General features: G+C 39.2%; 5 protein-coding genes across 5 annotated transcripts; 2 read left to right on the top strand and 3 right to left on the bottom strand.

Moving 5' to 3' along the window:
* The first annotated feature begins 2,290 nt into the window (after window positions 1-2,290).
* On the top strand, window positions 2,291-17,035 carry LOC140172421 (uncharacterized). Its single transcript, XM_072195571.1, has 5 exons — window positions 2,291-2,399; window positions 10,323-10,541; window positions 11,515-11,566; window positions 12,490-12,627; window positions 16,751-17,035. The coding sequence occupies exons 2-5, from the start codon at window positions 10,387-10,389 to the stop codon at window positions 16,847-16,849; spliced, it is 444 nt and encodes a 147-aa protein (XP_072051672.1). The 5' UTR covers window positions 2,291-2,399; window positions 10,323-10,386; the 3' UTR covers window positions 16,850-17,035.
* Window positions 17,036-23,234: 6,199 nt separating this feature from the next.
* Window positions 23,235-56,391, bottom strand: LOC140145672 (structural maintenance of chromosomes protein 2-like). The gene is given in 25 exon segments (XM_072167362.1): window positions 23,235-23,684; window positions 24,351-24,498; window positions 25,279-25,430; window positions 27,962-28,087; window positions 28,598-28,798; window positions 29,348-29,485; window positions 29,488-29,540; window positions 30,175-30,322; window positions 32,461-32,654; window positions 33,310-33,434; window positions 35,513-35,648; window positions 37,124-37,205; window positions 37,664-37,786; window positions 38,355-38,501; window positions 39,230-39,368; window positions 39,985-40,103; window positions 40,637-40,812; window positions 41,305-41,494; window positions 42,451-42,663; window positions 43,769-43,984; window positions 51,650-51,760; window positions 52,179-52,217; window positions 52,763-52,885; window positions 53,476-53,625; window positions 56,111-56,391. Coding segments are annotated over 25 exon segments (3,645 nt in total). The 5' UTR covers window positions 56,279-56,391; the 3' UTR covers window positions 23,235-23,456.
* A 10-nt stretch (window positions 56,392-56,401) lies between these two features.
* On the top strand, window positions 56,402-86,056 carry LOC140145693 (2-(3-amino-3-carboxypropyl)histidine synthase subunit 2-like). Its single transcript, XM_072167382.1, has 7 exons — window positions 56,402-56,539; window positions 68,817-68,987; window positions 76,004-76,116; window positions 77,579-77,799; window positions 78,397-79,188; window positions 80,460-80,636; window positions 83,571-86,056. The coding sequence occupies exons 2-7, from the start codon at window positions 68,835-68,837 to the stop codon at window positions 83,705-83,707; spliced, it is 1,593 nt and encodes a 530-aa protein (XP_072023483.1). The 5' UTR covers window positions 56,402-56,539; window positions 68,817-68,834; the 3' UTR covers window positions 83,708-86,056.
* LOC140145682 (uncharacterized) lies at window positions 69,763-74,847 on the bottom strand. The gene is made up of 3 exons (XM_072167372.1): window positions 74,701-74,847; window positions 73,005-73,301; window positions 69,763-72,876 (listed from the first exon to the last, which is right to left on the bottom strand). Exons 2-3 carry the CDS (start codon window positions 73,269-73,271, stop codon window positions 71,314-71,316), a joined length of 1,830 nt encoding a protein of 609 aa, XP_072023473.1. The 5' UTR covers window positions 73,272-73,301; window positions 74,701-74,847; the 3' UTR covers window positions 69,763-71,313.
* LOC140145705 (MAP kinase-interacting serine/threonine-protein kinase 1-like) lies at window positions 85,917-113,006 on the bottom strand. Its single transcript, XM_072167389.1, has 9 exons — window positions 112,734-113,006; window positions 101,860-101,991; window positions 101,154-101,251; window positions 100,615-100,736; window positions 100,202-100,338; window positions 98,092-98,246; window positions 97,257-97,460; window positions 96,596-96,760; window positions 85,917-96,336 (listed from the first exon to the last, which is right to left on the bottom strand). Exons 1-9 carry the CDS (start codon window positions 112,954-112,956, stop codon window positions 96,001-96,003), a joined length of 1,572 nt encoding a protein of 523 aa, XP_072023490.1. The 5' UTR covers window positions 112,957-113,006; the 3' UTR covers window positions 85,917-96,000.
* Between the last annotated feature and the right edge of the window lie 22,830 nt (window positions 113,007-135,836).

The following is a 135,836-nucleotide window of genomic DNA, read 5'->3' as shown; positions in this document are numbered from 1 at the left end:
GTAAGGATCCCATATGGAGCCGGCGTACTCCAAAGTTGGCCGCACAATTGATTGGTAGGCGAGAATCTTTGTGTCTTTGGGTGCTGCATAAAGGTTCCTTTTGACTAAACCCATGACGGAATTTGCTTTTTTCACTGTTTTGTCAATATGTGTATTCCATGACAGGGTGCCCGGACTTCGACGCCAAGGTACGGGTTGGAATCAACCGGAGTCAGTGTCTGTCCACATAAGGAGTAATCAAAGACTTTTGGTGTACGTCTCAGTGCTAGTCATTCTGATGACGGTGCATTTGCTGGGGTTGAATTGCATGAGCCATTTCTGTTGCCAGAGTTCTAGATGGTGTAAGTCTTCCTGGAGGATCTAGTATGGTCAGCTTGCGACCGTATGGTATGATCATGGAAGAAAGAGATGAGAAGGAACCACAACGACTTCGATCGGCCAAGTTTTAATCCGCTTATCTATTGACGCATGAAAAGAAAAGCTATCAAAGGTACTTACTTTCATGTATGATCCATTTACCGCGATCGATGCTTGGCGAAATCATTACTGGAAAAAAACTATAACAAACCCATCCAAGAACAAACAAACGCTACCCAGAAGTAAAATTATGGAATTTCACTGATGCTCTGGACATGTATAGTAGCTTTGTTTTGGGATCTACAGTCAAACTGTTTTCTTGATCGTGTTGTGTAGAAAATGTCCTTTAACACATCGAAAAGGTCCTCAAAATCGGCCGTTTTTTGGCTGAGTTTCATCTTTAGCAAATAAGGTAAGATTTTGGTGACTTTTTCGATGAAAAATAGATGCAAAATGTTCTTAAATACTGCACAATGTTCCGGTTGAGTCCGGTACATGAAACCTGTTTAATTTAATAGTTTATATGTGTATAATCGTAACTAGCTAACTCGTTTCAGTGCCAAAGACTGCCAACTCTGAGAAAAAAGTCATCAAAGTTAGGGAAAATTGGGTGAAATGGAAGAAAAAGATGTAGGCCATCAATGACCGATGATCACGTCACCAGAGAAAATCCTATAGGGTGCTTGCACGGAAGGTCATTAGTTCAAATCATCCTTCAGACACGCTCCAGAAGACATGCAAATACATGGAGTACAATACCAATCACCTATTTAACGCGGGGTATTGATCAAAGTAAATCCTCATGAATAACAATGTCAATTAAATGTCGGTAAAGGGAGTGGACAAAGTGAATGCGTTCGTTGTGGTTCCTTCTTATCTCTTTCTTCCATGGTATGATAGAGCAAACAATCATCGGCGAATAGCCTAATTTGCGACATTCCCACCAAAATTTTTTGATGTCTGCCCCCCCCCCCCCAGGGCTAAAAAGGGCCTAGGGTAGGTGCAGGTAATATGGGACAGCAGGTAATATGGGACACCTGTTTTCATTTTAACAAAAAGTAGCTTAGAGAAGGTAAACACTTTAAGTTGATTTGTTAAGTGTTTAGAGACATCAATTGTGCTTCTAGAAATGCAGTTTTGGAGTCTGTGTATCAAACTCTTGGAAATCAATGCCAAAAAGAGTGAAATTGAAAAAAAAATTATGTCGTTTTTTTGGCCTGATGTAAAATCAATGACGTCACATTTTATGATTGTGTATCCAAAAACTCTGGTACTGAGGGGGCATTTGTCATTTTTTATGATCTTTAGGTGATGGGTTAAGCTTATCAGCAGGTAAAATTCCACTGACAAGTGGCACTTTCCTTTTATAAATGATTATTTTCTCTGATTTTCAACTGAATGGGTGCAGGTAATATGGGACACATAGGAAATAGTGTGCATTGTCAATGCGAAAAGCAAAACTATTTAGAAAATTGAATTTTCTTGTAGAAATTTGCATTTAACATTCAAAATCATGTAACAAAAATGTTTTTAGAACAAAAGAGTGATTTTCTGAACTTTTGATTTTCACCATAGAGATAACATAGTGTCCCATATTACCTGCACATGCAGGTAATATGGGACACTTGACGATGACGTCATTTTGACGTCATAGCGTCCAAACAAACATAAAAACAAGGTAACATTGCCTGTTTTATTAATCTTAAAGGACAGGTTGTTCATCATAACAATCTCTTGTGGGCATATCTTCTTTAGTTTTTATGCACATAAGCTAAACGTCCTTAATGGTCCCATATTACCTGCAGGTACCCTACAGTTATTTAGATCCTACAGACATCGAATACTTACGCACATGAAAGATTGTGGGTAAAAAAAGTCGCCGCCATTTAGAGGCCAGAATGATTTAGGCTAGCACATTGCACCGTGATATGAGGTGCTCCTACTCACGAGGAAATTCCATCAAACGAAACGAAACGATGGCAGCGCCCATGACGTAAAAATTGGGATTTGATCTGATGAAGACTGAATCTGAATTGACTCGTGTAAGTAGTGCCCTGGAATTTGGTGACTGTTTAGCCAGCTGTTGGTAGTTTGGTAATTTGATGTAAGTCTAGCTCGCCACAGTCTACAGATCATGTAAAAACTAAAGCTTAAAGCATAAGCTTCTGTCTAGTAATAAATCATGCACGTGCATGCATGGTATAGTATAGACTTAGTCATGTTACTGTTAGTCCGAGGTGCTCTGACGATAACACTCCGATCGCCAGGCAATCTACGTTTATGTCCGTATGCAAAGGGGTGCGACACTGCGACCCCCTCCCCCCGCCAAAAAAAAAATTGGGAAAGTATACAAAAGTCCCAAAATTTCAGAATTTGTGAGCGTTTGTACACTTTTTTTTGGACAAAAAGACCAAATTTTGGGAATAAAGTTCACTTTCTGTAAAATCGCCCCTCGGCCTTGGAAAAAAAGGCCACTTTTTTTTCAAAATCGCACCCCCAATGAAATCCTGCGTGACGGGCCTGATGAGGGGATCTAACTCTCAAAACAACAAAATAAGGGACTGGGCAATAATTATGAGCCCTGTGGGGAGGGTAAAATTTTGGGGTGGCAACTTGGCAAGAATTTTTTGGCGTGCCGAAAGGGAGGTGGGGCATCATTTTTTTTGGCACTTAATTTTTGCACAGCCCCAAAAGAGGAATCCTTCCAGGCACAGGCCTGATTGTTTACGCTAAAACGACCCTAAATATGGGCATTTATACTAATTTTGCGATAATAAATAATAAATAGTAAGCCACTCTTCAGCTTTTTTTAATTGAAAACCCAGTTAATCGAAAACCCAGATGAGAAACTTTTTTTTTTTTTACTTCTTATTTTATAGTCCAATTCATTTAATCAAAAATAAATAAAGACATAAATAAACAGAAAAAAGTAACAGTTAATAATAATAAATATCCTAATAAAAAAAACCTTCCTCAGTAATACGGTACTTATAGATTTATAAAAATGAAAAAAATAAATAATTAAGAAAAGGAAATAATAATAAAAAGAAAACAGTAAATATACATGAATATATAAAATATGTGAATAGCTATCCCAATAAATAATTAATTTACATTACTATTTCAAATTATATCAGCTAAAAAAAAAAAGAAAAGAAAAAAACCAAAAAACAAAAACGGTATGATCTTTTTTTCTTTTTTGCGATATCCCCCAACCCTAAACTCAAAACCAGGAAGTGACTTGACAAAATTGATCGTGCGTGACAGTGCAAGATATAATGGAGCTAATGTAACTTAAATTTCTACTCATAAGAGGAAATACTTTCTTTAAAGGCCATGGAAAAAAAAAAAAAAATATATGAAACAACTACTGGAGCAAGTCAGGAGGTGAGCTAGTTCCAGTAACTGTAACTCGTCGTACCTAGATCAGGTCAGTAGATGTCATTATGTTTATGATAAAGACTGAAGTCTTGCTGGCAGGACTAGGAGGTGAGCATGAGGTTTCGAATAAATCGGTTGCGCACATGAAAACCCGGGGAGCTGCCCTGGAATTTTCCTATACTATTATACGTAGCGGTGAAGTAGGCCAGTGGGACAACAAAACCGCTACGTGAACGAGCTAGTATAGACTATAGCTAAAATATAATAGTTTCTCGATCATGAGTATGAATGTACTGCGTTGCAAGTTTAGTGGAATGACACTAAATCTTAACGTTGGTTTAGATGTGTTGCAGCAGCTCACCGTTACCGACGAAACCACATTGAGATTGAGACACAATACTAGCGCGATCGATTGATTGTGCACGCACGCACAGGAAATGCAGAGCGTGTGTGGTAGGTGTTGTACTCCGACGCAATTGTAGTTCCAATAATTGGAACGCACGGCTCTGACCGTGAGTTCCAAGGAGCTACGTGTATGTGTCGCCGCGATTTAGCGTGCATTCATCACCATATTCACGTGTACATAGTCGTGGAGTGGACTTTTCGCTGCTCATAAAAATCACTCAAAAATCAAGATTCAAGATTTATTTATTTGATATTCATCTTAGAATAAGATATGATCAAATACATTGTAACAGATACAAATAGGTAAAAATAAACAATATACCGGTACATGTAGTTTTAAACTACAACAAAATGATTAAATATCATGCATACATGTAATATGTTTATCAAAAGATGAGTTTACAAACTGAATAACTTGATGGATGGTATCATAGTCCTGTACACTCATAATAAGTATTTAAAGATATCTCTATCAGATAGACTGTCAAAGTCATATGCTTCTAAAATTATCAAGCAATCGTATCCGCAAGTCATTCAGCGTTCGAAATAGGGCCGGTCAGCCGGCCATTGGCCTGTAACTTTTTGGCCTGGCCAGTAACTTTTCTGACTGGCATCTAGTTCCCTGCCCGGCTGGCCGGTAACTTTTAAGGTCAAGCCCGCTGGCCTGTAACTTTTTGAGGCATATTTCAACACTGAAGTCATTGTATAAAAAAGAACACTTCATAACAAAGTGAAACTCATCTTCAACATCTTTATTACTACGGTATCACATAACTTACAAGTTACAAATCCTATCTTCAGGCTTAATATTAAAATGACGATCTTTTTCATCTTTTTAAATATTTCTTTGGACAAAAGCTGATGCGTAGAATAAGTTGAGCAATCACAGATGACATACATCAGTGACACAGGTTTCTAAAGTGAGTATTTTACTAAATATACTAATGCAAACTTGCCAAAATAAAACCCTGGAGGCACCCACGGGAGTACCTACAACCTACAACAAGTCCTCAAACGTTCGAAATTTGTAGTTACTACAACTAGACGCAATTGTCATTGCGTGCCTATTGAGCTCTCATGATCGAGAAACTATTATTTTAGCTATAGCCCTAGATTAGAACTCTGGCCATTAGGCTAATGAAATGAAATGATTAGTTTCCTGTCACATTTTTTTTCAGTGAAATATGAGGTCACGATTTCATTATTCATTATTTTGGAAAATTTCATTATTGTCAAAACTTTCATTTACATGGCTATTACCTATTGTTGATGAAAGACCATCTCAAAACAGGTATTCATGCACAGACATTTTGCAACAGATTGAGTAAAGAAATAATAATGAAAAGGTTTGGTCAAATTGAAAAGGTGATGCGGGCTGGTGACGGGAAACTAATAATTTCATTACATAGGCCAGAGGAACTTACATTGAAAAAATTGTTGAGCATGCTTGAACGATCCAGTACAAAAGTTGTAAGCATTTCAATGCTTGATTGAACCAATACAAATCATATACATATCAGGTCGCTAATAAAACCTACTTGAGAACACACAATCCGCAATTGTCATGATTGTTGGTCATTTCTACAAGACCATTTATACTCAATCGCTTTTGCAGAAAAATGCATGATCAGTTCAGTGTACTAAATCGCCGTCGTATATGCATGCTATATGCATGATTTGGTGTTTTTCAAAAGCGACACGTACCGCTGTGTACGAATTTGTTTGGGATCTTCCTTCCGAAAAATCATTCAATGAAGTCCGGTGATTCCGAAGTCAATTATGAAAGCCCCGCCCCAGTGTAAATTCAAATATGGTAGAACAAAGCTATGCTGTGGGATGTCCCAAGGAGATTGGGATGGGACACTTGTCAACTGAGAGGTATTGAGCTCAACTGGCACGCGTCTGATAGACCCATGGTACGCGCAATATAATACTAGGCAACCACTCGACTCGGACTAGTCATTGTCCAAATAGTGTATATTGTCGCGTGCAGTTTGCAAATGTTTGTACATTATATCTACATGTAGGGAAGCCTCTTCAAATATCACCATGCTGCCCAGCTATGTTGATTGTTCGGATGCAATGTTGTTGTTGTAGTCGCTTACACAAACGTTAATGCAGTGAGAACACAGACATGGTATTATATAGAAAGATCGTGTGACCCAGGATCAGTAAAAGTGAATTCCCACAAAGTATTGGGAAGTGGAAGGCAAATTGGATACAGATTCGGAGGGTCCATGTATTGGGTTGATTTCTACCCGGGGGGGTACTCAAGTTTGGTTTTGGTAGGGACGTGCCGCTGAGATTTTGGAAGTAGACCCATAAATATACCAATTTTTCAAGAAATTTGGACCCATTGATATACCAAAAGTCAAAATTTTCGCAGAATTTACCCAAAATTGTCTTAGTTTTTACAAAATATCCCAAAATTTGGGGAAAATTTTTAAAATTTTTGCTAGATTAAGGAAAAATTGGGCTGTTTTCCGAAAAAATTGAGACAATTTTGAAAAAAGGACCCATTCATATACCAAATTAGGCTTTGAAAAAGGGGTCATTGTTATTTATTTATTTATTTATTTATTTATTACACTTTATCACTGGCACAGAATTACAAGAAATATATAATATTGCACATAAGTTACATCAAAAATTACACAATATTATGAAAGGAACATTTGTTTTAAAAAGTCCAGTGAATGGCTGGAGCGAACAGGTGCCAGGCACCTCTAAGACCGCCCCACCAAAACCAAAAAAGAAGGGAAGGGAAAAATAAATTAGAGGGGGAAATGCAGATTAAGTTACATTTGCCTGCAATTTGGACAATTACAAAAAGAGGTCCAAGTGCAAACAGAAGTTGCATCAAAGGTGCGAGCAAATTTGGACTGGTAAAACTCCAAAACTTGGTGCTTAAAGGTCCGTAACCCGATCGACAGCATCATCCCCCGATTTTTTTCATTGTTGATGAGGTTTTGGTATCACATAATAGATACTATTTTTCTCATTACTATCCTGAAATTTGACGCTCCAAGTCGATGTATTTCGAGAAATCATGAATCACAGCGGTTTTACAGGTTACCAGTTTGTAAACAATAAAATTTCTTCGGATCATGGGAAGAGAAAAAAGCGAACTACGCTAAGTGTAGTCTCGCGGCCAGACTGTATGTGGCTATCACGAGGATCGACGAGTGTCAGACCGACGCAAACTGGCTGTGTAGGAGACTACGCTAAGTGCTGAGGAGACGGTCCGCCGTATATAATTAAAACAATTCCTTGATTATTTCAGTTGGTGAAATAGCTCAATTGGCTAGCGCGCCCGTTCTTTTACCCGAGAGGTACCGCTTCAAAACCCGGTATCGGAAGGTTTTTTTCCTCTCCATTTTAACCCAAACTTTTTATATTCATTTGAAATGTACATATTGCAAGGGGAAATATATTTTGTTTCCTTTTTTTCTGAAACGGTACGAAAAAAAAAAAAACAAAAAAAAACAAATATTTTCCGTTCAATACGGGCCGGGCATTGCAGCATGTCAGCATTCGTCATACTGAACGGGAATTGTTGTTGTTGCATGCCTACCCAGAATGCAATTCACGATACAAGGTATTGGATTGCAAATTTGGCTATTTATTCACATTTACGCTGAAAATGCTCTCGTTTTTCACAAAGCAGCATAAAGGGGAGATATTTGATATTATTATGTAATTTTAAAGACAATCCATATCCAAAACCAATAGGGTTACCCCCCTTTAAATGAAGCAACAGAATTTGTAGATCTGATAATACTAGGGAGCTGGTTCCAAATGGGCACCATACGCTGAAAAAAGCCCATCTTGTGGCACTCAGTTTTAGAAAGCTGATTTACCAGCAACAAAGGATCAGAGGAAAATCTGGTGGTGGGACGGTCTTTGTTAATACCATTAAAAACTACATAATCATCTAGATTGATGTCATATAATCCCAGATTGCACTTGAAAAATATATTGAGATCAACATATTCTCTTCTAAAACTTAATGGGAGAAGAGTTAGCTCTGTTAACCTTTCTTTGTACTCAGCCTCGGGATAATCTAAAATGAATTTAGTTGCCCTTCTCTGGACCCCTCAACTTTCTGGATGTTGCGCTTTGAGGTACCACTCCAGAGGGACTGCAATATTCCAAATCACTACGAACCAAGGCTGAGTACAAAGTCCTGGATACATTACGAGGGGCATTGAAGCCAATGGTGCTTTTAATCATACCAAGTTTTTTGTGACACTTTTTAACAACCCTGTTAATGTGATCATCCCAAGTGAAAGACGAGGAAATATCAAGACCAAGATCTTTAATGGAACTAACACGGTCTAGAATGGCACCATTCATTTTATAATCATGACGAATTGCATTCCTACGTCTGGTGATTGATATGATCTGGCATTTAGAGGGATGAAAATGGAGATCCCAAGTTTTGCTCCAATTAAATAATGCATCAATATCACTTTGGAGCATGTGACAATCAGAGACATCAGAGATGTTTTTATAACATTTAGAGTCATCTGCAAACAAAGCTAAAGAAGAATTCTGGGCAACACTGGGCATGTCATTTATGTACAAAAGAAAAAGCATAGGCCCCAATATTGAACCTTGGGGTAACCTGAAACAACTGGACGCCAGTCGGAATTTACCCCATCAATAACAACCCTCTGCCTCCTCCCTGTTAAATAAGCGCCAAACCAATTGAGGAGGTCAGAATGAAAGCCAAAAGATTGCAATTTGTGAAGCAACAAGCTATGACAAACACTGTCAAAAGCTTTCGAGAAATCAAGATAGATCATATCATTGATATACCAGAAGGCTGAAAATGCTACCCATGTTTGCGTGCACGTCCCGTATGGTCATTTGTACTGAGTACCCCCACCCCCGGTTTCTAATGTTATATAGTCTAGTAGGTCTACATTACCAGTCGTTAGGCTAATGAAAGTTGATTCTTAATTTCCCGTCACCCACCCACATCACCTTGTCAATTTGACCAAAACTTTCATTATTTTCTTTAAAAAGTCAATTATCTGAAAATTGAGATTGAAACTCTCAAAATGTGTGACATAGCCTGATCATAATTAGCAGTTTTTCTTATAAATTAGTTAAAGGGTAAAGGATGTAGTAAATAATGGAAATTTAAGGATTACATCATCATGTTTCTAGTGATTACAAAAATTTATTTTTTTCATTTTAATAAAAACAAATTCAAATCTTTTCTCAATCTGTTGCAAAATGTCTGTAATGATGATCTAAGCATTAAGACCTGTTTTGAGATGGTCTTTTATCAACAATATAGGTAATAGCCATAAATGAAAATTTCGACATTATTTAATGAAATTTTCCAAAATAATAAATAATGAAATCATGACCTCATATTTCACTGAAAAATATGTGATTGGAAACTAATCATTTCATTTCATTAGCCTTATCCATGGACCCGAGGCAGGTTCTAGCTAACACCATGGTCTGACATTCATTTCTGTCGTTATTCTTGATTCAATGAGGTTGCAATCCATTGATAAGTGCAATTCTTTGGGAAGGGCTCTGCTTTCTTTGATAATTCTTTTGCAGCCACGATGATTTAGCAACAATGTTTTTCATTCATCTCAGCTGAAGGGCACGGTTGTTTGATGGCATGTAGAACCATGGAGGCTACCTCCATTTTAGAACTGTATTCATTTTAAAGCAAAGTTGAACACTGATGGTGCTATTTATCTTAATCTTGTTTGCATCTTTACAAGAGTTAGACACTTGTTATGTAGCCAGAGGTTTCCAGTGGTATAAAACTCTCAACGTTTTTTGAGAAAAGTGGGGGAATGATGCTGTGGATCACAAAATGTCCTTAAAAAGCACCCTTAATTTTCATGCTAATATGCATTTTATAGAATAAAAATTACCATAAAAAGGCAGAAAAAATTGATAGTGAAAGAAAATCTAAGTTAGAAATAGCTAAAATATATATGTAGAATAAGTGTGATAGCTGTTGGTATTGTTAAGGTCTAGAATTGAAAATGAATAAATGATCACATCAAACAACCGTGAGGGTGTTGCAATCTGTGTATGTGCAAATGGGCACTACTTAAGTTAAATACAACACTTGACATTCTACTATAAACATCCTCAAATTGAATGCTGATTTAACCCATCTTTCTTTTATTAATTTGCAGATGTAATGATTTAACAGCAATGTTCTTCTCTCATCTCAGCTAAAGGAGGTTGCATGTTTACAAGATGGCAGTGTGCAAGTCACTGATGGTTAACTATGGCAAGATCATTATGATTACATTGCTAATAACTGCTGTGTTACTAGAGATGCTTGTGTCACCAGTGCAGGGTACAATAGCATACCAGTTTCCAAGATACACCTACAAAAAGAAACCAAAATTGTAAGTATTCGCCAAAGTGATGATGTAACAGGATTAACTACCATTAGTGCCGTCGTCGACATGCCTTATTAATGTCGACATCGGCACGTATCCCGACAATACTGCTACTAAAAAAAATGCCAATTTTTTTTTTACAAAGTTGGATAAATTTGTATATTTTGATTACCTTTGCTTCTATTGAACAGTCAGGGACACATTGAATTAGTATGCATTGCTAGCTGTTCAATAGAAGCAAAAGTAATTAAAATGTACAACTGTATCCAACTTTGTAAAAAAATTGGCATTTGGCAAAAGTAGCAGTATTTCTCTGGTTTCAACCTTGAATAACAAGTCATTTTGGGCCTATAACTTTTTTTTTTTTAGAATTTTTTTTTATGTCGACACACTGTCGACGTCGGTATACGAATTATATCGACATGTCGACATTAAAAAACGGTGCCGACGACAGCACTAACTACCATAGCAATAGATGAATACAATTTTTGAATAGATCGCTCTGCACTACAACAGTCATGCGGTACCTATGCATTGAATCATAGATGTCAAACAAATGCTGATCACTCGCACAGATTAGTATCTTTGAAAGGAGCGGTATTGTATTCAATCTATGATTGCAGACATATATATATATACACACAGGTGATGAGTGCAACCTGCTTGTAGTGCAGGGCAATCTATTCAAAAATTGGATCCATCTATTGCTACATGTATGGTAGTTAATCTGATTATTACATCACTTTGACGGTGAATTAGTATCATTGGCTATTCCAGTTGAAATCCATACACCCCCTATGGAAGGCATGATCATAATCTCCCACACAGGGGTGCAGATTTCAAATAAGAGCCACCCATTCAGGTATTAACTCCATTTGAAATTCATACTCATATGTGTGCAGGGGTGTGAAATTTCAGCTTTTAAGCTGATTTCAGCTTTTTTTATTGCTAACATTTACGCGTTTTCTTTTATTTTCAGCCCATATTTGACGTTTTTACCCTGCTTTTACGCTGTTTTTCAGCTTTTTTTAGTAATTCTCAGCTTTTTTGGTCTGAGGCCTCTCACACCCCTGTATGTGTGGGAGATTAAGATCATGTCTTCCATAGGGGGTATATGGGTTGTAACTGGAATAGCCTAAGTAATTAATTAGAAGGCCTAAAATCCCTCTGTATAAAGACCTTGCTTAAATCTTGCACAGTGGGTGTGTGGAGTACAAATGGAATAGCCCATATAAATTAACCTTAGGCCATATAAAATTATAAAATTGTTTCACATCCCCTCTTTTTTGGAAAGTGAGGAAGGAGGGAGGTGTTTGCTAATACAGGGGTCTTCAAGCAAAGAACATCAACTTAAGGGGGTACTACACCCCTGGCTCCACAACTGTTGTCTGTGCTGAAATAAAATTTCCAGTGCAGTAGTTGTAGTCCTTGCCCCTATAACATACATATCTTACTTGTCCCCATTGCGCATTCAGAAAAATGCAAAAATAGGCACAAAATTGGACAGGGGTGTAGTACCCCCTTAACAGTTGGAACGTCTCAAACTCCCAACTTGCAACTTTACACTCATTTTGTGGGAGCAAGTCACAATGCTAATAAATAAGTCTATCTGATCCTTATTCTTGAAGAAATTCAAATTGTGTGATGCAATTAACAGAATGTTCTTCTTGTCAAAACCAATTATATTTACTGACCTGACAGTTTTGTGCATCTTGATCTAAGGCCATCATCAGAGTGATGGTACTTGATCATTCCTTCTGGTTGATTGGTCACCAACAAAGGGTGCAGAAGTGGATCATATACCTGACTGAGAAAATGGGTCCCTCAATCATCGCTGTTCATGGTGTTTGCCCTTGACCAAAATGGCCGAAACTGGTCAGATCCTTCTCCGAGTAGTGTGTAGATTCCATATTTGAATATTAATGGCTGTTTTTGTTATTGTCATGTTCAAAAGGAGAGATTTTTCAAACAAGAATGGCGGAAGTGCGAACTGACACGTGAATGCGAGCAGATGTTTGGTGTGGAACGAACACGTTGTATACGAATATGTCTAGCACCGATCTGCCATGACGAGATCTATTCATATGATGAGGTAAGTCACTATTTGGTCTCTACCTGCCAAGGTACCCTTTTTTGTCTTATGTCTATTGACTGAACTACAATGAAGGAAATTAATGTTGTACACTGTGGCATATTAAATGTAAATCGCCACCCCTCTCCCCCAGTTCAATGTTGATAAAAGCACTTTTACCATTGGGCTCTCCAGTCTCCCCAAGATTGATTGAGGGAGAATGGGGAGGGAAGGGGATAGGAGACGGTTTGTACTTCTCATCAAACATAGTTATACTAATACCATTGAACTATCAGAGCGGCAATGAAGAATTCCAACATATTGTAAAGACGTGCCAACTATTAATTTCATTGATTGTAGTTTTTCATACTTGGGCATGGCAGGGTTGTAGCTAGCCAGAGTTGAGTGCCAGCTTATTTTGATATCCAATTAAAGCGCTGGCTCAGGCTATAGTTTTAGGGACTTAGGGAGTGCAAGGGAAATATGCTACAGGAGTATTACCCTCTAAAGAAAAAAGCTGGTTGGTGCAGGTTTCAAATAGTCACCCGTTCAGGTATCCAGCATTCGAAATTAGCCATATCGCAGTTCAATTTGCAATCCAAATATCGCCTGTTCAGTTACAACTTTAAAAGTGTAGTGCAAAATTGCGATACCACGTTGTACTGACTTTTGTGTTGGTTGTCTGAGACTGCACCTCAAATTGCTCTGCGTCAGATGAAGTTGCACCACAACTTTCAAAATGGGGTGCAAAAGTGCACCACAAGGTAAAAAAAGTAATTTGAAGACGGCAGGTAACCCCATTTGAAATTCACACTCCCTGTGTGGAAGATTGACATCACGTCTTCCATTAGGGGTGTATGATTTCAACTGGCATAGCCTAATGTGGTAGACTTTATGTGGTGATTTAGGACTCAAACGGGTGATCCATTTGATATAGTGATAATCAGATTACTTAAAATACTTTGTAAACACTGCTTCTATATTTTGACAACATGTGGCCAGTCACATCAAAAGGGTGGGGGGGGGGGGGCTTTGCAGCGAAGATATTGATGAAATCGTACATGAAAATATATATATTTATAAAAATATAATTATAAAATCCAAATGCGTTGATTATCAATTTTGACAAGTTCAGTTCAAGAAACATTTATTTCACAACTTCATGAATACATGATATAATAAATTGGATGTCTACAAAACTGATAAAATTCTACTGAACATGATATCAGTTTTATGTCAAATTTGGTTTTCCTGTAAATTGAATACCTAAGTGGAAGAAGAGCCCAACTCCATCAACATTTTTTTTGGAGATATTATGAAACAAAAAACTTAAAATTTGGAAAAGTTTTAGAAACAGACTGTTTTCATCTTCACGGGATCTTTAGTACCGGTAAATGAACATAATTTATAACAAACATGTGAAATGATATATGTTTCAATGGCAATGGTACAGGTGGTAATACGATAAAACTCATTTTTGTAAAATGATGGAGCTGGGTCCTTCTTCCCTGTGTCTGGTCACATATTGTAATACAAGTTGTGATTATTCATAAAATGTTTCAGTACATGTTTCCACCTTACCTTGCATGCTCACCACCTAACTCGCATGCTCACTACTCTCATGCTCTCTCGCATCTCTCTGTTATCACCTTGTGTTATCGTCTTAAGAAAACATACTTTGACACATTGCATGCTCTCAAGCACATCTATATGTTACATACATACAACACTCAAATACCATTTATTTCATTGTACACAGGGGAGTAACCAGGCGTGACCTTCGGGGGCAAGATTAAAATGTTCCCAATTTCTGAGTAAAAGTTGTAGCATTTATGTGCGAGCAGCTTGCCCCGAAGCGTTAAACGGGTGGGGTCCATGGGCTGCTAAAGCCCCGGCGTGGGCCCAGGGCTAAAAAAATCATTGTTTCAAAGTACAAATTTCCTTTTCTCTTCTTCCCTCTTTTTCTTTCCTTTTCTCTTCTTCCTTCCCCTTTCCTCTTCTTTGCTTTTTTCTTTTTTCCTTCTCCCTTCCCCTTTCTTCTCCTCTCTTTCTTTCCCTTTTTCTCTTTTCTCTTCCCTCTTTTTTTTTTTTTTTTCTCTTCCCTATTTTTTGCTCTTCTTCCCAGTTTTTTTGTGTCCGGGGGTGGGGGAGGGGGCAGCTTGCCCCCCCCTGGTTATGCCACTGATGGTACATTTAGTATAGGGCTATCATCATACATGGATGTTTATTAGCTATTGCTAATAATCCTTCTTCAAGGTATTGAACTTGGAACTGTGGAAATGTGAAAATTAATTTTGGTGTGACAAGCTTGAAGGATTGATTTTCATTTAACCCTAACGCCTTGTGGTTTTTTGGCGAATGAAAAGGAAATAGACTAAAAAAATGAAGATGAATAAAGAAGTTGTTTATTTTGGCTAGGATTCAAACCCGAGACCCCTCACATGCCAAGCACTAGGTCAGGGAATGGTAGCCACAGGTGTTTTGCTGGCCCGGCCATCGAAACTGTGCATATTTATTGCATCATATTTATTGCATCATTACATCATATGTGTGAGATGCATGCGCAGAGATATGTCCCATTAATATTTTGTACATATAGTACAAGGGCGTGTTTGTTAAGGATGTCAAAATTGAAATCTATTTTGCTGGTAATATGACTGCATGCATATAATCCTTGCACCATCCCCATAACATCACTATCATGTTCATGTCATCTTTTCAGTTGGAGGAAGGAGAGATTGACGTAAGATCATCATCGTTCAAAGGCTGTTGGAGGCAGAGATACCATGACATCAGAATACGAACAAACAGATCAGACTTGTAGGCTATTCCATTTAAAATCCACACTACCCCTGTGGAAGATTGAGCTAAAGCTTACCATAGAGGGAGTATGAGTTTAGGATAGAAATAACTTCCATTTGAAATACTCACTCCAGTCGTGAAAGATATATCCAGAATCTTCCACACTAGGGGTGTGTGAACTGAAATAGCCCATGACAGCTGACAACTAACAATGCATGAAAAAAGCATGAAGAGTATGGCATAGTTTTAACTATTAAAATACTTCACTTCCACCACGCCAATGTCTTCTTTGTAGTTAAAAGCGGCGAGATTGATGGAGATACAATCATAGAGCAATTACATACGATCATTGTGTTTTCTTGACCCAAGACACACCATACCCATTTACCATCATGCAGATTAATACACAGTACTATAACCAGCCTACGCCTAGATTATCTATCGCAACCAGGATCAGTTCCCTGACTTTTGGATAGGTACACATGGATACCATGACTTGAGAACAAACAGAGCAGACTATATAGGATACAACTAAATTCATCAGCAGGCAAATTTACTGCATCATCCAAGATGGCCGCTCATGCCGTGGCAACCATCATGGATGCGCAGGAAAGGGAATATTGAAAATTTGGTAAATCCCATAAGCCTTTGCGAGTAGACCTGAGATGTTGTTATTTGACATCATGCCGATGAGATTTGCAGGATAGAGATTTGTAGGATGCAACTCAACTCAACTGCAGATGACAGAATACTAATAATGCATGAAGAGTGGAGCATTAATATTAGCAATATTAACTCACTTACACCAAGATGGCACCATTTTTACATATTTGCAACATCGTTCAACAGTTGGAGGCAGAGATAACAAGAATTCAACATAAACTTGTTTTATTTGCAGACATTTATCATCATCATTGCTCCATGGTCCATTCGCAGATGGACAACCAACCTAACACATTAAAAATGACTTGTTAGCAATATCCATGTCAATGTCTTTGTCTTTTTTGTAAATGTAGTTATGTATGTCGATACTCTTTTGAGGTTTTGCACAGTACCGGAAGAAGAAAGAATTACATGTATGTTTGATGTATGTGTGACATCGTTTAGAGGCTGTTGGACTGGAGATCGACAGATGTACCATGAATTCAACCTAATTTTGTAGGGGACAACTTGCTTCATTTCCAGACGATCATTGTATCATTATCATCATAATATCATCACCATCATAACCATACATATTTCATCACCATGGACAACCAGAACATGGTGCAAAGCTTGGCAAAATTGGCGCAATTAATATGAATAATATTAATTAGCTCTCATGATGTTGACTTCTTTGCAGTTGGAGGAAGGTGAGATTGATGTCAGAGCAACATCATTCAAAGGCTGTTGGAGGCAGAGATACCATGAGTTTGGCACCATAAACAGGGTTGATCTGTAGTGGGTATGGCCTTGAAGAGAATATCTACTGATGCTGATGGAGGTGGGATTGATATTGAGTCACTCACTTCAAAATGGATTGAAATTCTCAACTCAAATATCCAGTGGGGCGAGGATGTGTGGCTACGATTCTCAACACTTACCAAACTTATATAAATATTTAATGGGGAAATAATGAAAAACTCTTCTTTGCCACCAATCCAAACATATTCCTTGTAGTTCACTGATATAAATCTTTGATTTGATTTTTCTTATAAAATTCAATGATTTGAAGGATTCAGTCAATTGAAATTTGTTTTACCTCTTGTTTTCACATGATTTAGTGAACATTTTAGATACCAATATTTTGCTTATTAATTGCTTAATTGGAATGGTCAGCTCTTAGGCATTGTTGATTCACTTTGGTCAACCATTAGGGTTGTCAGGTGGTTGGGAAGAAAAAGAAATGAAAAATCAACAAAAGTCCAATTTAGATTAAACAATATGTGATTTACATCAAACAATTTTGTGTGGAATTCCAAAATCTTCCATACCTTTGCCACTTTTATGTATATATCGTTGGATCTGGAATAATTTAACTTTTCAAAATTCCAAAATCTTCCAGAGTAGGGGTGTGGGTTATAAATGGAAACAGCCTGATGTATGGCTGATGGTGAAAATATTGAATGGCCGTAGGCAGCAATCAACCAATGTAATATTAGAATTATATATCAGTGAAATAAATTGGACAATGGACTATTCCAATTGAAATTCATACACCCCATATGAAAGACATGGCCTTAATCTTCCACACAGGGAGTGTGAATTTTAAACTTCATTTGAATTCTACACCTGTGTGGGAGATTAAGATCATGTCTTCCAGGTGGTGTGAGGTGTGGGTTTCAGTCGGAAAAGCACAATTCCTGTCTTGATTCTCAGCAGATAAGTGTGCGACAATCAAATTTGGTTCCAGGGTAACTTGTATACTGATCGGGTCAGTAACCAAGCTTGTTCCAAAATCCACAAGACCAGCTGCAGTCCTGGGATTTGCAATAATAATGAGGTATCAAATCACAAAATGAGCGCCATACGCGGAGCTTTGTGTTCACTTCAAGGTGGCCGACCAATGCTTTGACGTAAAATCGACCAATTATATTATCGGTCTGTTGCTATGATTGTCAGACGAGTGATTCAGCCAATCAGAACCCCACTTCTGTGTTTACGCTCTGCACACTCTCAAAATGTAAATAAGAGCCATTCATGTAGTATTGGTCATTTTGTCAAATGTTCTCTTTTTTATCAGGGAAATAGTCCATATCCTTGTATCATGGATTCATGGTCTCAGACAGGGTACCCTGGTCACATGCAACACTGCAAGATCTCATATAGGTTATCTTTTTAAATGGAGGTGGTCTCATTTAGCACATCTTTTTGCCCATTTCTGGTCTTGAATGGGGTCAGTCTCAGGATCCCTGGAACTCGCTTGGTTACCTGGGTACTTGTACAAGCTGCCCTCATTGGATTCCAGTATGATGAACTTGAGTAAAGGAAAGTAACATATTAATCAACAGTTTCAACAATTGATTGAAAATTAGTTTTGTTATATTATTTGTTCTTGATATACCGTAATACCTCGTTTACAAGCATATAGAGTGCTTCTGATGAAAGCTAAATTATTCCAGGCGCCTTTATGGAGTTTGAGCAAATAAAGTACAGCTCCCAAGCATATACAAACAAGTATTATTGTAAGACCAATCTATTGTATTCGTATATTTACGCCTGTTTCGTATTAATTAAGCTTTCATAAAAAACACTATATGTTTGTAGACGAGGTTTTACGGTACTTCTTTTTCTTTTGTTTTCTTTCTCCTTTTAAAAGTATATTTTATTTAAACCATTCTTGTGCCTGAATTAGGGAAATAATAAAAATATCCTACCAAAGTAGACAAGCACCTGTTCAAACGCCGGGTTCAAACGTTGACCAGAGACAAATAGGAAGGAATGGTGCGGTAAAGTAGATGTACTCTTTTTATGAAATGTTGGTCGCGGTTAAGTTTTATGCAGTGAAATTGAAAAGAATTTAGAAAGGGATTTAAATCACTATGCTTGACATACTTATTTGGGATTACAGTGGAAACTCGTTTTAACACAAAATGTGATAACAAAAGATGTTTTGTTATAAAGTCCCAAGGACATGCCTGTATACATTGTTATATGAGCTGATAACGCAAACTAAGATCCGAAGCCCTGACAAATTGGTGTTAACGAGGTTCCACTGTGTATACCAATCTATAGTCTGCCTATACATATTATTTCAGTGGCTCAGTGGCACAAAGACGCATGTCCATGAATTAGCTGTTGTGTACAATTGCCTGTGATATGCATAAATTGGTCATTCTAGTTGAAATCCACACTACCCTGTGGAAGATTTTGGAAATATCTTCCACAGGGGGAGTATAAATTTCAAATGGAATGAACATATTCGGCAGCTCCATTTGAATTTCATACACCCTCTGAGAAAGATTCACCTTGAATCTTCCACAGAGGCCTAATGTGTTCATTCCATTTAAAATTCATACCCCTTGTGGAAGATATTGCCAAAATCTTTCACACGGGTAGTGCAGAGCTGCCAACTCTCCCCCTTTTTGCAGGAGACTCCCTACTTTTAACCCTTCAGAACCCTTAATTTTTGGTCATCTCCCTGAAAAGGAAATGGTTTCATCCATTAAGATGTACACATTTTGACAAATCTCCCCGATTGCAACAGTAATCTCCCTTTTTTCAAGATTCAAATGTTGGCAGCTCTGTTAGTGTAGAGTTCAATTGGAATAACCCAATTCATTAGATTTTAGTGCATGACTTTACAGAGCATAATGGTATAACCAGACTCGTCAGCTGAGTGTAACAGGCATGAGAAGGGTATTTTTGAAAACTTCCTTGAAAAGGCTGTGAATTCGGCCTTAAAAGACCCAAAACAGGCAGAAAAAATGTGTTAATTTGGACAACAAAACTGCCCAACTTTAGGCAAAGCCTGAAAATTCTCATGCCTGGTGTAAGGCCGCAAGTGCTTTGTTTTTTCTAACCACTTCAACTACCTTCTTGCACTCAGCTTGTTCTATGTCTTCATGTAAGCCTTAGCCTTGTATCAGATTTGCGGAATAAAGGAATCTACCATAGCACAGTATCAATACAAGGATTATACAGCTTGTGGAATAAAGCCGTCTAATCCCTCAATGAAGACATGTTTTGTAATTTAAAAAATATGGTTCAAGTATATATTTAAACATTATTCACTAATCTTTGCACAAGAACAAATGATAATGATACAAATGAAAGGGAATAATCCTAAATAATTAGGGTGATTACGTTACTGCTGTTTGCTTGAACCACATTTTGTTCTTTGTTCTCAAAATTACAAAAAACGACTTGGGCAATTAGCATAGCAAGCTGACGATATGGACATGCATCTTATTGCCACTCAGCTATATTTTGATTTGATACTGATCAAAGTAGTCTAGGACTAAAATGTCTTTTTTAAATATTGCCAATATTTTATATAATTAATGTAAATACAATAATATCATTGTAAATAATGTGCAATCATGAAATCTTTTAAATAAAATATTTGTTGGAATAACATTTTTCATATCTGTATGAAAGGTTTGATGTGTGTGTACTGTATGTGCATGTATTTGTTGATAAGGCAATGAAAAAATCCTTTTTTACGGGCCCAACCGACCAAGATTTTGCATTTCAGATTTTTAAAAATTCGGCTAAAATCATAGTTTTTTTAGCCTGAAGAAAACAAGTCCTGACTGACCAACCATACTTGAAGTCTGTCCGCCCGAACACTTACTTTTTTTCCGCCTTATTGAAACAATTATACAAGGTGTGTGCATTTTTATGTAGAGAGTAAGGTATTGTTTTTTTTATCTCATAACAAGGGCGACATCATTATTTTATTAAAGTTAAACAACAAGGGTACATTTTGGTTCACACCATTTATACAAAACATCTCGGCGTTAAATTTCACTGGGGTAATGAGAAAATATGAGCTTTCTTTTGATATCAAAATCTGGAAAATAAAATATACATACAATTTTAATCATTTGCCACTCAAACTTACTTCATATCAGAAGGACATTCCCCGTATTCAGAATGCAATTCAATATGTCTAATGCGCACTCATGTCCCACAAAAAATACTGTGCAAACATTGATATCCGATCTCTTAAATGATGTTATGGCTAAAATAAGATGCCTCTTAACTGCATTTTTGCAGTCTCCCAAATATCGCTGAACACTGCTTCAAGAAATTGTTAAGAAAAAAACAATCGACTCAATTTATATATTTGTAATGTAGTTTTATTATTTAAACCACAGAATCTAGTTGGCATCGATATTTACAACATGATTTCACTAATATTTACACCGGAAAAGTAATAATATACAATTTGGGGACACAGACAATCATGCTTTGCATGAAATAGTATACAAATATTGACTGCTATGAGGGGCATGCGCCTCGGGTCATAGCATGGTTTTGAGATCACCGCGGGCCTATAATCTTAACCATGTCCCGAATATAGCAGTCAATATTTGTTTTATATACCGACTGGATATGTGGATGCTGCGATTGCGCAGTTTGATCGTGACGCACGTGACCGGTCCATAGTTCATTTCCATGGACCGGTCCATAGTTCATTTTGCGGGCATAGTTAATTCAATGACTGCACTTTCAACCAATCAGATGACAGGAATCTATATATGAGGTATATAAAGCTATATAACAAATGTACTTCACTATACTTTTGTTTTCTATGGTGGTCATAGAACAGTTGTACATCTTTGAAAGTATTAGCTATTACCTTATAGTCTCAATTTTGTGAAAAACTGAAGATCATTATTCTGAAATTTCAGCATGATGGCCCCTGAGCTCTACATTTTACCCCTGGGGCTAGTGAAGAAATATACAGAGTTCTCATAACACGGGTAACAGACCAGGCTAGATTGAAGAAAAAAAAATGTGCTCTTGGATATTCTGGCCCTCCATTGCTGGAACTATTTACAAAGATCGGCCAACTTTTAAAACAACCGATTTTTGAAGACCCTTCATCCTTTGTTTTATATTACAATTGATGGTTAAATAATACAAAATCTAGCTGACACTACAGTCCAAATATGACGGGATCTGATCTACTTGACCCACAATATGATATGGAATGGAAGGCTTCAAAACCCAAACGCCTGCGCTCTAACAGAACTGGCAATTGGGCCTGGTTGGTTTCTATTGTATGGAACAATAGAATGCAGCAAAATCACTGGTTCTGCTACGGTGCTAGCGGTCGAGTTTTGAAGCCATCCCTAACCAATATTTTATATCTTAAGACAAGTGCTCATTTCAAACCCTCCAACCAAATCAAATGTAGCAGCATGTTATAGCCACAACCCATAAATGCAAAGAAACATGCACCTTAGATCAGTTGGGATGGTTTGGTAGTCAAAGTAAGTAGCATTGGGCTATTCAATTGAAATCCATACAGGTAACCTCATTTGAAATTTACATTCTGCATGGAAGAAGTTATGTCTTCCGTACGGGGTGTATGGATTTCAACTGGAATAGCCCATTTGGTGACATCAGGAAGGAGAGCTTGACAGAGTTAAGAGCATGACAGAATCCAAATACTAGTCCATCCTCTCTTCTGGTAAAATAGATCAGCCCAAGCCACATACAGAATTCTACACATATTTAACAGAGTATACATTACTTTTATGTATTTACACTACATACAATTTATATAATGCCACACTATATGACAAAAAAGTTTTATAGTAAAGGTCCTGTACAAAATATCTTTCAAATTGGAAAAGAGATGGTTTCAAAACCCAACACCAGGTGCCCTGGCAGAACCAGCAATTAGGCCTGGTTTCTATCGTTCAGAATAGGACAAGATAAAACCACCAGGGCACCTAGTCAACTGGCGGTTGCATTTTGAATCCATCCTTTAGAAGAAATCCAAGTCTGGCAGCCAATATCCTTCATCCATCCACTGAAAGCAAAATACTGTCAAGATTCTCCTAAAGACATATGGGCTCCCTTGACAACTGGCATTTAGGGTACAAAGTGTGACCTGAGCTTGTTTACTCGCAACATTGTGGCCACACAGTTTACCTAGTAGGTGTTTTGAATTATTTAAATCATCTACTGTCATGAAACGATTATCACCACTTCATTAAAAAAAAACATATTCTATAGATTAAAATCATCTGCTCTTTAGCTCAGTTGGTAGAGCATTGGACCAGTAAACCAATGGTCCTTGATTCCAATCCTGAATGAAGTAATTGGCTATCATTCATGTTGCACGAGAAATTTTAATCTTATTACAGTTGAACCTCTTCAACACAAAATCTATAGGGCTACAGATTTCAGTTATGTTATCAGAATTTTCTGTTATCAGGTACTTTCAACACACAAAAGCAGTGCCAGGAACTTCAAAATCACATTTGTGTTATCAGGTTTTTTGTGTGAACAGATTTTGTGTTAACAAGGTTGCACTGTAGTATATATTATATATGTTTTTGAAAGGTGTTCCCCAGCATATAAAAATGTCATTCCAATAGTCTTCCTCACTATGCATTCTGATCTACAGGCTCCAACCTTGCCCTTTTGCTCTGTCCCTTCTTTGCCGTACTCTTGGCCCCCTTAGATGCAATGCTGGCATTACTGGAGCTGGGTGCAGTGCGATGGCTTTGGCTCTGTGCATAGCGGGTCACTGTGGAGACACCATCCACAAACTTGGTTTTGAAGAGCACGTTGGCGTTGTTGAACATGCCGTCTTTGAGCGAGACTACGATGAACTGCAGTAAAACAGACATTAACTTAAGTCAATATTTATAAGTCTGAATAACATATTTTTGTGATCTCACTTTCATCATTACCAGTTTTACACTGAATATGGGATTGACTGAGGACTCGGTCTACAGTTTTTCATAAAGTATAAATTCTTGTTATATCAAGAGGATCCACTGTTGCATTTGGAAGAAGCAGGCTTTTCAATAAATATCACAACCAGGGAACAATCATTTTGGCACAGCATGTATACTGGAAAAACCCTCCCCCTTCAATCAAGGGTGTAGGTTAAGTCCTCACAAAGGATGATGTTATGTTGTTGTTTTCTGTCCTTGCACAAATTTGAGACAAAGCATAAGAAGGCCTAAAAAAATTGTTTGAATGGCATAACATTAAAAACAAATTAGGGTAGGTAGGTTGGGACTTTTTTTAAACTTTTTTGTTGTTGACTTTTTAAGCTGTAAATTTCTTTTGATAAAGGCTTTGTACCTTTATTTTTCTTTTTTTTTAAATTATTTACTTTTATTATTTATCTTTTTTTAAAAAAAAAAAAAAGAAAAGCAAAAAAGTCAGGGTTGGGCCTACTTTTAGGGTTGATCTGGTTACGCCAATCAAACAATTTTTTAGGCCCAATTTGTGATCAAAGCTAAACCCTTTTTCCCTGTCCTCATTACCTGTGACTTCTTAAAATGTGTCCTCAGCATCTGGCCAATGTTTTGTGTATGTGAGAGATCCAAGGCTGCATCTACCTCATCCAAGATGTACAGAGGCGCTGGTTTGAAGAGTAGCAAGGATAGGATCAATGACAACGCTACCAGAGACCTGTGTACACAAGAGAATTGAAATTAACATGAATAAGATGATAAGCTTTCAGGAAATATTAAATTCACCACAAGGGCCGGGAACTATACAAAGGGGGAAGGGCTACATGCAAAGTTGCCAGTTTAATGGCTTTTGGCTAGCCTATGATATAGATTGTTTTTTCATGGGGAAGGAAAGACTGATCCTCCACTTAGCTCCGTCAAGTTCGATTTCAGACATCCCCATGCAAAGTCTACGATGACTTCAAGCAGAGCTGCCAACATTGGAATATGTAAATGCAGAAGATTTCTGCGAAGTGTAAAAAAAAGCTCCCCTTCTGTGGGATGAGCACCCCTAAAAGCTCCTGGATGTTAGCTTTTTGAGACCCTTAAAAATGCCTTTCCAAGGCTACTCAGCCTTTTTTATTTGCAAAAGGACAGGACAATGGCTGTATAATTGATGTTGTTTTGATTTTTTAGACAGATGGCTGTAAATGCAGAAGATTTAGCTAGATGGCTGCAAATTCAGAAGATTTAATATATTTTGCAGAAAACAGAAGACTGTCAGCAAATGAGGAAGTCTTCTGCAGGATCAAGAAGGATTGGCAGCTCTGACCTTCCGGACCATATAAATGGTCTATCTAATCCTGAACTAATTACTCAACACCACCACTTAGCTCTGTCAAGCTCTCCTTCCAGATACTCCTTTATGCTACTTCCATACCACCATTTATGGACTTGCCTTTCAGTTTGCAACACTTCATACTCATCAATTATATCAAATTTTAAAACATTTACTCACCGTTGTCCTCCACTTAGCTCCGTCAAGGTCTCTTTCCAGACATCCCCAAAGGCTACTTTGACTTCCAGTCCGTCTAATACAGTCTTGCCTTCAGGTGGCATCAATTTGGCTGATGTACCAGGAAGCAGCATGGAGAATATACTACCAAAGTCCTACAAAGAGAAACAAGGCAAATATCAATTGGTCAGTCTAGATCCCAATAGCTTTATGCAAAATGGGCTTTCCAGAGTCTTAGGCAGAAATCGGAAACCACCCGTCCAATCTATACCAAAATTTGACCCTCAAATATAAAACAACTTGTCTATACCCATGGAAGGGTCACTGGGTTCAAATATATCCTGATTTGGCCTTTACATGTCACTTTGAATTAGTCCCCAAGTTCATATACCCTTAAAATTATCTGTTTTAGAGCTATCACAAAATCCATTAAATATACCCATATAAAATTAGATAAGCCCGTCTTAAAGACGGGCAGACGTATGGCTGGCTAAGACCTTGGGGCTTTCCCATTTGAAATCTGCCCAGGGAAGGTGACATTAATATTGCTACCTCAATCAACTTTTTCAGTAAATCTCACAAGTCTTTGCGAGTAAGCCCAAGATGTTGTCATTTGACGTCACACAGACTCATTCCAATGCACACATCGTTACTGCACATTCAAGTCGGTGAAAAGATAACATCTGAGGTCCACTCGCAAAGGCTTATGGAATTTACCGACAAGGTGAATTCCAGTTAAACTATGCAGTCAATCTTGAGTGTGTTTCATGTTAAAATCTGATTGAAATTCAGTCAGATTTTGACTCCTGCCGTCGACAGAATTTCTGTTGGAATTCCAAAATCTTCCACACATTTTAAACTAGTTTTTGGATAATAATTGTCCAATCTAAAATGGCTTCAACGGATGAATTAAGTGGTTTTCATATGAAATGGGCTATTCCAGTTGAAATCCACACACCCCCTTATGATAAGGGGTGTATGGATTTCAAATGGAATAGCTTGTTGTTAAGACATGACCTTAATCCTACACACAGGAAGTGTAAATTTCAAATGGGATTATCTGAATGGGTAACTCCATTTGAAATCTACACCCCCTATGTGGGCGATTCAGATTATGTCTACCATAGGGGTGTATGGATTTCAAATGAATAGTCCATACTGTGGAAATCTGCTCTCTGATAGTCTAATAATGGTATAAAACTCAGCAGCAGTTTCATCAGGGTTGCAGGTAAATGGGCTGTCCCAAACCAGCACTCAAGCTGACCAACCAATATTCCATGGTCTTTTAGTCCCCTTCGCAACAAACACTGCCGTTGTTACATTCAAGCCATTGTTGTCTTAGTTAAAGGCCCATTCAGTGATTTGCTCATCCGGACGATCGTAAAAATCATCAAAATTCAGATTTTGGTACCTTTGTAATTGGCATAGATGTGCTAACATAGCCTGCTAATGGTTCGGTCGAAAGCCGTGTATTTTAGACAAAATAAAGCATTTACATGAATCTGGACTTTTGATACTGACAGTACAAAAAGTCCGACTCGAGATCGAAAGAAGCTCACTCTCCTTGTGCTCTCCACCGTATCAACACGCGTTGCGTATTGTTTCTACTACTTATTACATCAGTAGCTAAAACAAAATACACAATTTTAACTGTTTTTCATATTTGAATTGTTTGCCTCGGTGACCTAAGTTTAATTGCTTATTTTGTTTTCTACTACAAAAATTAAAGGGCATTTCGTGATCCACAGCCTCATCCCCCCCACTTTTCTCAAAAAAGTTGAGATTTTTATATCACTGGAAACCTCTGGCTATATAATGTTTATGTACCAAATATTTCTTGCAGATTAATTCGCTTAGCAAAGATATCGTGAAATTTGAATTTCGCTCTGGTGCACCAGAACGAAATTACAACGCATTGTCTATGGAGCAGTGTAATACACATAATCATGCATAACTCGCAAAACGCAAAATCGGAATCAACTGAAATTTTGGAAATAAGTTTTTTTTGTGGTTATGTACTGAAAAATGTCATAAAAAGAGGATGCTCGGATCACGAAACACTCCTTTAGCCGTCTGTTTTAAATCAATTTAGACTCTACTTCCCCGTGTTAGAAACACTGGACTAGGAAGTTTTTCCAGTCGATTGGTGGCGACTGTACTGAAAATCTCGATTTTCTCGAGTAGAAAACCTTTCTAAAACTTCTGTTTTTTGACTAATTTGTCGATGTATTCAGGGGAAAAGTGGTTTAATGAAATTCTGTAGACTTATTCTTTATTTCTAAGCAACTCTGATAAATTTCCATTTTTTTTAATGTTCCTGTGAAATCACTGAAAGGGCCTTTAACACAGTTTTGCCGATAGGTGGCATACTAACACGTCCCAGACGGGTGTAAATTAGTTGGCACTCAACTTGGGCTGGTGACAACCCTGATGGCAAGAGCTTACGCTTGCTATAATACTCGTCTGCTAGAATTGGGCTGTTCCAGTTGAAATCCATACACCCTATGGAAAACATGATCTTAAATCTCCAACACAGAGGGGGTGTAGATATCAAATGGAGTCACCCATCCCGGTAACCCTATTTGAAATTCACACCCCCTGTGTGGGAGATTAAGGTCATATCTTCCATATAGATTTCAACTGGACTAGCCAATTTCACACAAAACCAATTACCACACATACATACCTGATTGACCTGTGCCCAAGCTTTCTTGAGTGCTTCATTCTTTTTCTCATCCAATTCTCGTATTGTATCCATGATTTTCAGCTTGTCATTCTCCACAATCTTCTTCTTCTTTATCAAGTCGGTGTACTGTTATGTGCATGGAAAAAAGCAAAGCAATTAGTCAATATTACTGGAAACTATTGTTGGTTAAAAACATGTCCGGCAAATAATTTACACACCGTGCTCCAACATCCATAAACCCCACTTACAAAGTAATTTGAAAGATTCCCTTTAGGTGTACTTTGAACGTCCAGCGAGTATTATTGCGAGTGAGATCAGCGTCGTCCAGATGGCTATCATTTGGCAGCTGAAAGGAATCTTGTATTTTACTTTACAACCAGTGTACCCAATCACTTCCTCAGTTACTTTATAACATACTTTACCACCATTTACCCACCGGTTCTGCCCTGTTTCTATTATTCTAAGCAATGGAATGTGATTCAATCACCCTCAACTGCTGGTTGAGTTTTGAAGATGCCCCTTCTGCTCAAATTCTTGCTCATTAATCAATCATTAATCAATTGATCAATGAAACAGTTCATCATCCAATCAATTGATCAACAAATCAATCATTAAATCAATCAATTGGTCACTGACCTTCTCTTCTGCCTTGCTAAACATATTCATTGCTCTCATGTTCACATTCTTGCTTAATTTCTCCTTGGTTTCTTGAAGTTTTTGCAAACGTCTCGCGACATCCTTCGGATCCGAATTCGTGAAGTCGTAAGCAGTATTAGCCTGTCCGAAATATTGCTTTTCTGTGGCGATCCATTCATACTTCTCCAGAAGACTCTCCACCTGCAAATGAGTGATGAAAACCTGTTACTATCAAGTCAGAGAATCTTGTTATAGGAGCCGTGATTTATTTTGGACTTTTCCTTAGGGGGAAACAAATCAATATTGGACTGTTAGGAGAGAGGAAATAAATTTGCGACCAAACGAGGACATGTCGTAAATTTTGTTCGGTCACAGGTCGTGGAACTTGTTAAATACAAATACAAAGAAGCAAGCCTTTAAAGTTGAAGCACAAAAAAATATGTTAACATGGATTTTATGAAGAAAAAATTGTATGGTTCGAAAATTGCGGTATCAAGATCTAATTTTTTATATTTTTCAACACCTACATTTTTGGCCGTACAGTAAATATGTATTTGCCAACATCAGCCTCATCCACTGTACTGGTGTTGAGACACGTTTATCAATAACAGCCCGAAAGTGAAGCTTACAAAGGATGCTGAACCCATAAGTATGCACTTTAAGTCATAACTTGCAGATCACACGGCACTCTAATCTGCAGGCTTTGGGACTTCTTGAATTGCAAAAAAAAGATAGATATCCAGTACTTGCCTTATTTGCTGCATCCTTGCTATCCCTTTGATACTTGGCCATTGTATGTTCCATCTCTTTAATCTGTAGCTGTATATCTTGATCCTCCTTCATGAGGTCTCTCTGCTCCCCAATGCGGCTCTGGATGTCGGCGTTGCGCGTTCTTTCAGGGTGGTTTTCTGAGCGTCCAAATCCTTCTTGGCTACCTTGACAGCTTCCTGAATTGATTATTGAAAATTTATATTTTAATGAAATTTGTGTTTAACACTCTCCACATGGCTGTCAACTGCAGATGATAAGTTCCAAATTTTCTTTCACGCATCCCATATATTCACGAGGTTATGAATAATGTCTATATTATGTTGTTATGCAATGAGATGAAATAAAACTATTTGACCTGTGGAGGGTCAAATGTTGTTGTTGAGCATAATTTCTGAATTTGACTGTACTCTTGAGACTTTCAAAGTTCAAAAGTTTGCAGTATTTTGAGTATGACTTAAGGACCACCGATATACTGATAATAATCAATAAATCGACCCCTGTGTTGGACATCCTATTGGAGATTACACAGTAGCTAACAAATGCAGATCCAATAAATCCGATAATGAAAAAGAAAGTATCAAAAAATCAGGGAAAAAGGACTGAATTTGAGCAATTGTCATGTGATGATATCACACTACTGGGGTTCAAAGAAAAAGGCTTTCCATGCCAGCAATGAATGAAACAACGGAGGGATGAATATAGAAAATATGAGTAAAATTGGGAGGAAAATCGATTGATCAATTTTTATCGATATTGAGTGGCAAATATATTGATTTTTAAACCCTGACATCACCGGTTAGTCTGACTTGCCTTTGTTTCCTTAGCAGCTTCCTCCATTTCTTGTAGTTGTTGTTGAATGCCAGCAATGGCATCGTCAACAGCCTTCAGTTGGTCATCATATTTGCCAAGACCTTGTGTCAGACCTTCAACTTCTAGACGTAGGCTTTCCATTTCCTGTGGGTTGCAAAAATAAAATGTGTAAAATACTTTGCAAACAGCTACATGAACCATGCATATTGTCATAGGGAAGGTCAAAATCAAGTTGCTTCACAAGTTGATATGTTTAAGCCACAAAACTGACCATTTCTATCCCATATGGAGTCAGTTTACATAAACAAATTTAAAACTAATAAAAGCCAGACCCTAACGGCACACCTGATGTATTTGTTCATATTCCTTTATATTCCTTTATAGCAACTAAGTTAGCTGAATCAGCCCTTAGCCCCTAATAACTCTGGTACATGAATCAAGTTCAAGTGATGGTTAATCTAGATATAGGCTGAGTATGATACTGCCCCTGTTTGGAAGTCCCTGAATGATGCTGAAGGAGGCAATCTGGATAAGAAATAGACAAGATCTACAATCAATAAACGTCATCAAGACCAAACAGTGTTGCAGTTTCATTAAACATCTAGAAACACTACAACAGAGTGATCAAGATTCAAGATAGAATTTGGAATATTTCCAAGTAAGTACCAGATTACTTGGATCTGTAAAAGAACCTGTTCTATTTTAATCTTACGACCTGTTCTATTTTAGTCTTACGCCCTGCCAGGGTGAAGCATATACAGGGTTCGCCTTAACTCATTTTTTTTGCATAGCAAAAATTGCTATGCAACATTTGATTTGTATAGCAATTCCCAAACTTTGCATAGCATTTTTTCAAGGCAGTAGTACCGCAGTACCAACATGTTTTTTACATCCATTATTATTAATGCAATGGTGTTACAGTACTTGAATGTTGATTGAGTCAATGTAGATTATTGATAATGAGAATTTTAAGTTTAATGAGTTTTTAAACTTTTAAAATATGGAATGTCAAATTAAACAGCTGCAAAAAAAACAAAAAACAAAAACATAACATTAAACACAGAGTAGTATTGGTGTGTGGTGTTTTATTAAGTCTGTTTTAATTGCACAAATAAAATTAAAAACAAAATATCAATCTGAAAATACCTTGAATAATGTGCTCTTATAGTTATACTGTATAGTCATACATGCCATGACATGCCAACCCGCAAGAATTCTATTTTTAAAAAAAATCAACATTTTTATCTTATTTTATTATCTTATTTTTCTTGTTTTGGGGAGGGTTTATTATATTTCTTCTTTTTTTTTCATTCTTTTCTCCCTTCTTTTCTTTTCTTTTTGTCTTTTCTTTTTTTTCTTTTCTTTTTTTCTTCTTTTTTTCATTTTTTTTTTAAATTTATTTATTTTATTTCAATCAAATTGTTTAAAATTTACCACCCGTACCTGTCACCTGCTGGTCAATAATTAATTTAATATTTTACAAATACTGCCCTCTACAGCCTCTATGAATATGTCAACAAACATGGTCAAGACCTTTGACATGGTGGAAACACAGATTCACGCTGTGGTTTCTCGATATCAAGGTCGTGTTTGCTGTTAAAATTTCACTTCAAAAATCAGTATTACTGTGCATTATATTAATTATTGAAGTGAATTAGGCCATAATTCTACATTTCAGGGGTTCAGTTGCTTCGAAAATGATGTAAATAATACAATTTGAGGTAGATTTTGACGAGGCTTTTGAGCCTATGAAGTCTAGGTATTTCGTTGCATCGCATTTTTATATGATGCATTTGTGCAATTGCATCGCAAGTTTTGCAAACTGTGTCGCATTTTGCGATGCGACACAAGGTAAATCGAACCCTGAGCATATAGGCCGCCTCCTTCTTCATTATTTAATATATAATTGGCCGCTGAGACACAATGAGAGAGTTATCATAGGGACTTAAGTTGAGATTGCCCGAGTACCGACTGTGAACTCAGGTTGTACAGTGGTAAAGCTCTGGACCAGTAATCCAGCGACCGGGTTCAATCCCGCTGAGTCCTGATTTTTCTCTCTCAATATTTTCATATGCCAGTTTGCTCGAGCCCCAATCACATCATTTAAATTATAAATTCTCGGGCTTGCATCGTTTATTTCCGATCCTCGTATATATTAATTTGTGTTTCGCATTGTCTTACGCCCTGCTAGGGTGAAGCATATAGGCCGCCTCCTTCTTCACTATTTTAATCTTATTAACTCGGTTATAAAAAATGTGACATTTTCACTATTTATTACCAACCTGTTGCTTAGCCTTCATAGTCTTATTAGACTCTTCAGCCTTCTTCTTTGCCTTAGTCACATCCTGTTCAGCTTTCTTCAGCTCCTGTTCTCTTACAGCCTTGGCATCCTTTATCTTAGCCTCAAGAGTTTTACATTTCTCTGACAGTTCCTTCTGCTTTTCCTTGGCTGATTTGACAGTTGCATCTTGTTCCGCTGGAAAGTGAATAACAAGAAAAAAGTTTATAGCGAAAGAAAAAAGATTTATTTGTTAACAAATTGTTCTATTCATTTCAACAATGTAAGCAATGTTTTAGAATATTTTAACTTTGATGAAACATTTTTCAAGGCTTGACTATAAAAAAACCTAAAGTCAATTTCCCTACATTAAGTCGGTCGTGGCCAGATGCTGGATGGGAGACCAATATCGCCTGTCACCATTTCTACATATCGTCATCGCAATAAGAATTTAGTATCGCGATATATCGCCCAAGCCTACTTGCTGTACGTGGATGATACTTTGGGTCAAATCTCCTTTTCCCATCTTTGTATACAATAATATAATGCCTTATCTGAAAAAAGGTATTAAGGTAAAGCATCTTGGAGCAATGCTTACATGTATGACAAAGTGTCCATTTCTTTTTCCTTTTCATTTGGGCCAGACTCCTCTGGATTAACTTGTTGGGGGTGTCGCCATTCCTCCCGCTCAAAGAGTCTGTTTTACCTTCCCGCACTATATTATACCGGTACCCATTTATACACTTGGAGAGAGAGAGACAAGAGGTTAAGAGTTTTGTCTACGGGCCCAACACAATACCACAAACCCAAATCCCTCCCAAGGCCAGCATGCCCTCCTTATCTGTTCTCTTACCAATGGATGCTTCCAATGCCTGAATCTCTTCTAGTTGCTTGTGATGTGAGCCTTGATGTAGCCTCTCCTGTAGCAACTCGGCTTCATGTACCTTGAGATCGTATTGTTCTCTTAACTGGTTGAATCTGTACGAAATAGGATTGGCACAAAGTGTCTTTAGAAAACAAGAATTTATGTTTGCAAATTATTTCATTTTTCTCCTTCTTCCGTTTTGCTCGCAATCTGAGCCTGATATCCGACTAAAAATCAACACAATGTACCTAGGCCTAAAATCTACTTATTGACAGATAAACTATCCAATATAATAATCTCAACACAGTTATTGGCAGTTTGTGCTATCCCAGTTGAAATCCATACAATTTTGTTTTATTAATCAGGGACTCCTGGCGATAATAGTATTATATTTTGTGTATATTATCATGTTGTATCATGTGTAAGTTTAAGTTATATTTTGGTTTTGCATGTTTTCTCTGTCTTGAGGCTTTTCTGTATAGGGCCTTATATTACATCTTTGTTTATCATTATTATTAACTAGGCGGTTACCCGTATTTCGTGGTTCTCGCGAGCCGCGGCTGTCATAGTTATTGGGTTTTGCAGATCTCAAACCTGGGCTTCCTTGGCCAAAGTTACACCCACCGACCAAGTTTGAGCTACATGAGCAATTTGAAATCTTTGCTTTTTTTGACCTATGACCTCTCAACTGTAGGTCTGACAAAAAAGGTCACAATGGAACTTTTGTTTGTTAGTCCAATTTCCACCTACATTGTACCCACCAAGTATGAGCTCCATAGAGAATTTGAAATTTTTACCTGTTTGACCTCTTAACCGTAGGTCTGAAGAAAAGATCACCGTGGAAACTTTTGTTTGTTAGTCCAAGGTCCACCCACCCACCAAGTTTGAGTTCCAGAGGGGCAATTTGAAATTGTGACCTTTCTTGACCTATGACCTCTTAACCACAGGTCTGACAAAAAGGTCACCGTGTAAACTTTTGTTTGTTAATCCAAGGTCAACACACCTACCAAGTTTGAGATCCATAGGGACAATTGAAAATTTTGACATTTCTTGACCTATGACCTCTTAACCATAGGTCTGACGAAAATATCACCGTGGAAACTTTTGTTTGTTAGTCCAAGGTCCACCCACCCACCAAGTTTGAGCGCAATTGGAGCAATTTGAAATTGTTATCTTTCTTGACCTATGACCTCTTAACCGTAGGGTATGACGAAAAGGTCACCATGGAAACTTTTGTTTGTTAGTCCAAGGTCCACCCACCCACCAAGTTTGAGCTCCATAGGAGCAATTTGAATTTGTTGGCTTTCTTGACCTATGACCTCTTAACCGTAGGTCTGACAAAAAGGTCATCGTGGAAACTTTTGTTTGTTAGTCCAAGGTCCACCCACCCACCAAGTTTGAGCGCAATTGGAGCAATTTGAAATTGTTATCTTTCTTGACCTATGACCTCTTAACCGTAGGTATGACGAAAAGGTCACCATGGAAACTTTTGTTTGTTAGTCCATGGTCCACCCACCCACCAAGTTTGAGCTCCATAGGAGCAATTTGAATTTGTTAGCTTTCTTGACCTATGACCTCTTAACCGTAGGTCTGACAAAAAGGTCATCGTGGAAACTTTTATTTGTTATTCCAAGTTCCATCCACCCACCAAGTTTGAGCTTCATAGGGGCAGTTTGAAATTTTTACCTTTCTTGACCTTTGACCTCTTAACCGTTGGTCTAACGAAAAGGTCACCGTGGAAACTTTTGTTTGATAGTCCAAGGTCAACACAATGGCATGGCTAGATTTGCCATTTAAAGTATTTGAAATTAGACTTCAATTGAACTTGACCCGTCCTTGACCTTTGACCTTAAAAAATATAAACTCGTTCTTCCTCATACCAAGCTGCACCCACCCACCAAGTTTGAGCCCCGTATGACCTACGGTGGCCTCACATTAGCAGTCACAGACAAACAGAGGCGCAGACAGAGAATAGCGTATTATTATATAGATATTCATATATACACCGCAAGCTAAAGATCTTCCATTCTTCCATGTGTGCAATTGGCAGATAACACAGATAAATGGTGCAAAATACCCACAGGAAATAGTCAAAATACTGTACTCGGACCCTGGCGTTATTAACCAATAAGATCTATGTCTGGATTACCTAATAAATATTTATGAGGTATAGTAATTTGTAACAACTTACTTATCTGCAGATTGTCTCAGCGTATTCAGCTGGGTGTCTACATCATGAAGTTCTTTTGAGGCTGCTCTTAGTTTCACCTCAGCATCTTGGAGTTCACTCAGCTTGGCCAAGATAGTTGAACCCTTAGCACGGGCACCTAGCAAATAAAATAACATATCAACCAACCATTATATATTAACAATAACATTCAATAACCAGTCAGGGTCACAGTTGATGTCCTCACATCGGGGTCAATGTGTGTTAATATCTAATCCAGCTCCAGTGACACCTCATTAATTTCACTGCACCTTTGGATGTATAATAGGTTTTGTAGCATTTTACTAAAATCAATATAACAGGGCTGCAGCTCTATTTCCAAGCTCCTCCAATGAACATTGGTCTAATCTTACTAGGGACAATGCACTATGTCACTGAAGTTGGAACCGATAATCAGGGTTCACAGTTTATCGCGTTTTCGCGTCCAGGACGCTTTTTGAACTCACTGGACCCGGAAAAAGTAAGATTATGTAACCTGAATGGGTCCAGCAGTCTGTGTTTGGACCCGGAAAAAATCCCATCCAAGAAATAGAAAATATCATCATAGATCGTCATTGCGCGATAACCCAGCTCAATCGGCTCACACACAGCACATTTTTAAACAACTTTTCATCCCGGCTTTTCATTCATAAATTACATACAATTATATAAAAATCGCTGCAACATGATACACACCTCATCGCTATTTCATGCACAGATATTTGATCAGCGATACGAGGGGAACTGTGGAAGAGGTTGACTCGCGATTTTTTTCGGATCGTGCAAATATTATGTTACAATAATGTAAATATGTCAACAAAACACGGTCAATTCCTGGAGACATATCGCGAAAACACATTTTTGCGGTAGTTGTATTTTAACCGAGTAAATATTACAAAATAACCAAATAATTAGATGATTAAAGTAGAGCATGTTATTACTAGGTAGTAATTGTAGTTCTTTATGAGAAAGTCGGCCCATCGCGGCAAGTCGTCTTTTACTAGACTTTGGTAGGTTTCGGTGCCGAATTCGCATACTTTAATATTTATCGCTTATGCCAGTACTGAAAATACATTTCCGGGTGTTTCTGAAGTTTCGTACATTTGGACCCACAAGAATCGATTTGGGACCCGCAAATTTCAACTAAATGGGATCTGAATGGGTCCAGCATAAAAAAGTGGACCCAGTTATTTGAGAGCAAACTGTGAACCCTGCCGATAATTATGATGAAATCAAAACTGATGCACAAGCATGTTAACATATCTTTGATGCACAAGCAAGGTCCTCAGGTTCCATCCACTGTGAGGGTACTTACTGAGTTACTCAATAAAATAATCTGCTATATCACATTTCTCTCCTTGATAAATAGTTTTAATTCAAATCAATGTCAGTCCTCTAACGCTTACAATTTTTTCACCCCTTGTAATTAACCTCATCAAAACTGAATGCATTGTGGTAGAGACCGAATTAAAAAGACTGGTTTGCTTATGACGTCCTGTCAATGGCATACTGCGCAAGTCAGCAACCAATCACTACCCCGCATTTACCCCGATGTCAGACTAGTCTTTTAAATTCCGTCATTAGATATTAACTTACCTCCTGTCAGTGTGCCAGAGGGATCAAAAGTGTCGCCAGTCAGGGTCACAGTTCGTGTCCTCACATTGGGGTCAAAGGTCACCTGCAAATATAATGCACACTCACTTGTTGGTGAACTTTTTTTTTGTATATCAAATATTCGAACCTTTTTAAAGAATGGTGATATAAAATATTGACTAGAAATTGAAAAGTTGGATTGGGAAGTTGCCCATCCTGATCCGACCATCAAATATCAACCAGGCTTTAACAGATTATGTATCACTTCAAAATGTCATCTTCTTTTTGAATACGGTATGAGCTTAATTTGTGTCTAATGAAACTCACAACAGAGCAATACAATTTAGCGTTTGCCAAAACATGGAAGTTTGTAAATTGTAATTCTTGGAAAATATCCCATAAAACTGACACATTATGTCCACTTTTTACAACAAAAAAAATTAAGGAAAAACATTGTGCCACGAAGGGATGCACATAATGTGGGGCTAATGTTCTTTCGTAACACATTCAGTCCATTTAATATGAAACTTGAGATGGTCTTACCTTTTTGGCATGTTCCATTTTGTTGCAAACAAATGCGCCACCAAAGACAAACTTCATGGCCGATTCAATATCCTTCTCATATCCAACAAGTGATAACGCTGTGTGAACATTCTCTTTTCCGACCTGAAGCACAACAAATTTACAACATGATTATTAAAGGTTTGGTCAGGGATTGGAATCGATGTCATAATCACAAGGTCCAGGGTTTGAAACCCAGTGGTATCATAATGCTGTCCACAGTCAGGGCTTGGATTCATAATGATAAGACAATGAAAAAAAAAAACATGGAAAAAAAAACCCTGTTGTTCTTCGGCTAGACAGACTTTTCAAGTAGGATGTGTCGGTCGGGCATTTTTTGTTTGCAATTGTTTCCCTCATTTTGCATGTTTTATTTTCAGTAAAAATAAATCTACTTCTTGCCCAAAACAGCTGATTTTACATGGATACAACAATTTCCGTCACACTACTTTTGGCAAAAAACGGTTGATTTTACATGCATACAGCAAATTTTAAAAATGGATTATCTGGGTCGGTCAGATGTTTTTTTTCTTTGTCACCTGATCACAAAGTCCATGGTTCAAAACCCAGTGTATTATGTAGCCATTTGATGAAGCATCATGACAGAAAAAGTTTCAAATCCCAATCCTTCACCAGATAGCTGCCATGTGTTTTCCTCCTTCAAGAAACTTACCAATCTCTCAGCAGCTTTGACTTTATCTGGATTTAAACTCCTGGCAGCTATTTTGTTGAGTGGGATGATGGTAAACCGACGCCTCAATTCTCCTTTCTGCAGCAATTTCTTTCCTGTCACCTCACTATCCACAACAACGTTGTACAACTGGAAGAAAAAAAAATCAAGTTGAAGAAATTTTCTACTTTGAATCAGTATTGGACTGTTCATTTTACATCTTTTGTTTACACTTGTGTCCAACAATAAGATAAAACTAGGTTGATTCTAACTATAGTCCATATGCCATCCTTGAGGCAGTAAAGTAAAATCAAATGTTGTGGTTTTCCCAAAAACTGCCCATTTTTGAAGGAATCTGGCCATTGATAAGCATGTAGGTGCCCTTTTCAATTTGGCTTGGATTAGCTGTCCGTTAAAATTCTCAATTTGAGGACTGGTCATGAGACTACCCAGGAAGGTGGGACATGTAATACAATTTTAACAATCAACTTGGGTGATTGGGTCGTATTTGGTCAAGACTACAAAGAAATTGGGATCAAGCTCAAAGAAAGGTAGACTGGCGCCCTCATTCTTCAATATTCTGGGTCAGACTTACCATCAGAATCTGGTGGTCTGACACTGCACAGTTGAGACCAAATTAACCTTTTGAACACATGTTTATTAGAACAGCAGAACGTGATCATGTCACAAAGGCACAATAGGACAAAGGCGCCAAGATGTAGCACAACCAAAGTCATGCTTCGACAAGAAATGTTGGGAAGCCATCCTGCAATACATGCTACTTTACATTTTCTAAAGACTGGGGAATAATCTTTTTGTTTTCTTGAGAATAGACATTTTTGAAACCCCCAGGTGATATGTATCCCATGTTGCCTTACCTTCCTTCCAGCAGTGACCTCTAGAGCCGTGGCATGACGTACATCGTTAACCTTTACCAGTCTGGCCACTAGACCATGTACTTTGCTGCGGTCAAAGTTCTTCTCAGGATCCTTGTAATCAAATTGCAGATTAGGGAACCTAGGCAAGGGAGCAAATGAAGAGTTCACATGTAAATACTGTTATATCATTTTTTTTCTACTTGAAAGGTAAATTCTATAACTTGTCAAATGTAACGAACATGATAAGAAAATATGCTATTTTGATCATAGTTTTAAAAATATATATTGAATTTTTTTAAGTAGGCTGTCAATAAAAGCTAGCATTACAGGGCAGATATTGGTGGTCTTAACGCAAAAAATTGTGAAAAAAGGCATTTAACGGCTTTTGCACTTGAACTCTTCAAATCAAAGATGTTACAATTATAGCTAAAATTTATCCACTGAAAATATAAAACCCCTTTTTATTTACTTCACATACAATTCTCCTTACAGCAAAAATCCTTACAAAAATACAAGATTTTACAAAGTACCACTTTCACATCATTTTTTTCTTTATGATCCAGTTCTCTTAAAACCAAAACCAAATCCCCAACAAGAAAACCACACCTTCCCCTCAACTTTATAAAGTAGACTGACCACCAGCTTACCAATTGACCCCAAGTCTGCCCGCACATAGAACTGGGTGTTGTTTTTTGGGGCGGGGTTATCTCACAGCACAATTACTTTTTAATGTCACAGCTGGCAACACATCTTACCTGGCAGTGAGATTGCCGACAACATCCTGCAGCTCACCAACTTTCTTTGACAGGACACTCCGCCTGTTCACAAGATCATCTTCTTTGCCTTCTTCAAAACCAAGCTTCTTCATCTCTGCCTGTGTACAAAAACAACAGTATGTGAAGAAAGATAATAATTTATCATGATCAAATAATTCAATTTTAATCATAACTCAATAACTGCAATAATACATATGGAAATAAAACTGTGACCAGCGACTTCCTTGACTTGTTTCCTACACGATCAATTGTATGTAGAAATAAACTGTATCATTTTGGCAATAGAAACAAATTAGTTTGATCTTCCGATCGACCATCAATGCTTGGTCGATCCTGATTATTTATGAAATCATTTTATTTACTATTGTTAATTGTGATAAAATAGTAATTTGTGTCTGTGATATTGGCCAATATAAATTTAGCATTAATTCTGATTAATTAGTTGATAATTCATTAATAACAAGCATCGAAGCAGCATTGACGGTCGATCCAAAGATCAAACAAATTTGTTTCTGGTGATAAAACTGGAAAAATATGGTCCAAAGGCTCTGATACGCCTTATAAAAGGCAGAAATTTGTACAACCCTGGCAGGAATTCCTGAAAGTAAACTTATACACATGAATGGTTTACCTCCAGTTTTGTCTTGTTCTTCTCTACAGCAGCCAGAGTGTCGCTGTCCTTCTTGTAATCCTTCTCAGTCTTCTTCAGTTCTGATTGTTTCTTCTTCAGCTCGGCTTGCTCGCTTTTCAGTTTCATCTGTGATTGTTTGATGTTGGTATCGGCACTGTTCAACTCGCCTTTACAAGCTGAAATTATGGTACGCAAAATAAGTAAGCAATGGGATTGGTGCTTCACTGCTACATATTCAAAGGCTCAGAAATCTGATGTGAATCCGCAAATTTGCCTGCACTGCCACAGATTTCTAGGCCTGTGCTTCAACGCCATTGTTTAGAAAATTTATTTTGTACAGGTTATAATCCTAAACCATAACCCTAAAAAATATCATACCAATATGGCTCAGTGGCACAAAGACGTATGTCCATTAGTTGCTGTAAGAGTAGTTGTGTATTCATCAACATGACTTGGTACTCTTTCTCAAATTCTGGCAGACAAGCGACTCTTTCCTTTCACCCCTCCTCGAGACCCTTTTTGTTTTAGCACACCTTCCCTACAGCCAGTTACACCCTGATTCCCTATTTTTTTGATGGCCCTTCAAACAAAGCCTAGGAATATCTTCATATAGCACACAAAGATCTCTCTTCCCTTGTCCCTCGCCCATCATTTCCCCACCACCTTACCCATAAGTTGATCAGCCAAAGTCGCATCCTCTCCATCGTCGTTGCTAGAAAGCCCCGATGATACCGCCTGGAAATGTTTCTGTGCGGTGGTGACTCCTTCCAAATCATCCTTCCATTTCTTTTCCAACTTGTCAAAGTTAGTTTTGTTCTTCTCAATTTCCTTCTCTTGCAGTTTCAATGTGGCTTGATCCTGTGGAGTAAATATGTTATTTCTTTGAAATTAGTTACTATACCATGTTTGGCACATAATAAGTATACTCGGACCGCTCTACCTAAACAGATGTAAAATTCAGCCTAATTATAGGTCAGAATGCTGCTGTGTTATGGCTTACCAGTTACCACATATCCAGTTTATTTGGCAAATTACCTCCAGTATTTACATCTGCCGACATCACATATGTCATTGTCAATGTACCCAAAGCGCACTGTGTTTAAGTCCCATTGGAAGAAGCCAAGGGTTAACATGTTTTTGCAAAAGGTTTACATTTTCTAACACACATAACAACTCATTTTATAGTCCCCTTTCTCCAAACTTTGTTGGTGTGGACAAGAGAGTGAATGAAACTGTGGAGACTCTCATTCATCTGGGTATGTTGAAACTAAGATTTCATTTAAATCTGGTCAACCTGACATACCTATTTTTGATGAACGAACCGACGTTACGACTTAAACATTCAGTCTTCAGCTGGGTTGTGATCACAAAGGAATATAAGGCTAATTTGATTTACTGCCACAATGAGTTTAAAGGACTATGAATTTCAAATGGAATCAAATTTGGCAGCTCCATTTGAAATTCATACACCCTCTGAGAAAGATTCAACCTGAATGTTACAGAGGGAAGATGACTTTCAAACATACTTCTAAAATCTTCCACAGGGGAGTGTGGACTTTCAAGTTCAGATTTCTCCAAGCTTGGCTAGTGGTCAGGCTTCATAAGCCAGCAGGCTAGCCCTACCAATGTAGATCAATTTTATGTATTCATATTTCTAGGTGATGTATGATGTGAAATTGTGAGCATTGGTATAGGACTAATTGGACTTAATCCTGATGGCTTTGGAAGCCTGACCACTAGCCATGCTTCAAGAAACCAGCCCTAAATGGTTTCTGGGATAGACCTGCACACTCCACTTCAAATAGCACACTTACTTCAGCATAGCTTTTTTCGATGCCTTTCTTGTTTTTCTTCTCTTTGTTCAACAACTCTTTCTGGTTCTTTACCGAGCTCTGCATCTTGGTGTCTGCATTCTGTTTTTCCGCAAGCTTCTTCTCAAGTTCTTGAAGTATGCCACCAGCCTCCTCGTCGCGTTGTTTCTCCAAGTTCTCGATAACTGTGGCCAGTTCGCTGATCTTGTCACCGATCTATGTCAAGACAAATGGTATGATATATACAAGGTGTATCAAAATGATTGGTACCCATCAATATCCAGTGAGCTTGGCTAAGATCGTCACATCAAAATGCAGGATAACATTCACCTTTTATTTCAATTTATGTTATAAAAGGTCATAACTATTAAAGCATGGGTTGTAGTAATTTCAAGAGGATTTAATGTTTAATTTGGAAGAAGCTGATGGGTACGAATCATTTTGATACACCCTGTATTATAAAAGGTCTGGACCAAATGCTTACTATCCATAAGCATTACTACAGTACATAATTTTCCCACTGACAATAGGGGCTGCCACTAGGCGATACTGTACTATTATTCTTCCTGACGAGGCAGTGACATCATTTCATTGGTCACAGCTTCAAGTCATGAGCATTCGCTCACAGCACTCGCATTATAATTTGTGACGTGTTATGTCAAAAGGAGACACTTTTGGGCAGGTTATCAATTTTCAGGTTTTTACGTATCTTAAATATAGAGATATTTTGCTCCACAACGCCGTTTTCCCCAATGAAATTGAACATTCCTAAGCAAAGATATTGAGTTCGTAAGTTATGGTATTATAAAATTGGAAATTGAGATTTCGGCCTTTAAAAATATTATTGACAATGTTGAGAGTAGGAATTACCTTGAAAATATATCTCTCAAAAAATACAAGATGCCAGTTATATTCCGGTCTGAAACTATCAGACAATATTTTTAACATTAATAACATCACAAATTCGCAACAAACTCAAATTGTGAAAAAATCACCCTGGGCAGATTTTTGGCTATTTCTCCATTTACGATCCTGCCCAAAAGTGTCTCCTTTTGACATGACACGTCACATTTATTGAAGTAAACAATATTAAAATCCATGAAAAAGCATGTTGTTAGGATTCAATGAGCAGGGTTCTAGCTAGCCCAAGTTGAGTGCCGGCTAATTTTACTATCTACTATCCGATTAAAGTGCTGGCTTGGGGCACCAATCATTTTAACAAATGCGAGGGATCGGGGATTAGGCTAGGGGTGTATTTTTGCCCTTTTCATGATGAAACAACACAACAACTTCTTTTGGGGATCTAAGTCTGAGTTCTTACCTCTTTCAACCTGTCCCTGAGTTTTTGAGTCGCCTCTGTCATCTTAGCCAACTCCTCTGCAGAGCTCTTTGACATCTGTTCTGCACCTATAAACTGATAAGCGATATGAAGCCTACCAAGATGCTCCAACTCCCGCATCACTTTCTGGTATTCCAAGTATGAAGAGCGCTCCTCTTTGAGGCGGGTCAGAGTTGGGGTGATTTCTTCCGCCAAAATCTGGTCAACAGCAAGAAATATTACATGTAAGATTGAGCAAATGGGTAAATTTCTTATGAGTGTCTAAATGGGCTATTCCATTTGAAATCCATACACCCCTGATGGAAGATATGAATGACCTTAATCTCCCACAGAGTGAATGCGAATTTCAAATGGGGTTACCTGAATGGGTGATTCCATTTGAAATTCGCATTCCCTGTGTGGCAGATCATGATTTCCGTAGGGGGTAAATGATTTCAAGTGAAATAACCTACAACTCATTTCACACAGGCATTGCTTTCAAGATAAGATAGTGTATGCTGATTGTTAAAAATAATCAATAGGCTTAGCTATATCAGAATAACTGGAACTGGTATGATCATTCATCAATAATTAGTCCCAAACAGAAATGTTTGGTAGACTCATAACCGTGCGATCTTACCTTTCCGATGTTGATTAAGATACTTCTTCTTGCATCGCTCCCGAGATGCGGAAAAACCAATAGTCATTTTGTCCCACATAAATGAATAAATAACAAAAAAACCCGATCCCCGTGGACTCACCCAAAAGGTGACGTCACACCATATGATCGCCCTTATCCGACTTGGGATCCCCTACCGGACCAAACTTGTAGGGGTGGCGGGGTCCGGGATAATCAACATCGGAAAGGTAAGATCGCACCGGTTATGAGTCTACCAAACATTTCTGTTTGGGACTAGACTCAGTACACGGTCGATCTTACCGTTCGATGTTGATTAAGATACTTCTTGCATCAACATCTGAAAGATCGATCTAGCAAGTAACCGACGGATGGAGGTACAAGATTGGTCAGCATCTGATCAGGGATCGGGAGCGGGTACCGATGGTTTTCGCGAGGTCAGAAAATATTTTCCCCAACGGTCGGGAAACAAAAAGACCACGCGATCACAGACATAAACCTCCTTACTTAATAAGTTTGGTGGTTAAGAATAGCGACACTGGTTCTTACCATGCTGAGTATTCTGTATAGTCTGAAAACCTGGTACCCGTACACCACCGTATTATGATCGCCCGAACAATGTCCCGGTAAACCTCCGCCCGTCTCTGATTACTAACGTAAGCGGAAGTATCGTAGAGAAGGGCGAAGGTGGCTTCGGGACACCGCCTGCTAGATCTCCTCAAGGGACAACCGAGCGGTATACCCAAGATGATGAGATAGCTTCGTGTCGAGTGGGTGGGTGGGACGCTTGAAACCTTCGCGATCCCCCTCGACCCCACCAACACCTGGACCAGCCATTGCGACAGCGGCTGGACCGAAAGGCTCTGTAAGGGTGATGAATGCGGTCGTGAGTCCCTCGCAAGGCTTGTGTTCGGAAGAAATAGTGCTGCAGCGCCTTATCGGACACCCCAGCCTATCTTTGGCTTCAGCCGAACCTTGCCCAACCCTGGGGATTGGAGAGGGGCGAATGTCGGTATGCACCGCGCCCGTTAAATAGTCACGAGAACAGAGCGCCCGAAACAGTGTCGCTCCAGTGTTTGTGAACACGGAAGCTAACCTCGAGACCGTGTGCAACTCAGCACCGCCGTCCCGAAGCCAACGCCAAACCGGAAAGCCATCTTGAGAGTTACGTATTTAAGCGTCGCTTTTGACGGAAGGTAATCTAAGACTGTGTTGGGATCCCTTAGGAGGATCACTTTCCTTTTTGGTAGACACCCGTTGAACATACCGTCGAGGCGTAGACTAATAAGGTAACCATCGGCTATGATAGTCGACCGTCTCAAACCTCGGTGAATGGAGAGGACAGCTGACTTATAGCTGGCCCCAGTGGCCCGCTGAAGTCTTGCTTGGAACTTTTCTGTCAGAAACTCCGGAACTAGCAGCACAGAGGCTCTAGCGGGAGAGCTATTTGTCTCATTGCACCAAGCGTAGTATGGAGCCAGACTCTGGCTATACGTGCGGAGGGTAGACTTCCGTCTAGCCCGGCGATGAGAAAAACAGCTTCTGATGAAAAGTATCCCTCCGCTGCGTGTTCCCTGGTAAGGGCCATGCAGCTAACTGCAGGTGCTCTAGTGATAGACTGGGTACCGCCGCTCCGGGCATCCGGAGTAGATCTGGTACCTCGGGAGTGCCAGCGGCCTGCCACTAGCAGAATGACAATGCAGTCTTTCCACCCGATCTTGGCCACCACCCTCATGAGTAGTGAGATCGGAGGGACTGCATAAGCTGTCATCCCTCCCCAGTCTATGGACAGAGCGTCCACGGTGAATGCTTGGGGGGCCGCGACCCTTGAGCAGCACACCGGCAGTGGATGATTGCGATGAGATGCGAACAGATCTTTCGAGGGTGGTACATCCCCTTGAAGATCGTCTGAGCGACTCTGGAACAGGGACCATTCTGCTGGTCCCGACACCCTTCCTCGTGACAGATTGTGCGCGAGGATGCTGGTGACGCCCGCGATGTGTATCGCTCTCATCGTAATCTGCCTGAACTTGCACCACCCTATCAGGTGTCGTGCATGCAGGCTCAATCGTGGTGGCCCGGAGTCCCCTTGTCTGTTGGGGTAGGCTACCACGGTTGTGTTATCCGTCAGGACAACGGTATGTGATTCCACGATCACCTCCTCGTAAGCGAGGGAGGTTGATGTGAAACTCTGTCTCTATGGCCCCCATAGGCCCGAGACGGAGTCTCCGTGGATGTGGACCCCCAGCCCCGTTTTGGCGCTATGGTCGTCACTACGTGACATACCGGGGGTGCAGGAAACCTGACACCCTGGGTCAAATTGGGCTGATGGGTCCACCACCAGAGTTCCTCTCGCGCGATCTCCGACCACGGAACCGCGAGGGATATTGGGTGACGACTGGGCCTGCAAGCAGGCTAGAAGGTGTAGTTGGGTAAGCCCTAACGTAGAAAGCGGCAGTACAGTACGAGGTCTACCATACTGGCCATTAGGCCTACCACCTTCATCCATGCCACAGCGGGTTTTGCCCGAGACTCGGCCAAGAGTCAGGCACACCGCACCATGTTAAATCACCCGCTTTCGGGTGAGAGCACCGCGAACCCCTCCGTGAGGGTGATCTGGGCCCCTACAAATAGTGGTGTCTGCGTCGGGACCACGCTGGACTTTTTGAGCTGATCAAAAATCCAGGGTCCCGCACCCTACGGACTATCAACCCCATGAGACCCGTAGTCTTCAGTGGAGTGCGTCCGTATATGAGCCAAACGTCCAGGTAGCAACTGATGTTGACACCCCTGTGCTTCAGGCGCTGCCACCGCTCTGACCAAGAGTGTTAAACACCCTGGGAGAGATGGACAGGCGGATGGCGGTATCAAAACTGGTAATTTTGATCCTGTACCTAGAAGCGCAGATGCCTCCGATCTTGAGAGGCGATTGGCATATGCAGATAGGCGTCCGAGAGATCTAGCGATGCTGTTCCCATGCCCCTGATGGGGCAGGCTAGCACCGAGGCGAGAGTCCCCATTCTGAACCTCTTGGGCCTGAAGAACGTGTTCAACAGCCTGCGGTGCCGGATGGGGCTCCCGTCGCCGGTCTTCCTTGGAGCCAATGGCTCCAAGATCACCCGTAGAACGGGGGTAGACCGGGACAATCGCCCGCTTCGTGAGAAGCTGTGTGATCCCTGTCAGTAGTGCCCGACGCTGGGGGCCGTCTGGCGGCACTACTGTGGACCTCTGAAATGTGCAGGCGAATGTGGGGAGACTGGGTTGCCAGTCTGTAACCCCCACTCACCACTGACCATACCCAGGCGCTCAAAGAGATGGTTTCCCACCTCTGGGTGAAAGCCATAAGCGGTCGAATCCACTGGGAGATCCCCTGTGGAAAAACCGCTGAGCCCCCAGGAATGCTCTGCCTAGCTTCCCTTGGAAGAGCGCTTGCTCTTCTTCGGGGCTTGCCAGCTGTTCCTGTGCTACCCTTGCGCCTCCCAGAAATGGGTGCTGCAGAGGTAGTGGGCTCGGTACTGTTGGTGGTGCACGGCCTGCTGAAGTCGGAGCTCCTACCCATGGTAAGGGCAGTTTCCGACCTCTTCAGAGTGCTCCGTTGGTAGCTTCTTTGCACGGTCCTCCACCGTGGCGCAGAAGCATCCAAAGAGAAAAAGGACCCTGCCTTTCCATCGCGTTGAGCGATTGGAGTGGCAGGCCCCTCCCAGCGCTGAGTGGACACCCTATGGGCTAGGCCCATGGAGCTCTCGTTGAGGCTAGCTGTTAGCACCGCTAATAGGCTCACCTCATGGGAAGAGCTCAGATGTTGTCTGGCGTGATACGCTTGGCGACATCTGGGTCCCTCTCGGATCCCCTCAGGTAGGTCCCGTGGTCCTCCCACGTTACACGCAGAGGAAGCGTGCAAGCACGCGGCGTCATAGCTCTACTGAGCTCGACAGCCCTACGATATCTACCCGTGAGGTTTGCCGGGAATGAGAGTGCAGGCGTCCCCTGTGAGGAAGCAGCAGCTGAGCATCCTACTGAAAGGATCCCTGGTCCTCCTCCATGGACTCCCCCTTAGGGGTGTCCGGAGGAAGATCAGTGCTGTTGCTCCCCTCAGCGGGGCAGCGGGGAAGGAGATTGTAGTGATGTCACTACGGACTCAGCTTCCGACTCCTTTCCCTGCGCCCACAGTATCCGTATCATGCCCGATGATGACGGTAACTGAGGACGGGCATCTGAAAGCGGGTAAGAAGGCATAACCACTGTGTGGCTCGCCCGACTACCTGCCAGCAGAAGAGGGAGTACTCCGCAAGACCCTGAGGTATCCGCCATGGCACCACTGGGTCCGCATGCTCTCGCAGCCGTCGTCCTAGCGCTAGCAGCACGGGCCTACCCTGATCAAGATCTGGGTTAGCCCCATGCCGGCTGGCCTGGTCAACAGCTGATGTTGGTACTGCGTGGCCATCGCTAGGCGACACTTGCCACGGTGCTGGGCCGTGGAAGAAACACCCTGCGGCGGGTACCACGGGCATACCCAGCCGGCAGCTGACCCTGAAAGGATCCGCCACCAGGGTAACCCCATGGTACTGCAGTACCAGCACCGCCTCCCCTTGTTGCCACAGAGACTGTGGCGACTAAAGCGGTGCTGCGGTACCGGTGCGGTATCAGCGTGGGTACCGTGAGGGTTCCCAACTGTGGACCGCTGTACCCTCGCCACACTGCGTTCCCTGTTTGGGGATCAAGCTGTGTGCTGGCGTGGTACCGGCGCTTGGTACTAGCATGGGTACCCGTGAGGGTTCCCGGTTGTGTACCGCTGTATGCGTGGTTCCAGCGTAGGTGCCCGTGAGGGCTCCGGCTGTGTACCACTGTACCCATGCCTCACTGCGTTCCCCGCAAGGGATCAAGCCGTGTGTATGGGTACCCGCTATACCGGCTGTCCCTTGGCTGAGGGAGCTTGCCTAGTACCACGGGTAGCTGGCGTGCATACCCCGATCAATCACCTCGCCACCTGAATAGGCAGCGTCAATCAATGGAGCTATGCCCTGTTGACCTCACAGTGATCGATCAAGAGAGGTAATTGACCCATTGACGGTAATGGATCACCCACGCTCCGCTGGCTCTCGAGGACATAAGTGGGTTGTTGATCAGCTAGGCTGTTCAAGCTACTTACTGTACCCTCTAGAGCTTCGCCCAAGGTCGCTGTGTGTGGCGGACCACTCACGGCAGCTATGGGCGGGTGCATAGCGGCTACCACTGAAGTCAAGCCGTAGCTCGTCTTTGTAGCTGCCACCGAATGCACCTGGGTCGCGGTCCCGTGAGAGACTGCGAGCCCAACCCCTGAATAATCGCCAGCCAGTCCCTGTGGACAGCCAGCAGCTATTCTAGGGCCCAGGGTATCACTCGGCGGTCCCGCCATGGAACGCTGCCGTGTGACAACCCCAGTTGGTTCTGCTAAGACTACACCCACAGCGTTAGCCGCGGTATCGTCTCTGCTGAACCCATGCATGCTAGGGTTCAACCCAGGCAAGCCGGGTACCCTTGCATGCTGCCCGTCGCTGGCTACTACTGTGGCTGTTTGAGCCCGTGAGATATGCCTGCAACAGGCGGGTGTCCTCCTGCTAAAAACCCGTGAGGATTTTCGCTGAGGACTGGTATCCTCCTGCTACAAAACCCGCTAGGGTTTTCGCTGGTGGTTACCGCTCTGCTGCCTGCTACTTTGCTCCGGCGTATAGTCAGTGCTTTCGCTGGCTGCTGAGCCTTTGGACGCCAGCTAGCAGTCCCGAAGGAACCGCCTGCTTGTCCGGGGACCGGAGCCCCTTAAGCAGACCTGCCATGACCCATAGGGGCTGTCACAGCAGAATCTACCGTGTCGACTGGTATCCTCCTGCTGCAAAACCCGCCAGGGCTCTCGCTGGTGGTTACCGCTCTGCTGCCTGCTACTTTGCTCCGACGTATAGTCAGTGCTTTCGCTGGCTGCTGAGCCTTTGGACGCGCTAGCAGTCCCCGAAGGAACCGCCTGCTTGTCCGGGGACCGGAGCCCCCTTAAGCAGACCTGCCATGACACATAGGGGCTGTCACAGCAGAATCCACCGTGTCGACCTTACCAGTGCCCTTGGTAGATTTCTTCTTCGTCTTATGGCGATGGCGGAGCCTATCCCAATCGTCAAGCTGGAACTCGGAGAGTCCTAAGCAAAAGAAAGACATCTAGAAGATCGTGGGCACTCCCTGGGGGTGAAACAGAGCGGGTGTGGGTCCCGCTCCGTCACCAGGGAAGGGCAAGCCCGACAGGGCCGAGGCGAGCGAGGAGAAAAGGGAGGGGGCACTACCCCCCAACACGCGACTCAAGCCCAGTAAGCAAACCTGAGCACGGAGGCTGGTCGCTAACGTTAGTGGTAAAGTAGGGACTGGCTAACTTTATTACTAAAATGTCAGACGGGTCCCTACCAATCCCCACCGTATGAATATCTGATCAACTCGTCTTTATTGGACGGTAATGAAGACATAACGATAGAGTAATCACCCTAACATAGCAACAATAACCTACCGTACATGAAATACAATGTGTATGTACAAACATCTATTGTAACTTACAGGCTGCAATGGTTGTTTTACGTGGGAAACAAAATGAATGGCGTCAACGAGCGGCCATTTTGAATTGCTCGTGTGTCCCGTATACAAGCGGAGGCACGATATGTAGCTAAGTTTTGGATCGTTTTTGTCACTTTTTAGCCAGAAAATGCCGTCAAAGCGATCCTCAGCCGAACAATACCGGTTTGGTTTTACCTAAGGTGTGAAACTACAACCGTATATCTCGCCTTTTGGTCGAGAAATTGATACACAGTGCTATGAACAATCGATAGGCACGTCTGTGTCAGTCGGAGACCAAGGAGGATAAGGGATGATTATCTGGTGTGACGTCACCAAATGGGTGAGTCCACCGGGGGATCGGGTTTTTTTTGTTATTTATTCATTTATGTGGGACAAAATGACTATTGGTTTTTCCGCATCTCGGGATCGATGCAAGAAGAAGTATCTTAATCAACATCGGAAACGGTAAGATCGACCGGTGTACTGAGTCTGTAAGTACGCAGTAGTTTCAGGCATGAGAATTTTCAGGCTTTTGCCTGGAGTTTTGTTGTCCAAATGTACGCATTTTATTTTTTCAGCCTGTTTGGGCCTTTTAATCTTGAAGATTGCAACTTGTAGACGTTGAAGTACACCTGCACAACACCTGTTATTCCTGCGTTCTCTGACAATGCAATACTTACCGATTCAATTTCCTTGAGTTTTGCATCCTTCTTCTCAATAGTCCTCTGTGCTGTAGCCTTCTTATTTTCATACATTCTGGTTCCGGCAGCTTCTTCTATCATGGATAAAATCTAGTGAAACCAATGGAAATAATAGAAACAAAGTAATTCTTAGTGGCTATTTGCGATACAAGGTGCTGACCCAGACGTCTCACCACCACATGTGGTCGGGTGATTTTCAGTATGGTCGAAATAAGGCAGGCTCTTGGTGCAAAAGCTAGTTTCAATATCACTGCATGTCTGCCAATTGGCTACCTGGCAGGCCAGCAAAATTGTCTTACCAAAGTCAACAAGAAGGTCTAGATGCTGTACTCAACAAAAGATTTACAGTAACAACATGGGAAACAAGACAGGCAAATTTTTCTTTTATAAATATAGACTGGCTATAACTCTCAAATATGTGAAGTTCTTTAGAAGAACCACAAATTTATTAAACAAATACACATTTTCATTCTTTCAATTTTAACCTGCTTCACATAAAGTATCTTACCTCAGGTGGTTTCATGTTAAGAACTTTTGTAATGCGACCCTGTAGAAACAAACATAAAAAAGTTGTTAAGCACGCAAAGCCTGTTAACCAACAAATTACAAACTACATACAGGCACTATGAGAATACACTTCAATGGATAAAAAGAAGAAAATTCTGTGGAAAAATGGGAAATAATTTGGAGAAAAATAAAAAAATCACAAGGGCCACAACCACGACCTTAAGATTTGGTCTTGGTCAGGGTTGTAGCTAGGACATTTTTAGAGCAGGGTGGCATTTGATGAAAATCTTGCATATTTAGCCATTTGTTGTCAAAACTTATCAAATTCTTGACTAATTCAACAAAATCATGCAATTTTAGACTCGTGAGTGGTGGGCTCCAATGCCAAAATTGCAGCTGAGTGATGGGCTCCAAAACTGAGTGGTAGGCTCTGCCGCCCACCACCGCCCATACGGCCCATTGTAACTACAACCCTGGCCTTGGTGCCCTCGATTTCAAAGCATTCTTCATAGGCCTTTTACTCAATGGCCTTGAAATGAACACCCTTAAATATTTGAATTTTGAGGCCTGGTGCTGACCACTCACCTGCATGATAAGAAAGTGTGGGTTGTTGACATTGAGCTGTACTGAGCAGAATAAATCCTGTACTCTGCTGTTGTTGGCATTGCTGCCATTGATGAGGTACTTGTTACGACCACCAACCACCACCTGTGAAGAACAAAGAATCATTTTTTTTTAATTCTAAGAGACTATACTGCCCTGCCTGCCCATGGTCTAAATATTAGAAATTGGGCACAGCCTGTGGTGCTTGATGCGTGATATTGGTACCGGGTATATAAAGACGTTTCAAGGATTTATGAGAAAATAAACTTGTTTAACCCTCCAGTGATTATGGAGTGTGGTAAATTTCACCTTTTCAAAGCCAAGAATAAAATTGCAGTCCTTTTATTTAGAGGATAGCTGTAATATGGTTACTTAGGTGGAAGGAAAGGTGTGAGCCATAAATTACTCTCCTTAATTAATTTCAATCAGAGTCTGTGAGCAGTTTTTTTCTATGACTTCATCCAATATTTTCCAGAAGTTTATTTGCAAATTATGACCAGTAAAACATATTTAGGTTTCAAAATTACAATTTTTGTAGGCATGCATATATCATTTCAGCCCAATTTATCATTTTGGCACCATACAGTACCTCTTCGGTTTTGCGCATATTTGATATAAAATTGCATTCCAGTTTAAAGTCTAGGTATTCTACTGTGCATGATGATGCTCATTGTGAATTCTTATCCTCTGCTTACCTGTCTGGAGACGGTAATTTCCTCAAAGCTTTCATATCCAACAGGACTCTGCTTCTTGTCTCTGTTATCAAATGTTATGGTTACTGTTGCTTTGGTTACGCCAGCTTGTCCAGCCTTGTACACCAATTCTTGCAGACTTCCAGCACGTACCTACATGGAGTTGAAGCAAATTATGCACAATTACATGTCTTTGGTGAATCCCATTTCACTAGTTTCAAGTACCGTATCTTGTATGTGTACAAGCCCTTGCATACATGTACAATTGTACATGGGTGGTGCCAAAAAGGTTAAATTTTGTGAGAAATGGAAATTGCCAAAATAATGAAAAATAAATAAGTTGCCTCATTATGAGTTGGAAAAAAATGACAGGAAACAGGAAATGGAGTTTCAATTAGGGCCTTGCCCCTGTAACCTACCCAAATGCATCCATGGTGAAGATGGTATGGTATCATACGTAAATTCTGAAATTTTGCATCCACCACTTTTTTAATCATAATTATTTTTAGAGGGTCCAGCCTTGTTATCAAACATTGTTGACTTGTTCTGTTTGGTTTTGGTTTTTTGGCCAACAAATGTGAAATAAAATAATTAAAAAGGACTCCTCAAAAGGTGGTATTGGCATTAGATGCATTATGGAAGTGGGTCATTATTTCTCAATTCACCCAATGGGAAACACCTCACCCCCTTCAAATTTGTTCAAAATTGGTATACAGGGTGATTTTGGCTGGCAAAGCTCAAATTTCAAATTTTAGCTTAATCGGACGTCTGGTTTTCGCTATGCCCACCCATTTTTTGCGATTTGGCGAAAAATGGCGCATATCAATATTGTCGCGACCATATCTCCGTAACCGTATGTCCTACTGAGCTGAAATTGGTGTCATTATTTAGCTAATCTCTCAAAGAATCCAAATCTGCTATCATTTAGTATGTAGGAGTAAGAGAAAATTTGTGACCTTTTTTTCTGTACTTTGACCTTGAATTTGACCTTGTTGCCCACGTGACCGCGAAGCGAATTTATGTTGGAATTATACCCCCATATGTTGTCTACAAAATATCAAAAAATTGGAGGGGTAATATTTTTTTTTTTTTGCTCGCCTCCCACGCAGAGGGTCCCGAGATCGATTCCCACCCCCGGCAACGATTTAAAAATATTTCTTCTTCTTTTTTCTTTGAATCGTCGTCTAGGGTGCATGGGTTTTTTGCAAGACATCATACTATTGTGGGATTTCATACTATTGAAGGACAAAGTACCCTACTTTGTCCTACTATTGTTGGACAATCCTTCAATAGCAAGACTTAATCCCACTTCAGCTAAAACTATGATGGAGTTGAGTACCAAAGCTGAATTTTTGTTTCTAAGTAGGTCTCATAAGTATGTTTCATGGCTGTAAATTTCAATTCATGTTTCAACTGTCAACAAGGTCAACCATTGGTCAGAAAGAGGGGGGGTCTCCGGCAAATTTTCACCCGAACCCAGCTTCGGATGCCGCTCATTCCCCTATTAATGGTTTGATTTGCTCAAACTTGCTTTTGGGCTCAGATATGTACCCATAGTCAATGTATCTATGTGACATTTGAGTCATATGCTCACATATTTTTGGCACCAGGGGACCCCCAAAATGACAAAATCACACTTGCGGTTGAATAAATGACCAACTTTGGGTGCTCATAACTTTAAACGGAAAGCAGATATCTGAAATTTAGAGCCAGATTCTGAAAATATGACATAAGGTTAGCTAGAATCCAAGATTGCAGCTTTATATCTGTTCAGAACAAGAAGTTATGAGCCACCAAAGTTGGTAAAAATCACCAATGACAGGGGTGGAATTTCGTTAAGTGCCACAGGAGTCCAAGTGGATTCTCGCAAGAGAGTTTTGCGAGAGTCCATGGATTCCCATAAATGGATTCTCGTTGTACAATCTTGCGGGAGTCCAAAAGGTATTACATGTAGGCCTACATAAAATGCATTCAAACAAACAAACTAACAAATAAACTGACAAAGTTAAGTTTTTAATATATATATGTGTCATCATACTCTCACTTCCATGATATATGTCATTGCAGCTATTGACTAATTGGTAGTTATTGATTAAAATCGAAACTGCTCTTGTTGTAAAACATGGAAAAAAGCGTAAGTTCATGCGGAGCCAATAATTTCAGCGGAGTCCACATCGGCACATGGACTCTCGCAATAGGGACTTTTACGGGAGTCTCTGCAGAGTCGACTCTCGGACTCTCGCCAAATTCCACCCCTGCAATGACACTCGCGAGTGCCAAAAAGGGGGTCCGGGCCAAACTTCAAAGGGCCATTTCTCAAAAACGACATGGCCTATGGGGCCAATTTTTTGTATGGGTTCATTGTGGCCACAAAAGATTATTCTGATGGAATTTCATCAAAATCTGAGAGGGTCACCTGGGGACCCCTGGTTGATTTGACATGGACTGACCCGTACATCATGTACATGATTGTGTAATCAGCCTGATAAAGCGACTGCGGATTGTGTTTTCATTCATTTCATTTTGTTTATACGTGATATATTAATCATTTCCTTCATGTTTAATCTTATTTTGAAGCTCTTTTATGCATGTATGGCACATTGGTATAATATATATTAAATTATTAATTAAAGCTTACCTGTGACAAGTTGGAGATCCCAAGGAGAAAACAAATGGAATCCAAAATATTGGATTTGCCCGATCCATTCAAGCCAGTGATCGCGTTGAAAAGGGGATCAAATCCTTTAACTTCAGTTCTCTGAGCATAGGATTTAAACCCATCTATGACTACTTCTTTGATATACATTTTTATATTTTAAATTAATGATTCAAAAAGGGTGAAATCTTAATTTAAAATTCATAAACCAAAGAGCACAGAAATCGAAATCGGCGCTACTTCGGACGGTTGGTTGTCTATACGCATGCGCATTTGTACCCAGAATGCAACAAATCCAAGATGTCTGCGCCCACACACAAGGAAGATTTCGTAATAATCGCTCAACATAAAATGTCATGACAAAGTCGCCGGGAAATATTTTTGTTCAAAAACCTCGAAAAATTTGTCTGAGTAAGTTGAAGGCTATGGTGTGTGTATGCTTTCAGTGCAGTGACTCCACACAAATTTTATTTTTAGACTTCTTTTTAAGCTTACCTAACTGTAACATGCCTAAAATAATTTCTTTCTGTGTTACTTTCTGTTTGACTTTGATCAGGCGGCGAGTGGCATGATCGAGCCTGCAACTCGTGAAACCGCCCGGCCGTATGGTATTTTCCATATACTGGGTAGACTCGCTTGCCAGTCTTATATGCCGTGCCAATGTATAATTGTATCTAGTATCCCGCCCCAGCCCAGGCAAACCTTAGTTAACACATTTGCTAGTCAGCGAAATTCGCCGAGACCTGGGCTCAAACACAATGCATATTTACATAGAAATTTGAATTTTTTTCGAGAACAGGTCGGTGAAGGAAACCTACATAAATTTAAATATGTTTTCTATACTTCACTTGACCCAAATATATGATTTTTTATGGTGATGAGCCAGTCGCACATGGAATTTTAGAGGATTTTGATAGCAGTTCCATTAAAAAAGCTGCTATCGCCATGAGACTAAGATCTAGAAACACCCCTAAATGCCGTTTTGGGGAATTTTGCTAGCAGAATCTTTTTGATGAAAGTCAATCTTTGACAAGATGTAACTTTGTTACGGAAAGTGCTATGACAAAAATGTTTTCAGTTTTGGCTTTCTTTACTCAAGGGCTTTAATTTGATATGTAAAATGATGCAGTTTGATGGCAAATTTGTATTCACCTACAGTGTAGCATACCTAAATTGTATATAATTGTATAAACTATAATACTCATGGGGTTCATCATCGAACCCCAACGGTTTTAGATAGTATTTATACTATTTATTAACATAGCCATAGGCCGATTTGTTTGTGATAAAGCGTTTTAAAATTTCGAAATAATCCCATTCAATTACACGGTTGACGATGAAAATTTACTGAATTTAGAGAATGCACGGCGACCAAAACCTGTCTTTGATCATTGAACATGTTGAATGATTAAACCCACAGTGATTTTAACCTATACCATCATGACCATTCACTTCAGCAAATTACTTCTTATTCCTTTAGTGCCTCCCTCATATGTTTTTTTGAGTAACATACTATTGTTGTCGCACTGCGTAGCAAGCTGTACTTGAACTTGAACTTGAAGACTCAAATCATCAAAATTCAGATTTTGGTACCTTGACTTTGTCATTGTCGACATTGTCATAGTAGATGTGCTAGCATAGCCTTCTACAGTAAAATTAAGTATTTCTTTTCCAAACTGGAACACTGCACAAAACACTAGTGGCTCCGCAAATTTACTCGAATTTACTCGAGAACTCTAGCTAGACGTTCGCTTTTCGTATCTCTTTCCTTGTTGAAAAGTGTATAACGTTGTGAAGAAAGGACATCCGGGCCATACTCTGCCATGTTTTGCTGAGTATAAACGGTACATGAACACGGCCTTTTGTGCCTATGTAAATTAGTTATTGTGTAAATCTGTGTTTTTATACTCATGGGTTACTCATCATGAATCAGACTGAATCATTGTCATTTACAACTGCACAAGTTATGTGTGTAATTTTAGTGAACGCTGATCGACAGAGGGTGTCAAATATTATAGGCCTACATGTCGCTTTTGAAAAACAGCAAATCATGCGCATGCTCAGCATAAAAATACGACGGCGATTTAGTACATTGATCATGCGTGCGATTCAGTTTTCTGCAAAAGCGATTGAGTATACATGTAAATTTATGCATCTTTAAAAATGACCGGCGATTGTGTTTGTGTGTTCTCAAGTGGGTTTTGTCATGTATATTAGCGATCTGACACACATTTGTATTGGTTCGATCAAGCATTGAAATGCTTTCAACTTTTGTACTCAGGATTGTTCAAGCATGCTCTACAAATTTTTCAATGTATAAAAAGTGCCTCTGGCCCTGACGGATACTATGTCCAGAGTTCTAGGGCTAACTCTAGCTTCGAATTTGCACACGATAGTTATGCATTTGATGCTAGAGAGTACTTTACTATCGTTTTTCGTTCGGACAGCGGTGCACTTTTTTGCACCGGAGGTCATTTTTTCTGTTAATCTTGAAATTTGAATCAAAGTTTGAATGACTTATCCTTAAGCAATTTATAAACAATTTTAATTTATTTACACTTGCGCTGGGAGCCTGGGATCACTGAATGGGTCTTTAATTTTTACTCTGGAACCAAGAGTAGATGAGTGTATTTTTGAAGTACAGTACCGCAATAATCCCTTTTTGAATAGCCTGTGATAGGCATGATCACAAAATTTTCAAGTAGGATATTTCACATGGAAATTATTTAACTTAAAAAATGAGGGGTCAACCATGTCTGTAGGTCAAAAATCATCAAAGTTATGGGCAAATGTCTGCATTTTTCTGCGGCCATCATTTACAATGCTTTACAATGACTTACTGTACAAAAAAACCAAGTACCGGTAATGCATCATTTTTCAACACAGCGATCCATTTTACACAAAGGCGATTTTGTTTTATGAAATCTAACTACTTCTTCCTTATTACTGCCTCCCTCATATGTATGAGTATTATCGCACTGCATACAAACAAGCTGTACTTATTTTTACTCTGGAACCTAGAGTAGATGAGTGTATTTTTGAAGTACAGTGAACAGTACCGGGATGATCCCCTGCTCTTTTCAAATAGCCTGTGACGTTCTTTAACGTATACACACTGCATTCATGTCAGAAATACATGTACACAGGACCGACAGCTTAAAGTGCCCTCCGAAGCACTAAGCAAGTAGAGTGAAGTGCCTTGCTCAAGGATACATAGAGCCAGCTGAGCTCAGGCGGACCTGGGATTCGAACCCTCGACCCTTGGATTCACAGTCCAGCAACATTAACCGCCTTAACTACCACTGCAAGATGACTTCCGTATCAAGGATAAAGTACCAGTACTTTTTAGACTACGTCTCCAAGTTTCTGGTGTCCAAATTTAGCCATTTACTGTGGTCGCAACTTTTTGAGTTGAACTTCGCCCTCTATAATAAACAATGTGGACATGCCTACCTGTGACATTCTTTAACATGCACACTGCATTAATGTGAGAAAATACATGTACTTCAGTGGTGTCCGTCTGCCCTGTCTGCTACTAAGCTTGACAGTGAATGAGGTGCCGATGATGTCTGACATGATTCAAGTAGCCAATCAGAATCCCACTTCCGTATACGCCATTAACTGCACCAAATTTACAGACCGCTGAAGTCATGAATATGTCATGTTATACCTCATCTAAAGATTCCCGTATTCTTATTGGTTAAAAGCGTGGGCATATGCTCGCAAAAGTAACTATTCCCCGGGCATAGTTCTGCGTGTGCTTTGTTCCCAGCGTAAAATGGTATTACGCGCTCGTTAATGTTTTCGTGCGCTATAATTTACGCGGAAATCACAGACTGTAATCTGTGCCGTTCGCATTGAAACTATTAATTTCTCTTCCCAAAATCGATGCTTTCACCAAACAGATGACAAGATTTGGTATATAAAACAAATATTTACTGCTTTTTATTCGGGGGGTGATCTCAAAACCATGACTATGCCCCTCGGCTATGCCTCGGGGCAGATTTTTGTATTTGTATAATAATAAATATTAAAGTTGGTATGAAAAAAAATTACACTTTGGGCCTTTGTTTGACTTTAAGCATTTTCGATAATTCAGAACAGAGTGCATTGTGGGAAAAATCTTGGGGGATATCGCAATTGGGCTCACACTGTATTCCGATACAATGGCGACGAACTTTGCACTTTAAAAAAAATTGTTAAGACTCAGTACACCGGTCGATCTTACCGTTTCCGATGTTGATTAAGATACTTCTTGCATCGATCCCGAGATGCGGAAAAAAACCAATAGTCATTTTGTCCCACATAAATGAATAAATAACAAAAACCCCCCGATCCCCCGAGTGGACTCACCCATCCGGTGACGTCACACACGATAATCATCCCTTATCCTCCTTGGTTTCTAGATGAGATAGACGTGTGGATTTTTCTTTACCAACGCTAAGTATCATTACGAACCAAAGGGCCGAGATATACAGTTTGTTTGTTACACCTGAGGTAAAAACCAACCAGTATAGTACGCTAGGAGATAGTTTTGACGACATTTTTCGCTAGAAAAGTGACAAAAACGATCCAAAAACTTAGCTTGTATGAGTGTTTCCGTTCAGTATCACGGGACACCACGTTTTTCAAATGGCCGCCCTTAGGGCGCCATTTTATTTTTTGTTCTCACGTAAAACAACTATAGCAGACTAGTAAGTTACAATAGATGTTTGTACAGTACTGTGTATACATGTATGGTGAGTGATTATCGCTATGTTTATGGTGTGCTCTATCGTTATATCTTTCAGTGCAGCGTCTGATGACGAGTTACTGCTAAGAGTTCGGTGGGTTTCGAAGGACCAGCCTGACAAATCTATAGCAAAAGGTTTTCAGTTTTTCATCCCTTTGTACATATATTTTTATATCATACCACTACGTCAGCGTCAGCCACTGTGCGTGTGGGTCTGCTTATTGGGCTTGAGCTTGTGTTCGGGGGGGGGTAGTGCTATACGCTCCCCGATTACTACAATGTCCAGGCCTTGTCAATCATGCCCTTCCCTTGTGGCAGAGTGGGACCCGCATCCACTCTGCTACACCCACAGGGATTGCTCTAAATTTAATAAGTGTGCTTCTTTTTGCATAGGCTTATCGGACATACACTTGAGGATTTAGAAAGTAGCGCTTCGTTTGGGTCTTCGACACAGACAGAAAACGAAGACCAAGAAACAGAAGGCTACAGGTAAGATTGATATGGTAGGTACTAGCGCGGCCAGCAAGGGCCACGCTAAGGTAACCTCTGGGGCTCCGGTCCCGGGCAAGCAGGCGGACCCTCCGGGGACTGCTAGCGAGCCCGAAGGCCTAGCAGCCAGCGAAAGCACTGACATACCGTCTAAGCTAGTAGCAGGCAGCAGGGCGGTACTTGCCCTAACAGGCGAGTACCAGTCTACCAGTGAGATCTCTAGCGAGTTTCTTGCAGGTGGACACCCGTCTATTGCTGGCGAACGAGCGGGTCTAGCACCCGCGAAGTAGCGGCGACGGACAGTATGCCAAGGGTACCCGGGCTTGCCTGGGTTGAATCTAGCATACAGCGTGCGAACGGACCTCGGGCTTGCCTCGGCGGTCTGTAACACGCAGCGTGCCAGTGGAACCCCGGCTTGCCTGGGTTGATCCACGGCACGCAGCACGCCTTTCGTTCCCCGCAAGGGTCGAATGAAAACGTGCATGGGTTTAGCAGAGAGCGATACCGGGCTAACGCCGGGTGTAGTCTTAGCAGAACCAACTGGGGTTGTCACACGCAGCAGCGTTCCATGGCGGGACCGCCGAGTGATGCCCTGGGCCTTGGAATGGCTGCCGGCTGTCCTCCGGGACTGGCTAGCGGCTATACCGGGTTGGGCTCGCAGTCTCTCACGGGACAGCGACCCAAGTGCAAGCGGTGGCAGCTACCGAGGCGGGCTACGGCTTGACTTCAGTGGTAGCCACTATGCACGCACCCATAGCTGCCGTGAGTGGTCCGCCACACACAGCGACCTTGGGCGAGGCTCAAGAGGTTAGGGTAGGTAGTTTGAACAGCCTGGCTGATCAACAACCCACTTATGTCCTCGAGAGCCAGCAGGCGTGGGTGATCCATTACAGTCAATGGGTCGATTACCCTCTTATGATCGATCACTATCTATTCAGCGGAGCATGGCTCCATTGATTGATACTGCCTATTCAGGTAGCGAGGTGACTGATCGAGGGTATACACGCTCAGCTACCCGTGATACTAGGCAAGCCCCTTTTAGCCAAGGGCCAGCCAGTATAGCGGGGTACCCATACACACGGCAGCTTGATCCTCTAGCGGGGAACGCTGTGAGGCATGGGTACAGTGGTACGCAGGCGGGAGCCCTACCGGGCACCTACGCTACAACCACGCAGGTACCGCAGTACTGCGTCCTGGTTGCCACAGTCTCTGTGGCAACAGAGGGGAGGCGGTGCTGGTACTGCCGTTCCATGGGGTTTCCCTGGTGGCGGATCCTTTCAGGGTCAGCTACCGACAGGGTATGCCCCGTGGTATCCGCCGCAGGGTGGTTTCTTCCACGGTCAGTACCACCAGCTGTTACCCAGGCTGGGCGGCGAGTGGCTAACCCTGATACAGCTCAGGGTAGGCCGCGCGCTGCTATGGCTAGGGCGACAGGAGCGAGAGCGTGCGGCACACGGGGTGCGGTATGGCTAGCGTCTCGGGGTCTAGCGGGAGTACTCCCTCTTCTGCTGGTGTTCAGTTGGCTAGCCACACGGTGGCGACACCTCCCTGTCCACCTTCAGATGCCCGTCGTCAGATCTCTTCCTCATCAGAGTCTGAAGGCGAGGGAAAGGAGTCGGAAGATGAAACCAGTAGCGACTCACAGTCTGATGAGGCTGTGCAGGTAGCTTCAGGTATCCTTCCCCGCTTCCCGTGAGGAACTCGCTAGCAATGGTCTGCCTGCGGACACCGCTGAGGTGATGAGCCGTGTGGCCCAAGGTTTGGGCCTGGCTTTCTCTCAGGAGGAGTCCATTCAGGAGGACCAGGGCATCTTTTCAGTAGGATGCCCAGCTAGCGGCGTCCACACAAGGGTCGCCCAAGCACTTGCATTCCCCGCGGACCTCAAGGGTAGGTTTCAGGGGTTGTCAGGCTCGCTGGAGCTTCGGCGCCGCGCTGCTTGCACGCTTCCACTGCGTCTTTCGCAGGAGGACTCTGAAACCTACCTCAGGGTCCCTGACATGGATCCAGACGTTGCCAGCGCCTGCCGCTGGCGGCCAAGGCGCCGGGTCGTTCTCCCCAGTGGGAGGAGGAGCTAAAGCTCATCGATAAGCGAGCTCGCTCGCTTATCAGAAATCTCTAAGCGTCGCTACCACGCTTGCCGAGCACCTCGGTAGGAAGGTAGCGAACGACCACGGGCAACGCGTCGGAACTCTTCCTGAGGTTAATCTGTTAGCGGTGCTAACAGCTAACCTCAACGAGAGTTCTATGGGCCTAGCCCATAGGATGTCATCTCGCCGCCGGGAGCATGCCTGTCTGTCCCTCCAGTCAACTTATGGCTCCGACTTTGCTGAAGCAATGAAGAAGTCAGACTCGGTGGGACAGGGGCTACTCTTTGGACAGGCCTTTTGCGCTACGGTAGAGGACCGGGCAAAGAAGGCCACCAATGAGAGCACTCTGAAGAAGTCAGAGGCTGCCCTGACCAAGGGAAGGGCAGTAAAAGAAGAAGAAGCACAAGAAGAAAAAGTCTTCTAAGCGTTCTTCAGCGCCAGCTCCGCTTCAGCAGGGCGCGCACCACAGACTACACCCGAGCCGAGGCTACTCCAGCACCTCCCAAAAAACTGGGAAGCGCAAAGAGTAGTGCTGGATCGTATGGCAAGCCCCTAAGAAGAGCCGTTCTTCTAAGGGTGGCAAACCAGATCGGTCCTGAGGGCACGGCGGTCGACAGTCCATGCCGGCAGGCCTTGGACTTCCACAGGATTCCCCCTGTGGGCGGCAGCTGTGCATTACGCCCAGAGATGGCATGCCATCTCACCGGCGCCTGGGTATGTCAGTGGTCAGTGGGGGTTACAGGCTGGAATTTACCAGCCACCCCTCGTGCGCCTGCACGATTCAGAGGTCCACGGTAGTGCCGCCAGACGGCCCCCAGCGTCGGGCACTACTGTCAGAGGTCACTCAGCTTCTCACGAAGCAAGCGATTGTCCCGGTCTACCCCCTTTCACCAAGGGGTTTTGGAGCACTTTTTTTCTGGCTCCAAAGAAGACCGGCGACTGGAGGCCCATTCTGAACCTCAAGCCGTTGAACGAGTTCATCAGGCCCAAGAGGTTCAGAATGGAGACTCTCGCTTCGGTGCTAGCCTGCCCCATCAAGGGTATGTGGGCGGCATCGCTAGATCTCTCGGGGCGCATATCTGCATGTTCGATCGCACCTCAAGATCAGAGGTTTCTACGCTTCAAGGTACAGGGTCAAACTTACCAGTTTCGATGCCTGCCATTCGGCTTGTCCACCTCCCCAGAGTGTTTACACTCCTGGTCAGGGCGGTGGCAGCGTACCTGAAGCGCAGGGGAGTCAACATGTGTTGCTACCTGGACGATTGGTTCATTTACGGGCGCACCCCGCTGGAGACACAGTGTCTCGTGGAGTTAGTAGTCCGTACGGTGCGGGGCCTGGGAGTTCTGATCAACGTCAAGAAATCCAATTTGGTCCCGACGCGAACACCACTATTCTTAGGGGCCCAGATCAACCTCAAGGAGGGATCGCGGCGCCCTCACCGAGAGGGTGACGAACATGGCGAGGTGTGCCCGACTCTTGGCCGAGTCAGAGGGGCACCGCTGTGGCATGGATGAAGGTTTTGGGCCTTATGGCCAGTATGGTAGACCTCGTGCCGTACTGCCGCTTTCACATGAGGCCTATACAACTACACCTTCTAGCCTTTTACAGGCCCAGTCGTCACCCAATATCCCTCGCGGTTCGATGTCGGAGATCGCGAGAGGAACTCTGGTGGTGGACCCATCAGCCCAATTTGACTCAAGGTGTCAGGTTTCCTGCACCAGCGGTCAAATCCACGTAGTGACGACGACCGACGCGTCAAAAGCTGGGCTGGGGGGCCACATCCACGAGACTCAGTCTCGGGCCTATGGTCGGCCACGGAGACGGAGTTCCATATCAACCTTCTCGAACTTTGGGCAGTGGAGAGAACTCTCCAGCATTTCGAGAAGGTGATCGTGAGATCTCATATCGTTGTCCAAACAGACAACACAACCGTGGTGGCCTACCTCAACAGACAAGGGGCACCAGGTCACCACGGTTGTGCCTGCACGCACTACGCCTGATAGGGTGGTGCAAGGCCAGGCAGATTACGTTGAGAGCGATGCACATAGCGGGGAGTCACCAACATCCTCGCGGACGATCTGTCACGAGGAAAGGTGTCGGGACCTACAGAATGGTCCCTTGCTCCGCAGGTCGCCCAGAGCGATCTTCGGTGATGTACCACCCCTCGATAGATTTGTTCGCATCTCATCGAAATCATCAGCTGCGGGTGTACTGCTCGAGGGTCGCAGACCCACAGGCATTCGCCGTGGGCGCTCTGTCCGTGAGACTGGGAGGAATGACTGCTTACGCTTTCCCCGATCTCACTGCTCGCAAGGGTAGTGACCAAGATCGGGAGGGAGGATTGCAACGTCATTCTGATAGCACCGTTCTGGCCGAAACACCTGTGGTTTCGACCGATGGTGGATCTACTAGCGGCACCGCCGCGAGTACTCTCCGAGTTACCAAATCTACTCCGGATGCCCGGAGGAGAGGTACCAAGTCTACCACTAGAGCACCTGCAGTTAGCTGCATGGCCCTTATCAGGAACGTGCGGCGGAGGGAGGCTTTTCATCAGAAGCTGCTTCTCTCATCGCCGGGGTAGACGAGAGTCTACCCTCCGTGACGATAGTCAGCGTTTGGCTCCCTACTACGCATGGTGCGATGAGAGAAATACATCTCCCACTAGAGCCCCTGTGCCTCTAGTGGCAGATTTTCTGACAGAAAAGTTCAGGTCAGGACTTCAGCAGGCAGCGATAGCCAACTACAAGTCAGCCATTCTCTCGATTCATCGGGATTTGAAGACGGGTCGACTATCAATTCAGATGGGTCCCTAAGTCTTCTTCTCGACGGTATGTTCAACGGCGCCCGCCGAAAGGAAGGTGGTCCCTCCATGGGACCTCAACACAGTCTTGGAGTATATTAAGGGTCCCCTTTTGAGCCCCTGTCAAAAGCGACCCTTAAATCGTCACTCTTAAGCGGCCTTTCTTCTGGCGTTGGCTTCGGACGGCGCTGCTCGGAGTTGCACGCAGTCTCGAAGTCAGCTTCCGTATTTACTAACAACGGAGCGACGCTGTTTCTTCGCCCGGATTTCCTTGCAAAAAATGAGCGAAGTACATTCCGACACTCGCCCCTCTTCCTACCCAGTATTGGGCAGGGTTCGTCAATAGCCGAAGACAGGTTGTGGTGCCCGGTGAGGGCGCTACAGCACTACCTTGGCCGAACACAAACCTTAAGAGGGGCTCATGACCGCTTATTTATCACCCACGCTGAACCGCACGGTCCAGCCGCTAAGCAGACTCTGGCACGGTGGCTGGTCCAGGTGTTGGTGGACTCGGGGCGACAAAGACGCTTCGCCCCAAGGCCCACTCAACCAGATCTATCTCATCATCGTGGGCCTACCATAGGGGGTCCCCATTGAAGAGATTTGTCAGGCTGTGTCCTGGAAGAACCCGTCGTCCTTTTCCACGGTTTACTACAAAAACGTAAACCAACGACCAGGCGATAAGTTCACCAGGGCAGTTCTTGGGAGATAACATGGTGGTTGGGTACCAGGTGTTTTATGGACAATCAGAATTCCAACATGGTAAGAACCAGTGTTTCTATTCTTAACCACTGCACTTTCAGTTCAGGGTTTTGTCTGTTCACATAGTCTTTCTGTTTCCCGGCCGTGAGGGGGGGAAATAGTTTGACCTCGCGATTACCATGCTACCCACTCCCGATCCTTATCAGATGCTGGCCAATCTTGTACCTCCATCCGTCGGTTACTTGCTAGATCGATCTTTCAGATGTTGATGCAAGAAGTATCTTAATCAACATCGGAAGCGGTAAGATCGACCGGTGTACTGAGTCTAGTCCCAAACAAAAATGTTTGGTAGACTCATAACCGTCGCGATCTTACCTTTCGATGTTGATTATCTCGACCCGACCGCCCCTACAAGTTTGGCGGTAGGGGCTGCCCAAGTCGGATAAGGGATGATTATCGTGTGTGGCGTCACCGGATGGGTGAGTCCACTCGGGGATCGGGGGTTTTTGTTATTTATTCATTTATGTGGGACAAAATGACTATTGGTTTTTCCGCATCTCGGGATCGATGCAAGAAGTATCTTAATCAACATCGGAAAGGTAAGATCGCACCGGTTATGAGTCTACCAAACATTTTTGTTTGGGACTAATTATTACGAACTGTTGGGTCTGATTGTCCCCACAGAACTTTTATATAACAAAGATCATTTGAACAAGTGCCAGTGTTGTAAATGAAAATTAAAATAACAGGAATTTCCAATCAGTCAAAGTTCATTATCACAGTCGTCTTTTTTTACCCACAATGCACTCTGTTCTGAATGATCAAAAATACTTATTGAGATCAAAATGAACAGAACTTTTATTCTATACCAGGGGTTCTCAAGTAACTTAGCTGAAGCTCCACTTTTAGCAAATAGAATTGCTCAATCCCCACTATCCCAGTGAACTATTCCCCCCAGATGCCCCCCGTAAAAACCCAAAAGTATGAAAATTTCCAGTTTTTGCGGCAATTTTTGCGAGCAAAATTTGGTGATTTTGCCCCCCACTGAAATTCACTTTACCTTCCAATGCCCCCCCCCAAAAAATAATTCCTTGTGTCACCACTGCACGGCATGGGAGTCCAGGGTGAGGGTCTAGCTTAAAGCCATATTATAACATTTCCATAAGAAATAGAATTGTTGGGTTTTTTTGGGTCGGTCCTTCATGTAATTATTTCGTGTAATCTAATCCTAACTCTAACCCTAATCCTAACCCTAACCCTAAGCCTAATCCTAATCATAACCCTAATCCTAACCCTAACCCTAATCCTAACCCTAATCCTAACCCTAAACTAACCCTAACTCTAACCCTAACCCTAATTTCGTGTAAAATTACATGAAGGAATAACCTTTTTTTGGTATAAAATGTTAGGTTTCACTGTCAGATATATGTCCTCTTTTAATTTGGGTCCAAACAGACGAGGCAATACAAAGAAAATCGATATTTAATGCCAGCCCATATACATGTATGTCGCCAATGAGAGCCACTCATTCAAACGTGGGTCATGTCGGTTCTTTTGATATGTCACGACTGCCCGCACGCCATGTTATGATGTATGTACTGTGTTATGCACATCGTGTACGTGTTCGATATTTCCATCGTAATAATGGAAATAAGAAGCGCCAGACCAGGGCTACTTTTGTATAAAAAATAGCCCTGGTTTGTGGGGTTTTACAGGGAACCAGGGGCTATTTTCAATGAACCAGGGGCTAAATGGCCCCTGGCCCCACTTATTTCCCAACCTGTTTGTGCCCCCATTGCTTGAATGTATGCCTTTAGCTACACAAATTAACAACTTCATATATATAATATTATATACTCTTTCCAATTCCATTTCAGGTAACAAATAATTGGAACATGGAATCTGCTACAGCATTTTACAGCGGGACAGAGGTCATACAAAGGTCAATTTCTGTTGATGATACTCTCACAATTAAAGCTGGAAATGTGCACTCTGTCTATGAGATATCACAATGTTTACAGTTCATCAATTCCAATGAGTTCAAAAAGGTACGTTAAGGCTCTCACCTATCAGGTAATTATGTACACGGGTAAAGTTTGTTCGGCTTTTATAAGGCGGAAAAAATAAGACTCATAACACTGTGTATTGATATAGAATGGCGTGCACGCTGTTGGGCGCAATGTGAATGCTAGGTGTGCGTTGTGTAATGCCTGACTCCCGCACGGCGCACGCTTATGTGAATTCACGCGAGTTAGGACTTATTGACTCGCGTAGTAACAAAAGCGGAATAATTTCCGCCTTATAAAAACCGAACAAACTTTCCCAGATTGGATTTTCGGGCGGGTACCCAAAAACACACAAAAAGTGATCAGAATTGTTTTTTAAGGTTAGAAACCAGATAAGTGCTGCTACTAACAAAAAAATGCTAATTTTTTTTTTCAAAGCTGGATAAAGTTGTATGTTTACTTTTATCTACTTTTGTTTCAATTGAACAGCCAGGGACACATTGAACTAGTATGCATTGCTAGCTGTTCAATAGAAGCAAAAGTAATTAAAACATACAACTTTATCGCAGCTTTGGAAAAAAAACCTTTTTTTAACATGTTTAATAGCAGTATTTCTCCAGTTTCCAGCTTTGAATAACAAGTAATTTAGGGTGGGTAACTTCTTCTTTTTTTTTATTTTGACCCTGGTAGGCCCAGAACGGGTGGGATCTTAGGTACCTGGTAAATGATGAGAGCATATGGTCCGTATGCACAAACGAGCTAGACCGGGTCTAAAGTTAGACCTGGTGTAAATGGAATTTAGTTCCAGGAGAAAGGACATTTTCCTTGACATTTGCTTTAAAAAGTTATTTTGTATTATATTATTTTAGAACTTTGCATTTAAATGTTTAGAATTTGCTAGCTACTCTAGGAAGGAAATAAGACTAAAGGACCATTCCTGATGGAATTAAATTCCACTTAGACCAGGTCTAACTTTAGATCTGGTCTAACTCTTTTGTGCATATGGACCTTAGGATCTATCTGCTGGTGGTAAGAACTGTACACTGGTAACTCTAAATGTCTTGATTGGGAAAAATCATCCTTCTTTTATAACACCCTAGTTGAATGGGGAATTAGAAAGTGGCAGAGAGAGGTACAATGTATGTACCCTGGGAGTTGAAAGAAGCATTAATTTGTTTAAAAAAACAAGTCTGTTGTACAAGTGGGAATGTTGACAGACAGACCACTACTTATGCTCTCATGGGGGCTGGACTGAATTAACCCAAAAATATTATGAAAGTTGATACATACAATGTATTATGTGGTCTTGAGATAATGCAATTAAAGTGATAATAAAACCCGAGCATCTTTTGTTTTTAAATTATTATTATTATTTCTTCTTTAACCTGGGACACTCAATCAGTTGTAAACACAATTAACCACCTGTTCTTCCTTGAGGCCCAGGGATCAATACAACATTCACATATCATAATTATTTTAGGCTTTAAAAATACTACATACATTCAAATACACAATATTAAAATAGCAAATTTAGATAAATATAATGCTTACAAAATAAATCATATTACAATGTAAATTTACAACATGTTTAAAATACTATTAAATATACAATATCTGCCTGACATAATAACAGAAAGGCAACTGCAAATGAAGGATATCTCATCAAAAAGTTGGTTCATTATGGTGTGTAAGACAATTTTTGTTATTATTATTATTATCACAAGATAAGTGTATTTCATGATTCCTAGCATCCTCTTTATGGTATATTTCAGCAGATATCCACAAAAAAAGCTTATTCACAAAATTTCTGTTGATTCTGATTTTTGCGAGTTATGATTATTAATGCGAGTATAAATGTGATTAAGGAAGAACATATAGCCATCTTAATTTAATAGTTCATCTCAAAGCCCCGTGCGCATTAGTAAAATCGCCCATGTTTTGTGTGTTATTCAGTTTTTTCAGTTGGTGTTTTTTTCCAAATTAACCTCACGTCTGAATTGCCAGATGCCAAAATAGCCTAATGTAAATCTCAATAAAATTCTTCATCTTGACCACAGTGAGACCTCCTTGAGAGATGAAAAGGTGGTCTATTCTTGTCAAAAAGCTTATGCCACAGATAACAAAAAATTATAAAAAAAAACACATTCCACATTTATAGGTTTTAACTTGGGAAGGGCTTTGAGACAAACTGTTAAATTAAGATGGCCTAAGTACTGACTGATCACCCTTCAACAATAGCTGCTTCAAGTGAACTATAAGTATTTTAGTTTAGATATGATATATGCAATACCCAAATCTTCATTCGCAGTCATTGTTTTGAAAGTCATGTTGCCTAAATACATTGAAGGACATAAAAGGGGAAAAATGATCATGCTCTGTGGAAGATTTTGACTTGGCAATCTGTAATATCTACCACAAACAACTCCATGCCATCCTGTCTCAGTGCAAGTCCCCCAGGGGTATTAACCTGTGTGGTAACACAACCTAGATAGTTTCCTTCACTTGTGTATCTGAATATACCTGATGGGTCACCTTTTGATCTATTCCCTACAAAGATCTCACCATGTCCACAGCAAACACAACCAGGGCTCCATTTCTTTACTTCTGGAGGAGACTGTACTGTTCTTACATTAGAGCCAGTGTATGTCATTAGCTCTAAACATGGTTCTTGTTTGTGAGAACACACTATTTCTCCTTCAGAGGTAGCTGCAAGGCGGAATGGTTTGGTTTCTGTTGGAAATTTGGAGATGAGAGACCCATCAGCATTGTGGATGGAAATAGTGTTATTGACTAACCCTGCTATGATTTGATCATTGGCATCAATAGCTACTGAACTTAGATTGGATATGTTACCACTGGTATCATAGACCGAAACATTTGACAAATATTTGCCATAACTAGTATGGAATTGTAGGCCTTGTTTGTCATATCCATTAGCTACTATATATTTGTTGCCATTAGAAACTGCCACACCTGTTATTTTAGTACAGTCATCCATAAAAGAATATTTGACTTGGCCATCTCTTGAAAACACCTTGACGCCTTTCACAAAACTAGTAACAACAATATCCCCATCATGATTAAGGCCAATTCCATCGGGTTGTTCCATTTCTGTTATGGCAAAATGATCAGCGAGTTTCCATCTCTCCATTTCCAACAAGTACCCAACAGGCGGGACAATCATTGGAAGTCTTTTAAATGTTAATCGGCCTAAGGATTTATTGGGTGCTACAGGATCTGTCCAGGACAACTCATTCAGCTTCTTTGATAGGGTGGAATACTTGTAGGTTATCATGAAGTCTGACGTAGAAGCATTTGATGCTAGCTTTTCAGCCTCTGTCATCTTACCTACTTCTGACTCCAGTTCTTTTATTTTGTTTTCTATATCCTTGACTCTATTTTTATATATCTTTTCAATCATACCTATCTCCCTGTCAAATACTTGGTCTACCTGACATTTGTACTGTTCCTTACAAGATATCAATTCAGTTTTTGTTTGTTTCATGGTATCATTAAGAGTATCTAGTACTAGATTAGTGTCCCTAATAGCGTCTTGAAACTTGTCTTTGTTGTCAGCACACTTCTTCTTCAATCCATCTATCAAGTCTGCTTGCTTCATGGCTGCTTCTTTTATGGTCACCCTCTCATGCTCAATAGGACATGTCTTAAGACTGATGCAGTCCATGCAGACTTGTTTGTCTTCCGCCTCACAGTAGTACCTTACCTGCTCACCATGTACTTCACAGACTCTACCTTCAGTGGTGACTTGACCTGACTGAAGCTCTTCAATGGAGACAATGTGATGGTCCTTCGTGAAGGCATTGTGGTAGGTATGACATGCTTGACAAAGACCTTTGTTGCATTCTACACAATGAACCTCAGCTTCCTTTCCACATACATGGCATGTTGAATTTTGCATAGGCTCTGCAGACTGAATGAAATAAATGAAATCAAATTTAGATAGTGAAAATTTTAGTCAAGAAATGCACATCTAGGTGTTTTAATGTCATACATATGAAGAGAGTTTGACATGTTTTCCTTTTGTTTAAAGTTTCCTACCTTCTTGTCCATGGTTTCTTGTAGATTTTGCACAAGGAAAGGTCCTGGAAATCCTCTGATTCCTTCTTTAGGTACAGGTGCTGATTTCTTACAAGCAGGGCAGATCACTTGGGTCTTGTCTTGGCTATCGTGGTGCCACGTCTCCAGACATTCAAAACAGAATGCATGCAGGCAAGGGAGGCATATAGGATCTTTTAACTCTGCTGAGCAGATGTAGCAAGATAGAAGATTCTTCTTGATCTTCTGAAGAACAGCAGCTTCAGCCATCCAATCTACTTGGGTATTGTGATGTCTTTACTGTATGTGTTAAGAAATTATTTTGGATATTGTGACTTACAAACAAGCTTACTTTGGAACATGCCTTCAGTTTTGTTCACAATCAACAAATGATGCTATCAGTATCACTCTGTGTGTGATTCTTTCATTAGGGTAGGGATTGTGTAATAATTATCTCTCAATTTCAAAATAGCCTGCCAAAAATCCTTGTCCTCCTCCTTGGCATGCCACCCCCCTCTCAGCTTGCTAAACTTGTCTGCCCCGTCCCTCTTGGCTTTTTAAGAAATCTTGTCCCCTCCCCTTTGCACATGCAAGAAATTTTAGGAACCCAATTTGCAAACCTTCAGTGGTATATGAAGATTTGATGCAAGCATAGCAAGCAGGAAATTGTGCATATTGAAACATTTCCCATACTGTTTTCCTAAGCCAAAAATCTCTTGCCCCCTCTTTTGACTTGCCAAAAATTGCTTGCCTCACTGCCTTTATTTCACATGGATGGAAAATCTATCTGTTTAGACATTGAGGCATGTTTGTATTTTAAATACCTCATCTAAAGATGTTGCAGTTGTAAAGATTTACAATAACAGTTACCCAGACAACTCTTTCCAGTCTTTTTCAAAACATGTTTTAATATAAATCTTAGGCAGTGAGAGCGAGTTGGCGCAGTGGTAGTTCTCTCGCCTTGCACCACTGAGGTCCCAGGTTCAAGCACAGGCCGTGCCCAAGAACTGTATGTGCATTTGGTTTATCCCGATTCCATGCTCACTCTCGCAGGTTTTCTCCGGGACTTCCGGTTTCCTCCTGCTTTCAAAAATTAGCGATTAGTTGTTTGGTTATTAAAAAGCCTTCCTTCACCCAATGGAATTTGGGGAGCTGCACAGATAATTGGTGGATGTTACAATCTAAGTGAGGATAGGTCTGCGCAAGATTATTCGGCTGCAACTGGCCTATAGTTGACGCGATCTGATTGTGATGATTTGCCATGGCAGCGAATTTACAGTGCTTTGAATCCTTTAAGACCTAGAAAAAGGCACCATATAAATCTGAAATTTATTTTGGTCACTTTATTTGCCATATTTTAAAGTGGTCCAAAACACACATACACATCATCAACATTGGGGGAGATGATTGTATGGTCCATCCCAAAATATGGAGGGAAAATTAATCCCCCACTCGGATTTACGCCTATGTTTGTAACTCCTTCTCTTAAATTTGTAATTAACAGCTCACCATTTTGTGGACTCAGATTTACTTGATAGTTTTGCAGTGTGGCTGTGTTGAATACTGCTTGTGTTTGCTGGTATCATAGACTACTTTACTGGCATGTTCTATACTATTTTCATGTATGAAAATTCACATCAATAAACCATTTCCTTATTCTCATATTTAAAAGTTTTTGAAAGTATTTACATTTACTTACCTTTTTGATCAACTTATATTGTTAGTATTATGTGTAGACCTGTATCCCATAAAGAACTTAAACATAAGTTTCTGAGCCATTAAGTTTCTGAGCCATAAATTGTGTCCTTTGCTTCAATCATGCAACACAAATTTGATGTTTCATGTATATATAAACTACATTGCACGTACTGAACTGTTCTATAAATGATAGCATCCTGAATTTTCCCAAAGGTTATGAACCCAGTGGTACTGCAATTATACTGATGTGCACAAAATACATTCAAGCTATCAGCTTTCAAGCTTGCATTAAACTAAACATCTGTAGATGAAATAATATTGTGTACAGTTCATTTATACAATGCAAATCAGCTCCTATTCAATAACAATAATAAGGGGCTAATTATGAGTACTCCAGGGGATATAAATATCCAAACAGCATTCCAAAAAATTCTGGCCCCCCCCCTCTTGGCCTGCCAAAAATTGCTTTCCCCCCTTCTTGGCTTGCCAAAAATTGCCCCCCCCTCCTTTTTGCTGGCCAAAAAATTATTGCCCCCAATTTGACCCTCCCCAGGGCTCATAATTATTCTACAGCCCCTATGTGAATTATTTAATGTTCTCTACTTCAATTAAAGCTTCAAATAAAAGTTATTAATTAATATTAATAAAAGTTATAATTTTCCAGCAAGCATCATTTGTATGCGTATCTGCATCAGCACAACATCAATGAAAGTACATACAATGTACTCATCAGTGCATGTTTTTTGTTGTTTAGTATTTTATTTACTGATCATATCTGCATGGGTACAGAGGTCCATGATTTGTAGAGAGTCCAGCTCTCATAGCGAGTCAGTGGACATCACTCAAGCGCATGAATAGAGAGTGTTCATTAAATACCTTGGGGAGGAGGGGCTCATTTTTTATATAAAACGTTTGTTTCCCCTCCTCCTTCATGAGCCTAAAACTTTTACCCCCCCCCTCTTAATAATGGAGCTAAAGCTTTTTTCATCATCCCTGCTTTAATATTTGTCTCTTGAAACTTTTTGACCCCACCTACCGGCCTACCCATAACATACTAGTAATAATTACCTCAAGTCACAAGTCACAGGTTGTACATCTAGGCATGTCCAGAAACCTCGCACCTCAGGCTTGAGACTTTGCATGGTATTTTATAGTTCGTCAAAGCACATTACTTTAATTTTGTAAAAGTCAGCATTTTGAGAAAACGTAAGGACCTCCTCTTGAGCAAATCTGGCAATATTGTTTAAAACAAGGATGCATAGTTGATTGACATAATACAGAGCTGTTTCCCACCTTCATTACAGGTAGCACTACAGTTCCCTGATGAACTGTTGGGGGATTCAGGAGCAGTCATCAAAGCTTTAGAAGAAGGGACAACAACCAAAATATTTGTGCTTGCTGATACATCATATGGAAGGTGAGTGAGTACTAAGTTACCAAAATTACTCGGATCAAAGGCACTGCATACGAGCACCACCTGAAGGCAGTACCAGTGGCGTAGTGTCATAGGGGCAGGGTAACATGCCCCCAATCATTTTGAAATGAGAAAATCCCATAGAAAAATTGCATAAATAGGACCCCCAATCATGGTCGGTGCCCCCAAACAGGATGACTCAAGCTATGTCACAGGACAATACTTAATACTTTGTACGCTAGCCATAGGCTCCAACATAAATATTGAGAATATCAAGAGCTAACTATCTCAAAAACCACTGAACCAATACTGTACTCATTTTAAAGCATTTTCATGCTGATTCCAAATATTGGCATGAAAATGAACAGTTCTGAAATTGTTGAAAAAGGTTCATTAAGGGATTGTGCAATAATTATGTGTACCCCCAGCAGGGTGGTGAATTCTCAAAGTGGTCTGCCAAAAATCGCTTGCCCCCCCCCCCTTTGGCAGTGCCAAACAATCTTTGCCCCCCTTTTGACGTGCAGAAAACCTTTGCCCCCCTTTTTGGGTGTGCCCAAAAAACTCCCCCCCTTACACACAAGATTTAGGGGAACCCGAATTTAAAACCTTAAATTGTCTTATCACATAATGCAAGCGCAGCGAGCAGGAAATTTTGCATATTTGAACGTGTTCCTAATGTTTTCCTACACCTCTTTAGGGCATGATATAGAAACGGTGCCCAAAATATCTGTGCCAAAATCGCTTTCCCCCCCCTTTCAACCTGCCAAAATGCTTGCCCCCCCTTTTGGCCTGCCAAAAATCTTTGCCCCCTATAATTCACCACCCCCCGAGGTACACATAATTATTGCACCACCCCTAAGACAAATCCATGTACTCTTCTCTATATTATCACTTGATTTCTTTAGGAAAATATGTTGATATTATTTAGATGGCCTGCTACTTACCAAATTCGTCATCAAGTTTTCTACCTATCAATTTTTTTTTTTATGTCAAGCATATCTAGGCATTAACAGCTCAAATCTAGGAGATAACATAAAACTTCGGCCAGGCACATGTGACCTGGTGAAGGGGGACGCCATAGATAGCTCGTCGGGGCATTTTTATAGGACAGGCAAGTGTAGCCAAGAATCAGGCTTATTACCCTGATCGGAACCGACTGTAACAATGTTTTTTTATCATGAGTTATCTGCCCGGCCCGCCTTAACCAGATGAGCCATGGAGAGAGCAGATTAGATATTTTGTTGATCCTGCAGGGAATTGAACCCAGTACCTCTCACACCAAAGGCAAATACCTTAACCTGGGTAGCCAACAATTGGGCTTTTTAACCTGATCGGAACTGACTGTAACAAGGTTTTCTAATATGGATTTTGTTTTTGGTCCTGCAGGGAATTTAACCTAGGACCTCTTCACCAAAATCAAATACCTAAACCAGTGTGGATGATTTCTTTGTGTTTCTTTGATTAGTTGTTGTGTAGATGAGATAGCATCTCAACATGCCAATGCAGACTGCATCATTCATTACGGCAGTGCTTGCCTAAGCCCAACATCTCGTCTCCCTGTACTCTATGTGTTTGGACAACAACCAGTGGATGTAGCACACTGCTATGACCAAATAACAAAGTGTTCTCAGGATTCAGAAGAGCCAGTGTTGCTGATGTATGATGTTGTGTATGCACATGCTATTGGTAAGTAAAAAATGTTTGAGGTGGTCTTACTGGGGGTACTGAGAATTTGAAAGTTGACCCATTAATATACCAATTTTTCAAGAAATTGGGACCCATTGTTATAACAAAAGTCAACATTGTCAGAACAGAGTTTAAATTTAATACAAATTGTCTTAGTTTATTTTACTTTTGCCGCAAGTTTTGGGGAAATTTCAGAAATTTTGGTTACATTGAGGCAAAATTGGGCTATTTTAGAAAAAGGACCAATCCATATACCCAAATTGGCCTAGAAAACGAGGTCAATGATATACATGTACCAAAAGGCCAAAAATTTGCTGTATGCTCAATTTGAAAGTCAAAACCCAAAATTTTTTGATGACTCCGTGGCATCTAAAGCAGGAGTATTCAATAGGTGGTCCGCAGACCAGATCCAGTCTGTGGACCAATGGTGGTATATAGCCCATGAACAGCTCTGAAATGTACAGTATACATAGCAAACAAAGATCTTTGAAATTAGATTGGCCCTCCATGGCCCGCAGCCAAATGTAATTGCAAACCCCTGATCTAAAGGTTTGTACGCATGCCCTTAATCAATATATTTTCTTTCACCCTTTGCAGATGAGCTGGAAAGGTTACTTCATTCAACGCATCCCGGTGTTATTGTGTCAAAGGTCAATGCTTCTCCATCAACAAGCTCCAACTCCTACAGGGCATCAGATGCTGTCAAACCAACTGCACTTGATGATGAACATACCTCCAAAGATTTATCCCAAGATAAAGATAATAGTTCTTCCTTGTTATCTAAAGATAATATCACTGACAGTTCATTATCTGTAGATAATACCGCTACAAACTCAGCCTCATCACAGTGTCACTTTGGTAGGACTTTCACGCTAGCTGATAATTGTACCATTGATGACTATGCTGTGTTTTACATCGGTAGTGAAGGTAGAACTCTTACCAACCTTATGATGACCTTTAACAAGTGTCCATTTTACACCTACGATCCACGAACACAAATATATCGTCGAGAGACTCTAAATGTAAACAGAGCCTTAATGAAGCGATATTATCTAGTTGAGAAGGGGAAGGATGCGAATGTAGTCGGCATCGTCGTGGGGACATTAGGCGTTAGAGATTATCTAGCCGTTATCGCACATTTGAAAGAGATTATCAAGAAAGCAGGCAAGAAGAGTTATACTTTTTTAGTTGGGAAACTCAACGTTGCAAAACTCGCCAATTTCATGGAGGTGGACGTGTTTGTGTTGGTATCGTGTCCAGAGAATAGTCTCTTAGACAATCAGGAGTTTTATAAACCAGTGTTGACTCCATTTGAGATGGAGTTAGCTTGTAATAGAGCAAGAGAATGGACAGGAGACTATGTCACTGATTTCAGACAGATATTACCAGGTTAGTGGGGTGTGTGTGTGGGGGGGGGTTAAAGAGGGGGCGTATGTGGATATGAGCAGCGAGCGCATTGGGAAGGTGTGTTCAGACAAGTTATAATAGCATACCTGCCAACCATTCCGATTTTTAAACCTCAAAGTCGGTAAAAATCGGGGCTTTGCCCCTGGACCCCCGCCGTTACGAGCTCGGTCGCACAAGTGCTCCCTCGCAATATGTGTTCCACTTTTGGTGTTTCTGGGGTTGGCAGGTATGTAATAGTGCTTACGCCCATATCATGAGATGGAAATGCACAAGACTGCTATTTATAGTGTATGGTATGTCAATAATATACTTCTCAACAAAATTAAAGGATCATAGTCAGACCTGAAACTTTTCCTCTTTTTAGCGGATTTCATCTTTTTATGTTGATCAAACACGTTTTCTTTTATTTTCAGCCCAATTTGAGCCAATTTTTCTGCTGTTTTTCAGCTTTTTTTAAAGCATTTTCAGCATAAGTTTTTCACTAAAGGTTAGTTTCAGGTCTGATACTTATTTATTAGCATTTTTGAAAAACAGTATTAACATTGTAAATCAGATGAGTGTGAATTCATTCATTAATGGTCAGGAAACAGAATACTTGCACTACCAAGTATTGAAAGCACATGACACTGAAAACCTCTTTGGTTAGCACCATGAGAACAGCAGAAAACGAATGCAAATCAGGATTGTCTGATCCATAATTTTGTTGAGGAGTGAATATCATATATTATGTGTTTGCATGGGTGGAATTGTGTTTTAGCCACCAAGCTTTCATTGAAGAGGTTCATCAGGTCTGTTGATTAGTTAGTTAATTATTATAGGTATTTGTAAAGATCAAAGTAAAATTTTTAAAAAGGTGTAGGCCGTGTATGTGCGGTGTCTTGTGGTTCTGAAATCACATAAAGCTGGTGGGTGGTGGTCCCAGGCACAGGAAAGAGTCATCCCTGTATGTGCATGTTAAGTGACAGAGCTATTCAAAAAGAAAAGGGAGATCATCATAGGTCCCAGGATCATGTATAGTTTCAATGATTAACTATGCATGTAAATACAATGTGATAATACTCTACATCAGGTACAGCACAAAGATAGGAGGAAGAAGAAGATAAGATAATGAATGGGGAGAGGGGAGGGGCATGCAATGAGACATTTCCTTTATCCATGTATCATGACATTATCTCAAGTAATTTTACTGAATTCTACCTCCTATTTGATTTCTAAACAATTTCTATCCTCTTTTTATCCAACTACATATTTAGGTGCTTCCAAGCATGTACCGCTACCAGCTGACAATACCCCATCAGAAACTGATGTATCTCTCATCACTGGGAACCTGAGAACACTGGGAACTGATGATGACACAGAATCATCAGTTGGTGATGCCAAGGCTGTTGTGGCAAGGGATAACATGGCTATAACAACACACAGTAGTGCTGGTAGGTCATTAAACAGAGTACTGGTTCTATAAAGGGATATATACAGTCTTTTTGTCATCAAAGTAGATTTCAACTTCAATATCCTTAAGGGGGTACTACACCCCTCGATAAATTTTTGTCTCTTTTTTTGCATTTTTTCAAAAACTAATAACACACTGGTAACAAAAGTTATGTATATTATAGGGGCAAGGAATCCAATTACTACACTGGAATTTCAGTGACCCAAGACAAGCGGTTCGTTATTTATGATAAGAAATAAGGTACCACTAGATGTACCTCATTTCCCATCATATATACTGAACCGCTTGTCTTGAGTCACTGAAATTTCAGTGTAGTAATTGGATTCCTTGCCCCAATAATATACATAACTTTTGTTACCAGTGTATTATTATTTTTTGAGAAAAATGCAAAAATAGTGTAGTACCCCCTTAAATGAAAACTAAGCATTTAATAGAGCTTTTCAAACCAAAAAAAACTAAAATCAATAAACGGAATAATAGAAAATGAGACCTGCTCTCATGAAACTCAGGAAATAAATTGTGATTTAGAGATACTCTCCAAATTTAAAATGCGATTTTGTCTGGGTTTGAATCTAATTGGTGAATTAGTATTTTGGTTGGGATTTTGATTTTCCAAAGGAATACAATATTTCAACACAAAATATCAATTTTGGACATTGACTGTTCTGGTTTCTCCTGGAAGCAGTCTACATTATCTGTGACTTAAATTCAGTAAAAACGGAGTTATTTTTGGCCATTCATTTCAACACTCCCAGTTTGGTATTACACTTCCAAATAGAGCTTAATATGTGTTCTAGTCTTTACAAACTGTTTTTGACAAATTAGTTCAGTTCTGCAATTTCCTGGAATTGAGAGTAAATTTCACAGAAATTGACACATCAGGTTTAGTTGAAGGTTGAATGACCTCCAATTAATATGAATCATGTGTTTCACACAGATATTGTTCATGATTTCCCACAAAACAATGAAGGAGCTATCGTGTGTTGGTATTTTTGCGAAATTCATTCCTCAAAATGTTATTATATGACAAAAATTCAAGGGGCTGTGCAATATTTATGTGTACCCTGGGGTGGGGAATTCTCAAAATGGTTTGCCAAAATTGGTTCCCCCCCTTTGGCCATGCCCAAAATCCCCCCGCCTTTTTGATGTGCAAAAAAATCTTTGTCCACCCCCTTTTGATGGGCCAAAAATCTCCCCCCCTTTATACATGCATGATTTTAGGCAACCCAAATTTGCCTTCCTAACGTTTTCCTAATATGATATAGTGGTGCCAAAAACATCTGTGCCAAAAATCACTCATCCCTCCCTTTCAACCTACCAAAAAATGCTTCTCCCCCCCCCCCTCCTTTTGGCATCACAAAAATATCTTTCCCCCAATATTTCACCACCCCGGGGTACATGTAATTATTGCACCCCCCTCCCCCATGTGTTGTTAAAATTTGCAGCTTCTGAAATTCGTGAAAATAAAACCTTCACAAAAATTACTGCTTCTACAGTAGTATGTGTCACAGCTGTATCATATTAATTGTTTTTTCTTGGTATTAATTAATTAACACTTTTTAAAGCTAATTGAACTAGTCTAATATACACAGGATTAAGAAGAGCATGGTAAAAACATTTCAATTTCCCATAGATATTTATATAATGATAATACCACCAAATAGACCACAATTGTAATCTGTTTTGATATTGTATTACTACAGCCTGTCTCAAAAAAAATTGTGCAAGTGAAAAGCGCCCTCTTTGGCAATTAGAAAACACCCATGTGACGTGATGCTTACATCAGCCTCAAGAACACAGTCTTAGCTCTCAAATACCGTTTGTTCTGTTCAATTTGCTCTTTTTAATCTCGAGATATGTTTAGTTAACAACGAAAGGGTAAAATCACAATTGTGCCACTTAATACTAGGGAATAGGGCTGTACATGTAAATCAATGATAGCTGATGTTGATCGTCTAATGCACTCCCCTTCGGGCTCGTGCATTAGACGCATCAACACCAGCGTCGATGCGATATTTTGTCTAATTTCATTAATTTGTCAAATTTCATGAACTTGTCAAAGTTCATTAACCTAAAGTGTGCAATATTTGTTTGTCTTTTAACATGTCTTGAATGACAAAGAGAACAGTATTTACCATGGTAAAATCATTGACATGCACATGTATTTAATTTTACAGCAGAATGTGAAATATTTATTTATCGTTTAATTTGTCGTAAGTGGAAAAAGAGAATCATTATACCTTTATCATGATAAAACATTAAAAGCAATTTTGTATTGTTGTGTAATAGATGCATTATTTTGATTTTACGAAGGAACTCTTGATAAACTTGATGCTATCATTGATTTACATGTACAGCCCTCTTCCCTAGTAAAAGTGGCACAATTGTGATTTTACCATTTCGTTGTTAAGTAAGCATATCTCGAGATTAAAACAAGCAAATTGAACAGACTAAACGGCATTTGAGAGCTAAGACTATGCCCTTGACGTTGATGTAAGCATTATGTCACAATAGTATTTTCTAATTGCCACAGAGGGCGCTTTTCACTTGCACAATTTTTTTTGAGACAGGCTGTATATCAGCACCCTAATAAATAATAATAAGATTATTGCATAACTCACTTTTAGCCTAATTGTTATTTTCCTCAACTCCCCATGTATGTAATTTATACCACAGTAAATGACCATCATGTTTCAAAATCAGTTAAAAATTCATACAAAACATAGCAAAGAAATTTGTTTATATTGGGCACCCTATTTTTTGTCACCTTGCTACATGCCTGAATTCCACCACCATGTGTGTTGTGAGTTGTGCCTTGTCAACATCGCGGAAGTACACTCTCATCAAATGTTTACTTGCAGCAATTTACTATTTACTTTCTGAATGCAACACACAATTTTTTTCATTGATCCAGGTGAATACTTGGCTGGTAGATCATGGCGTGGTCTGGAGCAAGATTTGGGAAATACACCGGTGACTAAAGCTGTTGAAGGAATGAAAGGAATCGCCGCTGGTTATGCTAATGAAACTGATGAAGGCACACAAGTATGAAAAAAGCTAGCTGCTGGTACTAAGGCCAAAATAATGGTTTGTCTCAAGAACCGGCATGCATAAGTATGTGACGACGATTCAGCGCATTAACCTATGTTGTTTCTTTTACACAAAAGTTAAAGACACTCATTGAGCACCAACAAAAATATTTACGAAGCCCATCGTAATGCCTAGTCATTTGCACTTGCAGTATAGTACATAAACAGCACAAACCAAGCAACCAAGCATGCAATTTCTTTTTTTCTACAAAAAATAGCATTTGCCGACAAACCTTTTTTTTTTTTTGGCCTAGTGCAAATACTGGATGTTAATGTTAAATGAACATGATGAATAGACTATTTAGTGATATGATGAAGGGATACTAGAATGGGGAAACGATACCTGATGGTACTTATACTATGATGTAAAGACTATTGAATGACTGTTTGAATGATTATGCATGTAAAGCTATTCCAACTACAAAATCTTTATTGAAAATTATTATACTTAGTTCTTTGGGTTGAGAAGATGAACAAATTTTAATCTTTACCCAGTGCAGCCAGTACACATAAACATGTTTAAAAAACCCAGCACATCTGGCTGGATTCGAATCGGCAACATTCGTAGTACTAACAACGCTCTAACTAACTGAGAAACAGAGGCACGTTGGAGAAAAGCAGAAGATGTAAGTCTGTATGTATTAGGTTTGAATGATGTTCGTTGCATTCCTATTTATAGAAGGTATCAGAACTGCATTCGAACCTAATACCTATAGATTTATATCTTCCGCTCTTCTCCAGCATGCCTATGTGGCTCAGTTGGTTAGAGTGTCGTGCTGGTACTGGAAAGGTTGCCGGTTAGAATCCTGCCAGATGCACTGGTTTATGTTTTGTTTTTCAACGTTTGTGTGCGCTCCGCTGGCTGCTCTGAACAAAGATTACAATTTGTTTGAGGTCTTGATTACTACCATTCATGGACAATCTAGACACTATGGACCATAACAGCCTCATCTCAATGGCATAGTTCATCAACCTTAATTAAACACTCATAGTGCAAAATTTAAGAGTTTTTGTACCAAAGTTTTCCAAGGTCATTCAATGAATGTACAAATGTATTGGGGTTAAAAAAAATTGCCCTGATACGCAGTATTCAGACTTTTTATTGTACGTAAAATATTGTATGTAACATATCTACGTTGTTTAATCTATTGCCATTCTATTTCCAATAATGTTTAAGTTCTAACGAATGTTTGATGACGTAAAATCGATAATATATTTCTGCTAGATATTATATGTAACATATTATCGATATTTCGTCATCAAACGTTCGTTAGAACTTTCCATTACTGGAAATAGAATGGCAATAGATTAAATAACGTAGATATGTTACATACAATATTGTACGTCTAATACTCGGAGTCTGTGGAGCGCTATAGATGAGCATGTTGTGGATTTGTGTAATGAAAGCAACCATAGCCATTGAAGGAAGGAAAGGAATCAAACTGGTAAACAAAACGAAGAGACACCGATATGAATATAAGTGAGTTGCGGTTACTATTTATATAAATAATGCAAACTTTGTAAATGTGACTGATTTATAATGAATGATAGATTAAAGCAATTACAACTCACAGATTTCAAAACTTGTAAGATCTTGACTTCTACCATCCTAATAATTGTTCAAGAAATAGAGAAATGAATACCTGAATACAAAACCCACCCAAGTCTATACTAAGGCCAAATTGAGTTAAGCATGGGAAATTGGAGCTTATTGAGCATGTGAAATCCAGCATGTATGAAAGAACAACCCAAGTCCAGGACTTCAGACTTGTCCAGGGGTTAAGTCAAGGAAAGTGTGTGGTTTATATTACATTAGCCATTTTGAAGTATGGCGTACACAAAAGGAGGGCAGTCTTCAATCTGGGTAACGAAAAGGCTAATGGCAGTGTGCTTATCAACATCATGCATGTGTGCTTTATCGTCACACCTAATACAGTTTAACCCAACCTATTGACCACATAAATCTAACTGAAGGAATTAAATGATACACATTTTTCCTTAGTTTTCTCAAAATCACTTTCCATGGACTTGGGTGGGTTTTGTTTTCTGCTATTCAAATATTTGGCAAGGTGTACTGTTGCTACTGTGAAATCCAATATGGCGTTTCTCTCAACTTGCGATGAGACATTATTATATAGATAATGCACAAGAAAATAAACAAATGCAGTCAATTTATTGAACAAAAGTTGAGCTGTGCTCTCTTTATTTAAGTCTGTTCTCCTGGCCACAAAAAATATCCTTTAAATACAAATCATCATGACACTTACTTATCATTTATAGCTTGTGTGAGAAGCTTCAATCATACTTATTTTTAAAAAAATCAATTTTTAACTGTAATGGTATACTCTCCATTCCCATTTGCCCACAGGCAGATTCCCAAATTGTGACAGTGGTTAACTCCAAGAGAACTACCTGCTGATTGGCCAAAATGAATATTGTGTCCAATTTTGAACCAATCAAGGAGGGTATTAAGAAAATCATCTGCAAATGCAAGTCTGACCTTTAGTCACAAACCAATCAGTAATGCTGTTAGATGACCAGTAGTGTCCAGGGGGTTAACTATTAAATTATATCTTAAAACCAATTAATTATTGATTTTTGGTATGATTTTTTTTTTTCAAACTTATTGTTAATAAAATTAAGTTAACTTTTGTATATATTTACAACTTGGTATTTGTGCCAAAACAATAATATTGAGCTCTTACATGTAATGGGATATTCCCAGCTATGCACCCATTGGAAGACGTGACCTTAATCTTCCACACAGGGGATGTAGATTTCAAATGGAGTCGCCCATTCAGGTAACCCCATTTGAAATTCACACTTCCTGTATAGAAGATTATGGTAATGTCATAGGGGGCGTATGGATTTCAAATGGAATAGCCCAAATAAGTTAGCTCAAATGATGAGGCAAAATTTGTTTCTAAAATAACAATGAAAGTTTCAATCACTCAATGTTTCTGAAATTAACATTTGTCAAATATTCCACGGTTGATAGCAAGGTTTCTCTACCTCTACTACTTGGGCAACCACTGCCACAAAAAAACCAACGGAAAGGTGCGCATAAGTATATAGGCATGAAGTCTTACTTTCCTGAGCAGTAATGTTGAGCGATAATAATTACACCGATGGTAAATGATACAGTGAGGTGCTACTATAGTACTGTAAACTTGAGAAATTATTAAAACAAGTTTATTCAAATCATATAATCTACCTCCCAGGTGAGCATCAATTTTTCTTTGTGAATTGGTTGAAATGTCACTATCATATTTAATCATTTTCTTACTTTGTTTTAAATCTGATGAATGAATGATGCTCAGCGGTAGACAGATGTATATCCTTTAGCTACTGAAAGTGTGATTGCCAGTGGTGTCAATGAGTTCATTCATGCATGGTGTATGCACATGTGGGCATATACTGTGCAATGTGTGAACTCCTGCATATCACAGGCAAACATACAGAGCAGCTAATGGACATATGTCTATCTGCCACTGAGCCAATGAATTTCAAATTCATGCATCAATTGTTGTTAAAACCATATTGAGAGAGAGAACAATACATTATCAACCCCAACAAAAAGCAAATATAACTGTTTTGTTGATGGTGATGACAGATTGCTTTCTCTTAATTTTAACGATTGGCTAAAAGCACAGATGAATAATTTCACAATTTTACAGTCTACTTTAAACCACTGAAGAAAAGCTTGAACTGGTTACTAAAACTTGGTTATTCTTCATATTTATCTTGATCATAATGGATACATATTGGTTAATGATGACAAATTTGGTTCAATTTGCATCTTTCTGAAAGGTTTAGTGATCTTTAAACCAGATATATTTTCAGTTGTTAAATATTAAGCTACATAATTTACCCCATAGCAATCCCGATAAGACAACTAACCAAGGTAAAATCACTAACCAAACCACAGACCTAACCAGGATCAAGTAATTGCAAACCAAAGTTAAGGAGCCACTAGTACATTAACCAAAGTTATGTAACCAGTTCACTTTTAACACGGAAGCACTAATCCAAACCCTTAAACAATTACTAGTTTTCAAGATATAAAAATAAAACACATTCAATGTTTATCATGGAATGAATGCAAATGTGTGGTTTAACACTTTAATTTATTAATCCAATTATATTCTGGGCTGATAATATTCACTTGCAATTAGGAAATTCTTGGCACTAACCGAGTCTTTTAACCTAAACTGGGCTATTACAGTTGTAATCCCTACACCCCTTATGGAAAACATGACCTTAATCTCCCAAACAGGGTGTAAATTTCAAATGGAATCACTTATTCAGGTATCCCTATTTGAAATTCACACTCCCTGTGTGGAAGATTAAGGTTATGCCTTCCATAAGGGTTAAGGGTTTTAACTGGAAGAGTCCTAAACTTGGTATGTGTCATTCAACTTTTCCCTGACCAGAAATTTTCCCTGACCAGAAAAATTAAGTGCTGAGATAAAGTTCTTCCATTTATTATTATTGCTGGAACCAAGTTTTGATATGTTACAGAAACTCCCAGATTTTGATTTAAATCAATCTCGCTTGTATTTCCTAATTGCAAGTGAACATTAATCCACCACATACCAGGCTTAATTCTGATGATGCATCTATGACACTGATGACAATTTTATTGAATCAGACGACAGCACTACTCAATCATGTTGTAAACCAGACATGAGTTATTGGTGATTTTGATATTATTTCAACTGCTGGGGTAGAGATCTGCTGAGAATGATTCTGAAGTGTCAGAATCTGGTAAACTCTTCAAAACTTTGTACAAATGTTTCTCACTTATTGGGGAGATAATCATCTGTACAATAAACCAGGATGCCTGGTCTAAAGACAGTGCAATGCTTAACTACCCTTGAAAGCAGTGAAGCCACTTATTACCATTCAAAAAGCCTGAAACTGATGAAGAAACCTTTAAATTTGGAAAAGCCTGAATTCAGGTTAAACCCCGAACAGTGGCATTTCTGTAACCAAATTACTTAGGGATGAAATCAAAACTCGACCAGCGGTTGACTGCCGGTTCCGTCCGGTTGCTATTGTTCTAACCCTTAAGAATGCAGTCTCAGCAAATTTCTATCCCAGAGTTGTTCCAAGCTGAATTCCTTGTGCATAGTGATTCAAGTCATAATATTACTAATTTATTTTGACAATAAATACACACTGTGCCACCCTAAGCAATTGGATGGGGTGAACTTTGAACGAACATGGTTATTTATATCAACATCTGTTTCCATTGTGTGCTTACTTCAGTATCATTCCTATCTGATTTCACAAACACCTGTAACCCATTATATAGTAGGCAAGATCCACCCTTCTGAACTTATATCCAATGACATCATTCCAGTTGCAATCCATGGAATGGCACAATGAAGGTACACCAGGGTCCTAGTTGACCAGAGGCCAGGCTTTAGGCATTTCTAGTGCCTTTGAGATGTTTGTGAAATCAGAACCAATAGAATGAGTTAAATTTGAGTCTTTTAAATTTTATTTTGTATTCACAAAAGAAGATAAATTAACTTGTAATTTAACACTAAAATGGATAGTTGTCTAATAAAGGACTCGGAGGAGCCACTATGGTGAATAGTAAGTTATTTTCCCTCTTGTAATACTGAGCTAGCATTATGTTACAGTTTAAACACAATCGATCAGTATCCCCCTATATCCAGGTGGGTTTTTTAACATGAAATTTTCCCCAAGTGTGATTTTAATTTTGTACACCCTGTACTTCTATATTCCAAAATAAGACTTCAAATTTTGCACACCCTGTAACAAGGCACTACACAGCACAGGACAAATAGAACAGTGTCAATATCAGAAAAAAAAAAATTACAAATTGGTCATTTCCAAATCAAAAACAAATAAACCAAATCTAACATTCAGCCAATCAAGCTAGCTAATCTAAGGGTTAAAGGTCACTTCCTAAACCTGGTTAAAGATCTGTGCAAATCTCAGATGCAGCACTATCTAAATAATAACTTCACAATATACAGTAGAGGTTGAGGAGCTAAACATGTTACAGTAAATCTGTTTAATATTATAAGTGAGGTCAGCAAATGGTTAATCCAGTTTAATGTTGAACCTGTGTAATGGCTAATCATCAAACTTATTAACCATGGTTAACCAGTTTGCGATGATCATACTTTGAGGCAAACCAACACTGACCTAACTCATTTATATTAAACATGCTGAACTGAAGCTAACCCCTGGAACACAACCCATCACAGTAAACCTGTTTAACTTTTGTTCTAACTTGTTTAATTTCTGCTTAAACTGGTTTAACCACAGTACTGAATTTAAACTAATCCATATTTAATATTCATTAGGTTAACTTATCAGAAAGTAAACCAGTTTATTTTATATCCATCTCTGTAACTGAAAATATAAAATGGTACACAAAAATAACCAAATGATAAATGGACAAATTTCATAAATAAGCAAAATGAAAAAAATTATTTTATAGAGCATTGGTCAAAATGTATACAAATATAATGTGTCTGAACTTACAAACTTAGAAATATTTTGGTATGTATGTTCCCAAATGAATGAGGATATTGAAGTACGGATATTATAAATAAAATTCGATGGATGCATTTGTACTACATACTACAAAATTGATAACTTAAAAGTACAAAATAATACAACAGAAAAGACAAAAATTAATGCATTGGCTGGCTAGACTAATACACAGACAAAGACCTCATGAATATTCAACATATTCAAATAAATTTGGATGGAAATGATTGCAACCACAATTTAATTAATTAATAATACTCTGTTCATAAACTTGGACTAAGTACACCCTAAAAAGAAAAGTTAATCTTTTGGTGGTTTTACTGAAATTCTTAAGTGATATTTTATAAACCAACATTTGGTCTACAGAAGGATAGATCATGGTACTATCCTTAAATAACGAATACATTGATGTACTTAATCATCTTGACAGAAACGCCAGTTGCTGTAGTTCATAACTGGGGACCCACTTTTACTTTTTTTTTTTTTTTTTTTTACTAAGTGTATGGTCAATCAAATTTGACTGAAATTACAAGATATGTGTATGAGCTATTCCATTTAAAATCCACACACCACCTGTAACAAATTTCACTGACATTGCAATTCCAATCTTTCTCCAGAGGGGTGTGGTTTTCAAATAGAATAGCCAGTTACAACTTGAGCTATTCCATTTCAAATCCAAACACCCCTGTGGAATATTTCACTGACATTGCAATTCCAATCTACCTCCATCAGAGGGGTGTAGTTTTCAAATAGAATAGCCTGTTACAACATAACCAATAAGATCAAACTGCCAATTGACAAGACCCAAATAGAATCCCTGTTGCATGACCCTCCCACATCAGCCAAAATCTTTCCAAAACCCACCCAATTTCACATGGTAATTACCAATAAATTTTAACACCCATATATTAATCTACCCTCTTATAACCCAATCCAATCCAGCATGTCAAATTACACAAAATCAATACAATTATCATCACCCTTAATTTGCACAAATTTAGAATTAATGTAGATTTCAGAATAAAGCATGTACTTAAAATTTAACCTCTTACATTTGGACAAAATTGACCATTTCTGACACACTGGATTGGAAACGTATTGCTGTAAACATACCTAACCTTTGACCTGGGTCATTGACCCTGGAAAGGTTAAGTGTGAATCTTATATAGACCAGCAGAGAATGTCAAGTGACACTTCCAAGATGGATGTGACCCTTGACCTTCTGGGGGTAGTGTCTGAAGAAGGCTGGCAACATGGAATTGAAACATTCAATGGAATGTTTGAAAATGGGTTGAAGGAACTGAAAAATATAAGTTTGTGAGTTTAGTTCACGACTTTTTAAATAAATGTAAAAAGCCAAACAAGTTTTGAAGTCAACCTAGCTATTGAGTCTGAATTTTGTTTTTCCAAATGTGTTTAAAAAATAAGGTATGCATATATTCTGATGATAAAATAACAGCAATACAAATCTTGCCATTCCTTCATTCAGACACACCCCCTTGGAAGCCACCTGATGTTAATTGGCTTTGCATGACATAATATGGAGCAAGAATATGTCATGACTAAACATACATAATTAATAATATAATATGTTTGGATGCACTTGAAACAGTCTGATGGACTTTTTTTAGACATATGAAGCAGTCTATCTTTTGGACACAAGTCCACATTATATGTGCTGGGGTAGACTTGCATAAGACTTGTGTGGGTATGCTATGATCAGTTGTACCTGGCATAGATTTCTAGTACACTGCTTTGAAAGTAAGAATTTAGCAAACATTGATTTTTACAAAACTAGCCTGTTTCAAGAGCATCCAAACTTGTTGGTCTGAATCAGTTATGTGATCGCAAATATCAGAAAATAATGAGTGTAATATTTCTTTTAAAATCAGCTGACAGTTGAGGGGGATGGGAGCTCCATTTGAAACAAAAGGTATCACATATCTGATTCAGGATATACACAACTTTTTTAGAATAAGAGTTGTTGACCGGCTACAAATATCACACACACACACACATATAATATGGGCTAATCCATTTAAAGTTCACACTCCCCATGTGGAATATTTTGGGACTATCTTCCACAAAGGGAGTATGAATTTCAAATGGAATTAGCACATTAACCAACTCTATTTGAAACTCACACTCCCTCTGTGGAAGATTCAGGTTGCATGGAATTCAAATGGAGCTGCCTAATGTGTTCATTCCACTTGAAATTCATACTCCCTGTGAGGAAGATATTTCCAAAATCTTCCACAGGAGTATGGATTTTAAATACAATAGCCTTTTTTCACTCACTCTCTCTCTCACCCTTTCTGCAAGATACTCGGACTTAAAGATAAATGTTATCCAAATTTGTGTCCAATTTCTAACATCAATTTAAAGGGGCATTCAGAGATAGCCTACACAAAGTACTCCAAGAATTGATCAATAAACACAAGTGAATCTGATCGCAAATTGCTTTTTGATATAAAGACAGCTCAAGTAATCCTTCTGCAAGTCTTCATTGGTCTGCCGCTGCACTATCTGTTAGCATAATACATTAAACAGTTTCTGAATTTGGTTGCCTTGCACACTTAAGAGTTTCTTGTCCCCCCGGGACAAAAAAATTCAACAACATCTCAAATAAACAGCATTTCCGACTTAAACATTGAAGGGGTGACAAAACTATATTGGTAAACATTCTAAACATGAAAAAAATCACAAGAGAGGAAATAGCGTAGCTCCGTAGATATAATCTCTGAATGCCCCTTTAACTTAACTTATATCTGTAAATTTTTCACTTCATAAAGAACATATTTCACTGGACAACAACCTTAACTTGAGAACATGTGGTAGAAAAATACAATTTATAAAGCATCTTAACTCTTTTATGTCCCAAACCTTAAATGACTTAAAACAATTAACAATTTTAATTGCAACCTATTTACTTGGGGGGATCGTTTTTTGATCTGGCCCCACACGCACACTCACAGTCTCTCCCTAACATACAAAAAAGTTGAACATCACTGTTAACAAAAAAAAAATAAGAAAAAAATTAAAAAATAAAAAAAAAAAAAATGCAAGTTACACTTACTTGAACAATGAAGGTACTTAATTAGAACACACACTGATTATCTCGGCCGTTGGGATTTCTTCATTCATGCCATTGCTATAATTACTGTTGCCATGGTTTTACAATTACCATGGAAACAGAAAGCAGCATAATTTGCCACTAGGTGACAAATTATTGTAACTACCTTAATTTTTTTTTGTAGATTTTTTTTTGTTCTTCTAATACCAAAGTGAAGAAAAACTCTTTTCTACATTTTTTTTAAATCTCGCAATAACGTAGTTTTGTTTGCTTTTTCATTTTTTGAAGACTTTGACGTTTTGAAGAAATCCCGAACGCATTGCACCATTACAGGTAGGAAATATTAATACATAGGCAATTCAATTGATGGCTTAACAACACCTGGAATGTTTAGTTTACAATTTTTAAGCTATCATTTGTTTTTGCTTTTGATTGCCAGGACACAAAAAAATTCTCCAAAGTTTTTTTTCTTGAATAAACGGTTGATCTTGAATCAAGACCACGCAACAAAACACCTGACCAATTGAATTACCTATTAATGCACTGATAATACAATGATTTCAAAGTCACATACAAAACATCCCTATTAAGAGATGGATTGGTCCAATATAGCTGTACTGATATCATGTTAAATTGGACTAATCCATTGGCAAGAATAGGGGGTAGATAAAGATATCTTATCTTAAAATACATATGAAAACATTTTTTAGAAGGAAAAAAACGGAAATGAAAAATATTCCCACTCGTTTTTTAGGCCCAATTCCCTTGAAATACAAATATAATACTGAAAAAGTAAATCTTTTGTTAAAACAATGATCTGTACTGAATGTGCTGTATTTTGTTAGCACAAACTTCACTTGGAAGATAACATGTATAATTTGGCAAAAAGAAGTCATTTTTTAAAATTAAATCTGACGAAAAGTTCTCACCATGTCAAATACCAGGGATCTGTGACCAAATTCAATCCTGTCATAAAACCCACACAAAACATGCTCATCCATCAAGACAATGTTCTTTAACCCCCATATACATGCACAGTTTTGCACACTCATAAAATGACCTTTACATGTGTTGGGTACAAAACACTGTACTCAACAAGTAGAGGTCAACTATTGAGCCTTGATTGTAGATATGAGGTTAACAAACTGTGTCCTAGGGATGAGACCATTTTGCCTTGATGATGATGTGGTCAATGCCTATGGCAGGATAATCACTTTTCTCTCACATTTATTACTTAAACCATGACCTCTTTTAGTTCCACAGTTTTTTTCATAATATTGTACATAAGATGAAAACAATACATTAGTAATTAAGTGAATGTTTTACAACAGTAGAAAAAAAAATCAAGTCATAAACTTTTTTTCTTTTTTAAAGACCAGGAGTACTTTGAAATTCTCAGCGACTTTGAAATGTCTGGAGCAATTCGTGTCATTTGCCAACTCCTTGCAATAATATGCTGCAGGAATGACACAATCCACAAGGACAAAGTTCTTCAACCCCAATGCGTATGTGTACTCACAACAGGATCTCTAAATGTCTTGGGTACAAAAACTCATACTCCACAACTTGAGTTCAACTTTTTAGGCATGATTGTTGCATTGAGATTATTGAACTATGCCACTGGGCGTGAGATGATTTGGCACATAGCAAATGACCTGATTCACTTATACAAGATGTCCTAAAAATCATGTTAACTTATATTTTATAAAACATAGTACACATTCATTAATGTTTAAAAATGTTTTAATTACATTTTTGGGAAACCCTGTATATGTAATATACCACTGCTCCACAAACTTCAAAGTCGGTATGAATTTGATGAAGTATTTACATGTATGTACAAGGGCAAAAAATAATGTACATTTTTATGCTCCTATACATGAGCTCTGGCGGCTGGATAGAGTAGCTACAGTTCATTCACAGACATGTTTTCTCATAATAACACTCACTTGCGTGGGTATCATTAAGGATGGTGGGGATAAATTTTGACCCAATAAAGGATGCTTTTGCATAATTATGCAGATTTGACAGCAGCTCGCACCCCTGAGATACATCCTTGGGTCAGCTGGTTAATAGTATGGATTTCTTGCTGGTGATTCAATCCCATCCAATACACAGGACCCATTTTGTAACCCTGTGGAACACCACCTCAAGTTCAGTATGATTACACACAACTAGTCTGTGATTGAAACAATAGAGCCTTGTAAGAAGAGCGTTTTGTCAGTGTCATCTCATATATACAGAAAAGTAGATATCTATAATTACAAATATATACATAACAAGAAAAAAAAAGCTTTTGATGCCTATTGATGACAGAAGTCAGTTTGTCAAGAAGCGGGATCGGTGGTTCTTATGAGCAAAATTCTTGGATCAAATTTCGCAGGGTATACATGTTGAATATAGAAAGCACCTACAGTAGTGTCATGTTCAGGGAATCACTTCTGGAGAAAGAAGTTTCTTCGGGTGACAGTTGGGGTGAATTTGTCCCAATGTTTTTGAGAAATCTGCATTTAAGGAAGAATATTTTTTCGATGAATATGTGTAGTATTATTATCACTTGTTAAGTTTTCAAGGTGCTGCTACCTAGGATATCCATCCTTCTGATGCTACAATAACATAGTGATGTATACTGAGACTGGGGGACATGTTCAGGAATCACCACCTTGTACCGTAATACAAATCTCCCGGTCCCTGCTACCGCTCTGCAGTGCCGCACGTCGTTTCGCAAGTGCAGACTCGCCCGGCGGTGAAAGCCCAAAAAATTTCCCCTTGTTGGTATTCCAATCTCCTTTCGGTTTGATGAAGATGGGTGTGTCTTCATCATCCTCTTCTTGCGGATGTTCTTCCTCCTCCACGGCTTCCTCCTCTTCTTTCTGTGCAACCAAGCGATTGCACAGGACGGCTTCTGCTGCGAATTGGCAGAGGTCTTTGGCACTGTTGTTTCTTTTCATAATGGACGGCGTCAACAAAGGAGTTTGTGGAGCCTATCAAAATAGAAAAAAAAATACATAAGTGAAAAAAAAATCTTTGCAAACTGTTTAAAACCTATTCCTTTCATGTGTTTCAAATATTCATAAATCGATCATTGTTTTGGGGTTTTCTTTGACTACAATTGATCAAAGTCATTTTCAATCAGTTTTGTATCTTGCACTGCATGGAACGATTTGCCCTCATTAACCGATAATGCTTGATTTTGGCAGCTGGTGAATACTGAATAGTCTGCAGTCTTATTAGTCTCCTTACCTGTTTAACCCATGGATGTTGGAGAACCATTTCAGCGGTGTATCTCTGCTTGGCTTCTCGTACCAGGAGGTGCGAGATGAGGTCCTTTGCTGCTTCTGAAATGCTGCTCCATTCTCTCTCTGGGTACTCATAGACGCCTTCTTGGATGCTGTTTAGTAGCTCATCCTGGAATGGAGCAAAGATTAACGAAGTTAGGAATGATAACCAATCAATCAATCATAGTCATTTAACAAGGATGCATGTTTACAGCATGCGTTTAGAGCACTAAACATACAAATGTTTAATGATGTCATTCTGTACGAGTTACCATCATCATCATCAACTTAACTACAGTTTTTGTCAGAGAAGAAAGGCACTTGTTTACATTTTGAGAGTGTGCAGAGCGTGGGGTTCTGATTGGCTGAATCAATCATCTGACAATCATAGCAACAGACCAATAATCTGATTGTGCGTCAAATCGTTGGTGGGCGCAGATCGGCACCCTTGAAGTGAACACAAAGATCCGCGTATGTCACTCATTAACAGGGCGCTCGCGTCAATCTGAGGTACGGACTGCCATTCTTCTCTGAAACCCAGTATAGTGACAAACTATAGACCATGTTTAGCAGTTTCTCTGTCTCTAATCCCAACATCACCTCTACAAACATGAGAAATACCTTACCTCACACTCTTGACAAGCCTCGCCCCTGTCCCAGCCGCAGTCTGACCCGCAATGTCCAACAAACGGTGGCGATCCACTCAGCATGATATAGAGGATGACACCCAAACTCCAAAGGTCACACCGCTTGTCGTAAGTCGAGGCTTCGTCCCTGTCATCGATGAATGCTGACACCACTTCTGGAGCCATGTACTCACACGACCCAACCTGGAGAAAGAAGAAGTAAATTATGAAGAGATTGACAATAATCAACCAGGGCTCTGACTGAACTTTGCTGGTTCAGGTTATCATTTGCACACAATGGAATAAATGAAATGAAACAAAAACACTGGGCACTGCAAATTTGGTACATGCTGCTGAAGAGGCCGACACATCTCTAATGATGTTATCCCCGATACAACCTTCCATACTTTCCTTAATGAAGTAATGAACCAAACACAATCTCATGTCTGATGGCAATATTCAAAAACACCCATAGCTCAAAAGAGACATCAAGTTTTGGCTATGAGTTTTTGTACCTAATGCATTCACAGGTCACTCTATACATACGCAAGCATTGGGGGTTAAGGAACTGTGTCCTGATGAATGAGAGTGTTTGAAATTCTGGTGTTTGAACTCAGGAATCGTCATCTACACTTAATTTGAATTATGAATTTAAAATACATAATTTTCATTTCAAATTTAGTTATAATCATGTAGTTTCTAGTTTGAAATCATAAGCACACATTCCCCCAACACACCCCACCCCACACCCACCCACACATGTATGAATAGTTTTGAGCTTGTTCTGCAATCACACAACACAGCTTTGACAGGAAAACTTCCAGACAGTACTTACCGGTGTGAGAAGCTCCGGCGTCGTGACCGGCGAGTACTGACTATTACTTTGTGGCACACCACTGCCTAAACCAAAGTCACATATCTTGATGGGCGATATACTGTTCACACTCACACATAATATGTTCTCTGGTTTAAGATCTCTATGAGCAATACCTGAAATAATCAAATACAAAGTAGCAGATTTACCAACATGTTCCGTAAGTTCCTCATTCATGATGTCCAATGAACGAAACTAGCTTCGTTAGGGAAGGGAGTTACAAGATAATGTTGATTATTTTTCCCTTTCCCCCTACAGTATCCAAAAAAAAAATTGTTTGTACCCACTTCCAGTTTCGTTACAGATGCAGAAGGAGGGAGTCAGTTATAAAACAAAACAAGTTATTACATTTATAAGACTTTATCAATGTTTTGGTTTCCTCATTTTACAAGTAATCTGGCAACTACAGGCTACCCTGGGTTTCCCTTGTATTGATTGCTTCCTTCTCATACAAATGTGCATTATTTCAAATAAATTCAATTATGGGATGCTATGGTAACTATCATACTGATCAGGGTTGGGCAAATTTGCTTGCAAGTTATGTGACTTTAATAAAACACAGCTTGGCATATTTGAACCAGTTCCAACTCTCTACATTATGTCTATTTGGTTTTAGTTACTATAAAATATAATCATTACAATGTAGGCAGCTTATCAGTTTATCTTTCTTTATCCACACATGAATGCTATCCCAGCTTATAATATATGTATTGTGAACACAAACATCCTATTTTACATAATATCACTTGCATTTGCATTGCACTGCCCTCTTTTTATATTTTCCATTCTTTCAATTTTAGTACTAATCAAATTATAAAGGTCTTGTGACATCACATGATACTAGTTGGCAGCCTCCCTGCAATGGCTTGGCATAGTGCCCAAGGCTGCAGGCAATAAGTGAACGACCACAGCGCTTTATTGCATATGGTACACAAACAAGACGTGCTAGTGGATCGGGCCATTCAAGTTGAAATCTATACACCCCCTATGGAATACATAACCTTAATATCCCACACAGGGGGTGTACATGTCAAATGGAGTCACAAATTTAGGTAATACCATTTGAAATTCACACTCCCTGTGTGGGGGGGATTAAGGTCATGTCTTCCATAGGGGTGTATGGATTTCAACCGAATAGCCCATTTATGGCAGGTACATGTAGTACAATTATTTTTGAGACATGTCCTTCTAAGAATTCATTTTATACACAAATAAATATAACAAGGTCAGTAAGAAATCCAGGGAGCAATATCTCCATTTCACCTTTCACTGTATGCATTTAAGTTTTCACCAGCTTATTATTGTCTGCAGGAACTGAGACCACTTAGGGATGGACAACTGATATCAAATATTTCCACTTGATGCAATTTTCAACTTTCCATTAATTTTCAAACTTTCCTTGTACGAATATTATCAAGTAACACCTATTGTTGATTAAGGACAGATTAAATGTCAAATGATTCTGACATAGGAGGATGACAATTTAAACGAGTTACCATGTGATGGGAAACTCTCTCTGTTGGAATGTGGAACATGTAATTGGCACAAACAGCATGTGATCCTAAAGGCTAGATGAAGTCACGTTCACATAAATTAAACTACTTGTTCTCATTTGAAGTTGAGATGCGAGATAATTCATCTTATTTCCGACTTGAATCAGTCCGCAATCCTATAGGATTTACAACTTACTTCCTCCCTATTTACATGGTGTCTTTTGGGAAACAGCAACCTTAATCATTCAGCTATCTATGTGCAAGTCAAGTGTTATGAAAAAAATCATTAAATGACTTGAAAATTTCCTGAAAATATACCTTTGCCCAAACTTATGAACAGGATATTAATTTTGAGCCCATTTCCTGCAGACTGACTTCACTAATCATTGCCTTTTTCACTAAATTACATTTTATCCATGAAAACATAGAAAATCAAGTCATACTACTTTTCGAATGACAAAAAGATGACCAGATGCTAGTGGCTCACCTTGTATACCGTTCATAAGAGAACTTTTAAGGCTATTTTCCCCCCAATAATATTCTCACAAACAAACAAACACACAGACAAACAAACTCACCTTTATAATGCAGATAATTGAGAGCACTAGCTATGTCCCTGACTACCATACTGGCTTCTTGTTCTGTGAATGTTTTGCGTTGTTCGATCTGGTGGAGCACCGTGCCACCTTCCATTTTATCAAAAACGAGGTAGAACCTACGACACAATAAAAGACATGCAAAGTTAGAATATCTGACATGTAACTAACTTCGACAGTGACAAACAATTATTACTTGCACTTACTAAAATTTGCAGCTTTGCATTCACTTCCATTCAATTTTTTTTTACCCTTGTAATCCCGATTTACCCTCATCCCAAATGTAATGCTGATTGCTACATGTGATTTCAATAGAAACTTGATTACTTAAACCCCCATTTCTATTATTTCCTTGCCCTACATGTACCCTTCCCCACCCAGAGCTTTCATCTTACCGATCATCTTCTTCAAAATATTCGTTGAGTTGTAGGATATTATTGTGTCCTTGGCAGTGATAAAGCGTCTCAATTTCTCGGAAGACTTTACTTCGACTGCTCCCTGGTCTTTTTTCTATAATCTGTGAATGAAAACAAGGTGCATATGTAAATAGGGTCAGATATCCTTTGATTAAAATTATGCTTAGAACAAAAGATCAACCAGACTTGTGAGAAATTGCAAGGATCACTGCAACTGCACAAATACAACTGTGTACGCCAAAGCATTGATAAAAGTGTATTGCACATTACAAAGCAATCATTTCCAAGAAAGTTTGCCAGGGTGTCCCAACACCTGTGTATTAATATAATTCCTATTACATAACTTCCGCAAACAAACTACTTATTTGATGACCAGGTTTGACAACGAGTAATGTACTTTTATGTTTGTTGCACCGTGTTTGCATAATTAGCTTGCACATGATGGCAGATGATTGAGCACATCTTGGTCTATGTATCCATCTGCCTGTCTGTTTGTCTGTCTTGTCTTGTCTGCTTACCTTAACAGCTTGCTGTTTACCCGTAGCTATATTTGTGCACGTTCTGACCGATGCATATGCACCAGAACCTAAGAACTCGTCAGACAAGAGATACAAATCTGAAAAGGAAAAAACACACACATTATAAGCCATAATGCATTTAATTCAAATCTATAGCTCAATGATCCCCCATTAAACAAGCAAAGCTTAAATTTTGACCTCAAGTTGTGAAACATGAGTTTGTGTCCCAACACATGCAAAGGACAATCTTTGAGTGTACAAGCCTATTGGGGCTAAGTAACTGTGTCCTAGAGATTGTTCACATTTACAGAATACAACAAGAATGTGACAAAGGCTGTACATAATTGTTCAAATTAATGATTTCCTTCAGCCTATATCAATTTCTATGGAAATTTCTTGCTTTATGTTAACTCTAAAAGAAATTCAAATCACACAACCTTGTATAAATAAATCATTTACAGTAACGAAGCTGCCCCCCCCCACACAGGATTTTTAGGCCATTTTTTGCAATATTTGACCATTTTTATCAAATTTCACACTCCTTGTATAAAAGATTGATGTCACGTCTTCGATTGGAGGTGTGTGGATTTCAACTGGAATAGCCAAATCTATTATTAGCATCTCTCTCAAGATTGTTTATACCAAGTGCTTCTCCTCTTTTACATGTAGGATATTCTCTTACAATGTACACTGTAGTTGTACTCACCGTCAAATTTGCTGAGACCGACACTCGCTGTGCGCCTCTTCTTCTTCCTGCGTCTCCTCCTGGCATGGTCTTCTGATGTTGGGCATTCTATCGAGGAGGACGAGGACATCTTGCTTTCCATTGGCTGGTCATCTAACAAACAAACAAACAAACAAACATGATTACTGAGAATTAAGTAGCAATAGTGCATGGTCCGATTCCAAGTTTTGAGTTAAATTGCATGCATAGTGATTTGGATTCTAGTGGCCTATATATAGAACACGACTTCTGAGGTGGTGACCACTCAAACTACCAAGTTGTTGTTCATACTACAGTACAGGTCGCAAGAAACTAACGCCCTACACGCGATGATATCGCGACGGGTTCCTGTATGGCAAAACGTGGGTTTTTCGTTGACCACGCAAAAAAACCACCCGTGGCAAATGGCATACACAACGCGTTGTCAGCGCGTGAAAACCCGTTGACAATTCGTAGCTGATTCTCGAGTACAAAAGTCGGATGACACCTCAACGAGAAAACCACGCATTTTACAATCTGGATTGGTTATGAGCCAGCAAGATTGACATTCTTGAGTCGATCAATAACCTCAAAAGTTAAGACGATAATCAGGTTAGTATTATTTTGTTAGATTCATATTTTACATTCACTTCGGTTTTTGCATGACAGTATTAAGGCATAAGCTTAATAATATTGTGAAAACGGCGATTTGTAATGTTTTTTCGGAGTCTCCCGTATCAATCATACGGTTTTGTATTCTTCATCGTAGCAAATCGCTTTATCTACCGCCCATAGAACTTGGCAAGAAACATCTTCTCTGACCTCTGAATTACGATCTTATTATACTAATTATAATTCGTTATCCCGGTTCGTTATGCATCCCGATATTCATCATTTAATGTTATTTCTCTTCCAGGTGAGCAATGCAATCATGTTCCTGACAAGAAATCGAAAAGTTCAGACCACCATGCGCCACGGAACGTTCGAGAGAACTCCACCAGCGATATTGGCCAAGAACCCGACGTTTTGGCCGTGTTTTAGCAAGCGCAAACTCATCCCGCTGGTGACATCAAATTTCCTCACACATCCTTGTATCATTTTGTATGGGAAACAACACATAGGCCTACATGTGCGAGTCCGACGAGTCGCAAATATTCTGCACCCAAAACATAATATTAATACTAATATTAATATCTTGCCATTAACAATTTTGTAGGCCTATATCATTCAACATTTTTTGTAGGCCTAGGCCTACCTATTAAATCGCCGACATACCCAGGTTTTCATGCTGTTCTTGTTTGTTCTTACCTTACACATATTTATGATCTTAGTACTTCTGATATCATTTATCAGTATTATTGTTCTATTTCCTTTTCGTTGCAGAACTAAAAGAGCACGTGAGATTTACATCCAATCATCTATTTGCCAAGTGCACGAAGCCCCGAGACCCAGAACTGAAAGAAGCCGATACCCTGCGGTCTTCAATGACCCATCTCAGCCCCGGGATCTCAGCCCTGCATGCGGTAGCCGGACCAAACAACTCATGCATCATGCCATGAGATTTATTTAATTCAAGGCTTGCAAGATCGCACCGAAAAGATCATCCTGACACGACTTTAAACTCGTAATGTCAATACAAGACACCAGTTCTTGCTGCTCAGCCTCCGACTGTACTGAATATTAAATGTCATTGTCATAATTTGATTTATACCGAATGACCAATTCCAATATCTGAATTATTCAAATTGGCCAAGTAAGTAAGTACAACTGCAGTCCCGCGATCTCTGGAATGTGAACATCACCGATGATGCACATCGCATGCACATGGTATCACCCGGGCCCCGTGGTATCACGCATGATGTAAACAATAAATTAAAGAAAGGCACTCCCCAAATGTTTGATGTCATGACATTCACCAGAGAAGATTCTCTGCATTCACTTTTATGACAATTTCAACTGTATTCAAATTAATGCTGCAATCCGAGATGAATATACACTTCGTCTCATCTGCAATCTACAAAAGTTTTTTTTTTTCAAACTTTTTAAAACTAGGTGATTCTGTTGTTTTCATAACAATAATAACTATTTTCCATTAAAAGAATCAACGAAACCCGATTATTTTGAACAGATCGGCAGGAAGCCAAGAAGATAACAAAGAATGTTAATGTACGGTACTGCCAAATCTCCGAGTCTTTTATTTTTACACCGCGATCTCGGGAGTCATTTAATTTTTGTTTACTAAGAATAAGAATTATTTTGAATGAGGGAAGGGGTGGCAGAAAGTTCCGTCTAGAAATCAACGTGATATATAAAATTATTGTTGCGACACGCAGGGAAATCCCCAGCTCTAACATGCATGATCATGACTGTCGTAATACTAATAGAGTTAGGGACCTGGGAAAGTGAATAAATAAATAACACAATTTGACCACTGAGTGAACCCTTGGTTTAATTAATGTTCCTGGGTGAGGGGTGGCTTAGTATTATTGTTTGGGTGTGTATGTGATTGTTTTTAAAATACCAAGATTTTAAAAACGGGCCTGAAATTTTATAAATAACTTTTATTAAGGGACGCACCATTAGATATTTATGGAGAGTCTAGGGAGTTGGGTCAGGCAGAATAAAATTGTTGGCGAAATTTTTTTATTTTATTAATGTATTCCATTTTTTTACGCATCAGTGAGGCAATTTTTTTAGTCATCAGTAAGGTGATTTTTTTTACTCGTCAGTGAGGCAATTTTTTTTTCAAAAAACTCCCTAGCCCCCATTCCCCATAATAATGGTGCGTCCCCAAAATACTGCCCATGCGCAATAGGCTTGCATGTACGAATTGCTGTCAATCAGTGCCGGGCTTCAATGCATGCAACGGTTGAGTGACAGCTATGCGGTTACATAAATCCACACAACGTCGTGAGTACGCCATGCTGAGTCTGCGCTGTGAGTCGCTGACATGAAAGGCGATATCAGACGATTGGCGCCTCAGTGGCCATTGAGCTAGTGTATATTTTACGTTTGCGGTATCTACAAACAGTGTTTAGTGTCACTTACACAAGTTACGTCCTATAGCCAATTGAAAACAGTTTTATTTGGAAGTTTGGAAATTCATTAACCAATCAGCGGATCGTCATTTCGGGGTTGTCGCCAGACGGTTTGTTTAGTGACGGAGGAACACAAACCGGCTGGGACCAAGATATTCCCACTTGTTTACACGTTTGACCCTGGGGATTTACCGGCTGTACACAACGGCTCCTAAAAACGTGTGGGGACCGGGTGCAGTCAGAATTATGTGAAAGCGATGGGGGGTAGGGGGACAGTCAAAATGAGAGCGAGGGGTAGGGGACAGTAAAGTGAGAGCGAGGGGTAGGGGACAGTTAAGAGAGAGCGAGGGGGTAGTGGGACCGTAAAGTGAGAGAGGGGTAGGGGTCGGTTAACGTTAACTGAGAGGCAAAGTCAACCAATTTTGCCAAAATTGACGCAAAAATTGTAAAAATTTTTGGTAAATTTGGATTTTACTAGAGACTAGAGAGGGGCCAAGAGTCCTGACTGGGAGCATTCTGGAGGGAGGAGGGGCAGAAAGGTCCCATGGCCCGGAAAGAGGTTTTAGGAAGTTTTCTACAAATTATTCATTTTCCTAAGGGATGTTACAATTTTCAAGTTGAGCAATCAGTATATTAATCAAGAATAATAATATATTGGAAAATACATTTCAATAATTGGAATTTTTTTTTTGAGGGGGGGGGAGGGGCAAAGTGAATTTCGGGGGGGGGGGGGTCGATAAATGTTGGGCAAAATTGCTGCAAAAAGCGGAAATTTACGTAATTTGGGGTTTGCCTCAAAACTGGGGGGCAAGAAATTATTTTTTGGGAGGCAAATGCTCCCGTGCCCCCCGTAAGCGCCGCCACTGATTATAATACCAGGGGTGTGAGTGAGACTCTCACACCCCTGTAATACGCTATTCTCTAGTTTTGTCTGTCTCTGTCTGTCTGTGACTGCTAATGTGAGGCTGTCGAGGTTGTACAGGGCCCAAACTCGGTGGGTAGGTGAAGTTCTGTCCTGGCAAGAAGAAGTTTATGTTCGTTAAGTCATCTGATCCCGGGGCCCCATCCCAGGGGTCATCTAAGGTCAAATGACTAAAACTGTCGTGTGAAGCCGTTCTAGGTCGACGGGCCCAAACTCGTGGGTAGGTGAAGTTCTGTCCTGGCAAGAAGTTTATGTTCGTTAAGTCATCTGACCCCGGGGCAAATTGAGGTCGAATTACTAAAAACTGTCGTATGGGCATGAAACTTGGTATGTACAGTCAATATTTAGAGCTAACATTTTGGAAGGTCATTTTGGGGTCATCCGAGGTCAAATTACTACAAACTGTCGTAAGGGCATGAAAGTTGGTGGGTACAGACAACATTTAGAGCCAAAATTTTGGAAGGTCATTTTTGGGCCATCCAAGGTCACCCAGGGGTTATCCGAGGTCAAATTAGTAAAACTGGCGTATGGGCATGAAAGTTGGTGGGTACAGACAACATTTAGAGCCAAAATTTTGGAAGGTCATTTTGGGGTCATCCAAGGTCACCCAGGGGTTATCTGAGGTCAAATTAGTAAAAACTGTCCTATGGGCATGAAACTTGGTGGGTACAGACATCATTTAGAGCCAAAATCATATAACAAGTAAATTAATTATCAATAATAATACCGTAATATAGATGGGGAATGCCATATATATTTCAATATTTTTTCATTTTATGCATGTCCATAGGGTCATTTGGTGTATTGTGAAGCCAGTTGCACACCAGGCAGGGTGCATACAAAATGTATCATACTGGTGCTCCCTCAAAAGAACGGAAATTCCTAGGATATGTATACTAGCGAATTCCAATATGTAAGGGATGACAGCTCTACTAAAGTTTTATTCAAATTTCCTTTGACAGCTTAACCATCGCGACGTCAAGCATGTGCAAGTGCAAATAATTATGTGCTGGACGGCTAGCAGTACGCTCAATTTGTAAGGAAATCTGAATAAAACTTTATCACGTTATTGTATTTCTGTTTGGTTGAACAACTTTTATCAATATTTACTTCAAAGCAGAATTTACAAAGAAAAATAATCTCAGGGGCTATTTGCTTGAACTCATGAAAATGACACTGAGAAAAATCGTGAAAAGGATGAAAGTATAGAATTAAAATTCCCTTCTAAAAACTTGACTCAAGTTCAGACAACACAGAGGACATACTTTTTTTTTTTATGCTGAAACCATTTTAATGATGAGTTGATCAATCATTTAACAAGTAAATTATCAATAATAATAATAGATGGGGAATGCTGCCTATATTTCAATATTTTTTCATGAAATTTTATACTAAAGTACATGTAGTACGTGTCCATAGGGTCATTTGGTGTATTGTGAAGCCAACTTTGCACATCAGGCAGGGCGCATACAAAATGTATCATACTGGTGCTCCCTCAAAAGAACGGAAATTCCTAGGATATGTATACTAGCGAATTCCAAATTTTTATGCTGGGTGATTATGCGTAATTATGTAAGGAATGACAGCTCTAATATCACGTTATCATATTTCTGGTTGGTTGAACAACTTTTATCAATATTCACTTCAAAGAATTTACAAAGGAAAAAAATAATCTAAGGGCTATTTGCTTGAACTGAAAATGACAGAAAAATCGTGAAAAGGATGAAAGTGTAGAATTAAAATTCCCTTCTAAAAACTTGACTCGAGCTCATGACAACACAGGACATAATTATAATTTTTTTACAAATGCTCAAAACATTTTAATGAGTTGATCAATCATATAACAAGTAAATTATCAATAATAATGATAATAGATGGGGAATGCTGCATATATTTCAATATTTTTTCATTTTTGAAATTTTATGCTACAAGTACGTGTCCATAGGGTCATTTGGTGTATTGTGAAGCCAATTGCACATCAGGCAGGGCGCATACAAAATGTATCATACTGGTGCTCCCTCAAAAGAACGGAAATTCCTAGGATATGTATACTAGCTTAATTCCAAATTTCTATGCTGGGTGATTGTGTAATTATGTAAGGAATGACAGCTCTACTATCACGTTATCATATTTCTGGTTGGTTGAACAACTTTTATCAATATTCACTTCAAAGAATTTACAAAGGAAAATAATCTAAGGGGCTATTTGCTTGAACTGAAAATGACAGAAAAATCGTGAAGAGGATGAAAGTGTATAATTAAAATTCCCTTCTAAAAACTTGACTTGAGCTCAGACAACACAGAGGACATAATTATATTTTTTTTACAAATGCTCAAAACATTTTAATGAGTTGATCAATCATATAACAAGTAAATTATCAATAATAATGATAATAGATGGGGAATGCTGCATATATTTCAATATTTTTTCATTTTTTAAATTTTATGCTACAAGTACGTGTCCATAGGGTCATTTGGTGTATTGTGAAGCCAATTGCACATCAGGCAGGGCGCATACAAAATGTATCATACTGGTGCTCCCTCAAAAGAACGGAAATTCCTAGGATATGTATACTAGCGAACTCCAAATTTTTATGCTGGGTGATTGCGTACTTATGTAAGGGATGACAGCTCTACTATCACGTTATTATATTTCTGGTTGGTTGAACAACTTTGATCAATATTTACTTCAAAGCAGAATTTACAAAGAAAAATAATATCAGGGGCTATTTGCTTGAACTGAAAATGACAGAAAAATCGTGAAAAGGATTAAAGTATAGAATTAAAATTCCCTTCTAAAAACTTGAAACAACACAGGACATAATATTAAATATTTCGCATTGCAAGGGGGTCGGGACAGCAATTTTTAGTAGGCCAAGGGGAGGGAATTTTTTATCTTTTGAAGTTTGCCCATCCCGGGGGTACATAACTTTTGCACAGCCCCTTGGGTATAAAGTACCATTGAAGTACGAGTTCCATGGGTACTTAAGTCTCAGTCCATGTCATCACTCCGGGAACATATCGTGTACCCATACAACAGTTTTTAACTTATTTGACATCAGATGATCCCTGGTGACCCCGAAATGACCTTCCCAAAATCTGGTTCTAAATGGTGACTGTAACCACCAAGTTACATGCCCATACAACAGGTTTACTAATTTGACCTCAGATGACCCCGAAATGACCTACCAAAAATTCGGCTCTAAATGTTGACTGTACCTACCAAGTTCCATGCCCATCCGACAGTTTTTACAGATTTGTCCTCGGATGACCCCTGGTGACCCCAAAATGACCTTTCAAATAGTTGACTCTAAATGTTGACTGTACCTACCAAGTTTCATGCCCATACGACACTTTTTAGTAATTTGACCTCAAATGACCCCTGGGTGACCTCGGATGACCCCGAAATGACATTCCAAAAAATTAAGCCCTAAATGTTGACTATACCCACCAAGTTTCATGCCCATCCGACAGTTTTTACAGATTTGTCCTCGGATGACCCCTGGTGACCCCAAAATGACCTTTCAAATAGTTGGCTCTAAATGTTGACTGTACCTACCAAGTTTCATGCCCATACGACAGTTTTAGTAATTTGACCTCAAATGACCCCTGGGTGACCTCGGATGACCCCAAATGACATTCCAAAAATTAAGCCCTAAATGTTGACTATACCCACCAAGTTTCATGCCCATACGACAGTTTTTAATAATTTGACCTCAGATGACCCCTGGGTGACCTCGGATGACCCCGAAATGACCATCCAAAAATTTATCCCTAAATGTTGCCTATACCCACCAAGTTTCATGCCCATACGACAGTTTTTAGTAATTTGACCTCAAATGACCCCTGGGTGACCTCGGATGACTCCGAAATGACATTCCAAAAATTTGACTCTTAATTTTGATTGTACCCAGCAAGTTTCATGCCCACACGGCAGTTTTCAATAATTTGACCTCGGATGACCACTGGGTGACCCCGGATGACCCGAAAATGACCTTCCCGAAAATTAAGCCCTAAATGTTGACTGTACCCACCAAGTTTCTTGCCCATACGATAGTTTTTGCTAATTTGACCTCTAGAGTCCAGATGACCCCGGGTGACCTTGACCCACTAAACAAAACAAACTTGTTCTGTCTGGGGTCAAGATGCACCCACCCACCAAGTTTGAAGAACGTGCGACCCCTAGTCTCCGAGAAAAGAGGCGGACATCCAAACAAACAGACGGCTAAACTCAGATTGTGGTGAATTATGTTATGATGAATCTCGCGACCCACAGGGCCGCAAAGAAATATCCCGGGAAATTACCAGGGCCTGAGAAATTCTAGGCTATCCAATGAGACCATGCAATGGGATCGTTTCACTTGTTTCCTAGGTTTGTTAAAATACCCGCCCATTCAAATATGAAGTGAGGGGCGCACCATTAGATTTCCAGGGGGGCATGGGAGTTTTTTGAAGAAAAAAAACTTAGCCCACTAGTGAGACGAAGAAAAAAAACTTAGCGCCCACTAGTGAGAAGAAAAAAAAGTTTTGTATCACTGATGAGTAAAAAAATCCCCCACCTAACTTTCTATTTGGTATACATTAAAATTGAAAAATAAATACTTAGTCGCCGAAAAAAAATTCTGCCTTCGTGGCGAAAAAAAAAAAATCCGCTGCCTTCGGCGGCAAAAAAATTCTACCTAACCCAAACTCCCCCCCCCCCCCCCCGAGAATCTAATGGTGCGTCCCTAATGATATCAGGAATCTTGGCATCGGCGCATGGCATGAAATAGCTTGTTTATTATTTTATTCGGATTTCATGTCAACTCGCTCGTGGGAAGAATATTGAAAGATTCGTGGATATGATCAATTGGCATTTTCTGCGGAATGGGGTCCGAAATTTACCAAAAAGTCGGCATCAATAAAATTGCGGTCCCTCTCCTATTTTGACAACAAAATTTTATGACCCACCTCCCAATACACCTTACTCCTTAAACAGGTTTAAATTGTATTGAAATCAGTTTTTTTGAAGAAAATAAACACACGATCTGTAGTCATCTTGTGACTATCTACATTTATGTCATCCAAAATTTATGACCCCTTTTTTTTTTTTAAATGTATGACCCCTCCCCATCCCAATATTTAGGATCCATCCCCTTCCGAAGAAAATGCCACATCCCCCCCTCCCCCTAAAATATTACAAACTACCCGGGGCAAACGCCATTGTTAATACAACTTTTTTAAAAATATATTTCAGTGTTTTTTTATTTTTCAAGAAAGAAATCAACAACTTGGAAAACTTTCTTGTATCACGCAATCTCTTCCGGTATGATGACAAGCAATCACATACATGTACGTGTTGTGGTATACCATCCCATCCGGACTGAGTTACCATGGTGACGATGAATGGCCCTGGTACAATGTATTGCATGATTGTAAATGGAATGCGGTACAGCATACACTACGTAGTAGCGGTGACCCTGGATGTTCTACAAATCCCTTGAGTTGCACCTGGGTTTCCCTGCATAACCGTGGGAATGTTTTATGACATTCAAGTGCGTGCGTGCTTCAAATGAGGACTACTGGTGAAAATGTGAATGATCTAAATATAGGAACTTTCAGGAATATAGGAATCATGGATCTTCTTTTCCACCAACACCTTTCCTTGTGTCTTTCTTGATCACACACACACACACATGCATGATACACGTACCTGGAATGAATAAATAAGGAAGTATCAAAATAGGAATGAACAGCTATTCAGGAAAATATAAAATCGTTAATCGTGTTTGAATTACTACGGTATCGTAAAAGGACAAGACGGCATGGCAAGGCTTTCGATATCAGGCCATTTCTATAAATGGAACAGCTATCGATGTTACTTTCTGTAATATATAATTGCAGCTTTTATATTTTTTGATGAAGGATTTAATGTAGGCCTAAAGGTAAGATTTTTAAGCAAACTACATGCCCATCACGATACTACTTGGTGGTCGATCGGCGAGAAACGTCAATGGTGATGATGATTCTGTAGGGGTTTTGTCATAGATTATCAAAAAACATGTTTTTGATAATCTATGGTTCTGTGCAGAAGAACGTAGAACGTGAAGAAAAAGCTTCATAATTATGCTAATTGATATTAGCTCATGACCTTCTCTTTCCTATCCCACGAAGTTCGTACTCGTGAAGACTGATGAGTGTTTCGGCTATCGTGACGCTGTCGTGACCGGCGATGGACGGAGCTCGGGAAGTCATTTGGTTTGTTTTGGTTTCATGCTGTAAAGTTTGTTTCTCTCTTCAACTCTGGTAGCAGAATAATCTGGGTTAGACCAGAGAAGAAAGGGAATCACACTGCAGTGTAGGCCTACTAGAAAATAATTAAATTACTTACAACCACTTGGCTTCAAGTTGACTACATTTAACATCCTTTGTCATCTTGTTGACATGCACTTGACATAACAATACATCGATATTGATCAAGAGTCGGGATATTTTAGGCTTTCTCGAAAATATAGAACCCACGATTCAACGCAAAGTCAACGCAAAGTCAACGCCAAGGTGTGGGTACGATGTGTGTGAAATTCGTTGCTCATGTTGATTGCCGTCCGTGGGCGCTGCGTTGTCACACGCGTTGATTCTGTAAAACACACGGGTTGATAATGCGTTGTATTTTCGCATGCGATTCTCGTGTGATTTTCGTGGTGATTATCGTGGCCACGGGTGTGTTTCGTTTAGTTTCTTGCGACCTGTACTGTAGTTACCTAAAATCAAATAAATTTTCACACTTTTGGACTCTTCTTTATGATGAACTTTATGAAATGAAAAATATCCTAAACTTTATTTAGAGTGCGAGTATGTAGAAAGCTTGAAATTAGTGAATTTTAAAAACAATTTTGCGCAAAATTTACCACTTTTTTAAAAACTTTGATTGCTACTAACCTGCCATTCCTCCAATCATAATGGGCATACTAGTGACATTATTGTTGACAAAGTTTTCATGGTGATCCGCATGGTTGTCATGGCGATTGCTGACATTCATCATCAAGCCCAACGTGTTGGGCCGCCTGGCCGGAGCCATGTAGTTGTCATCTGTAAGCGGCATCGTGGTGGACGTCGAACCGATCTGATCGAACACACTGCTGTAGTCTTGTAATTCTTGCATCACCTGGCATTGCGCTACTTGGTCTATCTCGGCATTGCCTGTAAAGGTGCACAAAATTAGAATGCAATTAATCACTGGTTTTCACCAAAAACAGGAGTAGAATCCATTTTAATAGATTGTTTAGATTATCTCACCATTTACTTTATGTGTAGTGTACTACTACAATGAAGACCTACACCCCCTACGAGAATCTCTTAAAATCTTGCAAGAATGGATTCTTGTCGAATTTGTAAGTTTGTTGTAATGGGAAAAAATTGAGAACCATTTTTATACTATTTGATCAATCCACTTCAAATCTCACAGCCATATATTATAAATGATTCTAAATTTGCACCAAAAAAAAGAGAGAAAAGCAGAACAACCATTTAAAGGTATAATGTGCAGCATGATTTCCCTTTTATTTCTTTGCATTTCAACTTCAAGGCAAGACAATATAGCAAGTTGCCAACCTAAGTTAGTTTACACAATGGTACCTTTAATTGCTCAATTTCAGTTCCTTGGTGTGAAAAGTGGCAATGCTGCTTTCACTGCTAGCAACACCATAAGTAAACCTCACAACAAATGCAGACAGCAACATCCATGAACTAGATCATTCAAGACAGTCATTCACCTTCAATTTTTATTTCACAGCTTCCTGCGAAGTTCTAGTTCTGATCCTATGTTTACATTGCATGTGAATATGTATGTTTAACCTGGGATGAACCCCTTTAGTTTGAAAAAGCTCCCAACATTCCTAGCAGGAGCCAGACACCATTTTATGACCTCATTAGCATAATAATGGCAAGAGGATCATTTTCAGATAAAGTGATGACACTAATTGTTCCAAACAAAACATGACCTCACAATGACAACAATGAGACACCAATAAACAAGTTCTCTCTCACTAATTGGTCAATAAAAGATGTTCCATTACTGGCACTGCAAAGTTAACTACTTGAGCTAGTGGTAGGGTGATGAAACTGGAATACTTCCAGAATTTTTGGTCACAAATTCAGGATAGATAAATGTTCCTTGTCCCATCAATTTTACATGTATGCCCAATCATCTTAAATGTGATTATCATCATCAGTCAACAGCGGAGCAGGCTATCACAAGTTTCCTCTATTAACTGCTGTGATCTTTGGTCATTTCCCTGTCCACAAGCCATCAGAAAGAAGGAAAAAATATTTAAAATCTAAATCAATTTTTTTTTATTTAAAAAAAAATCACCTGACAATTTTAATTAACTCTCACCTCTGATGTTTCATAGTAACTCCAAGCACTGTAATAACCATTATCCATTATTATAAAACTTTCTGTATGGTAGACTAGTTCAAACTACTACAACCTATTTTTTTTATAATAGATGTTGAAGTATGAATCTCACACATAAGCCAGCACTATATAAAGCTAAGCAATTGTCATGAATGAGCATTGTCTTTCTCAAACAACAATACCAATTGTTGCCGCTCGCCCCACAGCCAGGTCTGAAATGTCAAAATGATCAAATGCACCAGGCATTTTATACCAACATCTGGGTCTCTGACAGCCATTTCCAATGTGGTTGCCACCCATCTAGATTTCTATGCAAAATATCCACATTCTATGGCGATGACACATCACTCACTAATTACTAATATCGCTGATTATTGATCAGTGCTAGTCACTCCCTTTCAACATGTTCCAAATTGAATCGTTCAATAGTATCACATGATATTATCACTTTTGGAATAGTTATGATATGATATCAAATACAAGGCATTAAAACAATATGACAACAGCTGCTAATTGTCCCGCCCACGATTGCCTGAAATCACATGTCATGTTCCAGGGTCTATGGCTGCAGCACTGGTAAACATGGAAATAAGCAGACCAAAGTACTTTCCATTATCTGAAGGTAGCCCAATTGGGTGATTTTGGTATTTGAGTGGCAATACTGAATCTGGAGCAAGTTCAGTTTGATTATGTTTAAAACATTGAACAGCACATTCTACCATCCCTGGCCTACAACAATTGGCCTCGATGGGGTTTTCCATTGAATTCATTTTTACAAACAATTGTCAATCAATAACGGTATATGAATCAGCGCTAAACTGAGAACCAACAAGCATTGTTTTGCTGTCAACATGTATGTAAACTTACTACTGGTTTGGTGACACAACCAACTCATTAAGATTTATCTTATGACCTGAACATGGACTTCCCACAAACAAAACTTACACACAAACTGAGGTGAGACAACTTCAGACAAGTACAATGCGAAATTACAGAAGCTCTAGCCAACTTTCTGAATCAAAATCAAACACTCAAAGTGAGATGGTCCCTTCTAGTAGTAGTTGCAAAGGTAAACATGAATGGCCCTTTAAACCTTTTACAGCCAAGACTTGTCCATTTAATAAAATCAAGCAGAAAAGGCAGCAACTTAAACTTTGAATGACTTAATCCAAAACCATAAACTTATAGGGGTGACTACTTCATCCCTTTTAGTTTTAAAGTTCTGTGACCAGTGACTACTGACTAGGAGTAGAAAAGCAAAGCCTGAAAATCTGTATCCAACACCAGCTTGAATAGGTGACCACTACTTTACTGCAAATGTCAATATTAAAATCCTTCATTATACTGGACTCTTGACTTGCCTGTCCAGTCAAGTTGAAAATGAAAATGGAAATCATTACCACAAATTTCTTGCTAAAATGGCTTAAAACCCCACTTCTTATTATTCACAATGCCCTTTAAAAGTATTATTGCTCCATCATTGAGCCCAGGACTCCAGGCACTCACAATTGATTTGTTATCCACCTTCATCTATTGTTATCCCATTGTTTTCTGATTACCACAACAAGGACCCTTGTCCTAATAATAAACCAGTCAGTTCCAGTTCCAGAGTTGCCAAACATGTGATTTGGTAGCCCAATTGGGTGACATTTGATGTGACTGTGTCCTGTCCCATAGAAACCAATGGTTTTCACACTTTGGCCACTTCGTATGTTATTCGTCAATGAATTTTCGGTGGTTTCATTCTTGTCCCATAGAATCCAATAGTTGAGACAAATATTGGGTGACTTTTTTAGTGATTTGGGCTGAAATATTTGGCAACTCGGCTCAGTCCAACCAGTCAATTTGCATACAAAGCATAACAATTGAGATGTATTGTGTGAACTCAACCACCTGTGAAGATCAATATGGCAATGAATGATTCATAATCATACAAAAATTACTCCTGGGCTTCCCCTCCAGGGAAAAACAGCTAAAATCATTGAAGTGTAAAAGAATGGCTTTCCTTGTATCCGTGGAAGAAAGGTGTTACCATGTTACTATGCGGACATAGCTTCAGCAGAGTAGCCATTTTAGTTATTACAAAGAAAAGCCAACTTGTGTTTTTCATGTGCCAGTATACATGTAGCATTCAAATCAGCAACAAATCTAGGACACAGTGCAACACTGCCTCAAAATCATATTTTGGTACCAAAATTGTTAGAAAGTAATGGGCTTCTCCAGTGACAAAAGGCCAGAATTTTTTTTTCAATATCTTTTTTACAATAGCCAGTACTGAGATTTAAGCCAGTACAGAGTCCTCAAAATGCAATCTCATTTTTTTCACAAATTTTATTACTTTGCATCTCCAGATGGCAAAAAATGAGTGGGCAATAAAATACCATTTTAAATGATTTCCCTAGCAACAAGCTTTTGTTCAAAGAGGTGTGACAGTGAGTGGGAATGAGATGATATGATAACAAATTTGCATATCTCCTGGAAAAGGCTGATGGAGATGAAGCAAGCAGAGCAAATTTATTTGCTCATAAACTGCTTCCTTGTAAACAAAGGCTATTTGCTATTAATATTATGCATGGTACAGGTTGCTGTGCAATTTAGAATCCAAGCAAAGTGCTTTTGTCATCTCCTGGAACGAGCTTACAATCAGTGGTGTACCTGGGAATTTCCAGGGGGGGCCAAGTCCATGTTGGGGGCATGGACCAATTTAGTTCCCAAAACTGACCAAAAAACAGCTCTACAACTGCAAGGAGAGAAGGGGCCAAATTGTCATCTGGGGTTATATTTCACAAATATTGCTCCTAGATTTTTGCTTCCTAATCCTAAGCTCAAGACTCATACTGTCATAATTCTTTGTTATCTCCTGAGAAAAAAACAACTTTTACCAAATTAGGATGGGAAGAATATTAATCTGGATGCATCACTAGTTTAATTTTAAAATAGGCAAATTACAAGATGTTCAGAACTATCTGAGCAATGTCATTACCATAAAAATAGAGCTCAGGAGCTTAGCAATTATCTATTTCTTCGAAAAAGAGCTTAGCATCGTGCAATCAATTTTATGTATTTGATTTTATTAGCCATGGGCATAAATGCAAAAGTAGTGACAAGGAAAGAGTAGCATCACAGACCCTAGAAAAAAGGGTCTGTGGTAGCATCTAGACTTTAGATTTTAAATGATTGTAATTTCTGCACTTGATATCTTGATCTACAAAAACAACTTCCTGTCATTTAAACCATAATTATTTATGCATGTGTTTGTCTCTCCATTTGTGAATGAAATTTAAAGAATATTTCGCATATATTTAACCACTAAATCATGGGGGAAGTCATGCATGTTCTCAACAATATTTGTTTGTACAAAAAGTATGTTGGGGCACTTCCTTCCAGGGTATGTGGTCGGGGACGACATGTTGTTACTATTTTAGGGATATCCCGCTTTGAAAATAATTTGGGAAAACCCCATCCTTGTGATGGGTTATTTTTGTCTTTAGATTGCAACACCGATCAATAGAAACTACAACAAAGGAAGGGCGGGTTAGAATTTTTAGAAATCAATAAGTATAATGTGGAACAAGTTCAGACAGGTCGTATCATATTTCAATTTAATTTTGTTTGTTTTATACTTTTTATGTAATTTTTTAACTAGATATTTTTAAAGATATTTGTAATTTAAATATTTTATTATTATTATTTTGTAATTTATATTTTTTGAATTTCCATTATATTACACTTTTTGCATGAATATTATACAATGTAAACAAAAACCATGCATTTTTATTTAAAAAATAATACGGCAAAATATTCTTTGTTCAAAGACAAAGCTAGTGTTTTGATGCCATTTCCGTACGCATCTCTGCAGCTGTGTACAATTATTTTTATGTTTGATATAACTTTATGGCATATATCATTTGTGCAACACTGATTTTATATTTCCTTGTTTAAAAATAGGAACAAAAAATCCCTATAAAAATCCCTACCTCTAATGAACTTGTATAACTATAAAACATAAAATGCGAAGTGGGTGTATGCACAGTGTACATTGTAAACCATAGCAATTGTCTGACCCAAGAATTGTTTGTAACATGTAGGTTAAATACTGGTGGCATTTGAATGATTTATGTATGCAAAATAGTTATAGTAACAAACTAGTTATTGATGCTCTTGTTGAAAACAGAAAACTGTCTAATAATAGCAACAGTTTTACATGGTCACTTGGTATTAAAAAGGTTCTTTCTGTTATCAATAGGGATGATATTTGGGACAAACCCAATGCGTGTAGTTCATCTAGTATTTCTAAAACTATTACCACTGGTCTAGAACTTTTATATAATACTCAGTGGAAATTTGTTACTTCAAATTCTCAACCTAAACTGAGGACTTATTGTACTTTTAAACAACAATTTTGTAAAGAAAATTATACTGTTATGTTTAATCGTAAACGTAGATTAGCATTCACTAACCTTAGAATTAGTTGCCATTCTCTTAGAATTGAGTCAGGTCGACATACCTCGCCAAAAACTTTAATTGAAGACAGACTTTGTGTTCATTGTGACGCAAATAAGATTGAAGATGAATATCATTTTGTTATGGAGTGTGTTCTATACAATGAACAACGTTTGCACTTCCTTTCTGACATGAATAATATGTTACACTGTAATGATATGTCATTGAATGACATATTCTTGTTGATTATGGGTGCTTCAGATTATGATGTTCTGAAAGTAGTAACCAATTTCGTTCAATCATGTTTTGATGTTAGATCTGGTAAAGTATGAGTATTTCTTGAGATATTTACTTCTTATAGTTTATATACTTAGGTCTATTGTACAAGTTTGTGTTACTGTCTTAATTGTTGATTATACCATAATGTTTGGTGATTGTCAATAAACTCTTCTTCTTCTTGTCGGCCTATTTCAAACTGAGCACTAAATTAGAGGTAGAATTGTCATCTTTTTAAAGTTCGATCATCTCAGTTTCATATCCTTCATTGATTTAATTCCGTCTTTGCTGTTTGCACTACATTTCAATACAAGAATTTTATTGAGGCCCTTTCTGTTTGCAAGAGCCGCCACATTATTTTTCATCACATCTGGTATGTACACAAATATTACCTGGGCTCTATTTCTCATTACCACAAGTTGATGTGGTATGTCATCAGCCACTGGACATCACCATTGAATGACATCACAGAATAACTAATCAATAGACTCAAGATTTCACAATATGGAGAAAGGCTAAACTCTACACACAGCAAAAACAGTCATCCCTTGCGCTAGCCTCTGTCTCATGTTGAGTTATTTTTAACCCTGCCAAGTATTGTGTAGACTATTGGCATGGCTTGTGGTTGATGACATGAGTGTTGAGATCATGTGATATTTATGATAGTTACCGTCCATACTGTACAGCTGACTATTTATTTAGCCCTACAGCCAGTATAGAGTAGCGTTAAACTTGCAAGATTCACGCAATGACATTCAAGTCATCATGTGTACAATGTAATTTTATTCTACAATATGTCGAGTCACTTCTTGTCTTCGTCAACATTAGATGCTATACTAAATTTAACCTTAACTTCTATCGTATGATTGATAAGAATACAATGCTTTTAATACAGGTTTGTGAATAGAGTTTGTGCAAGTCAGCTCAAGGGTTTCAATTCTTGGAACTGTGTTATTTCAAAACATCTTCAAAATGGAGAACCTGCTTGTGCATTTATCAGATCAAATAAAACATCCTCTGACTCAAACTGGTATAAAAAATAACAGAATTTGACAGATTTGGCAAGCATTTAAACTAAATATACTAAGTGATGTAATTTCAAGCATGTATCCGGAGAAGGCAATTCGTACAATTTTGTCTCATTCAGAAAATATTTCTCCTGGTTCATATATCCCCCCCCCCCATGACAGCATTCACCTACATTCTAAATGATGCCATGACCCAAAATTCTTTGCACTGTGGAATGGAAGGAAGTGGCCGGATATTGGACGCCATATATGTACACAGCAATGATTAACCAGGAACATTGAGGTTAAATTTTGGAAGCCATACACAGCAATATACTTTAATTGGTTACCAGTTAATTCTCTAATTGGCCTTATGCTTTTGTAAAGTCTTATATTTCATCATCACTCAGCATGTATGAACAATGTAAAGTGATTATCATAATCATCATGATCAATTACAAGTTCACAATGCATCCCACTGCACTGACCTGACCTTACAACTAGATCAAGGGATAATATGACACTTTCCAAGTTTAAAGCAACAATGTAGACTCACCACAGAGACAGCACTGACAAGTTCAAAGTCAAGTCACTTGATGTGACCACAGTGGTACAAACATATTTTGTTATGTATGGTACATTTAGAACCAAAGAGCATTGACTTCACCATCTTTAGATGTCACTCATCATGTTCATGGAAGGTATAAATTAGTATACACTGGATAATTACATTATACGCCCAGGAAACTTCGATAAAAATGCATTGATCAACTGTTGTTTGGGATCTGCATGAAACAAGTTGTGCCAAAAATGTGCACTACACACAAAAGTACGCAAACCTTAAGCACTCATAAGCTTAAATGACGCAAATGATAATATGATTTCGGACTCTTGTCAAAAATCGCTCTCAGTACACTTTTTGCCCTCCATGAGCAACAAACCAAAACTGCACCAGATTTAATGTTAAATGCATGGAGCAATTTCGAGTCCATACTCTTTGGGTTGTTATCAGAAAGACGCTTTCATTTTCTTGTGCAATATGCAGGCATGAAATCTCAATACAAGTCTATGAATAGTTTTTCCTTGAATCAAAGGCATATTTACTATGCAAGCTTTAATGTCTGCACAAGTGAGAAACAGTCAATTGTGCAATTCTCACCGTAAAGTCATAAGTTTTATTGCGCTCTGTGAATACATGCATGTATACTACCAGAGAAGATAAGATCCTGTTTTTGTGCCACTTGTGGTACCATTGAACTTTCATGAATTTGTCATCTTCGTACCAATCACCACACGTACTAGTAGTAGTACTTGCCAATGAAGCAAAACTGCTTCGATTTGTACAAACTAAAAGCAAAAATTGCACTGAAATTTAACAATTATTGAAACATGCTAAAATTATAATAAAAATCCATGTGGACTAAATACCTTTTCTGTGAAATACACTCGCTTGAGTCAAATATATAGCCTGTCCCACGCACATTCTCTGATATCCGTTCTTAGTCCTTTGGAGTACTGATTGGAAATGAGCCTGAATACAACAGTTCCTCCTGCCTGCCTACACAATAATTGTTATTGGACATGTCACAAGACTAACATGTAGTCTTAGTACAAGACTCTGGTTTGTTGTCAACAAACATAACAATTATAAAATTTGTGATACCTGTCCAAATTAAACATATTTTCTACCCTTTTGAAAATCATAAAAATGAGAAGGCCAAACCAACTACATGTGAAATGTAAAGAGAAAAAAATCCTACAAAATCACATTTAAAAAAATAATTTCAGGTAATGTAACACTCAAACTCGGACAATAACTAAAGACTTTAAATAAGACTACTCCGCTAACCTAGCTCTGTAACGTGGAACTACACACGTACTGACTGAGTCACACCACCATATATGGGAACAACAACACCATATAAGGAAATCTATATTCCTTATCAGGACAAAGACATTGCTATACTGTTGGCTGATGCAATGAAGCTCACACTCCACGTCACACAGCGAGTGGAGGTTAATTTATTTTGCCTGGAAATTTCTAGAAAGGCTGAGAAGGATGTAAACAAAGTGCTACGTAAACAGACCTTCCTTTAAGAAGCTTTAATAATTGATTGTAAAACCTATTGATTATGGATTATTGTAACTTGAAGTGCCATCCCTTGGATCCCCTTTGCAGGGGTTTAAAATATGAAGCAAAAAAATACAATTATTTTTAAAAGGACACTTTCATTGTATGACAGCAGGCTTCAGGAGTCTCCTCAGAATATAGTGACTAAGTACAAGTTTTAATAATATCATTTATGAACATCATTACAAGTTCTTACTTGGAAAAGGGGAAGGGAATTGGCATTTTACAGGTCTAAAATGGGAGAGAATTACATCAAAGAGTATATAGGTTGTAATAATGTTATTGTGGTGATTGAGCCCTGTTCCTGAAAAAGTAGGAGCCAATCATGTCATAAATTTGTGGTCAATTCTTTTTGCAGGTCAATGGAGTCTTCATCACATTTCATCACATCAAATCTTCCGCCATCAGGAAGTAAAAAAAATTAAAAAACCTGGGACAGGATGATTATTTTATGGACATTGGTTGAATTTTGTGAATCTTGAATATATTCCTGCAACACAATATTTTTAGACCAATGTGAGCAAGGGTCAAAGGTATGTTCAAGATTCCCATATGTACAATTGTACATAAATGTCATCAATTCATGTAAAACATTTAATATGAAAAGAAGTAACCGCCAGTAATTGAGATCCGCATGATCAGAATGGCAAATTTGGAAGCTAGCACACATTTCCTGATTCTATTAAGCGACATATTTTCCAGAGCAAAAAAAAAAAATCCCAACAAATTGGATGTTTTGCACCCAAAACATCACACATTTTTGGAACAACTCCTTCCATATTGTTTCCTTCATTTTGGACACTGAATCGACTCACAAAAATGCAAGACCTGAAAAGTGACACCTCTGAGTGATTCTCAATATCTGCAAAGTAGTGTTCAAAGCCTGCAAAATTTGCAAGAATCAAGATTGATCACTGCCAACAGAATATGGCACCATTTGAACTATATGTTTAAATGTATGCTGGTGTGGGATGCCTAATTCTTCTTTCCCCTGTATACATATTGTATATGGTCATTTTCACGGTAAAGGGTGTAACTTTGGATTTTTAACATTTTAATCCGTAGTGTTCTACTCTGGTGTTCTAATAAAGCCACAGAATTCCATGATTTTTGGCCACATAAGTCATCTAGTTAGCAGCTACCTTGGGTAGCATAATCAGCTTTGGGAGTTACTGCGTTCAGTTTTAGCAGGCTTAAATGTACTTAAATATTGCCATTTTGAAAAACTATAAAAACAGTAACATTTTTGTAAAACCCTGTGTTTTCTTCAGTTAGTTCATGGATAATTTTTCTTATCCTGAAAGTACAGTCATATGTTCAGTAAACACTGCCACATTAGATTTAATTGTGAACAGCCCTGTATTTTTGAGAACCGGACTTTGATATTTGTCGTTTGAGGCTTCATTTTCCGTTAACAATTGTTAACAAACTTTGTGGGTGTAGCTTTGGTTCATAATTCTTGGTTATTTCTTCACTTCTTCTTGATTCATAACAGTTGTTATCTTAACTTGAAATGGGTAACAAAAATTAGTCGATTTGCAAGCTTTTAAATTTTTTATAAAATCTTGACTTCAAAGAGCCGTTTTTCGTAACTTTTTGAAGCCTCCAAACAAACTGTTCAGCAAGCTTGTGCAAATATAAATAAAAGAGCTCATCCAATCTATTTATCAAAATGTAGCAAAGTAGATCCTCAAGTCACATGTTTTTAAATCGTGGAGATATATATCACCGTTTGAAAATGGGACCCAATACAAACTTTCCGTTAACAATTGAAGCCTCCGAAACAAATGAAGCCTCCGAAACAACAATCTATGCATATCTAAATTGGTGTGTTTCATACTGATATCTGCTTTGTAATTATTACTTGATATGTGCAGAACGTCATAAATTTAAAAAAAATTTGACATTATGGTTAATGTTTGAAAAATATACTGATACCCAAAAAAGCCTGTTTCGGAGGCTTCACATGCAAAAAACACCATACTTAACGAATGGGTGAAAAAATTAACATGTGATAAATCTACAATATCTGCCGCATAGAATCATTGATTCAATACACACAAGAAAATAACAGCTTAGATGATCCCAACCAGCCCTCGAATTAAGGATCTGAAGGGGCACGGCAACTTTTTTAGGGCAAGTTGATAATTGCCGTGGATTTTCACTGAAAAGGCAAGGCAGCACGGCAATTTGTAATATTTCAAAAGGGCATCAAGGCAACTGTTGAAAATTTGAGAAGGGCACCAAGGCAATTTTTCAAAAGCGAATAGATGCATTACCGTCAGCTGAATTCGACACCAAAGTAAAATTCGACTCTCAACTTTACACTAAAACTAACCTGATTGCTTAAAAAACCTGCTTTAAAATTCAGTTTAATTTACTTAAAGCCATATTATAACATTTCTTTAAAAATAGATTAGTATTTATTTTCCATAAAATGGTAGCTTTTACTGTCAGATATGTTCCCTTTTAATTTTGAGCCGAACAAGTGAGGTAAAGCAAAGAAAATTGGAATTTACTACTAGCGCCAATGCATGTTACTCCGGCGGTTGTAATATGGTACGATCCTCTGGCATGTGTGTGTGTGTCACGCACGCCGTGTACGTAGGGGTGTGTTGACATCGAATACGCGTGTGACTAATATTTCCATCAAAATAATAAAACGCTGATTCAGGCGGTTTATTCAAAATCTCGGATTTTGACAAAACTATAGCACCTGAAGTCTTGATTTTTGCAGAGAATCTTTGTTTACTAAAGTACATTACAATCGTGCAAAAACCTGAATTTAAATTTTTTTAGGGCGTTCTCCTCCGCAAATGTTATAATATGGCTTTAAATTTTGCGATCCCTAGTTCTGAGCTGCAAAACTGACTCGAAATGTAGCGATGAAACAGCTGTAACTTTGGTAATAATATTGATCAAATTCGCCGGGATAAAAACTATTTTGTGCAAAACATATCTAGAGATGGGCTCACATGTACAAGATAGGACGATACCGGAAGGGTATCGCCATCGGTTTGCAATGAGAAGTCAATGTTTGATAATCGAGAGAACAATTGATTTGCCCAGCGCTCAGATTTTGTTCACGACACGAGGTCAAGGACGCTATAGTTACTAACAGCGTTTCTGATTGGTCGATAGTACGTTGAAGGTATTTCTCTGACCAATCGAGAAAATGAAATCAGATTTCTAGTAACCAGATAATGTATAAGCCGATGTGATTGGCTGAATATGTAAGCTTACGTAGGGGTAATGAATATTAATTCACAACAAACTATTGTGTATACTGTGATTGATAGCTGGGTTACGATGCTCAAAATAGCGTTCGTGTTCAAGTACTTGTTAATGATTTTATAATGAAGGGGCAGGGCTGGCCGGCTAGGGCACCCACGGCAACTTCATTTAGGGGCACGGCAAGTGACTGCCGTCGGTAAAGGACATATTTTGAGGGCATTGCGGCAATGGGGGTGGGCACCCACGGCAATATGCCGTCGGTGCCGTGGGTTAATTCGAGGGCTGATCCCAACACTGTTGTTTTCAAAAAAACTACTTCTGCAATGTTTAACAATTGTTAACAATGAAGCCTCCGAAACAAAAAAAATGACTTGCTGTGATAATTTAATTTTTGTCACAACTGAAATTCAATACTTAGAAGCAAAGCATGAAAATTGGTAATTGTGATATTTTTACCTATTTTTTATGTCAACTTGTAGTAGTTAGCCAAATATTTTACTTTTATGATCACCTGTGTTGTTAACTGAAGCCTCCGAAACACAAATCGCTTGAATTGCCAATTCTAAAAATAACTCCCAATTTCTGTGAAACTTGGCTGGGAGGTTCCTTTCATCAAGTAGTATTTGTACATGAAGTTAGACATTCAAATTATTTTAGGAACCCAATTAAAACTTAAAAAATATGTTTAAGGTTTGGAAATTTCCATTGTAAATGACACTTGATGTTAAAAATTTTCAAAACTGCAATTACAAACATAGCAAAACATGGTATAAAATTTAACTTATATCTGTTGACTTACTTTGGAATGGGATTTCACATGTATTCCAGCTTTCATGTCATAATTTTCTGAGGTTATGTAAAATACATTTTTTCTTAGATTTTAACCAAAATGTTATGGAAATGTCAATTTTTTTATTAGAAATCAAAAGGTTTAAGCCTTGAAACATTATTTTACTGGAATTTAAGTTGCTTCTCAAGTTCTATGCATGATTTCAGTAAACAGAAACATATTTAAGTGGTTTGAAATTTTGACCCTAAAAATCAAAAGTTACACACTTTACTGTGAAAATGACCATATTTATTTTTAGTAAACAAATTGCTGTTTATCATCACAACAATCAACAAGATATGCCTTGCATTTTGTCTATGGGTCAATATTCCATACCAGGCCAATGTAAGACTACAAAGTTGGTTGAACTGGGAACGTGACTGCTAACTTGTTCAAACTGTTATAAAAGCTGAGATGAAAAAGTATATCTGCATTGTAGTCACTTCAGTAACCCAAAGAAATTAACTTTAATATCACCAATGGCAATGCCCATTTTTGTTGGGGGGGGGGGGTATTTGTAATATATTTTAATAACAACTGTGGACAAATAACTGGACATAGAGCTGAGGCCATCCTGAGTTCACTGTTAGGTGCAAGAAAATGCTACATGTATTTTAACTCTCTGAAAACCTGAACCAGGACTGGAAAAATGATTATTTCCTGGCAAAAGAGATCAATTTCCCTTAACTTAGCCGGATTTCCCACCATTTCTCACTATTTCTTTATCCAAAAAAGGAAAATTTCCCTCCAAATTACCAAATTTCCCGGCAAGGAGATTGCCAAATTGCTAATTTTTTCCAGACCTGCTGACAACATTAATGAGTAGGGGGGTGTGTGTGCCAATCAGATATAAATCATAATCATGTTTGAAGCATTTTTGGCTTCATTGAGGTACAATGTATGGAAGATGGTACAAGTACAGTAATTCAGTTGATAGCGTAAGAGGACGCCTGTTCATTTCCAATAACTGTGTTTAGATGTCTAACATCAGGTGGCTGGCTGAAGGGTCATTTCCTCAATTGCTACTATCTATGGTCAAGCCTGTAAACTTTTAAGTAGTTCATTGCACGCATATTTACAAGCACGCACATGACTGCAAAGGCAAACACACATCAAAATCCAGATTGCTGGAATTATACTCAATCAATTCCACTCAATCTGCTGTTATACTGCACACCCAGGCAAGAGGTGCGGCTGCATCTCCCCCCCACATACACACACACAATATTTTTGTTGTTGCAAAAGTATACAAAAAGTCCCAAAATATCATAAATTGTGAGCAAAAAAATCATTTTTTTACACTTTTTTGGTCAAAAGAGGTCAAAACTTTGGGAAGAAAGTCTACTTTTCACAAAATTGCCCTCTTTGCGAAAAAGTCCACTTTTTCAAAGTCAGCACCCCCCCAAAAAAAATCCTGCACACACCCTGACTTGTGGAAATTTTGTCAGTCACCAAACTTTTGTTTCGAGTTGAGTTGAACCATCTGGCTCTCAAATCTTGAGTCGCGTCATCCGGGACTTGAATTTTGTGGTGAGTAGAGTCATTCGAGTCTCAAATCATAAAGTTCGAGTTATCTGGGATTTGAGATGAATTGAACTGCGAGTCCTAAAATGTCGAGTGCATCTCGACTCGAGTTGAGTCAAGCCATTTGGCACTCAAATCTTGAGTCATTGATTTGAGTCATGAGAGGCTTCAATCTTGTGGTACATAGTCATTTGAGTCAAGTCATAAAGTTTGAGTCATCTAGGATTAGAGATGAGTTGAGTTAGAGGGAGAGCCCAAGGCTGACACACACGGTGAATGATACACCCTACATACACATTACACACACACCCCAATCTGAACTAGCTTGTTCGTTAATTTAGCTTTACAGTTGATCAACTCAAGCTACAAACATGCATACGCAGACACACTCGAGAGTCACACACGCATCAAACCTGACGACTGCTAGAAAGTCCCCACATCAAGCGACCCGTCAACGCCAACCAGGAAATCTGGTAAAAATACATCATCTTAAGGGTCATTCAAAAATAACCGTTCCTTGCTAAATTTAAACTACCTGTTACTACAGCAATTAATTATATCATGACACTCTTGACTGATGAGTGACATTTTATGTCTGGTACAAATAGGCATTTAAATACAGCTTGTGAAGACAATCGCTATCTAAAAATAAATAAATGAACTATATATCTCACAAATAAAATTTCTCTCTCCACACTTGAATTTTGTTGATAAATCCCTTGCATACTAGCCTATGTTCCAACACACCTAGAAAAATCCCATCTTGTGCCCTAACACCTTGGGAACAAAATCAAAACCCGACCATCGGTCAACCCTGGTCCCGGGCAGTTCCGTCCGGTTGATATTGTTCTGAACAATGGAAACCACCCGGAACCGGTGGATGACCGCCGGTCGAGTTTTGATTTCATCCCTTGGCAAATACAGTACATGTATTTGGCACACAAAAAAAGTTTTACCCCCACCCAAAACAAAGTTGAGAACCTCCACTGAGTCCCCCAGACGAAAGGCCAAACATTTTTGTACATTTTTTGCACAGGCCTTTCGCACTAGGCGACTGATCACGTAAAAATAACTATATCGCACCAGCATCATGCTCCGCAGATTGTTTGGCGAATGAGGTGCTGAATGTGATGATGCAAATCAAATTCAATTAGCCGATTCAGAACCCAACCAGTGTTTACACTATAAACTTCGCCAAATCGGGCAGTGCTAAGGGTTGTTGCAAATAGGTTTTTTAACTTATTGTTACTCAATCTGGAATAATCGGAAACAATCAAATAGACAATTTTTCCTGTTTACAACAATGGCCAACTAAGTACTTGAACACCTGTTTTTTTTGGGTGGGTGGGTGTGGGGGTGTGTGTGCAAACAGTAGACATGACAAGTTTTAACGCTTTAAAAAGTATAAACATCACAAAATTATTAAATTAACCTGGTAGGATATACCTCTTCCAATAAAAATATGATTCATGTTATCTGTGGTTCAAACAGCTCAATAACAGTGCATGTTGCACGTATTGCATGTATTCAGGGTAAACTCAAATGCATAATGACAAGGAAACTTATCATTATTTTATCAATGCCCTTTTGGTTCAAGTTTAACATCACATACAAACCTTGCCCTGCAGTAAAACATAGAGTACATTTGTAACTCAAATGACAAGCTACAATGTATTATCATTTATCAATGCCCTTTTGTGCCCTTTTAAACATATCTTTGCCCTAGCTGCTAACTGTGTCAGGTGTCTTTGCTGAAGACTAGTCTTTGCACCAGCTGTCTTCATACCTGTGTAAGAGACTACCCATTTGGCTCTCTGCCACACTGTAGTCATGTGAACCTATAGGTATTTTGTTTACATGTAATTGAAAGGTGAATTTTTTGGCACACAATTACAAACCCGGATTACAATACACCGATCTTTGGGTATACCATGGTAGCTATGCCCATCCGCCAACAGGATATGACATTTATACATTTTGTAAGCAAAATACCAAATAAAGAAATACATAAAATATTCAGCACTATTTTTGTGGGAAATTTGTTGTATTCCAAGGAAATAAAAATGTTCAACTATGTTTGACATCCTGCTCATTGGCCACCTAGAAGTTTTGGCTGTGCACTCAAAGACAGCTATGGTGCACTTTTCCTATAGTATACGTTGTAATACACAGAACTATCATAGAATTTTCAGACTTCGGTGACGTCACATCATCAAATCAGGTTGGTCTCTGTCTCCAAGAAAACATCAGAGCAAACAACATCAGCTTACGATGAGGAAGTGCCTTGAAAATGCTCCCTCCACGGAAATAAACAAGTAGTGTTGAAGACTATTATTTTAAATAATTCTCATTATTAACTTTACTTGAGGCACTCCCAAATATTAATACCCATTTTGGTAAGAAATTCAAATTTTATTATTTTGCTTTCCATGAACTACATGTATCATCAGTATCAACAACTCAACAGGGACCCTGCGATTGTAAGAACTGGGGATATCAGCCAAGATTGGATTTCTTGATGCTCCCTAACCTAACCTCTTTAGTACACATCAGTTCCTGGAAGAAAGTTAACGATAGGAAATTTGATAATGCCGCACAGCACGTGAGACGTGATGTACATGTACTTGGCATGGAGTGAGAGTCTATGCTACATTGTACATGGCGTCTAGGATCTCAAGCACTAGGACACAGTTCCTTAACCCCAAAATACTTCTATACTCGATATAGCGAGGATGATCATGTGTTGGGTACAGAACAACTTGCAATCAAGATATGCTGTGCTTGTTGAATGAGGATTATTGGAGTATGGCTTTAGGATGAGATCATTATGTGGCTGATACTGTATGTAGGTGCAGGCTGTATAGACTTCATGTAGGAAGCCCGGTGGGTTCAGTTTATATTTAAAGGTAGGACGTATGACCGTTCCAGGATTTGAAAATGACCCCTATTTCACGGGGAATCAAGGACATTTGCAGCCATTTTACCCCCTATTTTGTGCGAAATCAAGGAAAATTTGCCCCCAAATACCTCCCCTATTTTTATCATTTTGAGGACGATTTTCATTTCACCCCTTATCACGAGGAATCAAGGACATTTTTCCGAAATAAATACCCCTATTTTTACCATTTCAAGGACACTTTTGAATTTGCCCCCTATTTCACGGGGAAATGAGGACAATAACGAAAACTGTAGCGGTAAAACACGGACGAAAGTCCTAGAAATACACCCTATTTTTCATTTCAAGGACATTTTTGCTCCAAAACACCCCTAATTTAAACAATCATGAACAATTTTGTCCTCGAAAATTCCCCGGACATTTCTTGAAAAGTACCCCTAATTGGAACCATCATGCGTACACATTGTCAATGAAGACTGAACCCACCGGGGTAGGAAGTTCACTGCCACAGGACTTCCCTGGGTAATAAGAGAGGAAAAAAGTTTTCAAATTGGAAGCATAGAATGACGCAAGTGTTTGTGTTCGTACAAATGTAATAAGCGGTAACTGTGAGTTGTTCCAAGACATCTGTATTATAAGCCAAGGATGACCAACCCTTTTTACTAGAGGGTAGGCTTGGGTGATTGTTAATAAACAATCAATTACATTTGATTTTTAATCAATTATTTTCCATCTGTACGTCTAGGCATGTATCTTGGTCCCACTTTAGTGTGAGGATAATAAAATCATGCATCAAAACCAAAAAATCTTTGTCGAAAATGTGGAGCCAATTTTGACATCCTTTTTGAACTCTATTAAAAAACAAAACATTGCAGTTTGTGCCTCATAAACATTATAAAGACAGCTCAGCCATCCGCATTGGACAAATTGAAGATGATCAGCTGACCCCCCCCTCCCGAAAATTGGAAATTTGAAAGGAAATCTTTGCTATAAAATTTATCTAATGCATGCATCAAAATCAAGATTTGATAAAGCTACAGAAAAGCAATAATTTGACACCTAGGTCAGAGTAAAACATTGTTTTCATTTGCGACCTTGCCATGTCACAAGACAATAGCCTACCTGCAACCTTTCAAGATATTATAATAATATTAATATTTGATAATACCATTGTGCATTTTAAAGCAAAGGTCGTAGCTAAAAATGGAACACTAACTTTGCAAGGCACTCATTCCAAATTCCAAACTCTGTTATTATTTTATTTCAAGGAGAATGCTTCATTTCCAAACTGTTTTCACCTTTGTATAGTAAACACAAAGACACACCTCCAAATCACCTGTTTTGATTGGTTGAATCACAGGTCCCTGAAATCTACTTCAGTGCTAATTTAAGTTTACAAACAAAACTTCCCCTAGAAACAAACTTTCAAGGGATTTTTAAATACCGGTACTAATTTTTTACAGTTAAAAATAATGAATAGAAAGTCTTTCTGTGACTGTTCTAATATCCCAAGATGCAAATATTCAAGAACATTTTTAATGGGACTGGGGGATCCCCAAACCACAACACCAGACCTGCCCACAGCGTGGTCATGGTACATGTATTAAATCATTATTTGCCATTTATATTTAATTTTTCTATTTCCTCTTTTGGCGAGGGGACATATACCACAATATTATTGGCCTCACAAAATACAACTTGCTTACTAATACTATACATGACCAGGATTTCCTTTAAAAATGTAATGATATAAAATATTTTTGCAATATTTTTTTACGGATCTAGAAAAATCAGGGAAGATCGGAGGGTGCATGTCCTAGCTGTGTTTGCACTCAAATATTGAGACAAATTAAGCCGACACACAAGAGGAATGGCATGGGCTCTGTAAAGGAGACCACAAAGCTTGATATTTCAAGGGGTGTAATTTCTGCCGATGCACACGATTTTTCTTGGGAGGGGAGAAATTACTACAACTTTTATTTTGATATATCATTGGCCTTAATTCAAGAACCGCAAGCCCTGAGTAAGAAATTATGTGATTATTGGCTTCCTTGATCCATTTCCTATTCAATGTAAATAATAATAGAAGTCTTTAAAGTTAAATGGCTAAACACTGGAAAATTGTGGCTTCTACCATTCAACAAGCCTTTTTTACGGTAACATCTAAACTTTTCAAAATGCAATTGTTTTTGCAGGAAACTTAAAAATGAAAAATCTGTGCTCTACCAAAATAAAATACTTCAAACAACAGGAAGTCATAGCTATTCAAAACACAGGAAAGCAGCATCACATGCAGATTTTCATGATTAAAGATATTGGGGAAAACCAAAACAAGATGATCCGATGATCTGACAGCCAATCAGGCCACCGACTCGCTGTTATATTTAATCACGATACAAATGTACAAGACCTATTATTATGACTATCTTGTTTACCATCAAGATCAGTTAAACAAGGCATTCACTACCCACACAATGACTTTAAATTCAGATTTGAAATATTTTTAGCTCAGACTTAAGGGATGGGGTATTAGCGTTTGGAGTGGACAGTATTTATTGTGAGACAAAGCATATCAGACATATCAAATTGCATTCTGAATATGAAGAATGTCCTTCTGATATCAATTAATTTGTTTTTTTGAAATTCGCAATGTACATTGTAATACACATTTTATGGCAAATGATTTAATTGATATTTTTGATATTTAACAGCTCTTTCTTCCATGCTCGAAGTAAACTTTATAAATCTGATGATATGTACTTAAAGTGGGGAAAAATCCATATCTTCAATATGAAAGGCCAACATTTTCAATTGATCGTCGGCTATTCCTCCCAGCTACATACACTTAAAAGAATATATCATTAGATTTATAAAATTTACTTCGAGGACTGTTATATCAAAAATGTGAAAAATATCAAATTTTAATAATTTGTCATAAAATTTGTATTATATTGTGAATTTCAAAAAATGAAAATTATTTGATATCAGAAAGACATTCTTCGTATTCAAAATGCAATTCGATATATCTGATGTGCTCCCATGTCCCACAAAAAATACTATCGAAACGCTCATTCCAGATCCCTTAAGGATTTTGCCAATAGTCGCCATCTTGTCTTCACTTCCATGTCACGTTCTGGACTTCTGGTAATGCTTTTCTTGTTATTTTGCGATAATAAAAGACTGAAAATGGCCTATATCTTCTCAGAACTGATATATCAACATCCCGTTATATTGGAGAATATCGGTCTGAGCAACCTCGGACTAGGATGTTTTTCTTGTAATGTTTATTTCAACGAACAGAACAAACAAGTTAAAATGATCATGACGTGCATTCAGAATTTATCTAAATTTAAATTCTATGAAATTGAATCAAATTTGTATCCTGTGAGACCTGTGAGTGAGTAATGAAATGGAATAACTACAAACACACCAGCCAGCCACGTATCACGCTAAATATTATGACATGTGCCCATCCAGTCACATGGTACCATTTGCCTGGATTTATGTAGACTATTTACAAGTCTGATACAAAACAGACAGAAAAATCCTGACAATTTACTTTAAATTTCAAATACTTGGCCCATCAAATTTTCTGAAATCGTCAAATGCCTGTAATAAACTGTTACATTTTGTATAAATTGGGAGAGCAGATGTGGTGTCAATTCTGGCAACCTAAAATATCCAAAATATTCTGGCACTCTACCATACCACATAGGTCCAAAATTCAAGCATTTTATAATCATAATATCAACATCACATGATCAATTCTGTAGTTTGTTTGTCATCAATTTGATCAGCTGATGTCTGTAGATGATGTGGATTAATATGAGTGGTACAAATTCCAAATTCCATTTCAGACAGGTGACACAGATAAATGAAAACAATCAATTGTATTTTTCATCTGATTATTTAGTTCTTACATGATAATATAAATGCAAAGAAAGAAAAGAAACATTTTTACAATGCAGTTCTGGTTGGAACCAAAGGTCTTGACAGATCAATTATAATTGGAAATTCAGTGGCTGTCTTTTGGAATTAGAGCTAAAAATAGCTCTTCTGGACTGTTTAGAGCATTTACAATAGAATGTAAGGAGATAATTGGTCAACTACTAAGGAGAGCTAAAAAATCACTCTCCTAGAACAGATTTAAGGAGAGCAGCAGAGAGTGATTGCTCTCACTCTTCTCAAAAGGCAGTCCCTGACTGAAATTATAATTATGTTAAAAATGTACCGGTATAATAAACTTGTTTTTCCTTTAACCTAAACACTGAACCCTGCTTTTTGATATCGGAACGTCGGAAGTCAAAGAAGATACGAAAAAGGAGAGAACAAGAATTATTTTTCACTTCGAACCTTTGACCCCCGCATGCCAACCACACGATCACGGACCGATAGCTACACGGGTTATCGCTGCCCGGCCAGCATTTCCATGAGCATTATAACACTTTGGGTGATTGCGTCATCGCAGACCCTGGGATTCATGCATGCACAGAATTTTTCATTGTGGTATTTTGTGGTGTTTTTGGGTGTTAGGGTTAAAAGACAATATCTTTAACTGCAAGCTTTATTTCACAAAGTTGTGTAGTTCTTCAATTTAAATGCAATAAACTTTGAAACAAAGTAACAAACAGTAGCCACATTCAGCCAGTTCACTGTGCTATGTGCATGGGCGATTAAGCCTCAAAATTTCACCAATTAGCCCCTGGGAAAAATATTGGTCAATGTTTGCAAGGGTCTTTTTTGTAGGATCAATATAGTCCTGTGATCAACTATTTTGGAGCCCTGCATTCAGCAACATGCTCATCTCAAAATTGTCCTATTCAGGGCCAATTCAAAACATTATTCAACAGCAAAACTGTGGCTGGAACAGTTCCAACATATTATGATTACTGTAGTCATTCAACAAAAACCAATGAATTGATTCTACCAATTTATAGGACCAAACTTGTAATTTGGTAGTGATGTCAGTCAGTCATGTCAGTGACAATGAATTGAAATTATGAGGCTGTGCAATGATAGTGGGCCTAAACCTCAAATTTAGTAGGCCTACTGATGTTGGTGCTTTTATGCTGCTGTACAAAGCTTGCAATGCAAGTACAATACAAACTGTTTTTGTATGTTTTGGGATATAAATAGGTTAGCGTGTGATGGATACTGCAGATTTACAAGCAAAATATGTACAGTGCAGTATGTACAATCACTTGCTTTTAACTTAAGAATCTTCAGAAATTCAGTTAATTTCAGAGTCAATTGAATCAATTCAATAAAAAGCAAAACTGCAGCTGG

Source organism: Amphiura filiformis, chromosome 2 (genome assembly GCF_039555335.1).
Source record: "Amphiura filiformis chromosome 2, Afil_fr2py, whole genome shotgun sequence".
Taxonomy (NCBI): Eukaryota; Metazoa; Echinodermata; class Ophiuroidea; order Amphilepidida; family Amphiuridae; genus Amphiura; species Amphiura filiformis.
The sequence above is the reverse complement of the archived record's forward strand: the minus strand, read 5'-3'. Positions and strand labels throughout refer to the sequence as shown.

What these genes read in the sequence shown, in the direction of transcription:
- LOC140172421 (XM_072195571.1), top strand. Translation starts at nt 10,387, where the DNA reads ATGGCAGTGTGCAAGTCACTGATGGTTAACTATGGCAAGATCATTATG. An exon ending in TACAAAAAGAAACCAAAATT is followed by an intron (nt 10,542 to 11,514) that starts GTAAGTATTCGC and finishes TTTTATTTTCAG; the next exon opens with CCCATATTTGACGTTTTTAC. An exon ending in CTGTTTTTCAGCTTTTTTTA is followed by an intron (nt 11,567 to 12,489) that starts GTAATTCTCAGC and finishes CATGTTCAAAAG; the next exon opens with GAGAGATTTTTCAAACAAGA.
- LOC140145705 (XM_072167389.1), bottom strand. Translation starts at nt 112,956, where the DNA reads ATGCAAGAATTACAAGACTACAGCAGTGTGTTCGATCAGATCGGTTCG. An exon ending in TATGATTGGAGGAATGGCAG is followed by an intron (nt 101,992 to 112,733) that starts GTTAGTAGCAAT and finishes TTTGTTTGTTAG; the next exon opens with ATGACCAGCCAATGGAAAGC. An exon ending in AACATCCATGGGTTAAACAG is followed by an intron (nt 96,337 to 96,595) that starts GTAAGGAGACTA and finishes CTATTTTGATAG; the next exon opens with GCTCCACAAACTCCTTTGTT.
- LOC140145682 (XM_072167372.1), bottom strand. Translation starts at nt 73,271, where the DNA reads ATGGCTGAAGCTGCTGTTCTTCAGAAGATCAAGAAGAATCTTCTATCT. An exon ending in AAGAAACCATGGACAAGAAG is followed by an intron (nt 72,877 to 73,004) that starts GTAGGAAACTTT and finishes TATTTCATTCAG; the next exon opens with TCTGCAGAGCCTATGCAAAA.
- LOC140145693 (XM_072167382.1), top strand. Translation starts at nt 68,835, where the DNA reads ATGGAATCTGCTACAGCATTTTACAGCGGGACAGAGGTCATACAAAGG. An exon ending in GCTGATACATCATATGGAAG is followed by an intron (nt 76,117 to 77,578) that starts GTGAGTGAGTAC and finishes TTCTTTGATTAG; the next exon opens with TTGTTGTGTAGATGAGATAG. An exon ending in AACAACACACAGTAGTGCTG is followed by an intron (nt 80,637 to 83,570) that starts GTAGGTCATTAA and finishes TCATTGATCCAG; the next exon opens with GTGAATACTTGGCTGGTAGA.